At 41.1% G+C, this 143800-nt stretch overlaps 8 protein-coding genes and 1 non-coding gene across 10 annotated transcripts in view; 7 read left to right on the forward strand and 2 right to left on the reverse strand.

Moving 5' to 3' along the window:
• The first annotated feature begins 6513 nt into the window (after nucleotides 1-6513).
• Nucleotides 6514-9300, forward strand: LOC139282810 (parapinopsin-like). The gene is made up of 4 exons (XM_070902697.1): nucleotides 6514-6844; nucleotides 7036-7364; nucleotides 8076-8318; nucleotides 9184-9300. Exons 1-4 carry the CDS (start codon nucleotides 6514-6516, stop codon nucleotides 9298-9300), a joined length of 1020 nt encoding a protein of 339 aa, XP_070758798.1.
• Nucleotides 9301-12454: 3154 nt separating this feature from the next.
• On the reverse strand, nucleotides 12455-66303 carry cacna1da (calcium channel, voltage-dependent, L type, alpha 1D subunit, a). Its single transcript, XM_070903524.1, has 49 exons — nucleotides 65993-66303; nucleotides 63932-64037; nucleotides 50583-50722; nucleotides 46620-46795; nucleotides 45713-45865; nucleotides 44782-44978; nucleotides 44301-44404; nucleotides 42721-42890; nucleotides 41277-41351; nucleotides 38869-38956; nucleotides 38495-38521; nucleotides 37856-38016; nucleotides 37117-37342; nucleotides 36797-37004; nucleotides 36394-36514; nucleotides 36143-36230; nucleotides 36002-36032; nucleotides 35762-35916; nucleotides 35534-35663; nucleotides 33942-34001; nucleotides 33804-33863; nucleotides 32349-32455; nucleotides 31521-31608; nucleotides 31293-31400; nucleotides 31127-31179; nucleotides 30893-31039; nucleotides 30530-30731; nucleotides 30110-30268; nucleotides 29200-29310; nucleotides 27884-27967; nucleotides 27224-27235; nucleotides 23829-23861; nucleotides 22831-22959; nucleotides 22667-22732; nucleotides 22477-22568; nucleotides 22217-22376; nucleotides 21469-21596; nucleotides 21273-21369; nucleotides 21055-21157; nucleotides 20799-20900; nucleotides 19037-19170; nucleotides 18044-18160; nucleotides 17209-17597; nucleotides 15370-15396; nucleotides 14559-14687; nucleotides 14240-14379; nucleotides 13556-13662; nucleotides 12932-13249; nucleotides 12455-12760 (listed from the first exon to the last, which is right to left on the reverse strand). The coding sequence occupies exons 1-49, from the start codon at nucleotides 66301-66303 to the stop codon at nucleotides 12455-12457; spliced, it is 6435 nt and encodes a 2144-aa protein (XP_070759625.1).
• Nucleotides 66304-77539: 11236 nt separating this feature from the next.
• Nucleotides 77540-86808, forward strand: tkta (transketolase a). The gene is made up of 14 exons (XM_070902574.1): nucleotides 77540-77773; nucleotides 79713-79830; nucleotides 79994-80107; nucleotides 80216-80313; nucleotides 81189-81380; nucleotides 81630-81748; nucleotides 81869-82065; nucleotides 82240-82404; nucleotides 83588-83744; nucleotides 84193-84323; nucleotides 84432-84515; nucleotides 84650-84743; nucleotides 85288-85410; nucleotides 86621-86808. The coding sequence occupies exons 1-14, from the start codon at nucleotides 77667-77669 to the stop codon at nucleotides 86806-86808; spliced, it is 1887 nt and encodes a 628-aa protein (XP_070758675.1). The 5' UTR covers nucleotides 77540-77666.
• A 3950-nt stretch (nucleotides 86809-90758) lies between these two features.
• On the forward strand, nucleotides 90759-102074 carry bicd2 (bicaudal D homolog 2 (Drosophila)). The gene is made up of 8 exons (XM_070901963.1): nucleotides 90759-91223; nucleotides 94458-94673; nucleotides 95561-95713; nucleotides 96093-96557; nucleotides 97414-98418; nucleotides 98617-98768; nucleotides 99268-99499; nucleotides 100732-102074. Exons 1-8 carry the CDS (start codon nucleotides 90984-90986, stop codon nucleotides 100732-100734), a joined length of 2466 nt encoding a protein of 821 aa, XP_070758064.1. The 5' UTR covers nucleotides 90759-90983; the 3' UTR covers nucleotides 100735-102074.
• A 349-nt stretch (nucleotides 102075-102423) lies between these two features.
• card19 (caspase recruitment domain family, member 19) lies at nucleotides 102424-106825 on the forward strand. The gene is made up of 6 exons (XM_070903015.1): nucleotides 102424-102447; nucleotides 102955-103094; nucleotides 103713-103869; nucleotides 104030-104092; nucleotides 104334-104399; nucleotides 104557-106825. The coding sequence occupies exons 1-6, from the start codon at nucleotides 102441-102443 to the stop codon at nucleotides 104664-104666; spliced, it is 543 nt and encodes a 180-aa protein (XP_070759116.1). The 5' UTR covers nucleotides 102424-102440; the 3' UTR covers nucleotides 104667-106825.
• On the forward strand, nucleotides 105821-105948 carry LOC139283518 (U6atac minor spliceosomal RNA). Its single transcript, XR_011597322.1, has one exon. It is a non-coding gene; the product is annotated as a U6atac minor spliceosomal RNA (small nuclear RNA).
• Nucleotides 106787-111718, reverse strand: ninj1 (ninjurin 1). 2 transcript variants are annotated; one of them, XM_070903017.1, is made up of 3 exons: nucleotides 111632-111718; nucleotides 108741-108978; nucleotides 106787-107754 (listed from the first exon to the last, which is right to left on the reverse strand). In XM_070903017.1, the coding sequence occupies exons 1-3, from the start codon at nucleotides 111686-111688 to the stop codon at nucleotides 107612-107614; spliced, it is 438 nt and encodes a 145-aa protein (XP_070759118.1). In that variant the 5' UTR covers nucleotides 111689-111718; the 3' UTR covers nucleotides 106787-107611. The 2 variants fall into 2 exon arrangements, with proteins under 2 accessions (XP_070759118.1, XP_070759117.1); XM_070903016.1 differs by having other exon boundaries at nucleotides 108741-108997; nucleotides 111621-111688.
• A 3163-nt stretch (nucleotides 111719-114881) lies between these two features.
• Nucleotides 114882-136990, forward strand: wnk2 (WNK lysine deficient protein kinase 2). Its single transcript, XM_070902634.1, has 30 exons — nucleotides 114882-115559; nucleotides 119881-120053; nucleotides 120677-120897; nucleotides 121854-122011; nucleotides 122906-122994; nucleotides 123214-123433; nucleotides 124256-124523; nucleotides 124867-125174; nucleotides 125293-126201; nucleotides 126697-126819; nucleotides 127315-127347; nucleotides 127579-127695; nucleotides 127882-128304; nucleotides 128480-129151; nucleotides 129492-129541; nucleotides 129658-129820; nucleotides 129912-130028; nucleotides 130120-130290; nucleotides 130453-130495; nucleotides 130603-130764; nucleotides 130962-131839; nucleotides 132794-132851; nucleotides 132978-133042; nucleotides 133160-133749; nucleotides 133859-134091; nucleotides 134205-134435; nucleotides 134599-134697; nucleotides 135517-135561; nucleotides 135678-136000; nucleotides 136688-136990. Exons 1-30 carry the CDS (start codon nucleotides 114882-114884, stop codon nucleotides 136988-136990), a joined length of 7923 nt encoding a protein of 2640 aa, XP_070758735.1.
• Nucleotides 136991-139583: 2593 nt separating this feature from the next.
• LOC139283150 (inter-alpha-trypsin inhibitor heavy chain H3-like) overlaps nucleotides 139584-143800 on the forward strand; it is a 14651-nt gene continuing 10434 nt past the window's right edge. Inside the window, exons 1-9 of the mRNA XM_070903108.1 lie at nucleotides 139584-139670; nucleotides 140425-140585; nucleotides 140715-140819; nucleotides 141168-141330; nucleotides 141445-141555; nucleotides 142411-142539; nucleotides 142668-142784; nucleotides 143002-143170; nucleotides 143757-143800. The exon at nucleotides 143757-143800 is cut by the window's right edge and continues 67 nt beyond it. Coding sequence (XP_070759209.1) covers nucleotides 139599-139670; nucleotides 140425-140585; nucleotides 140715-140819; nucleotides 141168-141330; nucleotides 141445-141555; nucleotides 142411-142539; nucleotides 142668-142784; nucleotides 143002-143170; nucleotides 143757-143800 — 1071 coding nt within the window. The 5' untranslated portion in view covers nucleotides 139584-139598. The remainder of the gene's footprint in view (nucleotides 139671-140424; nucleotides 140586-140714; nucleotides 140820-141167; nucleotides 141331-141444; nucleotides 141556-142410; nucleotides 142540-142667; nucleotides 142785-143001; nucleotides 143171-143756) is intronic.

The raw sequence follows: 143800 nt of genomic DNA on the forward strand, positions 1-143800 counted from the left end.
TTGGGGAGGGTAAACCTTACAGTTTGCCTGTGATGGACAGTAAGGACATGGGGGGTGGTAAGAAACCTGTATATTCAAACCTAAAACCCAATTTTGGGTGTTACTACTGTCAGCAGCCTGGTCACAAAGCTTCCTTGTGTCCTTTAAGAAAATCAAAGTCAGTTGAGTTGTGTTCTGTGCCTCGTGCAGAAAGTGATGACCATGATGATGTTAATGATAATGGATTGAGTCCACACAAACATGTAGTGGATGTCACAGTTAATGGTCATGTGGCAAAGGCTCTGGCTGACACTGGTAGTTCACAAACATTGGTAAAGTCCAGCTTACTCAGCAATGCACTAACTAACTTTGATCGAAGTGTAAATATCACATGTGTACATGGATGTAAGAAAGATTACCCAACTGCAGATGTTATCATTGAGGTTGAAGGGCAAGCCTTTATGTTAACTGTTGGAGTGCTAGATAACCTAGCCTATGATGTAATCCTTGGAGAAGATTTGCCCATCCTTGATAATTTGGTCCAGCAAAACTCTGTAGCATACTCTTGTGCTGTAGTTACCCGCTCTGTGACCAAGGGGTTAGAACCCCTACCAGATGTACATGACAGTTTGTTTGAAGGGGGAAATAAGGTTAAGAAAACCAAACGGCATCGCCGTCAGGAGAAAAACAGAAATCATGATAAAGCTAAAAGCCCTGAACCTACTCTCCCTGTGTCCTCCCATATTGACCCCCAATGGCAAATCCCTGACAATTTCAGACAGAGTCAGGACAATGATTTATCTCTAAAACCTCTCTTTGTGAAAGCATGTGAAATTGATGGGGTCCATGAAGCAGGCACAGTGGGGCTGAAAAGAGCAATTGGGGATCCCTTCATCCTAAAAGACAACCTTTTGTATTTGGCAGACATTGAGAAACCTAGGCTTGTTATTCCAAAAGAGTATCGTCAAGTAATCCTGCATTTGGGTCATACTGTTCCGTGGGCTGGGCATCTAGGACAGGCTAAGACCTATAACCGCATTGCTCAGCGCTTCTATTGGCCAGGATTATACACAGAAGTACTGGAATATTGTAAAACATGCCATGACTGTCAGGTTGTAGCTCATACCAAATTACAACCATTGCCTATCATGAGTGTGCCTTATGAGAGAATAGCTATGGATATCATTGGTCCTCTGCCAAAAAGTAGCAATGGACACAAATTTGCCCTGGTCATATGTGACTACGCAACCAGATACCCAGATGTCTATCCACTACGCTCTATTCAGGTCAAACATATAGTTCGGTGTTTAGTGGAGTCATTCTCTAGAGTTGGCATCCCTAAAGAGATCTTGACAGATCAAGGTACAAGCTTTATGTCACACCTGATGAAGTCACTGTATTCTGAACTTGGTGTAAAAGGGATAAGAACAACACCATACCATCCAGAAACAGATGGTCTTGTTGAAAGATTTAATGGCACACTGAAACACATGTTGAGAAAGTTTGTTGATGATACTGGTAAAGATTGGGATAAATGGTTGCCTTTTCTTTTGTTTGCGTACAGAGAGGTACCCCAGGCTTCAACTGGTTTCTCTCATTTTGAGTTGTTGTACGGCAGACAGGTCAGAGGCCCCTTGGACATGCTGAAGGAGAACTGAAGGTGGCTGGTGAGGCAACATCAACAACAACCAACATCATCTCCTACATTCTGCAGATGAGAGACAAACTGGAAAGTTATAGAGGAAAAGCCAAAGAACACCTGCAGGATGCTCAACATAAACAAAAGGTATGGTACGACAAGCATGCTCGTGAAAGAGAACTGAAAGCTGGCCAGAAAGTGTTGGTACTACTTCCTACTGGGCCAAGCAAGTTACTAGCTAAGTGGCAAGGCCCCTATATTGTGACCAGAAAGGTGGGCCCAGTAACATATGAGATTCTCTGTCCTGATAAATATAAACACAAACAACTGCTTCATGTCAACCTGTTAAAGTAGTACCATCAAAGACATGACCAGGAACCAGGAGGTGAGCATGTTCTGATGATCCAGGATGTTCAGCCTGAAGAGGATGATGCAGTGGAGGCTGAAGAAGAGAAGAGAGAAGTGTAAACCACAGCCCCCTCCAGAGCACCTGAGTGTGGACCAGTGGTATCAACTGGGTGAGCTGAAACAATCTTTCCCATCCTTGTTCTCAGAGAGACCTGGCCGAACTGATGTGATAAACCATAAAATTGTTCTGAAAGACACCAAACCTGTTTGCCTGAAGCCTTACCGGATTCCAGAACGAATGGTGGAACCACTGAGGAAGGAGGTCCAGATGATGTTGGACATGGGTGTCATTGAACCGTCAAGAAGTGAGTGGTCAAATCCTATAGTGCTGGTTCCTAAGAAAAACCTCGGTTCTGCTCTGACATGAGGAAATTGAACAGCATATCATGTTTTGATTCTTATCCCATGCCACGCATTGATGAGCTGTTGGAGAGATTGGGAAAAGCCAAGTATATTACAGCCTTAGACCTTTGTAAAGGTTACTGGCAAGTGCCCCTCGACCCAGGTTGCAAAGAATACACGGCTTTCCAGATTCCAGGAATGGGTTTGTTCCATTACACTGTGTTACCTTTTGGTCTTCATGGAGCGCCTGCAACCTTTCAAAGATTAATGGACATTGTTCTTAATGATTGTTCAAGGTTTGCAGCTGCCTATCTTGATGATGTCGTAATCTACAGTGAGACCTGGGAAGAACACATGCAGCATCTCAAAGTTGTCCTGGGCAAGATACAGGATGCTGGACTGACCCTGAATGCAAACAAGTGTTCATGGGCTCAAGAGGAGGTGAAATACCTTGGATACCTGGTTGGCCGAGGGCAAATAAGGCCACAAATAGAAAAGATAAAGGCCATACAGATGATTCCCAGACCCCTGACCAAGAAGCAAGTGAGATCTTTTCTAGGGCTGGTGGGGTGGTACAGGAGATTTGTTCTCCATTTTGCTACGGTGGCGGCACCACTCACCGAACTAACAAAAAAATCAGCCCCTAAAGTGATTTGGAATGATGAATGTGAACATGCTTTCCAGATGTTAAAGAGGCAGATCTGTCAAGCCCCTGTATTGCAGAGCCCTGACTTCACAAAACCATTCCTGGTGCAGGTTGATGCCTCTGGTGTTGGACTAGGAGCCGTGCTGGCCCAGGGAGAGCCTGGCGAGGAGAAGCCTGTCCTATTCCTGAGTAAGAAACTGTTTAACCGGGAGAAAAAGTACTCTACTGTGGAAAAAGAGGGACTGGCTATAAAGTGGTCTATTGATTCATTGAAGTATTATCTTTTGGGAAGACAGTTTGTGTTGCAGACTGACCACATGCCTTTGATGTGGATGCACTCAAAGCAGCGTCAGAATGCAAGGATCCTGCGTTGGTGCCTAGCCCTCCAGCCATACCAGTTCACCATACAGCATTGTCCTGGTAAGAAAAACCTCATCGCTGACTATCTTTCCCGTTTGCCTGACCTGTGTAAGCCAGAGGGGGAGGAGGTGTAAAATGTGAGGAAGCACCAACTCTTCACCAACTACTTGCTAAACCCCCTCTTTGGTTAAGAAAGGTGGAAAGAATTCTCATATACAATTTTCTTTCTTTTCTATATTTAATTTATGGTTTCAACATTCATTTAGAAATACATACATGCATACATTATTACATCATTAAGATATTCTTAAGAATATATTAAGGCATGCTGGCAAAGCCATAACCTGTTTGAGTCCTTTGTGGAGGCCATCTTGTGCTGGTGCTTAAAGAGGAAGCACGCCTCAACTATAGCCCTTTTATGTGGTGTATGAAGTGGGCGGGTTCTCCAATTTGATTGGTCAAAGGATGTGTGATAAATGACAGTGCTGACCTGATAGGCCAGTTTGAACTGGCCAGGCGGGCCTCATACTATAAATGTGAGTGCAATGAGAGAGAGAGGGACTGGTTGAGGAAGAGCAGCACCAGAGTTGTTTGAGCGGTGAATGAGTAAGAAGTGTTTCTTTTCTAACTCTCTTTGTTTCATTTTTGTTTGTTTTTCTTTTGTTTTTTTGGAGACTGAAAATAAAAGTCTACCTAATTTTTTCAGCATAACTCCCTGCCTGTGTGATGTTTTTTCGTCCTCCATGAGTCTCACCATGCTTCCCTGCACCTCACCTTGCAACATGAGCTCTTGCCCATATTGGCTCAGTGTAAGTCCAAGTCCACCTTGGAAACAGTAGTTTGAAAAAACAATTCAGATTCAAGCTCCACTAACCAGCTTCTTTTTCGGAGCTTTCAACCACAAAAAGCTCAGAAAAACTCAGGAAAAAGGTTTAAACTGCTGAAAGCTCTGCAAAAAGCTAGTTAGTGGGTTGGATTGTTTTGTCTTGATTCTACTTTCATGTAGGCCTTTGTTCACAGAAATATTCAAGTAAATGAGCCTCTGCTTTCACAAGTATTTCAAATGAGTCAAAATTGTTTTTGACATAAAGCTTTACAATCGGAGCCAGACTGCTGTTGAACTCTCAACCCAAACAATTGTAATCTCTGTCTTGACTTGATTGGACATAAACCTCTTAGAAGGTTAAACATCGGACACCTGTTGTCATGTTAAGTCTGGGGGCTTAACCTCACCTCGTGCCCTCAGCGGCGGGGATAATTCACTTCAGACCACCACGGTCAACTTATTCTCATCCAGTGACCTGTGAATGCAGAAAGATTACACCTCAGTGTACCGTGTGGTGTTCATTGGTCTCACACATGTAAGTCAAGAATCTATAAAGCTTTAATTCCTTGATACGTTTACATCACTGCTGTCAAAAACTGCACTGCATTTAATATAAGAATTAACCATGCAGCAGTAAAATACTGTTATTAGTTTAGACTTGACCCTAAGCTTCAAACATTATTCTGTACCTTCACGTCTCTTTTTGTCGTTATCATCATGTGTGCAACTCAGCGTCTGACTCAGTGTTTGATAACATGCTAAGTAGAGACTTATTTATAGCACATCACAGTGATCCTGAGTCCAGACAGCACATTGCATTGTGTGCGTAAATTAAAAGCTTAACCAGTTACTTCACCATTTTGGGAATACCAGTGGGGTTAAATGGGATCTCACTGCAGGAACATGCACTTGTTGTCTTAAGCTGTCCCACGGAAAGCACTGTCACCTGTAAGACATAAACAGAAAGGGGAGACTGTCCGTACACATTCGAGGTGTAATCTTATCTAATATTTAATTCATATGTTGTGCAGATGATGTATATTATTTAGATTATAACACTGCAGGGGATGGACAAAATAAACAAAACACCTTACCATAATAACCAACACCAATTTAGTGAAGTTCATATAATGTTCATTCTCTTGCAGAGATGTATCAGAGGTATTGATATTACATGGAACATCGAAGTTTATATTATCGTTTAGCAAATGACTCATTCACTGACAGCAATGTTGGTGCAGGCTGAATGATTTATAATCAGGTGTACAAGCTGTATTCTGGGTTTGATATATGTTTTCCTTCATTTTAATCAACTGCTCAATCAATGCAACTAAAGTAACATATGTAGTTGTGTGGTACATCAGGATGATTTCTTTAAGCTCCAAAATCAGATCAAAGTTGGCAAAAAATGCCTTTAAGATGTAGGATTAAATTAGAGGTCAATCTTTCACACATACTGATACAAGCACACAAACAAAAATCAATCATCATCAATCAAAGAAAGACTCTGTCATTAGTACCACTTAGGTCTATAGAGAAAAATCCTATTGCAGGGAGAGTTTTACATGCTTTAAAAGAAACCCATCTCCACTGAGGACAAATATCTTTATCTTATATTTATTACTATTATGGATTTAAAAAAAATCTCTTTTCTTCATCTAGGTACTCCAATCATAAAGCTAAGAATCTAAATTATTAAAATGCTTCAGTAATAGTGAAGAAAATGCAAGCAAAGTACCAAAGTATGTTCAAGTATGTCAATTATTGAATGAACACCTCTGTCCCTGTGCCAAAACCAAACCAACTAACCTTTTCCCATCTAGCTACATATGTCTTATATATATATGAGACATTGATTTGTGTGCTTGTATCTTCACTAGTTTGTGTAAAGAAAGCGAGAGGCAAAGAGAAGGAAAGAAAGTGAGGGAAAGAACCAGAAAGAGATCATAAATATTTACTGTTATCAAATGTACACACAGAAAGCTAAACCAGCAGTCTGTTCATCTCTCTGTGAGGTAGGAGTGGTTATATACTTGATTGTTTTTTTGCACTTTGCGCTTAGTGGACCAATCCTGGTGAGGAGCACCGTGAAGTCATCCTGTTAAAGTGCCTTTACAATCAAGCAAAAGGTGAGGGATCAAGGATCATCATTTGGAGGAATTACTCTTTGTTAAGTCCCGATCTGGACGACTTATTCTTAGACTCTGGGCATCTAATCTCAGCTGCCGCACTTGAGTGGTGAGATATTGGAACATCTAGAAGCTCCAGGACAAGAACAAAACTGCCCGACCACTTTTTCAAAGCTTTGCATCCATGCAGCCATCAGGTTTGTTCCCAAATGCTTCCTTCTATCTGGGCCCACACGGGGAGCCCCCTCTGTCACGCACTGGCTTCATCCTTCTCTCCATCATTATGGCCCTTTTCACCGGTCCGGCCATCGTACTCAACGCCACAGTGATCATCGTGTCCCTCATGCACAAGCAGCTGAGGCAGCCTCTCAACTACGCTCTGGTGAACATGGCTGTGGCTGACCTGGGCACAGCCATGACCGGAGGGGTGCTGTCTGTGGTCAACAACGCCCAGGGGTACTTCTCTATGGGAAGAACAGGCTGCGTGATGGAGGGCTTTGCAGTGTCCTTGTTTGGTGAGAAGTAGTTTTTTCCTGATATTAATCAGAATGATAGTACAACATGAATATCCTTTCTTGTGTAAATTAAGGTGCGTTTTGTTATTTTGTCCTGTTATTTCTTAATGATGACAATGATTATTTCAGTTTAACAAAGATCACCCCCCTGCTTCTTCCCCCTGACTTTGCTTTCTCTCACTTGTCCGCAGGCATCACCTCTCTGTGCACGGTTGCTCTCATCGCAGTGGAGAGGATGTTTGTTGTGTGTAAGCCGTTGGGGCAGATAACCTTCCAAAAAAAGCATGCGGTTGGAGGTATTGCCTTATCCTGGCTCTGGTCCCTCACATGGAACTTACCCCCCCTGTTTGGCTGGGGCAGGTATGAGCTGGAGGGTGTCGGGACGTCCTGTGCACCGGACTGGCACAACAGAGACCCTCATAACGTCTCCTACATCCTGGCTTACTTTGCCGTGTGCTTTGCCGCTCCCTTTGCCCTCATCATGGCATCCTACACGAAGCTAATGTGGACATTACACCAGGTGAGCATTTCAACATTTGGCTTCATTATAGGCAGTGGTGGAAAGTAACTACTGTAAGTACATTTACTGAAGTACTGTACTTACAGTAAGTACAATTTTGAGGTACTTGTACTTTACTTAAGTATTTCCATACATCAATTCAAAGGGAAATATTGTACTACTATTGTTCAAAATGAGATTTTACATCTAAAAACATTTATTAAGTTTATAAATTACAGATCAGAAAAAAAAAGCAGTGTTGTCACACTTCAGATGTTTGTAAGGTGTTAGCAGGTCTATTTTCCCCTCTAAACTTCTCAGATGATTTCATTTAAATAACTGTTTGATGCAGAAAGAGGTAAAATGATCCAATAATTCACAAAAAAAACAATTAAGGAAAAGCCAAAAAATAAAGAAGAATGCAAATTTGCATAGCAGAACTTTTTTCAGATTTATCTTTTAACCCTTTGGAGGGGGCCAGAACCCCCCCCCCCCCCCCCCGGTTGGGAAACACTGGACTAAACTACCAAAGTGGATATTTAAAATAAACTCCACCATCTGTTAGTTTTCTGCTTTGTAGTTTCCCATTTTTCCCATGATGCACTGTGCATGCAGGAGACCTGAGACATGAGGACAGATTAAGGTTCATGATGTGCAACAGTGGTATCCTGTCAGTATCGAACCAGAGGCTTTGCAGTCATGTTTTATGCATATTTACATTGTGTGCTACAGGTGTCAAAGATGGCCTGTGTGGAAGGTGGTGCAGTAGCTAAAGGAGAGATGAAGGTTGCGTCCATGGTGGTCCTGATGGTCCTGACCTTTCTGATCAGTTGGTTGCCTTATGCCAGCCTGGCCATGCTTGTGGTCTACAACCCTGACGTGGAGATCCACCCGCTGGTAGGCACAGTGCCAGTCTACCTGGCCAAGAGCAGTACTGTGTACAATCCTATCATCTACATCTACCTCAACAAACAGGTACTGAGACACCACATACAGATAATAATTTAATGCAGCCAGATATGAAATAGGTTGATGTGAATCAGCTCTAAAATACTTAAAATACTGTTTTGGGACGTCAGCACCATCTAGTGGTATCAATAGACAGTATGTCTTATGTTAAGAAAGATATCCAGAACAGGAATGTGTGTTTCTGTTGTAATAAAGACACATTTTAAATACAACAATAACGTTTTGTATTATATTGTAAATATTATCATTTTAATAGGTACATTTCAAATACACAAAAATATTTTTTGATAGAATTTCTTTATTCATCATCTTTTTTAAGAGTAACAAAAAACAAAAAGAGCCATTATGTTACATTATTTATTATAGTTCTCTGAACAATTGCAACACTTTAAGTCCCCCTATTTAGCATTTATAAGCACCATAAAAAAACATTTAATAAATGGTGTATAACACACTCTAATGTAGCTGTAAGCAGATATAAGGACATTTTAATTGTTAAGTTTATTAATTTACGGTATTTGTCAACAATCACAACTTCTCCTACCAAGCCGTATTCCATTTATTTTATTTATTAAAACTGTGTTACACTTGTTTCTGCTTTGTTTTTACCATTTACTAAATGTTTAGTACACTGCTTAGAAATGCAAAAAATGCCATTTAGTTAGTTATTGTTTATTTGGAAATATCTAACAGTATTGTAAAATATTAATTTTATATTTATTTCTATATCATATATATTATGTCATTTATATGATTTTGATCTATGTTTGTTTGCATAGTAATGCACCTTATACTAGCTGCTGAATGGGGTCTGAGTGTTTGTTAATACATTAGATCTTGGCTGAACTTTTAAGTATTTTGTTTTCTGCAGTTTCGTAAATACGCAGTGCCCTTCCTGCTGTGTGGGAAAGAGCCCTCGGCGGATGATGAGGCATCAGAGACGGCGACGACTGTGGAGATTTCAACCAACAAAGTGTCTCCCGCCTGAAACATACACACACCTACAAATATCACAATATGCCCGAAATGTGTATAATTCAGTTTAGTCGTCCTTTTTGTCACCAGGTACGCAGACGTCAGTGAAATGACTGTGTTTGAATGTCTGAATGTGGTTTAATGACTGAAAACTGTCTCCAGTGTGTTTGTTCTCTAAAAAGTGCAGAATACAAATAAATGAGAACAGTACTTCAGCATAAGTTTATTCAATGATGATCAATAGAAAATAAAATATCAGTATCGATTCAAATAAAGTCAAGGCCAAAATAAAATGAAAAATACAAAAAAATGTATTGATACAAAACCTAGAAGGTTATAATAAAGCATTTGCTACTAAGAGAAATGATGTTTACTGAATAAAAACATTAAGGAGCAAATATCAAGACTTTCAAGTAGAGAACATTACCATGGGTCTTTCCATACTTTTGTACATATTTTACATTATCTTCTATTTTAATACAGCTTTCAGAACATTAATAGTTGTAATAGTAATTATAATCATAACAATATGAAGAAAACTAATAGAAACGTTCAAATCAATATGTGTTTCTCTGTAAACTGGTACTTTACCATTTTATTTTTTTTACCCTACCTGCCAACAGAGAAACAGTGCACCTTGAAAATATTTTTTAATACTCTTTCATTCCCAGCATTGTAAGGTGAGGTGTAAATGACAAATATAGATTCCACTAAACCATACACACAGTCACAAAAAGTACAAAATTGTCTCACCTTAATACACAAATTTGTTTAGAAAAAGGAGAAACAAAAGCACTATACAGTTACTTGTGCAAAGACAAACAGCTATGTGCTAATATTTAAATACCATTGGTATAGACTGAACCAAATCGTTATTTTCTTTTTTTCAGGAATCCCTGACATGAGGTAAAAGTAAGTTCTTTTCATCTTTAGTTTAACACAACTTTTAAAAGTGTTTACAAAATAATGCATATCTTCAGTTCATCAGTACTGTAATTGCTACGAATAGTACAATGTGCCTGTTATGTGCATTGGTCCTTTTATATGACAGTCATCAACAAAAGGACTAGAACACATTTTTTTTTACTCACAAACAATTCAAAGAGCCCTTTCAATGTGCACACAAAATGGAAAACCTACATTTTCATGACAGTATTCGGTTGAATTAGAGTACAGTACGCACTCGCCTACAAATCAAACACTCATGAACAACAAATCACATTAACCCCAAATATCCTTGGTGCTAATTCAAACTCTGCATGGTAATGCCTGAAAGAGCCCACTTGAGTTTATTTAGTCCAGTATCCATGTTGTAATAGATCAATAAATGATAATTGATAAGATATTTTGTTGTGGGCTTCGGTTGCTTCTTTCTATGCATCCAGGGTTAGTTTTCCCTCCTAGTGTCATTAACAAATATGATTAGGGGAAAAACACAAAGTTTCAATCCTACCTAATCTCTTTCAAAGACTCCACTGTGACAGACAGGTAAGTTGAGACAATGATATGTTGTCACCGTTGCCTAACGAGGTATACTGTATGCAGGAACCAGGCAGGCTGAGAGAGAAAGGGGCGGGGGGGTTAGTATTGCTTAGCCTCTCTCCAGCATCCTGACACCAGGACACCCTCTGTCCTTCCACCTACAACACATGTTGGACTGTTTCTGACCTTTGGATGTGAGCATGTGTCTCCTGCCACCACAGGCTCCGAGGCCTCACACACTACATGAAGGCTAAGATGTGATTGCCAAGATTTAGTACAAAGGTTTAATGGAATTACACCATGATCAACAAAGAGCATGTCATGGAAAAATCCCAGCACAAGCTATGAGAAATATTAATTTATCCCTGTTATTACCATCTATCATTTTTCTTTCTTTCAGCAGCAAAAAGGCATTTCAGAAGGGGCTGACGAAAACTAGGTTTGACTCTGAAACCAACTAAAAAAGCAGCATTGTTAATGCACTATGCATTTTAAATTCTTGTGCATGCCCTGCACAAAATATGCAAACAAATGTGGTCATCACATCTGTATAAAATTTCAGCACTGGATCCTGGAGGCTTGCCTTCTAAAAATGCTCCTTTAAAGGGGGCTTAACCTTATGCAACTGGTGTTGGTTTAATGAAGTAACACATGTACTCCTATGCTAAGAAATCAAAGCCATTTGCATATCTTGTGCAGTAGTGTTGTCACACAAGCAGAACCTCTTAGAAATGCTGTTTTTAGGCAAAATAAAGGGTGCATATTAGCAAAAAAATAAAAGGCAAATAAATATCAGAATATTGTACCTAATAAAATAACTCAAGTCTGCTTTTTATATCATAACAGGAGTCATGAGGGTCCATATTGCTGATCTTTTAAATGATACATAATTACAAAATATAGAATATCTCTTTACAAAGTTTCTTTTGTTATATAATACAATTTACAGCATATCAACTATGAAATATTAATCAGGCTATTCTAAAAGTTTAAAATAACCTGCCTGCTAGTGCATTTATCACAAAATGCTTTTGTCGCTTCAAAAGTACATATCTCAAGTTGAATGATGCTATAAGTAGGACAGTTAGTTCCTGCATAATCTGGTACAACTCTACTGGTGCTCTTCACTTTTTGACTCAGCTGTAGCGATCATTAAATGGTCAGTTCTAACAACAAAGGGATCAAGTTATAGTAACGACTACGGGAGGAGGAGATATGCCTTTCTACGCTTGCATTGAAAACTTGCATGATATGCCACACCTTAATAAAGTGACCGAGGTAATGACATCGTACATCTGATTGTCATCAACCTTAGAGACCCGCCCTAGAGAGTATCTCACACCTTTGCCAACTGGTCCATCTTTCACTGGCGTCAATGTCCTCATCTCTGATTGGCTGCAGGCTGAACCTGTATGTCACCTCCAGGTCAAGGCCTTTGACAGGAGGGTGCAGTCAGTCCCTCTGTGCTCAGCAGGGATGGTATCTGGCTCTGTGCTGTGACCTCCTTTGCTGGCAGGTGGAGAACAATTAAATGAACGGGACTAATGTGTCTCTCTTCTATATGCCTTTTCTCTTCAATGTAAAAGGCACTTCTTTTGGTCAGAGCCAACAGATGCATTTCTTTTTTTAATTTTCACTGATTTAGTCTGACAAGGTTCTAAATTGCAGATGTTCTCCAGCCACTGCTATAAAGTTGTGATGCAGATCATCTCGTCTGCCAGGTCCTCCTCATAGGGAGCTCTCGGTTCTGTCTCTGGCTCCTCGTCGCTGTAGCTGGCTGCGGTGTCCTGCAGTTCATAGTCCCTTGGAGTCAGAATGGGGAACACGTTGACCCCGTTGACGCTCGGGGCGATCCCTCCGTTCAGCAGGTGACTGGCTGCACTCTCCATCTCATCTATCGTCATCTCACACGCATCCGCTATCTCGTGCTTTGTGGCAGCGACGAACTTGGGGTCTTTGGCGTATCTCCCAAGCCCCTCTGATATCAAAACCTGCTCGACAGAATGTAAGGAAAAAATATGTTACTGTGGATCTTGTTTTACTTATCTTGCTTGTCACATTTTGCTTTGCAGCATAAATCTAAAATGTTGCCTGTGGGATCAAATTATTTTTGTCAGGCACATTTTTCCTCTCCTTAAATCCAAACCAAGCCTCAAACTCACCGCTTCCACAAGACTGGTGGCGCTGCCTCTCTTCTGGTGGTACTGGTTATGGTACTCAGGTGGCACCTGCAGGTGGACAGGTGAGTACGTCCTCTGGGAGAACTCGGGGTCGTCTGTGTACCAGGAGCTCTTGCGCACCGACACTTGGCTGCTGGCAGCGCTCTCCCTGTGTGGGTGGTCCACACGGATGAGAGGGGTGTAGTATGGTGACTGGTCTTTACTGGCCGGAGTGGCAGGGGGAGTGGCCCAGGAGCGGGTGGAGCGGGTCGGAGAGAGGTGGTGGGCTCTGCTGGAGTCCAGCCCTGCTACAGCCATAACCTGATGGGCCACGAGAGACACATGATACAAACACAGCCGCACCACAGGCAGATGTAGTACAACTACTACTTCTACTACAGGAGGATGTGTGCACAATTTACCTTACTTCAACGAATACATACATTTTAAAATGTCTTTTTAATGAGATATTTTTTGGTTATTAGAGAAAAATATGATACGTTTCTTTCAATTTAGAGACTGAGGGACGTAATAAAGTAAATGATCTAAACATGTCCAAAATGTGAGGCAGTGTTCAAAACAATATAAGTGAGCAAACAGTACACGTGAGACATGTGCCTGTGTTACCTGGTGCTGCATAAGGTGCAGTGGTAGAGCAGTACGCTGATGTGGAAGCTCGTCCTGGCTACTTTGTCTGCGCAGACACTCAAAGTTGAAGGATGGCCTCCTGTTACCTGAGCGAGTGAGGAGTGGACCAGTGAGTGACCTCATGCAGGAAACTGACAACTGACAGCATGCAACATTGCGAACACTCGGGGAATATGAAACTGGGTGAGAAGGTAAATCAGACAGTGAGTGTTAAATGTATTGGTATGAGAGCATTCAGTTGAGTGACGCTTTGGTGACAAAGAACGCTGCTTTATGACTTCTTTTATGCAGAGCTGCATGTGTAACATAGTCTACAGTTGGTTTATAGCTAGCCTACAGCCTGCAGTTTTCTTTTTATTGCGTTCAAACTAATGCAACATCAGCCACCTTGACAACATCACAGAACAGTTATGTACATAATATTGTTGATATTTCATCATATTTGCTTCTATTCTTCATATATTATATTTAATTAAGATCTAATCTGAGTGATAACAATTATATTTCGATAAGAAACACGTTTCAGCTTTACACTCTACCAATGTTTGGATATAAATATAGTTTATTAAAAAAATTATACAATTTATTTCTTGGGAAACTGTATGTAGACATGTATAAGGTAAACATGTAACTCAGGCTGCAGGATACAAGAGGGTAAGATACCTTGAGGTGTGGCAGGAAGCAGCCGTCTCTTTGGTGACCTCCGTGAGTCGCGGTAGAGAGGCTGCTCGTCATCGTCATAGTAACTGTCAGGGTGATGGTAACCTTTGGGAGTCTCATACTCTGTGTCACTGTTCTGGTACCTGTCAACATATAGAATAAAGAGCATGTTGGAAGGTAATAGTTACACACAGTATCTCAAAACCTTTTAATTTCGATTACACTTCTGTTTCTTTATACATCTTTGTATATGTCTCTTATTCTGAGCAGGGCGTAACTGCACTGCTACACAAGCTCAAAAGGCAGTCAGGAAGCGTAATACCTGTCCCCTGACAGCATACTGTCGTCTTCATAAAACTCCTCCCCGCTGTAATACTCCCCAGAGAGGCGGTCTTCATCAAACTCTTCCTCCCTGCGGATGGTGGGGTGGCGTCCATCCACTCCATGGGACCTGATGAGAGGGCACAGGGGTCAGAGCGTGTGCACACTGCTGCTGTTCGGGGGGGGTTTACTTGAACAGAGCCATGCACTGCCATGCAGACGCAAGCCTCCAGGGGGCAGCGATGCAACTGACCACCCTTATAAAAATGAACCACAGCCAAACCAAGACAACAGGCAATTTCGGGCTGAAGAGCATCACTCTGTCATCTAAACATCCCATCCATTTTGAGGTCCATCATTAGATTAATTAAAACACAGATCACTTCTGGTTAGGAATCGTGGAGTGAATTAAGTGTAGGACTTTGCAATTTTGGGGGTGTGAGCATAAAACTAGTGATGACTAGCAGTGAGGTTTTTAAAAACATTTTCTTACACTTCCTTGTTTTTGAGCATCTGGGTTCTTCTTCAAAGCAAGCACGTCACTTTGGCACATGCATAAAGCAGGGCTGCTCTCAGCGATATGCTGGCCACTAACATTAATGTTATTTACTTTAAAGCATTGACTCAACTGCATCATAACAGAGGCAGATGATAACCAGACAAATGACTGGCCAGCATATTGCACATAACACTGATTTAGCAAGGATGCAACAATTCACCGATCCAAAACCAAGTCAAAATGAAACAAATAAACATAAAAATCCTTCTTTTGCTGACAAACTGCTGGAGCCAAACCTAGAGAAACAACATACCTAACATAGGTCTCATAGTAGCGCCTTCTGTCCAAGAAAGCAGAGGGATGGTTGAGAGAAAGCATTTTGGTTAGGAAGGAGAAAGGTAGGAGAGAACACAGAGAAAAGGGCGGAGAAAGCGTGACATATATATCATACAGTATATGAATCATATACAGCATTCTCATATATATGTATGAGGAGGAGAGAGCGTGATGGCGGACTCCAGTGTTGGTTGATATTCCATTTTCTATTCTTAAGATAAAACTAAAAATCATTTCTCTTTTGCAAAGTGGCAGCGATGAAATTGTCCCCGAAAATTATTGGGTACTAAAGAAAAACAGGCCCAATACTGGAGCGGCTGACTAAACAGAGCACGGAAAATCAGGAGATAAGTGTACTATTGGTCACTTATGAAATTAACTGTCAGCATGAGAGTGGGCCTGCGATCCATTATGGAGTGAAGGGTTTACAATATAGGTTTGAGAAACGGGAAGGTTTGATAAGAAGCTGGGTCGTGCCTGTGGGAAAAAAAACACTTATGCAACAGATAATGTCCTCAGGTCTTCTCGTTGCAGCAAACACTCAAGGCATCGGAACTAATGTCAATGTTTGTTTGTTTTTTAACATTTCCTCAATTATGTGCCGTCATACAACAAGAGAACAAGAAATACATTTAAAAACTTCTGCAATTATTTTTTATCCATCCACTGAAGTTTCAGCCTTCAAAACTTAAGGTGAAATCCATAATCTATATTATCTATATCTAGATAGTTTGAAACTCTTACACTTGCTGTAAGATGCTATCATTCTGTGATATTCTATGTCTTCTATGAGCTATTTTGTGGTGAAGTATTTTATACTTATCTCTTAACAGTGTGTCTCTTCATGAAGGAATTATGAGAAAGCCGTGCTTAATAGGAAAAACACAACCAACTAGGACAGGGCATTAATTCAAAATAACTATCTATCATGTTTCCATGTACTGTATGTATCTTGAAAAAAATCCCATATCTTAATTTGACTTAAATAGTTCAAAGTTAGATGAGAACATTGAGACCATTGTCATTACTGTCCCGTAAAAATGAAGCTACCTCCAGTAGCCAGTTAACTTAACTTAGCTTAGCGTAAAGACTGGAAACAGCGAGCCACTAAAGCAACAGGATGAAATGAATTCATTTGTGCTTTTCACCTTTGAACAGAGCCAGGCAAGCTGTTTCCCCCTGTTTGCAGTCTTTATGCTAAGCTAGGCTAACCGTCTCCTGGCTGTAGCTTCATATTTACCGTACAGACATAAGAATGGTATCAATCGTCTCATCTAACTCTCAGCAAGAGAGCGAATAAGCGTATTTCCCAAAATGTCTGTCAAATTTAAGGTTTTAAAATGGCACTAGAATGATCTTCCAAAAGGCTTTAATTTGAACTTGGTATGGTATGGTTTGCACTTAAATAAAAAGTATTTTCTACTTTCATCATTGTCTGTATTAATACTTTGACCCCACTGTATTATATAAATTAACTGTGACATAAAATTTGTCATTATCACCCTGCATATCTGGTATCTGCCTGTTCTAAGAGTCTCTCTCTGTATGAAGGTTCAGTCTTGACTCAAAGTAAATTGATGAGTTGAGAAAGAAGAACTTTGCTTTCAGTGTTACAGCTACAAAAATCTATCGTGTCTATGTTGGAAATATCTTGATGTGATGTGACTTTACATGTTTAGTTCACATGTAATTACTACATTTCGCAAGTTCAAAAAAGTCATGTGCTCAGAGACACAGGACATACTGATATTTCAGATCTCACTCTACATCTGTTGTTTGAAACACTTCAAAAGGTTGATGATCAGCGTGTGGATACCTTTGACCCTGGGGTGTCCGAGGCTTGTCGTAGTCGTAGTAGGAGCTGCGAAGACCTGGGTAGCCATTGGGAGGTGCATGTTCATAGTAACGATGGTGTCCTCCATTGGGCAGACTGGACACGTTGGCATTGTTGAGGTTGATGTTAGTAGATTTGGGAGACTTGCCATAGGAGTTGTGGTGGCGGTGGTGATGATGGTGGTGGTGATGATGGTGGTTGGGGTGGGACATAGCATTGGCTCGAGACAGGCGTCCCACCGGCTGCTCCATGTGGGCGTAGTGAGGTGGAGGCTGCACCTGTAGAGGTCGCTGTGTGGCGTTGGTCTGATGGCCGTTGGATCGCCGATGACCACCGTTCATGAGATGGTTACCGAAGAGTCCACCGTTACGCTGTGGAGGAACGCTCAAAGTAAAACCACCGGGGCTGCTACCTCTTACAAAGCAGCAGAACAAAAGTGCTATTGATGTTAAGTCTGGGGGCTGATTTTCTTTTCAGAAACTGTATGAGCAAAAACAAGTTCAGAAGCTGGTTTCATGGCACATGCCGTGAGCAAAATGAATGCACTGTTTGAAGTTTGTTGGAATTGAAATGGAGGAAAAACAAAGGAAGCCAAAATAAACCAAATGAACAAAAAGCTACATATGGTAGAAATAGAAATTAGAGACAGTACATCTACTACACATTTAGCTTGATATTTCTCTGAGTACATTTGCTTTTATAAATATATTCTTTATATGTGCATTACCATGAAAAACACCAGTAAGTAACTTAACAAGCACAATATTTAGATTTAGCCACAAACATTCCTCCTGGCATGTAAAATTAAATCAGTTACCCTATAAATTTCCTCGTCTTCCTCTGGAATAAAGTCTACTAGCTCGTCATCCTGCAGATCACATGATATCGCTCGGCGAATTTCGGGCCCAATATCATGCAGTGTGCGAAGGCCAGCCTGTAACCATGACAATAAGAGGGCTAAACGCTACAGTGTGGGGGGGGCCTTCATCTTATAACTCACAGTACGAAATATGACATCATACAGTCACAACCACCACACATACTGGGCATACACACACACACACACACACACACACACACACCTGTGCTGGAATATGCAACACCTGACATTTACAGTACTGACAGACTGTGAGAGATGAGAACACACAGACAGACAAATGTGCTCTCCTGAATGCAGCCTGCTGTGAGTACTACTTAGCTGAAATGTCTTGTGTGGCATCCAGCTGTGCTTTGTCTCACATATGCTGCAGTGAGTGCGGTAAATAATTACTTTTCTTCCTCTCCATTCCTTTATAGGTGTACTTAACCACATTAGCAAAATGTACACAAAAATGTCATTATGAATTAACTAAAATCTGGTCCTGTTTACTGCCTGATAAAGATATATGGGGTATTATTGTAGCCATATATCGTACATTATAAGGTAACAGAAACGACAACAAGCTTTGCATGTAAATTTCATGGGTTGATGAGTGAATTGTGATGCACAGAAAACACATGAGATGATGGCTGGAGACGATGGCACACGCTTAACATCAACATTGATGATATTTAAAGACGCAGAGACACAACACATTGGAAACATTTAAATCACAGTAACAGATTCATACTGTACACCAAGATCATGAACGTCCTGCTGGATCATAAACCATAACATTAGCACACGTAATGATATTTGAATGAAATGCACAAAGACACGTTTTACACGCTTGACTCAACAGAATTACAATGCTCATAAATTCACGCAATTTCAAACAACCTCTCTCTCCTCTTTCTCTCAGAAATAACACACAAACACTGTGAGACTCACCTGTAAAGCGATAGCTGTGTTGTTCTGGGAGGGGTGAGCACCCACCAGGCCTTCCTCTTTACGTTTCTTGAATTTCCTAAAGTAGTCCTGTATCAGGAAGGTGGCATAGAACTTCCCCACGGTTACCTCATCATCTGAGTGAACAGACCACACAAACGCTTCCTGTGTCAGCAGGTCACTACACACAGCACCCTGAGAGAGAGAGAGAGGGAGAGACTCTTCTCCTCCCTCGTCCATTCTCCTTAAGACTGGGGCTCCATCACCTTAGGACTGCAGACAAGTGAGGCACTCTTCAACCCCAATCAACTGAAATGATCTGACCAAATTATATACATCCATCTTGATGGTGTATATACTGTACCTCAATCTGCACCACCTGAGATCCTTTGCTGTGTTTTCAAAAAGAACAGAAAATCAAATATTTGCTACAAAATATTTGCGTTTGTGTTTGTGTATTTAAAAGTGACAACTTCTACATTATTTGACTTTAAATTGGATGGATTCAGTGGGAGGAACTAATGTTCAAACACCTACAGTATCAATATGACCCTTTAAAGCTGTGAGTCATAACAACTGTAACTCCTCTGTCCCTTCTTCTTCTTAATGTTGGGCTACTGATGAAGAGGACACAATGAGCAGAATTAAGGTCAAATAGACTACGAATAAACAGTTCGATTAAAAAAACACTGCTACCCTTTCAATTAGCAATGCGTAATTAGCAGTGACATACAGGCTTTCAATATTTAGATAACATTAATTTACCTTTGAGAGACTTTTGTTTAATTTGTTTGATTTTTTTGTGAGGCAGGAGGGTGTATGAACCAGTTTTTTTATGTTGGAGAATGCCATTTAATTTACTACTTTCGCACATGCAAGCAAGCAGATCTACAGTATGCATCATATATGTCAGTATGTTTGCGAAATTCACCTGTATGTGCTCATATATGCTTTTTTGTGATACGATGTGTGCTAGCCAGTGAATACTTGAAACTTTGCATGGGCATGTTCTTGCTTGTATTTTTGTCCCATTGGATAAGTTTTTTTTATTTGATGAGTGTGTGAGAATCATTCTGAAGCAGGGGTCTGAATCACTTTGAACAAGCGCGCTGGGGACAGAGATCGGAGAGAGAGGCAACACTAGTTCCATGCCACCACCCTAAAACAGAACTGCTTCAGAATATTCTGAAGTGCCTCAGAGTTTGGATACAGAGATATAAAAGTGTGAGAAGAATAAGCTGTGGAAGCTCAAGCAGTGAGAAAAAAAGGGGCAGAGATTAAGACAATGGAGACAGTGAGAGAAATAGAGACAGAGATTAGTGAGAAAGACAGAGCATGCACTTGCACAGTGGTCTACAAGGCCATGCAAGCCCAAAGCCCAGCAGACAGTCAGTGACCTCCATCAGTATCCGGGGCATGAGGGAGGAGTGTGGATCAAACACACATGGATAAGAAACACACTGCTGAGGGGGCAACCAGGAGAACATGAGCCGAGCAGAAACAGCACGATACAGCTTTACTTGTGTGTGAGAATTATGTGTGTGTGTGTGTGTGTGTGTGTGAACGTGAGTTTTTATTTAAGGACAGAGCTATGAAAGAGCTGTTTGGAGCTTCCTGTAATTTTATGCAAACAGCATGTGGGCAGCATATGGTGTGTGTGTGATTCTGTGCAAGCTGCTCTCGCTTGGTTTGTGTGTCAAACTATAACAGAAGGACAAGGAGGTGTATGTGGTTTAATTGACAGACACAGGCCAGTTTCACTAACCACCAGCAGGGGGCACCACTTGATCCAGCAGCTTCATGCTGGTTCTCTTCCAGATTTTCTTGATGACAGCTCGCAGCTCTTCATTGGCCTGCTCCAGATTACCTGCACCACAGGGAAACAGACGTCCCTGAGAAACCAGCACTCCAGTTCACAGCCATTTTAAATCCACGCAAGCTCGTAATTACAGGTAGCAGATAACGCTCAGTGAATGCATCAGGAGGAGTACAGTATAATGTGATTTATATTAGACTCATACCTTCTGTTTTGATCTTCAGGGCGGTGCGCACCAGTGCAAACAAAGTGGCATTAAACATGACTGTGCCGTCACTGTTCAGAGGCATGTTCATGGCTACCAGCCTCTGAAAGAAGATGGCAGAAAGAGGCCTTTAACATGGTCGAACAGGCCAGCTAAATAATCAGTATTTCTGTGAGCATTTTGGAAACAAGATAATAAAAGAAGGCCGGAGGAGAGACCTTGCAAGCAACTCTGTGAGGGCAAAGTTTGCCAAAGCCGAGAGGAGGCTGGATACGACGAAGGAGTGTTACAACATCCAGATGTTTAATTCTGCCCCTGTATGAGAAACAAAACAGATGTATGTCAGTGTGCTTACTGACCAATGAAACATGAATGTGAAAGACTGTAGGATACTGTAGGTAATAAAGCACATACTTTGCCTCTGGGTCGTACTCTGACCAAATTCTCTTGAATTCATCGAGGTGGTGTGGACCAAGAATGGACCAATCACGTGTTAGATAGTCAAAGTTGTCCATGATGACGGCCACAAACAAATTTATAATCTGGAGGGGCACGAGGAAATTGTCTTACATACATTTGCTTAGTGTTGTGGGGCCTTTTCACATGTTTCTACAAACGTGAAAAACTGTGGCTATCGAATAGAGCACAATAACTAGACAGTATATTTGCAGTTTTTTTTTAACTACAGCAGGTTAGAATCATTTTAGACTACAAAATAAAGGTGTAAATACTGGCTATCAACCAGTTTAGAAAGGGCTGTGACCACAAAGTCACTGTTACATGCTATTTCATGAGTGTTACAGACTAGGTCAAATAAACAAAATTAAAACAACAGACATACATTGTTGTGGCATCAGTGGTGACTACGTTGTACTTCATTGGAAAGGAACTACTATGATGTCTGGCTTGTTGCTCTCTCTCTACAGGTTTTAGTTACGGCCAATTTCATGTTTACACTTCGTTTAGTTCTCGAATTACTGGGAGCCATGTTATTTATGGAATAACTGAAGAGTTGCAAGAGCAAGGTTTTACATTAATCATACTTAAACTGTAGGAATGACAGCCTTTCAAACATAGAAGTTTTTAATCTTAATTTAGGAATTTAGCACTATAAAGTAAATAATTAGTAGTAATCCAAACACTGTTTAATTTTTGTGTGTACCAAGAAGGCGCAGAGCATGTAGAAGGTGATGAAGTAAATTATTGCAAATCCACTGCCACACGTCATCTCCTCCCCGGGGTTGTAGTCGGACTCTGGGTCACACAGTTTCCCTGGCATACAGGCCAACATGATCTCCTGCCACGCCTCTCCAGTGGCACATCTGGGGAACAGACACAAATGAATCACTCAACAAGAAACCCAGAAAACTAAAAACACAGAATCAGGTTCCTGATGACGCCTGAGCCCAAAGACCTACACACCTGAAGAGAAGCAGCACAGCCTGGGGGAAGGTCTGGAAGTTGTTGTTCCTGTTGATGTGCGTGCCGTCCACCATGGCAACCTTTCCAAACACCTGAAGAAGAAATATCGCCCGCATTAATTTAACTGCAACCTTACTAACACTCGGGTAAGACAGAGGACAAATAGTTTCAGTCACATTTAGTTACCAACCTGCATCCCAATGACAGCATAGATGAAGAACAGCATGGCTATCAGAAGAGCAACATATGGCAGAGCCTTCAGGCAAAACAGAGGAAAGAAAGTAGACAAAGATTAATAAGAGTGACTTTAACATTTCCCTCGGTCACTGATCAGATAATTGCACTGCGACTCACCTGGAAGGATTTGATGAAAGTCCAAAGCAGGGTGCGAATGCCCTCCCCTCTGCTGAGGAGCTTGACCAGCCGCATGACTCGAAACAGGCGAAAGAAGGTGATGGAGATGCGAGCGCTGTCCTCCGTGTTCTGGAGAGAAACAGTCCAGAGTCAGAGGACACGAGAGCCACAGTGTATGTAGTGAACACAGAGCACCTGGCTGTGCTTTACAGGATGATGAAGTCTGAACTAGGACCCCCGTGCCAGATACATATGGGCTGAGAAAGCAGCACTGCATCTTTACGTCACGGAAAGCTGCATGTTTAGAGCAAACCTAGTTTTGAATTTGAGCATTTGAGCAGAACAATTTCTAGTCAATTCTGGTGTCTAAAGCAGTGTAGCTGCAGCTGATATGTTTCTGTTAGTCTGAGTCCAAAGCACTGTCAGGAGCCCTGTCACTGTACAGACCTACAGGGGAGGAAGCAAGGAGGCAGGCATGCTGGAGAAAACCTTGCCATACTTGACAGGTCACATCTGCACAAGCATGGCACCCTCAGTCCAGAGTCACTGCATGCGGAGTCACAGTGGGGCCAACCCGAACGGGTCGGCCGGGAGGTTCACAGGTCAGAGCTGGGTGACCTGATCCCAGGGGTCATCCATGGGTCACTACCACGCGCAAGAATGGTGGCAGAGACCATGTAGCAGTGTCAACAGTACAAACGTGAGGAGAGGCCCTAAACCGCTCCCACCTAGCACGACACACAGCGTCACGTTTGAGTGACACACTCTCCTTAGAAATAATTCCAATAACTCCAAACATTTAGGAAAATGAAAGGCACATTTTTTGAGGATATATGCAAATGAACAAACGAAACAAATATAAGAAGAAAAAAAGAAAAGAGAATGGAAACTAAAAATAAGCAATAGATCATAGGAGATGTTGTAGAGAAATGCAGAGTTAAACATGGCATGGCCCTGAAGACGGGGGGGGGGGGGGGGAGGGGAGCGGAGCTTCTTACCCCCTGCTCATCCACCTGAGGAGTCTCCGTTGGCTTTAAAATCAAAGACCTGTATTAATGACTTGTACAGAGCCCGCAGGTCTCACACACATTGGGCCACACATGTAAACATCACATTTGGAAAGTCTTTCATCACACAACGCCAGTCAAGACGTAGACAGAACGAAGTCACTACTCTTCTCATTGACGGGACAAAACTGTCTCATTGTTTCACTAAGACGAACACAGACATTCATGTATCACTGTCTATGTACACGTAATATAATGACAGACATAACACATTATCTTAACACCTTAAAAGACTGCCACACAACAGGGTTACAGCTTAACATTCTCCATGTAGGACTTAACAATTGCATGTCAGACTGACGGACAACATGAAGTTACTTAATCACTTAGTAACATGTAAGACTGGCACACAACTTTATCACTCCCCCCCGTGTGATGGTCATTACTGATGGGATTAAATGGATTTTATGGACTGAGATGTCTTTGCCGAGCTTTAGACAATGAGACGTTAATTGACTGACATAACAAATGTTATGAATTCATGTCATGATAAAAGCCGTCTCCTATTCTTACAGAGCCTCGACTCACAACTAATTATTTGTTTTTCCTGTATATCGACATTTAAACATTTTTAGTACACATCAACATATGACTTGACTGGACAAAAATCATACATTGTGTGCATCCATCATAGGATTGGAGTACATGTACGACAGCTGCAATCTCACTCTCCTCTGGGTTGTAATGAATTTATGTAAACCAAGTACTTTGAATGTTTTTTCTGGCTTGCCGACCAAAAAAAGAAATAATAATAATGAACATAATAAAAATAGTTTAACCTAGACAGTCGCTCACACAAATTCGCACCTATACACAGTTATTGTTTGCAATTCATGTCATTAACAATAAATCATAGGATATCGGCAGTTTTCAGCGAGCACTTGTACACAGAGAAAGTCCAGGTGCAAAATAAAATAGAAACATCAATCATAGTGGTGGTGGTTGGACTGAACCTGTGTAATGATAATGTGATTTCCTTTTTTTTTTTTTTTTTTGCAAAAGAATGAGATTAACTCAACATTGAAAAATAGTCATATCAGAAGGCTCAGCCCTGAAAACAAAGAGATACTCCAGACAGATACGGCTTCATTCAAATCCCTCGGCACAATACTTGACAAACCGTCAGTATGAGGCGCAGAATGAGCAGAAATGATTAAAAAAGAAAAAATGCAGAATTAGCTTGAGGAGGTTCTTTAGGTAATCCTGGCCACAGCGTTGATGGAGCATGCGTTCAGCATTGCCACGTTGCTGGGGAAGCACTGCACGCACACGCAAGACATTTGGATGATGAGGAGAGCCATTGGTGAACTCATAGCAATGTAGCAACTCATGCATGTCAGTAGTGCCCTGCAACAAAACTGCCATAGCAGGGCGCTCTCACAGTCCGGTGCAGAAAGAGGTAAATGAACAGAACAGAAAAGGAGAGAGAAAAGACAGAGAGGAGGAGGAGGAGGAGGAGGAGGAGGAGGAAACAAGAGATAGAGACCAATAAAAAATAAAAGCCAGACAGATTGAGTCATACTGTAATAGGAAGAAGAGGAGAGGCAGAGGGGTATAAAGAGGGAGAGAGTAGAGAGTTACTGTTGGAGTGTTCATGCACCTGACTGGAGTCTACACACCTGCGCTACACATGAGCTCCATTCTGAGCTTTAAGAGCTCACTACAGGAAGACAGAACAAAACACAGAGACAATCACTCACAGAGACACAAACACAAGATCATCAAAGAACCTCAGACTCAGCTGCATTAAACCACCATCAGTGTACAAAAATACAGACTAATTTAGTGTCTTCTGATCCGCTGGAAAATTTGTAGTTCACAGATTCTTACCTGATGACTGTATGGTGAAAGGATGCTTAGACTTTAACTTTCATTTGAGGACAGTAACTGAAGCCTTATCTAAGTTTTAGTTGCTGTTTGTTTCTATTCCAATATTTATGCATTAAATCAACGATCTGCGAAGCTGCAGTGGCCTACACAACTTTAAGGAGAGTAAAAGACGACATTTCTTAAAAATCTCATCACGATTTTCAGCTTTTCAAGCACTGACTGAGTTTCAGAGATTCTATATCAAAATTGTCCTTAATGTTGTGTAGGACGGACATTTCCAGGCTCTGAGCTCCAGGGCCATTCTGTCTGGAGGTAAAGATTGAGGTATGGCAAGAGAGAAAGGGCAAACTTCACAAGGCTCTATGGAAAAAACTGACCGGAGGAGAATGGAGCGGGTGGCCAAGCGCCATCTGTGTGAGGCGGGACATGGAGAGGACGTTAGGGAAATGAGGTGAATGGCTGACGCCTCCCAGCATGCATTTGGAGAGGTCACAGTGGCCAGGCAAGAAACAAAACAATCACACAGCTCATGATTGCAAAAGCAAGAAAGTAGCAAAAAATCTGTGAATCAAAATGCAAACCCACAGCTTTTACAAATGATTCAATGGAGTTTAGCTTAATATCTGATCTGGTCAGTTTGCTGTCTGACACAAACAGCAACACCCTCATGCAAAGCAAAACCACAAATAAATGGAAATGGTGGATGAAAAGTGCCTCACAAGAACCAGTATGAAAGCCCTTGTGAAATCAACATCATGTCCCCAACACACATACATTCATACATACAGCACACACCTTACAGTACAAAGTGTACACATGTAAAACACACATGCATAACAACAATAACCTACACACACCACCACCGTATGTTGTAAACAAAGTTAGTGCTTGTTTATACACTCATGCAGACACACAAATTGGAATAACAAACTGAGAAAACACAGAAAACATGAAATATAACTCCAGAAAAACAGCACTGCAGCTCAGACACGAGAGCACTCAGGAGGGGGACGGGGGAGCAGGTGGAGCAGTGAGTCTGCACCTCTAACAAGCACCATCATCAACATAACTATTCCTCAGAAACCTGGTGTTTGTTTGTGTGTTGAACTACAAATCTTTATCATTTTTGTACCAGTTACACTCAAAGCACGACAAAGAAGATCACAGACATTTAGTCTTTGTTATAAGTGTTTTTGTGAAGCCATGAAGAGAGAGAGAGTATTTTTGTAGTTCGCTTATGTAGAGAAGTTGTAATTTTATTGAGCCTTGACATGAATTTTGAAAACGACTGACTGACTGACTTTCATCAATACTGAAATACCTTTCAATTAAAACTAATCATATCTATGTTACTGTAAATATGTTTTTGCCTGAGTCAATAAAACATTAGACGACTAACTTAGTTGTTAATACGCTGTAAAGGGGTCCCGAAGATAAAGTTGTTATACACAACAGGTTACACACAGAAGACATTTTTTGTTCATTGCCATACTTGCCTCTACAAGTTTCTATGGAAACAAAACGAACAAGAGTAAGAATTAGACAACCACATCATAAATCATCCTGCTCTGATCCAAAACACAGGCCTCAGTTCACAGAGAAATGTGAGAGACTCCTGTTTTTGAAACATCAGGGGTTAACAATCAACATGTTCATCAGACATTTTGTCACAAGTCCTGCAACAAACAGTGCTGCGACGCATTGACAACAAAACAGAAGCAGAATTCCAGCAGGACAGACTATCAGATTAACTCAGTGTACAGCAGGACATAAATAAAGGTCAGACTGAAGCTTTACAGAATAAGACAACAGCATTTGAACAACTACGAATGCCTTTCCACAGAAAACAAGTTTTAACAGTATGATGATAAATATGGAAGCTCTTAGTTTAGCTCCAGTGTAGCTTCTGTAATTGTTTTCCTTTTTTTGTGTTTGTGAAATACAACATACATTTACCTCTTAAGGACTCTAAAATATTCTCTCAACTGTTATCAACGGGGTCAAGTAGACATTTGCTTCTTTTTCAGGGTCCTTCAGACGAAGATGTTTGGAGCCACTGCACTATCAAATTTCAGCAAATAATTCTGGCAGTTGCCGTGTGGCTTTCCTGTAAGGCTTCAGTTCAACTTGGAAGGCATAAAAAAAGTAGTACTTACATTAACTTCAGTGATAGCGATATCGACGACGCTACCAACAACAATTAAGGCATCAAATGTGTTCCAAGCATCAGCGAAATAGTGCTGTAGATGCATGGCGTTACATTTAAGATGGGAATGAAAGAGAGAGAGACCACGAAGAGAAGGAGAGGGAAACAGAATCAGGGAAGAGTGGAAAGTAAAGAGGGAACGAGCCAAAGGATGTAATGAAATGACAGGGTCATGAGGGAGGACAAAAAGAGAGAGAAAAAAAGGGGATTAAGAGTGATCAGATACAAAGGCAGAAATCTTGAGTCCTGACACAGAAACCTGCAGTGTGAGCTGAGGCGGCCCGAACAGAGAGAGGTCAGAGAGCAGCGGGGCTCGTGGTAGCTGAGCTTACTTACATCGATCTCACTGAGAACAATGTCTACTATGCTGCCAATCACAACCAGGGCGTCGAACACATTCCAGGCATCTCCAAAATAGCCCTGAGTGAGGTGGAGCGAGTGGCGGGCGAGTTGGATGTGAGATCAGCACAAACAAAAAGTCTTTACTCGTACACTGAATTCATATAGACTTATTCTGGTAATTTAAAACACACAGGAGGCCCTGCTGCCAAGAACTTGACAAACAGTGCTATTTTAGTAAAAAACAAAAAGTCAGCACTGCACTCCACACTCTGTCTCTTACTAGAATCCTGTCCTTCTTCTCAACACAGAGCTGTTGAGGGGAAAAAAACATTCACTGACTCATCAGTTTTCACACGTTCACGTATGCAGCTCCTTTCTTAAACATTTACGAAATAGTTCAACATCTCTTGCCGAAGGTTAGATGAGAGGATTTTATATCACCCACATGTCCGTGTACTAAATATGAAGCTACAGCCAGGAGACAGTTAGGTTAGCTTAGCATATAGACTGGAAACAGGCTAGGTAACAAAATCTGTAAAAATGTCACGTTGGCCTGGAGCAGTAATATCCACCTACCAGCGACACTGAAGCTCACTAATTAACACGTTGTGACTTCCTGGAAAACATTTTACCTTTTGACAAAGCCAAGCTAGCTGTTTCCCCTTATTTCCAGTCTTTATGCTAAGCTAAGCTAGATGTGGCTTCATATTTGATATATCAAGGGCAATCAATCTTCTCATTCAACCGAATCAGTCTATTTCCCAAAATGTTAAAATATTTCTTGAATAAATAAAACTGAATCAATGAATGTATGTAAAAGTAGGACACCTTGCTGCTTTTCAGTGTACGTATCTCTGTCTCTATTTGAGTCAGTGTGTGCTCGTGGAAGAGGTTGTCTGTGAAGACATTTGCGGGGAGACTCACCCTGGGTTTGAAAGCGATGAGTTTGAGAACCATTTCCACAGTGAAGACAGCAGTGAAGACCATATTAAGAATGTCCATCACATAGTTAAAGAGCGCCGACTGGCCGTAGTGCTGCAGAGAGGAGATAAAGAGGGAGGGTTACAGAAGAATGAAGAAAAGGGAACTGCTACTATTTTGATATGCACTTAACTAATTTTAGACAAAACAAAGATTTTGGTCAGAAAGATAAAAAAAAATGAATAACACGCCTGCACAAGAAAATTGTTTAAAAATGATAAATTGCATTAAAAAGACTCCCTTTAAAGCCACTAAGTGTATATTCTTCATGTGATTACAGTATCCACAAAATTAGGTTTGAGTTTTATGTTGGAAGAAAAATGAAACAATTTGGGGAAAACTGATGGTGCATAAGTTGCTACTAAGTGCACTGTGCAGTGTAAGTATGCTGGTAACATCTTTTTGAGTCTAATTCATCTATGCTGATGAAAGTATTTTTTTGGTACATCATTGCATCAATGTGTGATATTATGTAGATTCAAATGAACTTGACAGCACAAGTTTTAACACATATATTATGCACACATATATATACATACTGTATGTGTACATATTTAGGACTTTATAAAACTTCATACAAGTAGTTTTATATTGACTATATCACCCAAAATGTCCACACATTCAGAAGTATTATTAAATGCCCACTGACAACCAACTATTTCTCTGCTTTCAAACTAAATAAACATTAACAATACAAAACACCTATAAGTTCTAAATATATTTGCTGTTCACTTTTGTGTCAAATTAAAGTGCTGCTACAGAATGATCCTTGCTGTCAGATAGGATCTCATTCTTATGAACAGACACTGCACTGGTTGGCTCCAGTAGTGTTAAATACAGTGTGACTTCTTACCTGCACAGCCAGACAGAGTGTGTTGAGCATGATGAGCACAAACATGATGTACTCAAACCCAGTGGAGTTCACCACATACCAGAACTTGTACTGGTACGGGTTCTTAGGGATGTACCTCCTCAGTGGACGTGCCTTGAGAGCGTACTCCACACACTGACGCTGCACAGAAATATACAAAAAGTTTTAATGCTCAGTCAAGAACAATCCGTCTTCTCATTTGAATCCAGTGTAGACTTTTTTTTTTATATGAGCTGTAGCCTCTTAGCTTTCTGTGGAACAAGATAAAATCTTCTTACTCTACAAATAAATCTCAGAGGAAGCATTTTTAGTGTTCAGCATATTATATCAGTAAGTTCTCCTAAAGTTCTCTTTAGTTTTTGACCAAACACACACACAAACAGAAACAGTTTCCACACTGACCTGGTTCTTGTCCAGTTCACAGTTTTTGTACTCTTTCTCTCCTTGCTCCTGAAATGTGACGATCACAAAACCTACAAAGATGTTCATCATAAAGAAAGCAATGATGATGATGTAGATGATGAAGAAGATGGAAATCTCCACACGGTAGTTGTAAATGGGGCCGAGGTTCTCCCTGTTGGAGTCGATTGCCTTGTAGAGTAACCTGAGAAGAGAAGACAACAGAGAGAAAGAGAGAGTGTGTGATCCAACTCCTCAAATGCACGCGTCTCACAAACTTTTTTTATTTGGTATATGATGATAATACTGAGATCTCTTATCATTTTTCTAAGCTTTAACATGGGGATTAAAAAGTTTAAATCTTACGCAGGCCAGCCTTCAAAAGTGGACACGGTGAACAGAGCCATCATAGCCATGAGGACGTTGTCAAAGTTGAAGTCGCTGTTGTGCCACAGTCGTTTGTGGATGGTTGGCTGGTTCACATCTCCATCCTTATACAGGATGTAGGTGCCCCTGTGAGAAAATGACGGATGGTTAAGACTGAAACTAGGTAATTAAACAAGTAATTAGCTGTGAAGGAAGAAGACGAGTAAAACTAACTTGCACTCTTCAGGGCTGGACTTGGCCTCATCCGTGCAGCGGTAGAACTTTCCCTGTCGAGGAAAACAAAACGTTTTCACTCTAATGACACATATTTTAAAACTATTAACTCAGTATTTCTGGCTTCACGTGTGATACAGATTTTTTCAACCTCAGTGCTGCTGACCTTAAATAGCTGCACCCCTATGCAGGCGAACATGAACTGGAGCAGAGTGGTGACGATCATGATGTTACCGATAGTTCTGATGGCCACAAACACACACTGCACCACGTGCTATAAGACAGAGACATAACAAATGTTTACACACTGTGGCATCCAAACTGAACACAGAAGTCTAAGATTGCGAATTTTATTGTGGACAAGCGGCAGGATGACTTTATGATGAGGTCTCACCTTTAGGCCTTTAGCTCGGTTGATGGCCCTCAGGGGTCGAAGAACACGGAGGACCCTCAGAATCTTCACCACTGAGATGGCCGAGGACCTGAACAATGAAAACAAATGTGTGTCAGTTTAAAAGCAAGATATTCCAGAGAAGGATCAACAAACAGCTCATCCTTTACCACAGGAACTTTTCCAGGAGCCCAGGAACCATTTCAGGAACTCAGGAACTATTGGGGTGGAGATTTCAAGGCTGACCGTTGCAGACTATTTAAACACAAAACTTGTGGCTGCGACAACTTGTTTATAGCTTTATTCTCAAATTAAGGAAGAACTGAGCGCTACTAGAATCAGTACTGGGACAAGGGTGGGACATTTCTTGTAATGTTTACTTAAAACAACCAAAGTTACTGAAAGCATGAGTGAATTAAAGAGCGAGAGGGAGCAAAGAGAGTGAACTGTTAAGTGCTAATAAGAAATAAATAACAATGAAGCACTCTGCAGGTTGTCTGCATTGGAAACAGCTGGTTCTGGGGATTTCAGTCTCCTTTTCCACCTCTGCTTGTCCCCTTTGCATCCATTCAAACATCACAGACTCTGTCTTGTTGTTTCTCAAATGCATTCGCTTTTTGATGTGTCGTTTTTTTCCTTGTTTTCATGGTTTTTCAGATGCGTAGTTAATGCACAAAGAAATGCTCAAAGGGGACTTTTAGTTCCTGAGTTTAGTTCCTGTGGCTTCATTGTTCCTGGACCTATTTTGTCAAAAAGGGCTAAAATTGTGCTGTTTGTACATCAATCAGCACAATTTGTGTGGCAAATGTGTATGTGTTTGTTCGTACTCACTGGATGCCAAAGGAGACGAGGGAAACTCCCACCACCAACAGGTCCAGGAGGTTGAAGTAATTCCTGCAGAATGCTCCTTTATGGAGAAAGGCTCCGTATGTCGTCATCTGAAGAGAGGACAGAGGAAGTTAGAGGAGCAAATGACAACAATAAAAACACACACACATTTCATCCAACACACAGTAGACACACACAAATACAGAGTTAACATTTACGCTCCACACTTCAGAGGACATAGACACAAGCACACACAGTACAAATGTGTTAAATAGGACCAACATATACTGACATACAGCACTCTCCATCTTGCACACGCGCATACGTCTCCACACTCTTTTAGATCACTCTGATTCGGGGTGGCGAGCTCAGAGCAGTGAAACAGGAGGCTAAATCTACCGTCGCCACCCCCACGGCCCTTAACTACATGAATGTAGTAGTAAGTCATTCATTTCACAATCTACTATGGGATGAGGCAATAAAACATGCATTTTGTTGCCATGACGTCAGGGGTATTTACTACCTGCAAGAGCTCTAGTTATAGTGATTGGAAAGTAGAAATGGCCTTACTGTCACATTCATGTGGACCGTCATCTTAAAGCACATTCCATTATGTTCTTTAATAGTTCAGAATAAGGGGAAGCAGCTCCCAATTAAAACTTCAGCAGAGTTCAGCAGGCAGAGAAGAAAAACCAGCCAAAATAACTCTTCTTCAAATAATAAAAGTAAAGGATTAATTTTCCGAGTGCATGTAAATGTGGAGGCTTGCAGAGAGACGGAGAGAGGAGAGTGCTAACTAGGAGCACTGGAGAATGAGTAAAGTAAAACAGCGGCGGACTTGGCAGATTTTTGCCCAAATGGCTGCAATCACAGCTCCACATTTCGATGCACTCGGTCAGGGAAAGCAGACTGAACCATGCTCGGCAGGAACATGGTTGGTTTTGCCCCCTCTTTTATGGGTAATCTGAAGAGCAGTCAGTACGAGAGGCATGGAGTTAGCTTTGACTGGAGTTGACTTTTACGTCTTCAAACACCTCCCTGAAGATGACCTCAAACTCAACTTCAGCCAATGCCTTAACAATGTCTGAACAGCCCACTAAAATGTGTTGCATTGCAGAAAGGGTTGCATCATGTTTTACATAACTGCATCATCAAAATCATTTCAGCGATGACTGCCCGAATGATGTGACACCCACGTGAGTATAATGTAATGCTGATGTGATGTTTCCTTCCCCCAACATGAGTTCTTTGATTAGTGTAATTTCAACAAATCTTGTGTTTGTGTTAGTGTGTGCAAAATTAACAACTCCAAATATTTAGTTTTTGCTTTTTAAAAGAGGTGCCATGAAGAAAAAAGTAAATAAGAGAAAGGAAACAAACAAGCCAGGTTGTACTGAGTGGCAGGTGACACACAAGGAGAGAATGCAGCAAGGCTCTCGTTGTCATTTAAGGGGTTACCTTCAATATGATCTCAAATGTAAACATACTAGTGAAGACATAATCTGCATAGCCTAGGACCTGGAAGGCAACGAGACGTTTGGAGTGTTATTGGGGTGAGGTTAGTCACAGCACGGACAGGGGACACAGGGCATTTACCTTCAAAACGATCTCAACAGTAAAGATAGCCGTGAAAGCATAGTCAAAGTAACCAAGTATCTGCAAAAAGCAACGTACATGTTTAACAAAGACAGGTCATCATGCAGCTTCATACATCATATGTAAGCAAGATGAATGGCAAAACATTTGAAGCTTTTTTTCTGGAAAGAGTTTGTTAGAGTAAACATCACACAGTACATTTTAATTACTTGCAAAAACGCTCCGCTGATTAGCTTATAAAGCTCAAGGTGATTTTACGATTCCATCATTTCTTATGCAGAAAATATCATAACTAAAACATAGTAACCATAGTGATCATAGTGCAGTTAAAGTCATTATAATGCACTGACTATACCAGTGTTTTTGCTTGTTTCAGCTCATAAAATATATATTGCATATCCTTACCATTATTGCCAACCAAAGTGTACCATAAGTTTAAACCCTCCAAGCAGCAGGGGAGGCTCATTTAAGTCCAGTACAGTACAAAAATCAATGTGAAGAAACCTTACACTGGCTTGACATACAGATACATCATCGTGAAATAATCACTGCCCTCATTTTTTTGTGTCCTCTATGAGTTAATACAGGCAACATTTCTAAAAACTCTCCTTTGCGGTGCGTTTAAGGACACTCTGACATCTGTGACATGTGAGTGAGCTGCTTAAAGCATTGCGTTCATAAGCTATGTTGCTGGAAAAACAATTCCAAGAGACAAAAGATGATGAAAGATAATGTGAATTTGGTACTTGGATTTAAAAGGTTGCTGTTGAGTACCTAACCCCTAAATCACGAATGTTGGAACAGACCAGGGTCATCAGATGACGTTACCATTAAATTTGGGCAGCCCAATATTTTCAAGCATTTATCCCGGTGTCCCGACAGGAACAGTTACACTTGAATGTATGTTTTGAAAAATAAACGGCAAGTAATCTTTTTGAAATGTGTTGTCAAGGACAGTTGAGATTGTACAGGGAAGAAAAACTCTCTAGATTTTCTCTTTTGTCCTCTCTATAGTCTAAAGGAGAACAACAACAGTGGACAAAAAGTGCAGCTTTAGTCTCTCAGCAGACAAATGACAAAATCTATTGATTTATGGGCAGATTGGCAGAGTTCAGACTCACAGACACAATAAATAAATGTCTTTTTCACGTCAGTAAATTGATATTATTTTTCTGATGACATCTCTGAAAATAAGTTAAATGCATTACTTGTTTGTTGCTTCTTTTATTGTGACATGTCCATGAAATGACATGTCCTTAGATAATGGTGTCTCATGAAGTTGCTTTTGTCTTACATATCACATAATGTTAATTGATTTGCGTGTTACTGAAACATAAACTTGAGTGGTGCATGCTTTGCATAATGGCCATTAGTGATGTAAAGAATGCAAGTCATAGTAAATGGGCTGAAACATGCAAAACCACCAGTATGGCCATTTAAAGAATTATGACACGAATGCATTTCAAACTAACCAAACTAACATCACACACAGAAAAGCGATATAAAAATAATGTCACTTCACCCACTTATCTTTTGCTACACAGTCTGCTAGAAGCCATAAACACATTTCTGTTGAAGGTTTGTGGACTTACAATATTGCGAGCTGAGAAGTTTCGAATGGGATCCTCAGCAGCGAGCGAGACAGAGCTGAGCATGATGAACACCAGGATGAGGTTGGTGAATATGTGATGATTGATGAGCTTGTGGCAAAACACACGAAACCTGGAAGACAAAGGAAATACAACATAGCCGAGAGAACATCATTGTATGTGTCCACGTGTGTGAAGTCTGCGTGAGCGTGATGTGCGAGTGTTTCATACGGGTTTGTGCTGCTGAAGATGAAGAAGGCACTCCCCTCTGGGATAGGAGTGATCTTCTCCTTCTTTACCAGCTCGGAGATGACCGGCCGAGGCCCTGATGGAACTTCTGGATCCTCCTCCTCCGCTGCAGTGTCATCATTCTCCTCCTCTTCATCCTTACAGAAAAGCAGAAAGTGTGTATAGCTGCTCAAACTGTAAAGATAAGTTACTGTATGGATCAGTGTCAGAGATTATGGATACCTTGTCATCTTTATCATCCTCCTTTTTGTCCCTGTAAGGAAAAGAGATATTGTTATGAATGATAGAGTTGGAGCGTACATATGTTAACATTTAGAAAGATATTTGTGGCAGAGAGACATTAGCAGGAGATCAAGCTGTCACCCTTTCTTGTCTCCTTCGTCTGTGTTGAGAGACTCTGCATCTGCCAAGTTGTCCACAGCGATAGCCAAGAAGACATTCAGGAGGATATCTGAGATAAAGTGTTCAGTAAAAGACAACTCTCTCTGTAAAAGCCCTGCTTGCACTTTAACACTGCTTTATATTTCATATACATAAAATGATGAATGCAGGTTAACTCGTGTATTTGCTGCTTCAGCAGTCTCCAGTGTGTTTGTATCAGAGGCAGAGGATACAGTTTCCACAGATGAAGAGGATGATGAAGTAAAAGCACACGATCATCCCAGAAGAGGAAGGGCCCCCGTACGCCATGATCCCATCATACATAACAGCATTCCAGTCTTCTCCCGTCAGGATCTAAAATCGATCATCAACAGCAGCATTTATCCATTGTTTTCTCTTTACAGCCCGAACATAATACAGGATTTTTTTTTCTCTATTTCTCTTCTCTTTAGCCTTCGACAGTCTGTAAAACCTCTTACCATAATTCTTTCTAAATCTGTTTGTGCAAACAATTGTACAACAGTTTATTTCGATTGTATCTGCCTTTTCAATGTATTTTCCACCAAATGCACCAATGCTGAATGTTGTGACCATAGTGTACAGTTACGTCTGAATTGCAGATCAAACTGTAAATACCTGAAACACCGTGAGAAGCGCTTGGGGAAAGTTGTCAAAGGTGCTCCTCTTGGTCTGGGTCTCGTCAAAGTTGAACTTTCCACCAAACACCTGCATGCCCAGCAGGGAGAAGATGATGATGAAGAGGAAGAGCAGCAGCAGCAGGGAAGCGATGGACTTCATGGAGTTGAGCAGAGACGCCACCAGGTTACTTAGAGACTGCCAGTGACTATAAAGAAACATGGAGCAGTAGAGAGAAGGAGAGACAGGTTGATTCATTGAACACCACACACTGTACCGCACACTCGACACACACAAACACAGCATGACAACAGTCTTACCGCGTGACCTTGAAGATCCTCAGCAGGCGGACGCAGCGGAACACAGAGATACCGAGGGGAGACATGATCTCCAGCTCCACCAGGATGGTTTCAGTGATTCCTCCGCACACCACAAAGCAGTCAAAGCGGTTGAACAGTGAAACAAAATAGGCCTGTAGCCCGAGACTGTACATCTTCACCAACATTTCACATGTGAACAGAGCGAGCAGCACCTTGTTGGCCACATCTGAAAAACACACACAAATAAATGGAGAGAGGGATGGGGGAAAAAAAAGTAGCAAAAAAAACAAAACAAGGTTGCACAAAAAGTAGCATCTTAATATATAAAATATAGATAAAACATAATATGGTAATATGCTAAACATATAATATATATATATATATATATATATATGTCCACTAATGTTACTAAAAAGTTGTATTCAATCAAAATAAACATAATGAAAGTCAATCATGAGATACATAATGCATAATAAGTATTCATGAGAAAAAAAGTGAAATTGTTCAAAGATTCCATCATCATGCATTATTAAGAAATCATTTAAAATCCTTTGGTTCTCCTGGGGGCGTGCTTGAAATTTCCACCCAATTTAATTGAAAGTTGTTTACACGTCTTTGAGATATCCTACTAACTAACAAACTAACATAATAGACATGAGGTAATAACAAAATGAATCGAAATCAATCTTTTGTTTTGTTTTTAATAAGACTTTGATGTGTACTGTGGTGCTGGTCATACCCTGCACTTGTGTCAGCCACAAAGGCTGGTCGTAATGCTCTGATGATATGGTGAGTGTGTTGAGGAACACCAGGATGATGACCAGCCAATAGAAAGGCACCGATTTGACGGCCAACCGGCACTTCCTGCGGCAGAACCTGTTCCAGCGGCGCCAGCGCCGACTGGTGGAGGAGGAAGTTACGTCAGTACGAAGAAGAACACCAGTGTGACTCACTTTGCCTTAGAATAACACTTAGAATAACACAGGATCTGGTCACATAGATTATAGTGTCTGAACAATAGAATAATTGTGTTTTTTTAAGGAAATCACTATGATTTGTTTCCATTAATAATGAGAACGCAGAAAAGTGAGGGGGAAGTGCCACAGGGGAACTGCATCAATACATTTTTTGCAAGTCATACTGTGCAGTAAATGAGCTGAAAAATACTGTGTAAGACTATTCTCTAAAAATACCTTATGGTACATGCTGACTTTATAAAAGCTGTTGATTTATCGTTCCCAGTAAAGTCTCATTAAAATACGGTAAAATGAAAGCCAAGCACTTACAAATAAGAATCTGTATAACCTAATGCAGGCAGGGACCTTAAGGTAACAGCTATATGCATCATGCAGAGACACAGACCCACAAATATACTGACCTGAACTTTGACTTTGAAATTTTTTGACTGAAAGAAAGAAGAATTAGTCAAAGTTTACAAATGCACGTTATAGCAGAGATGTGTTAGGAGCATTGATTGGTTAGTAGGCATAATGGATAACAACATAGAAGGTGCCCAACTGCAAAAGTCAGTAGCATTACAAGGTAGGAGGACAATATAAACATGTAAGTGAGTTTAACCAGCTGACCATTTTTTCTTTTACCACAAGTAACAGTTAGAAGATTAAATGTGGTGACGGCTGTTTGTTGCTGTGCCGTGACGTGTTTTTTTTTAAACTCTGTAGCAACGGTCACACCAGATGTTCTGTAATTTAAAGTGACATCAGCAGTCTTGAAGGTGCTGTGCGTTCTCACCACAGAGGTCCGCAGCATGGTGTCTTTTCATCCTCCCCGTTTTGATTCTCGGTGTTTACGGATTCTGTTTCGCTGGCTGGGACGCTGGCTGCAGCAGCAAATAAAGCAGACATTTACAAAAACATAATCTCATGCACAAGATTCACTTCAGATAGACACAGTGCACCCCAGGGGGAAGAAGTGTGACAAGAAACAAAATGGAGACTGCCTGCATCACATCAGGCAATTCTGACGAGCATTTTTTCTAACACAAAGAAAAAAAGATCCACTGAAGGAATGTACTTCATAAATCAGCAAAGATAAAAAGGATCACACTCCAAAAAGTATATCCTAGCGCATCACAATTACTTGACAGAGATTTTAAAAGAATAAAACGATTGTATCTTTCATCTCCAAAGCCATGCTGCCGCTACAAAACTTTGGACCTCACAGAAAGGAAGGAACTAAGCGCTGTGGCTGTACATCACTGTCATCATTAGTATCATTTACCGAGTGCTGAAAGGGAGCTGACATGGGACAGGCGAGTGGACAGCTGCTCTACGAGGGCTGACTGATGCAGACAATGAGGAGCAGAGGGGAAGAAGGGAGCAGGCCAGGGAGGACAGAGCTCTTAAAGCTGTCTCTGAAATGCTACACTCAAAGTACTGCCAGCGCTTTGGAAAGACTGTCTGTGCAGACAGATGATGATTAACTGTGTGAAACGTCTCAGTGCTTTAACTTGTATGAGCGAGCGTGGTGTGCGTTGCTGCTTAGCTTATGTAGTCGTGTTGGCTTTGATTCCTGAGTGGTCGGACAGCTCTCAGCTCTGAAAATAGTGCTGACTGCTGGAGTAGTGATCTGGGTTTAGCCCTGTTTCCTACATTCATACTGAGCCCCTGCTTTTGAAATGGGACGTGGGAAGGAAACAGGGCGTGCCTGCTATCAAACGCAGCTGTATTTCTATTCCATATCAGTCTCATTTAGTGGGTAAAAGATTTTTTAGTCATAAATAGGAGACCTTTGAAAAAGAAAAAAACAGGCAAGAAAAAAGGAGAAAACAAAAACTGGAAAAGGCTGTGATGCTCGGACACGACGGGTTCAGCACAATAGTAAAACACAAAGTGATGAGGTATTACATTAGGCTGCACACATCAACACACACACACACACACGCACGCACACACACACAGACTCACTCGGCAATCACTTAGGATGCCCTGGCCGCCGCTTACCTTTTTGATTAATTTCCTAGTTTTAAGGACCAATCTATTTAAGAATATTTAAGAGTATTAGTGAAGAGCAGATCAATTATTCTTCACTGATAGATGGAAGTAAAGTTGATGTTTTCTTTTTGGGTCACCAGATGGAACACAAGGCAGCAGCATGGTGATTAAAAACAACAAATATTAAACCTCTGGCACTTTAAAGTACATTTAGTTTTTAGTTTATGGTTGTCTTTGTAATTATTTTTGGTATTTTGCATATTGTAATAGGTTTAGGTTATTTAACTTCCCTTTCTTTTGCACTTTAAAGCAAGTTTTAACTGGTTATGAAACAGTCTCAATTTAATGTAGTAGTGCATTAGCCAGTTAAAAGGATGCAGGATGAGATTCGTTTTTCAGCAAAATGATAAAGAAAATAACTGACCGAAGAACAAAAAAAAAGCTAAATGTTTGCTTCATTTGTCTAGCAAAGCAAGCACCGCAAAGCTTTCTGTGATTATGAGTGTGATGACTGACTGTGAGGCTAGGCTTTAGGTAATGTTAGCCTGGCTAGGTTGGGCTTTAGTTGGCAGGTATTAGGTAATCGCTACGGTCACATTGATTGCATATTGCGTTTTTGTTGTCGGAAAGTAAACATGCAAAGTCTAGGTTTGTGTTGTGTCTTTCTTTCACTCCCTTCCCAAACAAATGCACCTGCTAACCAGATCAAGATCTTTCTGAAAGGAGGCGATGAAACACTACCGCTTTTGTCCACAGGGGCCGCCAAAATCAACACAAAATGAAAGTTTCTTGCAGTTGCTCTGGTATTTTGTTTTTGGCTTATCTTTCATATTGGCGGTATTTTGTGCATTTTAATATGTCCTTACGGATACCATGTCTTCATTAGTATGTTGTCCTGTCTGTACTGTTGCATTATAAGCTCATTAAGGCAAGTTTCTTACAATGTTTGTTGTAATAATAAAGTTAACTCAACTCTTAAGATTTAAATTTTTGTAAAAAAATATATATATCAAGCAATCAGGACAGTTTGGTCAATTAATTAATTAATTCAATTATTGAGTGACAACTGACAAATATTTCTCTATCAGATTAATTTGAGCATCAAACACATACACTCTCATGTGCACACACACACACACACACACACACACACACACACACACACACAAGAGCTAGAGAACACTGGAGGGAAACCACAGGATTTACCATGAGTGTCGGACGACTGGCTGAACCACCCAAACCTTCCTTTCTTCTTCTCAGTAAGGTCAGCCAGAGTCACCCCTTCATGTGTAATGCATGCAAGTCCATGCATTCAGACACAACGGCACAGCAGAGGGACATGGGGGGCGAGAATGGGCTGCTATCAAAATGGGTCAGAGCAGACAAGCACCACAGGACAACAACAGTATTCAAAATATCAATATCCAACAATGACAAGAGCAGCGGGAGCCAGAGGGGCTGCAGACACTGAGGAGGGCAGAAGAACAACATGGAGAGCGGTTAGTCACAGGAAGCGCCTGCAGGTGACGAGGCCCTGTACTAACATGTTACAGTGCAAATTAAAGCATTTGCATGTTAACATGTTAGTAGGGGCTCATGTATCGTCGACAGACACCAAAAGCCAAGATGGATGTTGGAAAAAAAAGCAGTACGGACCTATCTCCTCGTAACACAGTACCTCCTCTTTAACTAAGAGCACTTTATGGTAAATGTTAGCTGTAATGTTGCTACTGTAAAATGTAAACATCCAACTTTATACATGAAGTATAACTAGAGGAAAAGACAGGCGGGAGAGGCAACAGGAAATGGACAGAGCACATCAAAACATGAGGGGATCGTAATGAGCAGACAGAGGGCAAAAAATAGAGATCACACGCTCAAACTATAAGGTGAATCAGAAGCAGCTTCTCTGTTCTGCATCGTGTGTGCTGCTTATATAAAGAGGATTTGGATTAAGAGTTTTTCAAGTAATATATATATATATTTATTTTGTCCTTTTTCCCTTCTCCAATAAACTCTAGTGGTGCTCACAGCGTGCTCCACTTCCATCAGTGACATACATTGAGCGTTGCGGACTATTGATGCTTGACTGCTGGTGGAGGAAGTTTCCTCTCTGGTGGATTTCTTCCTGCATGATTCTTAAAATGCGAAAATCGTAGGGCTGAAAGAAGAGAACACTTGAGTGTGATGTTTTAGATTGGGGGCTCTTTTTCCCTAATTAACACCGTCTCTATCTGTGCTAGATATGGCTCAGAAATGATTGACCATTTATCTGGGGCAGCAAGAAAAATAGAGCACTTTACATGCACATGGACACAGGAATGCAAGGAAAAGCACACATTCTGTTTTAAACAGTGTTATGTGACAAATATTTTTCCTCCAGAGAGAAATCATCTTTTAGCTAATCCACTGTGTTTTCCTTTTTTCCCCACTATGACACATTATAGATTTCTGGAGTACAAACTCTTGCATTTGCTGATTATATAAACATAGGCCTAATTATAGTTGCAGAAATCACAACCCTCTCAATACACACTGCTGGATATTTTTCTTAATGTGGCAGGAACTGATTTCGATCAGTTTGCTTGCGATGTCTGCGCAGCATGACTCTTAACTGCACGACGGAGGGAAAGACGGAGAAGGTGCTTACGGTTGCGCTTGCTCTCCTCATCGGCCTCGTCTTCGTTGTCGGGGTCAATGTCTTCAGCCTGAGTGATCCAGTCCAAGTAACCCTTCAGATCCTCCTCCAGCTGCTGCTTCTCACGCAGCTTCTGGAAGTCTCCACGAGCTTTGGCCTTCTCTCTCTCCTTGGAGAACTCTCTGCATTTGCAGAACCACACGTAGACAAAACACACAGGAATGCATAAATAACCAAAAACACACACGCACACACACAAGAGAAACTCACTTTCACAGCAAACAACAACAATTTCACATGAAATGGAAATAATACTAAATCATCTCTAACAATAGGACATTTTTCACTACACTGAACGAAGACTGAATGAATGTATATTCTCTTTGTCCGTATTGTATGCTGCATATTCACACACTTCAATCACAACCTCTCAATGCCTTGTGTGTTTTTGTGAACCCTAGCCACTGGAGGGAGATGTACACCTTTGAAAGACAACAGCACTATATTTAGAGCCCGACAGTACAGTAGCTTATCCTTCAGGCGAGCATCTTAATCATACAGAAAAGGCAATTTAGGTAGACAGATGGTTTCAAGAGACACGCAACATTTGCAGTGTCAAAATTCATAGATTATGTAAAATAGCCACTATGGAAACTACAATATGTATTCAGAGGACAGGAGGTAAATATATTCAATGCATGGTGGGATACTGTCATTTCTGAGAAAAATATGTAATATGTATAAGTCAAAACAAAGATACTGGTGAGAGGGTAAAGCTGCATTTGTAAAATTGCATTCAGAAAAAGTTGATGCAGATAATAAATTACATCAATCTAAAGCAGCCGACAGGAGTTGCTGATTATATTAACCTTGTTGGCTTTTTTTTTTTTTTAAATCAAGCTTTGCTGGCTGGTCAAACATCCAGAGTTAATTCTACTGTAATACCCCACCCCCACTCCACAGAGCTGGGAAAGCAAACTGAGGTTTGAGAGAGCTTAGGAGCGCAGAGGGAGTGAAGGGCGAGGAATAAGATTAATTTCTCTCTCAGGAGGTTGGGTGGGTTGAGGATGGGGTGGGGGAGGAAATGCTCACTTTGCAGTTGCCGTGGAGAGGACGTGATAGTTTGACGCCAACAGAGGTCAGAGAACATCTGAGAGGGAATATGCATTTATCTGAAAGTCCTAACGCAGAATACAGGTTTTATATCTCAATATTTTTTGTTATATAGGTTGTCAGGATCTGTGCATTTGAGCGGCTTACGTAGAATAAACTCATTTATAGGCTAGCGCTTCTTCTTAAACATAGCAAGCAAAACCACTGCAAACATGCTTTGCACACTGCAGAGCACAACCACTGCACAAGTTGTCTCTTACCCACTTAGCACACCTAACACGAGGTTTAACACAAAAAAGGAGCCCAGTATGATCAGGCTAACAAAATAAATCCAAGGTGTTTCCCATCCGATGGCGTCATTGACCTACAGGAGCCAAAAGCAGCTGGTTAACAGACCCAAAACACACACAAGAACAGAGAACCCTTCAGCCTGAAATCAAGCAGAGGGTCTCTGTCTGCACAGATAGGAAGGTGCTTACCCGCTCAACACACCCAAAACCAGGTTAAGCACGAAAAAGGAGCCGAAGATCACAAGACTGACAAAGTACACCCATGGAAGCTCTAAGCCCATTGCATCGTTCATCTGGAGGAACAAGCATCACCTCAGAGGAAGGAGAGGAGTGGGCAGAGAGAAAGAAAAGAGTGAAATAAACGGTTAAAGGTAGAAACTGTCAGAAGAGAAGAGCAGAACAAAAGTTAGACAAAAGTCAAAAGATTTTGCAGGAATACTAAAAGTGCCAGGATAGCATCATGTTGTTATTGTGAGTTGTTGAATGCATTCAATCAGTAGTCAATCAATCATATCAGAGTGATAAGAGCTGCCGCAGGAAACCATCAGCAGCTTCATCGTCAGAATGTCAGTCACGTTGCTGCTGTGTGTCTGATCGGAGTGGACATTTAAGCTGAAGGCGTCTGACAGTCACAGGATATTGAACTGGGAGGGCCGAGCGAGAGACTCACCCAGTACAGCACGTCCGTCCAGCCCTCCATGGTGATACACTGAAACACTGTCAGCATGGCAAACAGGAAGTTGTCAAAGTTGGTGATGCCACCGTTGGGACCTTGCCAGCCTTCCCTGCACTCGCTGATGTTGATGGAGCATTGGCGCCCGTGCCCTGAGATCGCACAGGGAGCTGGCTCCTCTTCTGCTATCGCATCTACAGAGGGAGAGGAAGAACTTGTGTTTGTTATCATCAGAGAAAATGACCCCATCTTCAACCATCTTTACAGGTCATGGTTATATCTACATATCAATTTCTTTACTTTGTCCCATTTTGATTGTCCCCATCCTTTTATTTTAGAGTAGCGGATAAAAATGGCTTTTTATTTCACATTTAGCATATAGCAAGCTACGCTAAATTGCTCCTTACACTTTCAAAACCTTAAAGAAAGGTTGGACATGCAAAGCGGTGCCATGTGCGAGGGAGGGAGGGGAACAACAAACGCTGAGTGTCTAAGCAGCCCCCCCTAGGAGAGAACAACCTGGCCTGTGACCACCGGGTAATTTCAATTTACGACACCTGATTCGAAGAGACTCGCCATGCCAGTTCATAAAATTTCATCACCCATACGTGACATCCACATAGACATTCTAGGAAAATGGTGAAGTAACTCAAAAGCAAAAGGTAAGTGTCTTTAGATAGAAATATACAGGTTGAGTTTTTTTCTGTCTACATTATTAAATTAAAAATAAAATGATGTCAAACTTTCTGTTATGCGACACATGCTGTCAGCTATTTGTTGAAAAAACAATAATAATAATGTCCCATAGGTTTAATGTCAGGCTATTTTTAACATAAAAAGACGACTAGTTACAGTATTCAAAACACAAGAGGTATAGGCTATGAAGTTGACTTGGTTTTATATAACACTGACAATCAAGGAGGCGTACCTGAGCCAGGAATAAAGCAGGTTGCGTGCATTTTACCGATGAAAAGCTCCAGGCCGATAATAGCATAGATGATAATGACAAACAGGACCAGGAGGGCAATGTGAAGGAGAGGGACCATGGCTTTAATGATGGAGTTCAACACCACCTGTAAACCTAAGCAAGGAGGAAAATAAACACATTATGTGATGCTCGGCTGTACTTACAGGTGTGTGGATGAACGCACAGCAAGAAAATACAGCTGCAAATGTCGTCTGTAGCTGGCAGTCTCTACCTGTGTTACTGCAAAAATATCAACTCTTGCGTCTCCAGATGGTCCAACGTTTACAGCCGCATGATCTTTATGTGTTTACTTTCAAACTGTCTAAATACAGTTAAGATGCAGGAAACGTTCACACTCTAAAATAGTAAACACACCTGTACAATTATTTTACAAACTGTTGAAAGTGCATAAATCATGATGGTTCACATTAAGGCAGGCTGAAGACATAAATATAAAACATTATAATTTAAACATACAGTATGTGTGCAGTGTGGGATGATTATATTGTAGCCTATGGTATGTTTTTCCCAGTTTCAGTATACTTCAGCACATCTAGAACCACATACAGTTCATAAATGTGTCATAAAAGTGTTTACTATACAGTGTTTGTTTGTTTGTATTACACCCAGAGCTTATATCTCTAGGGCGCTGATGTAGATGTTGAATAGATGTCCTCAGGGATGCTACATGGACCATCTGGACTCGTCATGTCTAACCCTTCAGCCGGCAATTCACTGGGATAAATAAGGGCTAAGACCATTATATAATGTATACAGAAAATAAGTGGTAAATTGTATGTATGGCTTACACTGGGTTGACATGGGTTGCCTGTGTGTTACATGGAGCTCAGCAGGTCTCACTACTTACTGGGTACTCCTGAGACCAGCCGCAGGGGTCGCAGCACACGGAAGGCTCGAAGGGCTTTAACGTCAAATCCACCTGGTTTACCTCCGTGCCCGTGCATTGACGGATGGCTCGTATCTCCTTCGTCGCCTTCTGATTTCTCCTCTTTGGTCAAAAGCTCCAAGACAACACTGAAGAGTCTGTCAGAAAACACAAAGAAAGAGCTTCACACTATTAGTCTGCCAAGGAAAGCATACGGTATAACACACAACAACGGGTTTGCATCTGAACTGTTGTACTGTATATTCCAGATGATCCTTACCTAATGTTGGTCAAGCTGAAATCAGCAACTATTTTAATAGTCAATTCATTGTTTTAGTCCATGGTCAAGGAAGGAAATGCCAAATATTTGGCAGTCCCAGCTTCCAAATTTGAGGATTTGCTGCTTTTGTTTTGTCACGTATGATAATAAACTGAATATCTTTGGGTTTTAAACTGTTAGTCGGACAAAACAAGCAACTTGCAGATGTCACCTTTGGCTCTGGAAAATGCTCTAACTATACTGGGCATTTTACACAACATTTTTTTAAGGAAAAACAACTAATCAATAAGTCGTGAAAATAATAAGCAGTTTAATCAAAAATGAAATTAATCGTTTGTTGCAGCCCTAAATGTTATTTTCTTAATCTTAACACAAAAACAGATGATGGTTTTTCAAGCAATATACTATATATGTTTTTTTTTGTTTTTGAGTTTACAAAAATTGTGGTCAGCAACGTATCATAATCATCAAATATTTATTTCTAATTGCATTGTCTTACTAAGACAGTTTCAAAGGCAGAGCATTAAACACTAATTCATTTTCTCTATGTTATGTTTTTGTGTACTTCCAAAACTTACTCTCTTAACAGTAATATATTCTAGTACATTAAACAGCTGATAAGTTGTGGTTATTCTGTGGTTAATATTGATGACAACTAAGCAATCTAGTTGTAAAAACAAGCACGAGTTAATAATGAGTGCATTGTGTGTTAATATGTTAAGAACAAGTCATTCTCTTCAGAAATGCACTTAAAAAACTACCAATTGTCCTCGGATGTTCTCTCACACATCAATAATGTGACAAACTCTTTCCTGACTGAGAGCATTGTATTTTATTGTTGATCCCTTAAAGTGTCATTTAGCTGTGGAACTATAATGTAATGTGTGTCATCAGTTTACTTTACAGCCACCCACAAACCATACTGATATCACCAGGATACAGTTGGATTAATACTACAGTATATTAAACTACACATATATTAAATACAATGCACCATTAAGGTTAATAGATGGTAGAAAGGCTGGTTACTAAACACTGTACTGGTAGGTTCAAAATAATTGTTAGCTGTTTCTTTTCAATATAAAGCCAGAGGCGACGCTGAGACTGCAGTTCAGCAGCATCTCAGCCCCTCTGTTTCAATGCCCAGCTAAAAGTACACAAACAGCACATATGTATACCGCAGATAAATGCAGTGCAAGAACTGTTTCCTACTGTAGTCACAAAGTGAAATCAGCAGTGAACAAATCTCTCACCACAAGAGAGGACACTTTATTACAGTCAGTTAGACATTCCTCACCTAGCCAAGAGGGGAAATCATCTCGCCACATCACATCAAAGCTGTGGACTGAAAGCAGTGAATGAAGCTGCCGATAGGGGCTGGAAGGAGTTCTGAGGGCCTATAAGCGCAGTCTGCTCAGACTTATGTTATACTGAGTCACAGCTGTAAGGCTGACCGCCTGCCACTGGGGCTTCATTACTCATCCAGTCATGTTCAGAGGAAAACCATCCTTCACATATCGACACCTTTTTACTGAGTTTACCTGAGGAGAACCACTTTCATAAAAGTGATACATCAGGTTTCTTTACAGCTGGATAACTTCAGTGTGTCTCCTCATTATTTATAGACTCATCCCAGTGGTTTTAAATGTTTTTTTCTTCTTTTTCTTTACAATCATTTTGTATACTACACTATACTAGCTACAGTGGGGGGTTTTCTACTGTTTTAGGCATGCATTGGTTCCAATGTATTTCTGTATGAAAATCAATTAGCAGACTCTCACTCAAGCAACTTTAATGGGTCTGACAATTGATTTTCACACTGTGCAGAAAAGAATGAAACAACTGCCGTGTGGAAAATTTACATCCAAATATATAAAACTGTACAACAGATATTGGAAAATGGTCAGCAAACATGAATAATCTCATATTATCATTGACATATTATCACATCATAGATTTCTTGTGGTGAACCTGATGGCAAACATATTTACACATCCAGCAGACACAAAGCAACATCAGCATCATTTCTGACTACCTGGTGAATATTCACTGTCTTAATGGCTCTGTTTTGTTTCTACCAACTCCTGAGGGAAATGTCTGGCTCTTTAGCTGGTAAATGCTGCCAACAACACGAGGAAAGCAGTGAGAGTGAACCAAAACAGTAAAGCTTCGGTGCGTAAAACCAAAACAATGAGCTAAAAGACAACAAAATGCTCCATAAAGCTGAGGGGAACTGCAGATTAGGGTATAATTCTATATCTTGATTTTTGTTTTTCACAATGAATTTACCCTTCCACATTACACACTGTCATTTAATCCATTGTTAACATAAAACATTGATTAGTGCAGCTTGAAGGACACATTACCTGTAGTTTAAGAGATTTAAAGATTTAAACACACTGGTAGGATCTTTTAAGTACAAAAAACACTTCCTGCCTCAAAATTGCTCAGCTTTACTCTGTTCAGTAAATGTTCTTTTACATGACCTTACTGTTACCTTTTTCCTTGTTGCACAGCTAATTTACATTTCTGACACCCACGTCCTTTTAATACAATGAATATCCATATTTTAATGAATCTTAAATACATTTCTCCCTATTTGTTTTTGACTTTTTTTTCATCAGATAAAAGAAAAGAGGCTTTTTACTTTAACATTATACCTTACAAGCCTCAGATGTTTTTCTTGCATTTCAACAATTTTCTCTCTATGAAAAGCATCATCTTTGAGCGCCTATAACCTTTTTCTAACCTTAACATGACCTGCTATAATCTATGAATAAAAGACACACGCACATATTGAAGCCTGTTGTGAAGTGCACTGAACCTTGACCTTCCTCATGAATTTATTTAGTTGTTTCAGAGCCATATTGACACAGCTATATTTTGACATCAGGCACTGGCAGTTTTATTTTAGTGTGTCATTTCAGTGATTTAGCAGCAACAGTCACTCTTCATAGCAGGAGCGGGGGTCTTTGCATTTGACTGCATGGCAGATCAACCCCGCATGTTGCACACAGACAGAGATCTGACCCAGCTACCCACTGGACTGTGCGTGTTAGAGGAGAGAAAGAGTAAGGAGGAGAAAAAAAGAGAAGCTGCGATGAGGGTGAAGATAACAAGAGGAGAGTGTGCAGAAGATAGGAATGAGGGCAAGGTGAGGTGGGTAAGTGTAAAGCATGAAGCACAACCATTTGAGAGATCAAAATGGAAGGGAGAAGTATAAGAAAGAGCTGCAGAGACAAAGCAGAGCAGGATGGGAGAGCGAAAGACAGTAAGAGGAAAAATGGGAGGGAGTGTTGGAGAAGAGATGAAGTATGGAGAGATGGTGACTCACTCCAGTGGTGGTAAAGCTCTGATTTATTCTCTCTGTCTTTTCTGGGTCATATACTGTGGGTGTATGAGGGTCTCTATTAGCACTTGGCCGCTTGGAGCAGAGGCTTAAGCAACTTTAACTTTAACACTGACTGCCTCTCTGAGAAACACTGTAAACTGTCAAACTGAGATCAAAGTGCAAATTCAAACCCCCAAACTAAAACAACAAAACCTCGATTTGCAAAACAACAAGTTGTTTGGATCAGCTGGCATGATAGGTAATAGGTTTCATCAAATACATTATACACTATGTTTAAGTAAAATAAATCAATTGAAAAAACTTGAGGACTTACCCTATGACGACAATGACGAAATCCAGCATGTTCCAACCGTTTCGCACGTACGCGTTCTGGTGCATCACCAAACCATAAGCGATGATCTTAAGAAAGGTCTCAATTGTGAAAATGATGAGGAAGGCATACTCTACTGTTTCCTGCAGACACACAGAAAAAAAGAGAACAATAGATTTTTAATAGGAACTAGATATGATGGATTATCATAAAAAAAAGCATGAGCATGTTGTTAAAACAGCGTGTTGGGTGGACAACAGATACAGAAGCACACAAACGCACAAAGGGATAAAGAAATGAATCTAATGTGAACATTTCAATCCAGGAATGTGCTCAAGACAAAGCAACATGTACATGTGTTATTTTTGGTGTACCAGTACAAATAAAAATACTTACAGTATAATTTCTCTTTTTGTTTCCAGATTGTTGCTCACTAGGTCATAATGTACCTATTGTACACACGTTAAAAAATACCTACAGTATAAATTATTAATTATTAGTTCCCATTTTACCCCATTAAACTTCACACCTTGTTCCCCTGTACCTACATTTATGCCTCAGTACGTACTGCACCAGTACAAATAATTACACAGTCAATGAGCCAAAACTAAAAAGATGTTGTTTCACAAATGCCAGTCACAAAGATGGCTGCGGTGAGGAAAGCATCAACAAATAAGTAGCTAGTGAAGCTTGTTGAGCCCAAGAATAGGAGCATGACTGTTTACAATCTAGTTCACACATGAGCTGATTCGGTTCTTACACATATTCACAGAACGCTGTGGAAACCATGACAATATGAGAAACCTGGACTAGGGTCCACAAGAACATCTGGAGAACATCAGTGTTTTTATTCAACATCATGAAACCTGAAAGACTGAAAACACCAGAAGAACTTCATGATTTACACCAAACCAAACCTTGAGTTGCAAGAACTCAAACAGACTGATGTAATGTTTTGCTATTGAACACACCACATAGAACCAAGTGGAGGGACAGCTGACCACTGACATGCGTGTATACCTTCTGAGCCTACATAACAGGAAGAAACTAGTCAGTAGTAGTAGTAGTAGTAGTAGTAGTAGTTAGTCTGTACTCGTAATCCAAATAAGGACAAAATGGCACTAAATGGGTGAAAACACTGATTCAGTAGGCAGAGAGAGGTTAAAAATGGGACAAACACACAATGAATAAAATGACTTTGAATGCTTTTAGAGGTTATGTAGAGATTGCAGATTGCAGCATTGTGCCCTTCTCCGGTTGTTTCAAAGACAGAGCATGGGAACATCAAGCCGTCAGGTCGAGGTCGATCAGGAACGAAGCGGACAACACAGGCACACATAGCCTGATAAAGGTGGTATTTGCATGTTAGTGCAGTGCGATGTGTAAGATGCTGGAGGAGGACACACCAACAGGGTGACTCAGCTGGTTAGGACAGTCCTGGGACCTCCCTTTAGATATGAGACCAGAGAGAGGCCCTCGTCATCATTCATGCATGAGGCAGGTCAACGTAAATGGTGCACACGGGCTGGTATTCATAATATCTGTCCATCAATACAGTCATTCAACTTTTCACAAGGGATGCCCATTATTATCTTATAATACACAATACAGACAAATGCTAAGAGCCACACACATGCACGCATATTTTATTATATACATAATAACCTCTTCCGCCTGAGGAAGTCCTTAATCCCCGGCTCTGTGTTCTCTGCGGACACCATAAATGCAAGAGCACTGTGGGCTGAGGGGCTCGTTTTCCCAACAGTTTACTGCAGATTGTGAGAAGCACTTAGCCCACAATAAGAGACATGGGCCTCTTTGTTACCAAAGTAAAAGGTTGAGTTAAGCTTACGGCTGCTGCCTCTATGACAGAGCCAGCTCGGGCCGCAGGGAGCAGAGAGAACAGAACGATTCATACGAGGGTGGAAGTGACAGAGAGACAAGCGAACAATTTTAGAGGCATTTACAGACCGAAAGGAACAATAATAAACTGCTGCTGCAGAAATCTGTAGGTGTAAATAAGGCTTCAGTTAGGTGGTTAACAAGGACAAAATATTCAGCATGTCTTTCATTATGCCTGCCACAGATCTATCACAGAAGAACACATTTTCTATGTGAATTTAGAATAAAAAACATATTATATAGTATTTTCTCCTGTATGGTCTACAGCAGTAATTGAGTAATAATTGTGAAGATACTGAAGCCAGCACGTAATGCATTGTCTGAACAGTCTTAGCTTTCCAAGGCAAAGTGCATTTATGCAAATTGCCACTTCCTGGTTTCAGAAAGCATGTTAAATATAATAGCAAATGATAACCATACCCTCTCAATTAACCAGCAATTTATTCAATCATCAGCATGTTAAACGGCAAGCAAAAATAGAAAGAGGGAGAGAGACACAGGGAGAGAAAGAGAGTCAGGAAAGAGGCCTTTGGGGATGACCATAAATATCTCTGACTCATCTTAGTTTATTTGTGCTGTAAAGAGACTTACTGTAGAGTGTTTCCTTTCCTCATACAGTATATGCTTATTATTAGCAGTTAACGTGTTTACTTCACTTGCTGCTATTCTCTTAAGTACAAACATGATATGTAACGCACACACAGACACACGGCACATGTTTATGTCCTAAAATGCACACTAACAGCAGATAGTAACCTCATGCAGAGCAGGATACAACACGGCATAATACACGTTCCTCCTCATCCCCCCACAGCCCGTACAGGCCCTCCTCTGCCACAGGGCGAGTGTACATGTCTACAGGCACGACTACAGTTCATCTCACAGAGCTCAGATCGCCATATGACAAAGGATGCTAACCCACTGAACCATGCAGTCTTCTACACAACTTGCCATATGACCGAGCCATGCGGACAGCGGCAATGTAAACCTATTAACAATTCAGATGTGCGCAATGCTCATGAGGCTCTGTGTATCTTCCTCCAGACTACACACAGAAAATCACCAATTAAATTTTGTGCATACTGATAAAGAGTGGAAATGGAGCCATAAAATTACAATAAACAGCGTGTCTTGCAATTACAGCACCATTGTTCATGCATTATCATTTATTATCTAAACAAAGCCACGTTTTAAACAGCAGCCTCCTGAAGTGACACCAGGAGTATCAAAAGTAATTACACTCTGCTAAAATATTCATTATTGCTTACAAATCAGTTATATATCATCCCCTAATCAAGTCAAGTCAATTTTATTTACATATCCCAATATCACAAATCAAATTTACCTCAAGGGGTTTTACAGTCTGTACAGCATACAACACCCTTCATACATAGACCCAGGATTCGGATGAGGAAAAACCTCAGGAAGAGCAACAGAGGAGGGATCCCTCTCCCAGGACAGACAGACATGCAATAGATGTCACGTGTACGGAATAGACCAACTTAGTAAAATGACAGTACGGACAATCAAGCTACAGAATACTAAATCTAAAGGAATAGTTTGACTATTTGATATGTCTGTACGCTAAAAATAAAGTTAGAGGCTGTTTAATTAAAGAGAGCTTCAAACACAAAACATATGATCATCTTGAATATGTAGGACAACCACAAAAATAGATGATTATATGAAAGGACAAATGAAACCTGCACCTTACTGAATCTGATCTTTATCATTTTAAACTCACCATGAGACAAAGAGTCATTCAACTGTAAAACACTGTCAATGAATTACATTAAGAGGAACCAGAGTACACTGTACCAAAGCACACTATGTTTGTCTGCTTGTACCTCAGAGACAGAAACCACATGCAATGTTATCAAGAAAATACTTACTATACTAGGATGCAAACTAACAAAGGTCTCATGGACCACAATATACCAATAAATTAAATGTACAAGTCAAACAGGGCAATCACCCTGACTGAAGGTCTGAAATAAATCTCAATGCTTTATGTTAAGTAATGAAGGCATGAGGACATTGGGAGGACGCCAGTGGCCATAAAATATCTCCATATTCCATTACCGGCATGACAAATGGGAAAGCGAGAATGATTGTAAAAAATAAAAAAGGAAATTAATTACTTCACGTTTTTTGTTCTTTTAGTGATCATTGTATGGTAGACTTTGACATAAAATTCAAGTTTCATTATCTAGTTTTGGGGAAACACTGTTGCAGATTCTTTTCTCAATTAATCAATTAATGTTTAGGTCTGTGAAAATTGGCCATTGCAAAAAAAATTCTCATTTCTTGTTTTGTGCAATTCAAGAGTCCAAAACCCAAAGAGTCAAAGTACAGAAGACTAAGAAAACTACAAAATGTTCATATTTTGAGAAGCTGGAACAAGAGAATTTCTTATTGGCATTGTTTCTTAAAAAATGACTCAAAACAATTAATTGATTAATCGACTTATCATTGCAGCTCTAATATATGTATATGAAGTCTCTAACAAATACATTGTGCAGGCTACTTCATGTATTTCTGATTACACGACCACCTGAGTGTTGCTACATGTGCGTGCATGAAAAGCCACATCTGAGCGTGTGGCGGCGAGCCCACAGTCACATGAGTCAGAGTGACACCATGCATGTTTGATATCTGTGTGCGACCACAGCGATTAGGAGCAGAGCAAAACAAAACAAAATGATACCAATGTCAACGCAAGCCATATGTAGTGGAGTAGTGAGTACACATACAACAACACAGTACGTAAACCAACCACACCTCTGCAGTTATCAGCTACGGGACAGTTTGAGAGCAGATATCTCCCGAGTGTCATAGAGACGTTTTAATGTCATTTTGGATCTGATTCTGCACACAATGAGCAGACATATATTCTGTAGGACTTCCCACATCACTCTCCTGCTACATCTCCCTCCCCCATGCTCTCTCCATCCCTCGCTAACTCTCTTTCCTTCCCCTGTCTGTATAGATCAGTCAGTGCCATCCAGCCAAGCCAAGGGGGGTGAGGGCAGCCAGCATTTAGTGCTTCTTCACCGCCTACTCCTGCAGGTTTGCACAGTAAATAAGTGTGCTTGAGTGTGCAGTCTATATTGGGATGCCTGTTCAAGTGTGTGTCATGGATGGGGTTTGTGTTTATCTTGTGCGTCTTTTTAATAAGGCCTGCTACATCACCAGCTGATCCTACGTACGTACAGTCATTTTTGCATTTTATCACATTTTATCCATAATTTCCTGCTATTTCATCAGGAAATAGTGTTTGTAGAAATGTATCCACACGTCTCGTGCTGAATACTGAACAACTGACTAAATCCGACAATGAAACAATAACAGCAGTGATGAAATGTCTTGTTTCTACTTGAATGCATCAAATTGAAATCCAGCAACTGCATCACAAAATGCAACATAATGTACCGCACATGTGCTCTTATACCCTGTTCTTTATCACTCTATATAGTCGGGCCCATGTGTTCATATCTACAGTATATAAATGTGTCTTTGTGTGTAGTGCATGTATACACACAGGTTTATGTGTGTGTGTGTGGGTGGATGGGGTGGGGGTGGGGGTTGTATGAGGATGTGGATGTCACTCTGCCAAGGAAAACACTTCAAGCGCAGGTCATCTTAAGTATACCCACACTACCAAGTGAATGTCTTCGCAAAGAAAGAATATTTGTTGCATAAGCTTGGTGATGTATTACTTAGTTTTGCCCTAAAGTTACACCATCGACACAGGATTGAACAGCTATGTGGTCGTTGAATCTAGATGTTTTTCTCAGTTTGTGAAATGCTGCAGCTGTCAGAGACCTTTACACAGTAATAGCTCTGTGCAGCATCACTAGTATCTCAAAGCAGTCGATACAACACGACCGGTGCAGCCATGTGTCTATCAGCCAACAGGATTCAATTTGCTGAGGTTGGGAAGATGTTTTTAAAGTTTAGATAGTGACGTGTCGACTGAGCTCATTAGCAAAACCATCAAAGCTTCTCTTGATGTTGTTTAATTGTGCCAGTGTGACTGTTCGTGTAGAGAAAGAGGCAAATAGTGAATCTGCAACCTGAATGCTGCAACACCTGAAGGGGAATAAAGGATGTTTTCTCATTTCAGTCAAGCCCACACACTTCTATCTCTCTCACAAATATGGACACACACACAATGCAGAATACAAATGTAAAGATTTATGATCCTCTGGTTTGTTTCTTTGTTTCTCATTTTCAAAGTGTTCCTGTGAATGTTAAGTGTTCCATCACTGTAAAGTAAATCTGTATGAAGACATACTCTGATGTGTGTCCATGTAAGGAAGCACATATGACACACACAGTAGCTGTCATGGAAACCAAAACAACGGCTGAACTCAGGAAATTAAAGTAAGATCCCATGAGCCAAACTCCGGATCTTCAGCTCCACGCTGCATGTCAACCAATCAGCTCGGCTCTTCTGTTTTATTGAAGTTCCTCCTTTGTAGCTTTTGGCTCAACCAGGCAGTGGACAAGGCTAAGTACTGGATTACAGACTACTAAATACAGTATCTGTGCTCATGTGAAATGAATATAATATCAACATAACACGATTAGGAAAGGACTATCAAGGAAGACTGTTCAAAAACTTGTAAAAATGTTCAGGTGTCTCCATCACTCTGTCTGGGTTTGCGACCTCTTTATTGTTCAATCTACAACTCTTTCCATTTTGATTTCATGTCATCCTCAGTTATCACGCCTCGCAAGTTAAATTCATCTCTCTCACTCTGTCGAGTTCAGTCTCCCTCACATACACAAGCCCAAGCATGCACACACACACACACACACACACACACACACACACACACTCACATTGGGAAAGTAAGCCAAGTGCAAATATAAATAAATATTTGAATGGAAAAATTATTAATTGTATAAATTTGGTCCATTTCACATCAGCAGTATGAGAGAGATGTATTATGCTACTCTACTGTATCTATGATACAACCAATGTATGTTTTAACACCATGCCATGACCCAACCAATCCTTCAAACCAAAGGAAACAAAAGAGAGAAGTCAAAGAACATTTGAGTCCAGCTTTCTGTGAGCGCTCACTCACTGAGGTGTTCAGTACATTTAACAACAAATCTTCAAAGTGAACTGACTGAATCACCATTGTCAATGAACAAATCAGTTCATATAAAGTCATATAAATCATCAGCAGTATCAGCAGGACAAAACAACAAAGCATAAATAAACACTGAATACTTGAATACTTTGTTGTCACACATTATATTCGTATTCATTAGAAATCTTACATGTTATTTACAGAGCCTGAGAAAAAACATCATTAATTCATAAATCGTCTGTCGTTCCCCTTTAAGACGGCCAGTTTGACGCATGCACTGCGCACATACTCTGCTGTTGTACTTTATCATGGCTGCACTTTCACACTGTATCCACACAAAGCTGCCACGGCTCTGACTCCCTCTTTACTCTCTCTTTCTCTGCCTCTCCCTCACTCACACACACACACACACACACACACACACACACACAAACAAACACACTCTCACACTTGCACACACATGCAGAAATACACATTCAAGATAACAAGCAGGGACAGTGCTAGTGTGAGCCACAAATGAGCAGTTACGTTAAGTGACTAAACACATACTTCTACCATCATCTCTATGGGAGTCCACAGTCCAGACGTTGCTGCTTGTGCCAGCCATTACACACACACACACAGCCAACTGCTTCATCCATTACACACACGTACACATTTACACTCTTCTTTACACGTGCAGCCAAAACACTGGCACATGAACCTTAACAGCACTCCTCATATGGAAATAATGTCATCAACTCCCCAAGATTAGACTCGAATCATAGAGTACGATTATTACATCAAAACAAAGACTGTAGCAAGCAGCTACATCAGGACATAAATTAAAGGTAATTACCTGAAAGATTGTGGTGCACGTTGGCCAAAAGTATCTAAGTGAACCGATCAAGTTCAGTGTTTGTTTGTGTATTTGTTTCTACATTATGTACTGTTTAACTAGCACAGAGCCTGAGGAGCATTGCATGAGGGAAATAGTGCAGTAGATGATACACATAGAATTTAAATTTTACTATTGTGATCTATGAGGAAGCAAATAGTACATGCACATCAACTAGTGAAATATCTGTTGTAAACATTCCTAATCTTGATCTAAAAGAATAAATCGAACAATATCATCCTTAAAATAGGTTGAAAAAGCAAGACGATGGATATTATGGAGGCACTGACAATATCATCAGATGTCAGCTAAAAAAGAAACGTTGCTGTATTGTGCCTCTGATAATCTTTGACAAGAACCACTCCAATCTGGTGGACGCATCTCAGTGGCTGGTTGTCACACTGAAGCACTTGGTGACTGTGATCAGTCAACAGGCACTGGCTCCGAGTCACTGTGATGGTTGTTGATATGTATTTACATCAGAAATGACTTCTTCTTTGCTGCTACTTGCTCATTTTGTAGCACACAGTTATGTGCATTTCACGCCTATAACAGAGTCGCATGCAAATGCAACAGTTATTAACAACACTTTGCGTCAGCGTGACTTTCGTCCTGTTGTGTGACAGGAGAGTTCACTGAAGTCGGTGCTAAAATTTGTGTGTGTTAACTGACTGTCGGTGTAAGCTTTAGGGGATAACTGATGATAGATCTGAGTGATTAGTTAATCCGCTGTGTATTTGAACCTGTGACAGGAACTTCTGCTGCCTGCTGGCCTACAGATGGTGCTGCTGAACTATGGCCAGTATACGTTGAAATACAGGAGTGTGCCATAAAGTACTATTATATATAAATCAACTTTAAATGTGTCTAGCAACACAGGAATAACTTTCATGGTGCGCTATGATGGTAATGTATACCAAGACAATCATAAGGTACCTGACCTTTGAGAATAAAACTTAGTCACAGTGTTCTGTTTGCAAGAATGTCAATTAATGAAATCAATCTAACATATTTCTACAAAGCCTGTCATCTCAATGAAATGTGCTGCTAAAAGATGTGTGCGTGTCTGATTGCGTGTCATAGCGGACAAACACAGTAACATTACATTACATTGCTGGGAGATGACAAGTGTGTAACTGCCATTACTGTAAACAAGCTTCACTTAAACTTCATCTTAAACAGGGGGGCAGTTGTTCACAATGACCCCCCCCCCACACCCCCACCTTTTCCTCTGTAAACTACTACTACTACTACTAAATCTAGATATTGAATAAGATACTCAATAAATCCAGGCATGTGTATTTGTGTTCATCGACCCCTGCGTCTTCCTGCATCAACAACAATCGCTACAATCAACTCATATATAAACAATATTGAGCAAAATGATTCATGTTTTAAAAATGCCAACATCCTCAATCGTGACAGCATCCAAATGTGAAGCTGATTCAAACTGTGAGTTCTCTGCTGGAATCCAAATGACCTCTTTATTGGTTTGCGCGCGGACATTTCAGTCTTTACATGTTTGTGTCCTTTTGTCCCCCGTAAAATAAATAGCTCTGCGGCTCCAGAGTTATGCAATAACTGTGGTACGGGCGAGCACTACATGATACCAGACGCAATTCGCTGCGTGTTGCCTTACGAAGGATGAGATGTATGAATCATATTCACCATGAAAAGGTCATTGTTTTGCTCAGCTACCTTCAGCAGGAGCTGCCTGGGGTGTTGAGTCTCAGATAGATAAGTCAGAAATGACCTTAAAGCAAAGGCAAGAGGGTTGCAGACTATTTGTCTGTCCCCTAGACAAGGTGGGTGCGGGAGGAGACACAGTCACATGCAGGATGTGTGTGCACTTCTTACTATTGCAGTGAAATAACTAAACAAAGGAAGAGCAATAAAGGAGAGAGTAATGAAGAAATGACTGAGTTCCTGACAGGGTTTGTTGTCTTACGCACGTGTGTTTGCTCGCTATGTCCTGTTACTCACTTGTGCCTCCTGGTGGTAGCAGGACCCCAATCTTTTGCCCTGTGTTCCGCCTGAGGAGGAAATTGCTTTCTATTTATAATGAGCTGCTGCATTTAACCAAGCCTTACTAACAAGACGGGCAGACTCATGCTATTAAGGCCTCTATGACTTTGCAGCATTGCACTGTTGTAACTCACAGCAGCTCTGCAGCACCTAGGCAGTGTGTACACACAGTATAGCACAAGCAAACACACAGATTCAGGATTTCTACCTTTCAGGACAATGCAGAAGTGAACCGTCTGCGCATCCACAAGCCTAGAAGTCGGCTTGTCTGTATTGCAGGGTTTCAGTGTCTCTTTGTGTTGAAAGTTACACCACTTCTGAGTGTGTCACAGAGTAAAAGCCTGGTTGCAGCCTTGTGATATAATTTGATCCTTGCTTTACACATCAGGCCTCTCAGCACCCCACCTCAGGTTTCATATCGGCCCTCTGTCCACCTGTGAGGCTGCAGAGCAGAGCAGTGTGAAATGGCAATCTTCACTACAGCCTTACCTGCTGGCCGCTATAGCAAAACTAGCTCAGCATTTTTTCTCTCTAGTGCTCCTCCTGTGACTACAGCGTGAGTTCTGTAGAACAACAAGGCCAAGCTGGCACAGCTGCCCTACAAACTATTCTATTGTTCAACCTCTGCTGAAAAGGGAAAGACACTGCAGAATTAAACCAAAGTCCTGTGCAAGCAATGCAACGCTGCCTGTAGTACTGGACAAGGATCTGTAGAAGGATCAGCAAAAACATATGAGGTGCAGCTAAAGAAGAATCCATATAAACACAGAGGAAAAGAAAATTAAGCTTTGTCCTGACTGGAAGCCACTTTGTGATAAATAATTTTATATCTAATCATCAGCATGTCCTCTCATCTCTACTTAATGATCTTGTTCATGAAGCATGTAAGCCGCATTAATGATGCCGCTCAGTCCTGAACCATCTGATAGGCAGTGCACAAAATGTAGCATTCTGGTTCATTGTTATTGGCTGCATCCATGAATCAGATCTGACAGGAGAGCTGAATTAGAATAGAGGGACGAATATTACACAGCAATGCTCCAACAGGTTCAGACAACAGATGTAATGACGGCCTCACTAAAAAGTGTTGAACTATCCATCACATGTTCACACTTACAGCTTTGGTTTGCATTACAAAGGCTGAGATGAGATGTAGCTTCTTTCCTAGCAAGCTTAGTTATTTTGTTTGATGCCATTTGGTCTCTGCTAGAGTCAATATTGAAACACTCCCAGACCTTTCTCTCTGCCAGACACCCTTGGATGTGATCTGAACACACGAGAATGTGAAGCTCTGAACATATGAACATAAATTCTGACAACGATCTGGATTTATTAACTCTGCAGTTAGGCTCCATAATGGTTTGCGTTGCAAATCTGTAAAAAGACCTGAGGTTTAGAGGCTACACAAAGAGTTACCAGTGTGAAATAAGCACCTGTCAACGCTATACACACACGGCCCATTATCATCGTGTGAAGCTGCGACACACGTTAGTGAGTGGCATCTGTCACTGAGAGCTGTTTAGCTCAACAGCCTTGTAAAACACCATGGAGCTGCTGTTCAGCTGAAAGTAGCTTCTTTTAACACTTAAACAAACCTCACATGGATGCTCTGTAATAAAATATTTATTTGGTAGAACAAATAAAGTAGAGATGCACCAATGTGACTCCTTCCCTCATTCTGACACTGACAGATAATAAGTAAAGATCCAATATGATATCTTTGTTCCCTAATTTAAAAACAAGTCAACCTCTCTGTAAACATAATGAAATAATAATGAAATGTACATACTATGGAATACCTTTTTTGGTAACATTAGATATACACAACAATATCAGTGTCAATATCAGCACCTCTGGTTTAAAGGCCTACTACTTTAAAGCCGTCATTAATTGAGGAGCACATACAGAAATGAAACAGTGATGATTTGGTATCAGCAGTAGCTTTGGGCATCAAAATTAGCTCAGCACAGAAACCGAACGAAAAGACAACTATATTTAGCTTAATGTGGATACATATTTTGCTTAATAAGGTTCAGTATGGGTGCCGATACTGATCCAACAGGTTGGATTGGTGCATTGGTGCAAAGCAAGGACAGAAAGAAAGCTGGGGTGTGTGTAACTACTCTAGTCCAGCAAGTACAAAAAGAGTTTGCACACTCAAATCTATAACAATAGTCTCTGTTGTTGCCGTATTTATATTCACATTAGGGGAGCAAAACACAAAATCTTTCCATATTCTTGTTCCATATTTATCATGCAAGTGTGCACATTATCTTCCAGTTCTCATTATTAGAACAATGGAAACTCTTTCAAACTTCACTCCCAAACTAACCCTGACAAGATGCTGTACTGTATGTACTGTAGCACCGTATCAGACGCTGTAATGTCCCAGATGGCCCACTTTCCTCTGATGCACCACCGCTGTGTAAACAAACACCCTGAGGTCACCCTCCAGGAGGTCACACTGAGCAGCAGAACACCTTGCTTCTCTAAAGTAGACCAGACACACTTTCAACCAAAGCTGTAGCTTATCTTGTGCAGCGGGTTCAGCAGAGTAACAGGCAGAGAAACACTCCCGTCGGTCTCTTATAACTGGCTGGTAACCTTTCTCTAACATGTTCCTGCTCTCAGACGAAGCTTTCAAGAACATTCAAATGTCTGCAGTCACACTGTGTAAGCTGCTCATGAATCATTGAGCACTACAGCTAAATTCTGCTCATCTAAGGACCACGTTCTGCGTGTTTGTCTGGCTTTTGGAGAGTGCACTCATCCTCAGCTGTGGAACAATGCTTACAACACTACATCACCCATAATTCATCACACAGACATAAATGCACAAGGTGCACAGAGTGGTGCAATGACGATAAAGTCTAAAAATAGAAAGCTGAATAAAACCTCTGTACAGGGAAACTATGGCATGATAAAGCACCAATGAGGATAGCTGTCAAAGTGTTTCTCTGTGTAGGCGCAGCACATACTTCAAATCTGCATGATAAAGCAATACACTGAAGACCCGATCTGTATGCAACATCTTACTCTTACGGCAAAATCTCTGACTATATCTTCACCTTGAAAGGAAGATACAATCAAACTTTGCTGAGAGGATTATGATGTAGCAACTCATTTTTTAATGTATCTTGAAACTATTTAATAAAAAAAGCAGATGAAAGGTAATCAAACAAGAAGACAACAAGGCACTAGAAGAGATAATCTTCCATTCTGTTTCTCCTTATCACACACATCTTTTTTTATATTCTTAACAAAAAATGTATTCATTCATTAACAGATAACAACCCTGAATTCAAAGCAGAGGTTTAGACGACGTGAACTCAAAGAGTCCATATAAAAAGTATGCAGAGCAACACCACTACTGAGTGTAAGTAGCAGCACCAACAGGCATCAATTGAATAAATGGATTATAATAAAATATACAGACTACTCACCAGGTCATGGTTTGTGGAGTTGGAATCATCTTCAGGGAAGGGGACATATACAGCTAAGGCCATACAGTTGGCAAAAATAGCAATTAATATAAAGATATCAAATGGCCTGAGAAAAGAAGTTAAGGAAAACATGGAAGAAAACGATGTAACATAGCAAGAAGAAATAATAGCTAATATGAATCAAAATTACTTGTCAAATCCCCTGCTGTGACATTAAAACTTCAGCACATCTGTAACTTATAAACTATTCACAGACTAAACAAGTTAGACATCGGAGGTCCTTGATCCTCTTTGGTGGCTTTTTCAATGAGTTGGGTTTTAAATGGCAGAAGCCATACAGGATCTGTATGGTTTTGTTTGGGTTATTTTTGGTATAACGTAGCTGCAATTTAAGCTATGTAATTGTTTTTTGTTTCATTGTATTCATACCCAGCTTTAGATCTATATCAGTGGTTCCCAACCTGGGTATTTGTTAATTACTGGATCATTTTGCTTCCTCAGATCTGTAAGAAGAGGAAAAAAATGTAGTAAAACTGTCTGAAAAGGCTTAATCACTCATTTGGCTGACCTGGTTTTAATCCATAGACATATGCAACCTGTGAAGAGGGGCCAAAAGTAGACAAAGCTTTGTTTTAAGGGGTCAAAAGTCAAAATGGTTTGGAACCACTGTATTACACTGATGTTATCTTTGCCTCTTCTCTTTTAGTCATGATCACTTCTTGATTCCTGATGTTCCCAAACTAAATGTCATTCACCAGAATGATTAATTAATGAAACTAAGAGACAACTGCCATCCTAAACTGAATTAAAGAACAATATCTTGTAAGTTCTACTAAAAACAATGAAATGTTGAACTGATTCACACGGTCAGGACTAGCAACTACACTCTACAATACAGAAACAGTGACACAGTGAGTGTAGCATTACTTTAAATTACTTATAAAATGTTATACTAAAACTAAAACAAACATCTTATATTCAGCCCAATCTTCACACTCCTCTGATCACTGACAAGGTATTCCAATAACAAGTGTCAGAAACAAACACACACCAGTGTTGCACTGTTGCATGCAGTCCACACAGAATAATGCAGGACTCCTGATGCGGCCACAGCTGCATTTCCCAAAGTGTACTGCTAGTAAATCCCCACTGACTTTTTTTTTTTTCAACAAACACACAAAGGTGGATTATGAAATGTATCTTTGCGATTCACTTTAGGCAATCTCCTTTATAGCATCTGATGGATTTTGTGACGACAGCATCTGCTTAAGCAACAAACCCACCAGACTGTCACACAGCTGTGTTGTACCCATGTCATCTACATACCTCGCCAGTATTTTAGGATTCAGTGACTTTCACTTAATCTTTTGTCTTTTGAGCGAGAAACATGTTTCGGCACCTCAGTTTAACGTCATTTTCTAACTGGAGCCCAGGAGAAAGAAAAGGAAATCAACTACCATGTGCTTATCTATATAGATATATCTATATATACAATATATTGGTTCTTGAAAACACTCTACATCACGCTTCAGCTTGTATCAGCTTTAAATAATATGCTGACTTTAAGTAGCTCTGACACTTACTTTAAAATGCATTATATGAAATCACCTAATGTGCCAGTCACATAATTACCACAGCTAGAGCTTGACAAAGGTATACACACACAAGAGCTGGGCTGCAACTAATGATCATTTTCATTACTGATTAGTGTGGCGACAATTTCTCAGCTAATTCATTAATCATTTGGTTGATTAAAGGTCAGAAAAATGTCTGTCACAGTTTCCCAGCACCTGAGGTGACATCTTCAAATGCTTTGTTTTGTCTGACCAACAATCCCCCCCAAAAAAAAGATATCCAATTTGCACTGATATAAAACAAACAAAGAGAAAAATCCAGACATTGAACCAGAGAATGTTTAGTGTGTCTGCTTGATATATAACTTAAATGATTAATCAATTAATCACCTAATAGTTTCAGCTCTATGAACAAGTTATGATCTTTGGTCAAATCTCAACACTCACACATTCACCCACCACCACATGAGGCCACTGTAAAGGATACTTCCACTCCACCAGGCTGATGCAGGCCCTGCGTATGGGGTTGTTGAGGTTGAGGCAGAACAGAGCCCTCGGTGGCCTGCTGTTGGCGTTACTGCCCTGTTTCTTGCTTTTGGCATACTGCTGCCGCTTCTTCTGTGCCAACGCACCTACCGGGATTGTGGAGGACGCTGGGGCAGGCAGGGCAGGAGGAGCGGGTGGTGCCGCAGGGGCTGGGGCTGGGGCTGGGGCCGCAGCAGGAGGGGCCGGGGTGGAGGCGGGAGGGGCCTCTGGGGCCGCTGGGGCTGGGTCTGGGGCGGGCCCGTTGGCGCTCATGGTGCGGGCGTGGCTCTGTGAGGAGCATCCAGCAGCATGGATCTGCCAGGGTAGACAGGGAGGCTAGAGACGGGCAGAGTAGTCTGACCAATGAGCTGGCACGTCACCAGGGGGAGCGACTCTGGTGCTGCTGGCATAATTTGCCTCTGGGAATGAGAAAAAGATGAGAAGATGGCATCAGTGCATTTTACACTTTTTCCAACAATAAAGGTATAATTGATATTGCTTTTAAGCGAGAGCAGAGCACATTACACCTGTCCTCACATCACCACACAGCACTAGAGACACTTAAAGGTTCTTCTGCCTGTCTGTAAAGCTCTGAATGGCCTTGCCCCATCATCACCTGCTGAAATGATACTCAGACCTACTTTTCAATAGATTTTTCTATAGGCTTCCTGATGACCTGATTTGTTAAGCAATATTTAGTTTGGAACTGAATAATCTGCACGAGTCTTTCTGTATGCTTGTTGTGAATGGTTATTATCATTACTGCTAGTATTATTATCATCATTCTCATTATCATCTCTCTTCTTGTTCTTTAAACTTCATATAAGCCGGGTATGAAATGTGTTACATAAACAAAGCTTCCTTTGCCTTAATCGAATGTGTTTTCTTTGTCCAAGCTAAGTACTGACAATCCAGCTCAAAGTCAAAGCTTGAAGATGGAGCTAAATCAAAATATGTCTTTCCCAGCGATCTGTTGTGCTGCAGAGGCGCACTGAACAGATACAGTAGATGCTCCAAATGGGCTCAAAGGCAACGGGAGTTCAGTGAAGTAAAAATGTAATCCATATTGGTATATACAGCACACTCTGGCCCACAATTAATGTTTGAGGCCATATGAGAACATATAACTTTAGACATAACTGACATTATGAGAGAGAGGATATTAAATCACACACATACAAAGAGTCAGAGACGGCAGAATAAAGTCATGGACAGCTTATTGAACGGTCTCTTAAAGGATAAATAAGCAATTTCCCCTCAAACACATAAATAAGATAATAATAATTTCATAATGTCATAAAATGTGAAATGTGTTTGGCACCTCAAAGAGTGAAAATAATGAAACGTGCAACTGAAGCTGAGGTCCTCTCCAAGACATATGACAGGTTGGTCTGATGTTGCCATCAAGAGCCCAATCCAACATTTCCTGAGCCTGAACATATTCTATATATGAAGGCAGGTGACATGCAGCTCAAGCAAAAACACACACACACACACACACACAACACAAATTAAGCTGCAAATTCAGAGCTGCCACTCTCAGGCATCACTTGGTCACATCACTTGTGTAAGTCCTTGAACTGCGAGCAGGCCCCGCAGAGGAAGAAACAGAAAAGGTCACATTGCAGTTCTGCTCCGAGAAGAATGAATCTTCATATTGCACAGAAAAATGTGATACGAGTGTGATTGTGATGCAAGGCTGCACATCTTGTGGTGGATTCAGGCTGCCAGCTCTACGTCTCCTTTGTGCTGCGATATGCTGCCTTCATGTAGCCGAGGCTAGTGCGAGCTCAGTATGTGAACAATGCGTATTAAATGCGCTTATTTTTGGAATATTAATTTCACTGCTGCATCGACGGCGTCGACCGTGCAGCCGTGATGAAAATGAACACTGACATTTCCATGAGCGATTCGTGACAAAATAACCATCATCGAGCGTCCTCACATTTCTCCTTGGACCCCACCAAGGTAGGATATGATGGTGACCCCCCCCCCCCCCAAAAAAAAAAAAAAAAGATGTGAAATGACAGCCTGACTCCGGGCTCTCACAGTGAAAACTGAGCAGCGCTCCGCCGTCAGATGGTCCGAGCAGCTCAGCAGAAACAGCTGGCAACGGTATTACAACAAACCTCAATCAGGGGTGCTCTTACACTCAGGGCTAATATAGTGGACAGTCCACATGACCAGAGCCCACCTCAGCTTGAAGAAAAGGTACCAGCCTCTATCAAAATGTATTTAAATGTATTGTTTCTTGACAAGACGACGAACCTCCTCCAATGAATCCACAAAGCATGACAGCGTCGAGAGCAAAGTGGCCATTAATAACTGCTGTCCTCTGACAGTAAAGGAAAAATCATCATCATTGCCTGCATGCAGGGGGGGGGGGGGGGGGGGCGCAGCTATGCTAAAGAGGCTAACTTCAGTTGGTGGAGCAGAAACCGCACCGTGCAGTACCTTTTCTGAAGTCTTTCTAATTCAGCCGCGGTCCTCCCCGCTCGGTAACGCGGCTCCGGTGCTTCGGGGGGCGAATAACGCAGGTCCGGTCTCAAACGGCGGCTTGAAACTCATCAGCTCCGGGAGCGGGAGGGACACGTAAAGCCTGTGCATTAATTAAGCTCTTCCATGGTGATCGCGGAGAGCTGGAGACAGGAGAGTGCGCACCAGACAACAGAGCATCCTCGTCCGCTGCCTGCTTATCGTCACGGCGCCAGTGAACAGTGAAACGAGTGCAGATCAGAGAGCGAGCTCTCCTCCTGCTGCTGCTGCACGAGACCCTGCTCACAGCAGATAGGTGCTGTGGCGTGTCCCCAATGTTACCTGCTCGTGGTCCTTCAAAAAAAGGCGACACATTTCAAACAGGGTGTCACATGCAGCAAACACTGATCACGTGAAGGTCACTGTGAGATACTGAGTGGACTCAATCAGTGTGAACCTGTGTTTTTTATTTTTGTATAAGATGGGAAATATCTTATTAAATATTCTGGGTACTTTATGATAAGGCACCCTTTATAAATGGCTGATAAGTTGTAGCTAATGGCTTTGTTATAGCTAATGAATCAGTTACTAATGCTTTCATTTCTATTTGTAAATAAAGCAGTTATAGATGTTGGTGATCCATACAGTAACTGTATGGGTTTCTCACTTTCTGATATTCCATTTAAAATCAAGTCTGTGGTTTTAAATGTTAATAAGTCATTAATAAAGGGCTTCAATCATCAAATCTGCAGTTGAGTGTTAATCCGTTGTCGATAAATTGATTCTCTGCAGCCCTTTTTTAGAAAATAAATGGTGAAAGGGATTTTCATATCCTTCCAACCCAAGTGTTAATGGGTTATAAATTACCTATAACGCATTAGTAAATAATTTATTACCCATTAGGTACAACTGGTAAACCCTTTATCAAGGATACCTTGGTTCCAAATGTGGCTGATATCCTGGTCACTGAAGACAAGATTAAATATAGCAGGAGAGCAACTCCTGATGAAGAATTGCTGCTACCCAAAAATCCCAGACCCATGTTGATGGCCACAAGCATGCGATGAGTAGAAGGGAACATGCACACTGCTCGCTTTGTTTGTTTTTTTGGTGCAGGAAATCAAATCCCCCAAAACTCCAATTCCATAGAAAAAGAAGTCAATTCCCGTACACACTCACCTCTGCATTGATTTATTAAGAAAGGCTGACGTTTCGGTCACAAGGACCTTTCTCAAGACATATCAATCATAAAGTGACACAGTGCAATTATAATAAATCAATGCAGAGGTAATAAGTGTGCAGGAATTGACTTTTTTCTATTACACTCTCAAGTATAAACCATGCTGGACTAAGACAGAAAACAGCACATTTAGACTCTCAGTAGGTTTTACCTGTTTGGTCACTAAATTATATACTTTCATTAGAGATAACTGATGCTCTTTCTTACTTGAAATGTCATTAATGTAACATTTCTTTTCCTTAGAAATTGTGCAAAATTTAGCATTGAATATGGCAGACATCAGAGTGCTGTTGAAGATACGTTGAATCATCATCTATTACGTTGTAATGAATTATTGGTTATCATATTTGTAAATTCTCAGATCTTCAGAGAATGCCCTATAGGCCTGCAGTGGCTCCAAAATGGTTATACACAGCGGTTATGTATTGTCAAAGTACTTTATGAACACAGCCTGTCATAAGCCTATTTAACTTACAAGAGATTTAAAATATATACATATATAAAAGGGCCCTGTCATGTCCCCAGGCACAAGATGGGTTTGGAAATGTCTGCTCTAAAATGACGGGACTGGGAGATTTAGGTGGTCAGTCCTTGCTGGCGAGTGGAGTTAGTACCTGATTAAAGCAATATGTGATGCCTCAGCCGTTATCTCTCCACTCACATGTCATTCAACCGAGGCAGCCATTACCCAGACTCATTTATTGCCATGTCTCTCCTGTCAAAGTCAATGAAAATGTGTCCTTATGTTGCGCTCCTTCAAATTGCTCCCTTTTTGAACTACATTTCCCAATCGCCTCCAGTGCATGTGTGCGTGATGAGAAAGTAAGTCAACACCACCCTGCGTGATCTAGTTGTAACACACATACCTCTCTCCCGTTACAGCTGGCCTTTGTAAGCAAGCAGATTCGGGACCACTCTGTTCCCTTACTGTTATATTTTATCTTAAAAAAGGAGATGTAAGCGGGGAATATGAGATGCTTTTACATTCAGATATGATTTATTTTGTTCACTGGGTCTAACAGAGATTAAAATATCTCTTTTGACCATAGGAGTAATTTTCTGGTGTTAGTTTTGTAAAAAAAAAAGACATGACCTCTTAAGCCAACACTGTCAACATTGTCCTAAAAAATGCTGTTTTGTAAGTAAAAAGGCAGTCTGACAGGCACTTGTACATCTGTCATGCTCACAGCTACACATTAATCCCACCCTTATGAAAAACTAATGACCACATGATAGCTTTGACCCACAGAAGACCCTTTAAAAACCCTTCCCTGGATTCTATTTTCAGTCACTTGTTACGTTGGTATCAAGCCTCTTTAGTAATGCCAGGACAGATGAAACAGCAACTGTTTAGCTGGCTTTGTGGTTGCATTGTAATATAAATGTATTTCGATTAATGGTTTTACCCAAGAAGTATTTCCTTTTCTACACAATGCTTTCATTAATATTCACAACCACAGTACAGCATAAAAGCAGAACTTGATATGATAAAATGTTTACTTGCCATTTGCTCAAATAGCAGCGACCACAGTTCAGTACTCCTGAGCAATAACTGTCAGTGTTGTGAAAACCCTACCTGCCAGGGTAGAACAGCTGAGCCGAGGCCTCACCTACACGTCCCAGCTGACGAGAAAGAGCAAAAAACACTCATCTTCTTCCCTGGTGGGCTGGTCAGTGAGTGAACTGCAGCAGCGTTTTGTGAGAGGTGGAGAGCGACTGGGCGAGGAGGATCCGTATCAGCTTACCTGTCTGCCCAGGATAATGGTTTCTTCTTGAATCGTCTTGAATTATTCACCTATAGATGACGTGGAGTGTGTGTGTGTGTGTGTTTGTGTGTGTGTGATGCTGGTAATTGTGTGGCTGCGTGAGTCGTTTGCAGTGACAACAAGACTCCAGGAAGTCACTGCGCCTGGCCGAGAAATAGTTCCGGCTCAGAACGCCCCCTTAAAACCACAACGTGACGTTTTTACATTAAGTTTTTTGTATAGATTAAACAAACAAGGTTACATGGTCTTAAGTAGTGAGGTTTAGAGGTGCTGGTAGACAATGTTTTTCCACTTTGGAGGTATCCAGGCTAGCTGTTTCCCCATGCCTACAGTCTTTATGTTAAGCTAAGCTAATAGCCAGCTGGCTCTAGCTTCATATTGAGCTCACAAATCTTCTCATAACTCTCGACAAGAAAGCAAATAGGCATATCCAAAATGTCTAAACATTCAATGGTTTGGATGTTTGAGGTCACTTTACTCTGATTTAAGCATAGTATTAGCAGTAATTTGCATTTCATATGGAAAGATATCACTACTGTGTCTTTTCCTAGCCTCACCCTTTTTTTCTCTCTCTTTTTTCCGCTCTCTTCTCCTGTTGTTCTTGACCTGGTTTCCTCTCTACTGATGATTTCCCCTCAGTGTCGGTAGTGAGGATGGTGGAAATAACAGTTACATGTTTCAGTGTTCATTCACCTGGAATAGCTGATGTGCATTTATCTGTGTGTGTTTTTTGTTTGTGAGTAAAAATAGTGTTCAAACTCTGCATCTCTCTTCCCCTTCAAACACACACAAACCCAGTCTGTAGTCCCCAGTAAGAAAGAGCAATGCGGTTCATTTTCACTGAAAATGGAGTAAAAACACAGACAGAGGGTGCAGTGGCCCCGAGGGACCACGGAAGCCATTTGGTTCAGTACAGCAGTCTGCCCCCACCTCTGATTTGATCTGCTCTCTGCGCCACCAAACTTTCCCAACCAAACTTAACATTATTCAAATATGGTGATTCACTTTGAACCTGAATCATTCAACTAGACTTCTCTGATTTCACAGTACCAGATAGAGGAACATTACAATCAATTCCCCAGTACGTTTTTTTCAGTATTTCCTGTTGTTTTTCCAAAGGCCCCGATGAAGATGCTCCGTCTTGAACGGTCTGTAATCCGTGCATGAGCAAATCAGACAAATATAATTCTGCACAAAGCAGGTCTTTGGCTCTGAACTCTGCTGTGGTGACGGTCCTGTGTAAATGTTGTGTTTGGCCAACCTCTAAAGGGATTATGATGTGTTGACTCAATAAAAATGTGTTTAGTTTACACATGCAATTTACAGCAAACAGCTGTTGTGTTTTTCTATCTCTTTGTGAATGCTTTTACTCTATGTCCTTTATCCCTCGGCCTCCCCCTCCCTCTCACCCTCTCCCTTCCCCTCTCTCTGCAGCTCTTTTTAAATCAGATTGCAATAAATCTATGTGAGCGCTTCACTCATGTGCTCATAAGCTGCAGAACTGCTATTTTCTTTCCAGTGCGGTTCTCATGTAATCTCAATCTCATTCAGCATTTCTGTATCTTCACTTGCTGTATATCTGAAAAAAAAACAATCCCCAATAATTTAGGGATAATGAAGGTTTGGGATATTTGAAACTAGTTTGAATATTAGCACGTGCGACCTGATGTCTGATTTCCTGGCCAGGCCAGGCATATAAAACCTGGTTAGAAGGCACTGATGCAACAATCAGTGCCTTTGCATGTTTATGAGCGCTGTGTGTATATGTGTGTGAGGGAGTGTGTTGGTGGAGCTGCTTGAAGGAGAGCAGTAGTGATGGAGCCTGAAAGCCCTGCAGCGCAGCTGTTCTCCCAGTGCATCGTCAACTTCACTGCTGAGCCCACAACACACGCTCAGCCTTAACCCCTGCTCACACACTCCACTCTTCTCTCTGAATCTTCCTCTCTCTCTTTGTTGTCTCTGCTTTTTCTCTCCATCCACTCCCTCTGCTTATCTGAAGCTCTCCATCTGAATCTTTATAGCTCTCATCTTCAAATAGTTACTTTACCCGCTTTGCTTTAATTACCACCTCTACGCCATGGCCATGTCTCTCACAATCCTTTTCACTCCTTTTTTTCTCCATGTGTGCCCTCAACCCAACCCAGACCCCTTCCATACTCCCATGATGATCAGCCACTCCTGCTGTGAACAGCTGTATGACTGAATGCTGATGATTCGATCATAAGTCCTGTGCTCTTGTCTCATGTGCTGTTGGGGGGGGGGGGGGGGGGGGGGGGGCTTTGGGTGACAGACAGCTCTCAGATAGAAGGGCAAGAGCTATGTCATCATGGTGACTGCAGAGCGATTTAAGGAAATGGAGTGATAAGAGCAGAGTGGAAGAGGCTCAAGCCTGAAGGAGCAACTGGCATTAAAGCAATGTACCAAGATTCATGGATGTGTGTGTAAGATTCAATGCATATGAGTGTGAGAATATTCCTGAGCTCATTTGTGTGTGTCAGCATGCCTGAGTGCATGTGCACACATGTAGGTCTGTATGTGTGCATGTGTACTGTGTATCTGCATTTGTGCTGCTTCTAAAATCCCATTAATCATTCAAGCCCGACAATGCTGAGCACATTTTTGTTTACCTGAGCTCTTCATTGTGTTGGAAGAGCCACACACACACGCTGTGTTATATTAAGGCATTGTTTCAAAAGTGGTGGCTTTGCTCCTCTTTTTCTGCCAGAGAGATTAAAAATAGAAACATTCATGCTCTCTGAATGTACTTTCCCTCCAGGAAGTGTGCAGTTGTGGGTGTCTGACATTGGCTGCACACCATCACGTGGCAACTTCTTCCCAGGCTGCCATTGGCTGGCACCTGTGGGGCTCTGTGAAGAAAAGCTTTTCTGACAGGACCCAGGAGCCCAGAGGAGTTGCTGGAAACTGGGAGAAGGACAATGTCGGTGGAACCAGGAGAGCAGTGGGGGGGCTCGAGAGATGGCATCACCATGGCTGTGAGCGTGGAGGTGCTGGGACGTGACCTCCCAGCTACAGCAAAGGCAGGAATCCAGAGAGATGATCACATGGCTGGAGAGGTGTAGAGGAGGATGAATGAGGGACAGGAGAAGACGAGGATTCGCAGCAATGACACTCAGAGAGTCACGTGTCATGATCATATAAGTTCAGATGACACTTACATTTGTTGTCATCCATAACTCACTGTTACCAAAAACTTTACATCTATCCACATGTGGTTTCATTCCACAAGGTGATGGTTTAAAATACGTTTGACCTCAAAAATGTATTAAGTATGGATTGATTTCATAAATGATGCATTTATTAAAAAACTCCTCTCTGCTGAATAAATATTTTATGGTTCTACTGGGTTTTTCTTTTACCCCAGTTATTGGCTAATAAAGTGGCTGGAACTAACCTATAAACCATCTTTTGTCGAGGCTATCATCCTACATTCATGGGGAGAGAGTGTCCTCTGGTGTTTAATGATAGGAATACAACTGGCTTGCAACGAAAGGCTGTTCAAAATGGAGTAATGAAACACAGCAAATGCTCCTGCAACCCATACAGGATAATGTCTTGCTGATCTTTACATATAATGCCATCACTGATCTGCTGTGTCAGCATTTCTGTTGACCTTTCATGTCAAGCAACAGACAGTATGATGATTGATCTATTATAGCTCCAATAAAATATATAGGCCCAAAATCCCAAAAGACATTGAACAGTGTGTAATCTGATCATTAAAATTTATTTTATTGATGATTTAATCTCTGCTCCCCATCAAGGATGCCATTGTACAATGATTTGTTTTTACCCCTCTCCTCCATCCAGTGGAAGATTCTGGACTGTACCACATCAGCAGTTGTGACTGAAACAATCTGTGAGCAGCTTCCTCTGCTCATCATCATGGTGCACTGCAGCTTTAGAAAGCTTGAAAACACACTTTTCCTCTGATGTCTTACAGCATACACATATAGCACACACATATGCTGTTTTGTGATACCATGCCATGAAATGTTGGTTTTCATGTAATCTTTTTCTAAAAAATCCAATTATTCATGGATAGTTTGTGGTTTATGTCTTTAAAAAACAACACATTGTGCAGACAGAACAGTGTAACAAGTTTTCATTCGGCTCGTATTTTATTGATTCTCCTCAGCTGGCGTGCTGGACACAGCAGGTGACCAATGGAAACAGGTCAAATGTACCATCAAAGATTATCCTCTAGATGGCAGACCAACACTCTCCATAATGATAATCCCTGATGTCAGATGTTTGTGCATGCATGTTTGCACAAAGGCTGCAACTCAAACATCAACGTGCCAGCGAACAGTTTAAAAATGTAAATTATTCATCAAAGAAGTTTAATGATAAATGTAATTTTTCAACTTCCTTTTACCGTTTACATACATTGTCAGTAAAAACACGACATTAGCTTTTGGATATTTTATTTCATTTTCATGGCAGCAGCTTTCATAGATAATAGAGTGTAAGTGCTTCAATGCGGTACTACGGCTGTTTTGTTTTACCCTCCAGATTATTTAGAATAAACTCTCAGTAGTCAGGTCCAGGCATGTCTGTATGTCTGGCCCATGAGGTCGGCTGCAAAGAACACAGTGTCCTCAGTTTGTAGAGTCGCCAAGCTCACTGAGCATCATGATGTGAGACAGAAGACAGAAAGGAAACAGAGAGTGAAGACAAGATCCGGAATGAGGAGAGGTATTGTGCACGTTTCAGACAACTTAAAGGAAACTCCCACTGTTCCCTTTTTTCTCTTACTTTTATCAGACAGTGTATGTCTCTCTCATACACTGTCTCTTTGTCAAACTCACATTTGCTTTAATGGCATCAACATATTTAAGTACAGTATTGCCAAAGCAGCTTGCACAAGGTTAACCATGGAAGCACATTCATTCAGAATGTGAGGAAAAAAGATAACTAATAATTGTTTGCACAACACTACACTATAACACTATATAGGCCTTACACTATACAACATATACTATACAATACAAGTACATTACTATACTACATACTACAATGACAGGAAAACAAACCATGAACAAAAATAAAGAATAAAGGAACATATATGATGAAGATGAGACATAGTGTTCATCTTTCTGTCTTGAATTCTTTGTATTTTGATGCTGAAACAACTTTGGTGAAAGCCCGACTAAAAGTTGATTACAATTATTACAATATGATGAATGATGTGGGTAAATTCATCGGTATCTGGTCTAATAAAAAGTGTGAGTTGAGGAAGGCGTCTTGTTTTATTTCTTAATTTATTTCTTTTTACTTTCCCCTGTGTTTTGTTGGTTTATAGATTGTGTTGTTGTTTTTTTGTGGATGCTGACTTGACATAAAATAAAGGCAAATAAAGAGCGCTGAAAAATACAAATTCTCTTGCTCTCTTTCTCTCTCACATTCTCTCTTTTTCTCTTTCTCTGTCTTGTTAATATCTCCATTTGTCACTCACATCCATTGTCTTTACTTCCTTTAAAATTTCTAACAAAAGCAAATTAGGGCCTGTTCAAACATAGGCAATATGAATGGGGTGTTTGGTGTGAGTAAACAAAAAAGAATGATCAACCATCAAGGTCTGAATTATTAGTTTCGACAGTGAAGCCAAAGTGAATCAGGGTGAGATGCTTCAAATGTCCCCCCCTCCGCCACCCAATTATCCAGCCCCTCCCTTCACACACACACAGACACACACACACACACACACACACACTAAGGCACATATCTATAGCTGTGACACACCTCCACCATCACAGTCACGCAGTAGCCAATGAAATGAGTGCCCCTGGATTTTAGCAGTAACACCCAACCCACGTCACTGGACTCTCCTCCTCTGTCTGTGTGTGTGTGTGTGTGTGTGTGTGTGTGTGTGTGTGTCTGTGCGCAGTGTGTCCTTGTGCATCTCTGTGTTTGCACGTCTGACAGGATAAATCCAGCTTCTCTTCCATCCTCTCTCTCTCTTTCTCTCTGACTCCGTCACTCTCTCTCACTCACACACACACTCTCACACACACACACATACAGGTGCTGCTCTTTGGCAACCCTCACACACACACATTCAAAACACACAAACTCAACAGAGGATAATAGTTGGTCCACTTTTCTGGTGCTGAGGAACTTGACATTCTGCCTTCATGGAGGATTACCACAAACCTGACCAGCAGACAGTGCAGGCGCTGAGGAACATCGCCAACCGTCTCCGAATCAACTCCATCAAGGCAACAACTGCAGCAGGCAGCGGGTGAGTTGCCTCCACTGACTCTCAGACATGAGCTTTAAGGCTGTGAACGCACAGCACAATGCAACCATACAAAATATGTGCAAAACCTAATATTTCTTAAAAACATAATGTATCAAACTTAATATTTCTTTGCAGCAAGCATAGATGAACACCAACAGTCACATCTACAGAACTACATACATGCATATACAGATACACACACTTGACATGGACAGGGATGCAAGTGATGGGCCAAAGGAACAGCATGTTCTGCCTTTGTTCTCCTCCTTTCATTGACTCAACATCCACAGTTGTTATTTGATGTGATGCTCTGAATTCCTTTAAATTAAATGAATGAAATGAAAATATCTACATTACACAATGTGCTTTATATAACATTAACGGTATATAACATTTACACCAAGTTGCAGAAATTTCAATGCATCCATTCATCCTTTTGACTGTAGTGTAGTTAACATACACAAATGTAAGATAAGAAGATCACAGATGACATTAAAAGTGAATCAATTAATCTTTTCAGATGATCGTATTTTCATATTCTGGAGAATGACTAAAAATGTATATGGTCTTTGGTGCATTTAGATTATTTCAAAATCTTATATATACTTTTTTGCAAGATAAATATTTTTTATTATTAGTGGTAGTAGTATTTTTATTCTGACTTTGGAAAGGTAATATGAGCCTATGCAGTATTGGGCACAATAGACTGCCATGTGCAATGCTGGGTGGATTGTATGTTGCAGATAGACTTGAGTATTGCATCGTTGCTGCAAGAAAAGGATTTAGAAGTGTTGTTGATAAACTGAAATACAATATGTTCTCTTATAGCTATGTTAAATATTGCTGTTGTATTGTTCAGTGTGTGGTATCACAGCATAAACATTTTAAAAGGAATGTCTCTTTAGAGATCGGCAGAATAATTGTTTTTTTTCACAGAATTCTCACAGTTTTAACAGCTTTGTGAAACCCAAAACTGTCCCTATATTTGAATAATCAAGAGGGTTATCACGTTGGAGTCCAGTTCTGCATATCTAAAAACCTCTAATGGAAACAAAGAGAAACACTGAAGGACATGTGACAAAATGTTACTTAACCTGAAATATTCTAAATTGTATTAGTATTAATGATAATGGCTGTGTTAAAATGCCAAAAAAGACTTGCATGTGTCATATTTGTACATTATTGAATTAAATACTCCAAAACCTTTATATATGTGGGAAAGGTCAATAACTATCCAATAATATCAGGGCACCAAGACACTTTATCATAGCACTGGATGGAGCTCTTGGTGATTAAGTGTAAAGTTGGTGGGTGGTTTAATATAATGGCTCTATGTAATGATTGTTGGTATGATTGCATTTACGACCAGTTCTCCATGTAATCTATTGAGGGCCTTTGTTCGTACACCGCGCTCTCCATGGGGCTCTGTGATTGGCTCTATTAGAACCACAAATGGTCTTCATACAGAGTATCTGAATGCTTTTCCAATATAAATTCTGGTCCAACATGTAACTATGAGGCAAATTTTTTTTTTCATCTGCAGCAGTTATTAGGTCTATTAACCTTGTTGGACTTTCCATAGGTTTAACCCTCATCGGCACGTTTATGTCTGAATCTATAAAAAACACCCACATGTTCAGCTTTTTATTCTACTCATAAGGGTGTATGTACACTTTCAATCACTGTAATTTTACATTTCTTGATGACTTCACAACATGATTACCTTGGCTGCATCTATAGTCACAATGATAGTACAGCGTTTCAGACATCACCCACCTGTAATAATATGCATAGTAGCAACCTGATGTTTAACTATATGCTCTTAATGATAAATGTGTTCAAACTGAAGCAGTCTGCAGGTGTGTTTGTGGTTACTGTACGTTCCTGTGTGCACATGTATGTACTTATGTCTGACAAAACCATCTCCTTTGTCCTACAGACACCCCACATCATGCTGCAGTGTGGCAGAAATAATGTCGGTGCTTTACTTCCATACCATGAAGTACCGTTATGATGACCCGCGAAACTTCAACAATGACCGCTTCGTCCTGTCCAAGGTGAGAGTCAGTCCTACTGGTCTGGACAGGAGGCTTTCTTTTCATATGTCCGTTTGTGTCTAAATGTCGTCCAGAATTTGACCTTTTCCTTGAATTACTTTGTAAGACAGACAGTTTGTAAGACAGAGATAACATTGATTTGTGACTGTTTTCTCCTCTACAGGGTCACGCCGCTCCGGCTCTGTACTCCATGTGGGTTGAAGCGGGCTTCCTGAAGGAGAGCGAGCTGCTCAGTTTGTGCCACGTTGACTCTACCCTGGAGGGCCACCCAACCCCTGTAAGCTGTCACATACTGTACAACACGTTGGGAATCATCTCATGGAGCACAAACAGTGTGCCAACTGTTTTTATTAACACTTTACTGTGTGTTGTGTGTGCATTTCAGAAGCAGCAATTTGTGGATTTAGCCACTGGCTCCTTGGGTCAAGGTCTTGGTGTGGCCTGTGGAATGGCTTACACTGGGAAATACTTTGACAAGGCCAGGTAATATTTACATACATGTGGACACATACACAAGTGAAAAGATTGACTCTAGTTTTAGTTTAATTGTAGTAGCTTTATATGTATTGTCTTTTTCCTGCATGCATTTAAAAAAAATCCTTGCCTGCATCGTATAAATAAACCCTTACTCATTCAATACCAATATTCACAACATTATGGTGTGTTGATGTACTAAATACTTTAGGGTTTTCTTGATTTGAATTTTAGGTTTGCATCATACATAGTTTGAGTGTTCAGCAATTGGGATTTTCCAGATTCTGTGGGAGTGCGCTGCGGCTACATGCTCTGCTCTCCCGATTCTTCTGCTCTAATAATCACAGGCCCAGCAGTCACATCTCAGTTATTTTTACCATCCAAGCAGATTTAATCTCAGAATCAAATTCAGGCATTGTGCTTTCAACCACGCGTTCGTTCTAGTAGTAGTCTATTGTTCTAATTTATCATCGCAAACTGATTCCATTTCCTTTGTAATATATTATTTGACCTATATGAAGCTCTTTATTTATGTTATCATTTCAGTTTTAATAAAATAAGATGCTAATTTCTCCCATTTGAATGATTCTGTTGGATTCTCACGGGAGACTTGTTTCAGAGGCAGGTGTGAAACTCAGCAGCCACGCCTTCAGGGGCCTCAAGAAGCTTTTATCATGTCACAGCTGGTTACCAACCCAACTGTCAGATAATGGAAAGGGAATCAATCTGACTGGAAAAGTGTCAGAGAAGATTTTCGTGAGATTTGCCTGCTTCTTGAAAGCACAACACCCCACCCTCATCTGAACACACACACAGACACACAGATCTACACACACATAGAGACACACACTAATAGTGTAGTCTCATTCTGTTCTTCTCCTCAGTTATCGTGTGTATTGCCTGCTGGGGGATGGTGAGATGTCGGAGGGCGCTGTCTGGGAGGCCATGTCGTTCGCCTCCTACTACCAGCTTGACAATCTGGTGGCCATCATGGACATCAACCGTCTGGGCCAAAGTGACCCGGCGCCCCTGCAGCATCACGTAGAGAAATATCAGAAACGCTGCGAAGCTTTCGGGTAATAGAGCGTAAAACTGAAAATATTGTAGAGGCTGATAATGTCGATATACTGTATGTGCTGGGTTGGAAGATTATGCAGACTATAATAGAAAGAATAATAGAATACAAGTAGCATTTGAGCAACATGCATTATCTGAACACTGTCCTGCTGTGTGTCCACGCCATCTACCTATATAAAGCATACTGTACCAAGTGTGTTTTAATGTGTCGCCTTGATGTGTGTGTGTGTGTGTGTGTGTGGGTACAGCTGGCATGCCATCATTGTGGATGGACACAGTGTGGAGGAGCTTTGCAAGGCTCTGAGCCAGCCTCGCCATCAACCCACCGCCATCATTGCTAAAACCATCAAGGGCAAAGGCATTCCAGGTAACTGTCACTGTCCGCTCCTCATCTGCAAGTGCATATACAAAGTCATGAAGCATGTGATCCATTCACCAAACAGTGTTTAAAATCTGCCAATGTGATGCTGTGTATAATTGGTTTCAGCTGCAGAGGATAAGCTGGGGTGGCATGCCAAACCTCTGCCCAAAGACATGGCCGAGATGGTTATGAAGGATCTGCAGAGCCGCATCATGAACAGCAGCAAGCACCTGTACCCTCCTGCTCCCATAGAGGACTCCCCACCGGTCAGCCTGAGGAACATCAGGATGCCGAACGCACCCAACTACAAGACAGGAGAAAAGGTTTGTCGCCCCTTACACAAAAACAGATCTCATTCATATCCTCATCCTTTATTCTCAAGTGTTCACACAATGTCAACAAACCGCAGAGGCAAATTATTGAATGCTGTATAAAAATGGACCAACAAACTTTGTTAATGGTCATGATTGATTTGTTTGCTTTCTCTTTCTTTATAGATTGCCACACGGAAGGCATACGGGGTGGCATTGGCCAAGTTAGGCCGCTACAACGACCGTGTTGTGGCCCTTGATGGAGACACCAACAACCTCACCTACTCAGAGATCTTCAAGAATGAGCATCCCAACCGCTTTGTGGAGTGCTACATCGCTCAGCAGAACATGGTACGATCCCTCATGAGTCTACAGAATTAAACCTATTTCACAAAGCTTGAGAAAGATATTTTGCAGGACATATATTTATTAACAAAGCCATCTATATTTCGTTCATGGTATTTTTCATGGTCTAATGCTCTTATTTTTTCAAAGCTTATTAAAAAACAGAAACAAACCCCCCCTATTTCTCTTCTGGTGGTGATTCTGCTGAGTAAAGTGTTCTTTCTCAGCTCTGACTGGATATGAGTACGACCTTACATGTCACAGCTGTGAGTCTGAGCCTGTGTCATTTAATTATACATGACTTTTCTATCCATAATGTAAGGATGAGCTAAGACTTGACCCATTTGCCTCTTTATGGTAAATATGGCTGCTGATGACACCAGTGGTTAGACAGCGGCCTTCTTTCGCCTCATTATTTTATCTTTATGGAGATTAATAATTTGGATAGAGGCGATCAGACATTCATTCCTTCTGCTGTTATGGCTCCAGCAGCAGCCAACTCCAATGTAGGTCAGGCATGTGCATGATGATAAGCTGTCGTGACAAGTGTATTCAGAAGTGAAATATTAATCAGCGCTGAGGGTGGGACCATCTGGCTGAATGTATGAGAAAAGTCAAAAGTTGAATGGCCACATTTCTGTGGCTTATAGAAATCATATGAAAACTCATTACATTTTAAATAAAGTATAAAAATCAAACACTTTTTGTCAAACACAGATAAATGTACTTTTATTTACATTTATTATCAATGACATCCTTTTCTTGGTTTGGATGGAACAACTGCTGGTTAAAGTGCAGCCTTTAAGGTAGCTTGTTTTCTATAAGAATTTATCTAACATCAGACTTGCACTTTCATGGATGCTTAGTGGTTGCTTTTAGCAAAGGAATGAAAGAAGTTGTGGGATTGGGGAGAGTTTTAGAGACAGCACAAAGGAAATTATTTGAAAGAGGAGGTATGCTACTGATTCCACCCATATGTGAAAATAAGCTCCAGAGCTTTGGAGGAAGCTCTTCTCACTGACTCTCTACTTAACGTGGTCTTTGGTTCAAAGAGGCTTTCAAATATGGTTTTGTGCCCCTGATATTTGACCCCCTGGGTGATCTTTTTGGGATCAAGCATGTGTGAGCTGTGTCTATCTAGGCTATATCTGTTGTATAGGTACTCAGAAACAATAAATTCCTTTCCCAGGTCAGTGTTGCCATGGGATGTGCTGCCCGTGAGAGGAACGTTGTGTTTGCTAGCACTCTTGCTTCCTTCTTCACCCGCGCTTACGACCAGCTCCGCATGGCAGCCATCTCGGAAAGCAACATCAACGTGTGTGGCTCCCACTGCGGCCTGTCCACCGGTTAGTAAACGGCTGCTGATGAGCCATGCACACCACAACCCCTCCCACACACCTTCACAAAATTCACCTCACACTGAAGCCAGACACTTCACAACACCCATTCTCTCAGACTGTATTAACAGTATCCCTAATGGTGACAAACGCAAGATGTGTGTGTGTTTGTTGCAATCCTTTCTCTCTTTCCTTCTAATCCTGTCTTTTCCTCACAATGTACCCCCTTTGGCCTTGCAGCTAGTACTCAATCCTCCCCTTTTTCTCCCTTCCTGTCTGCCCTGGAAGCTGTCAACAGGGGACCAGGTGTCCCTCTGTTAGTGCAGGTACACTGCATGCAAAGTCTGGCTTTATGTCTGTGGATCTGCATGCATCAGCTCACCTGACCTGTCAATAACCTTTGAGGATTTTCTGAATGTCGGACATATGAAGTCAACTATAAATGTACATGTTACAGGAGAGGAAGGCCCCTCTCTGATGGGCCTGGAGGATGTGGCTATGTTCAGGGCCCTTCCCACAGCGACCATTTTCTATCCCAGTGACGGTGTGTCTACAGAGAAGGCTGTGGAACTGGCTGCATCCACAAAGGTACATAAAACATAAATGCAGTGTTCTGACTTCCCTACAGTATCTGTGGTACATTTAGCAACACAACCTGTTTGCCCGGTGGTAATCATCATGTTTCCCTTCATAAAGGGTGTTTGCTACATCCGAACCAGCCGCCAAGACAGTCCCATCATCTATAACAGCAACGAGGACTTTCATGTTGGACAGGCTAAGGTGAGACAGGCTTTGAGCTTACACAGCTGTTAAGACAGAGTGTGGAAAATAACAAAACTATCACTACAAAATGAACACAACAAGCACTGTCAACACCATCCTGAAACAGAAGATAATACCTTTCCCTTTGCCAGGTGGTGTACCAGAGCAAAGATGACCAGGTGACTGTGGTGGCAGCTGGAATGACTTTGCACGAGGCCCTGGCTGCAGCCGAACATTTAAAGAAAGGTACAATACATTAAATATTGCTTTTGATCACAAGAGGATAAGATGTATATTACATCATGTCTGACATATCCAACAGATGAAAATACATTTTTTTTTATCAAATACTGTATGACCACATCCAGTGATGTTTCATTGTTTCACAAAACTAGCAGGGAATATCATATTTGTTTAAATTAATTACATCTTAACTTTGCTGAGATAAAAACCAAATGTAAAGGCTGGATTCTTCAATGTTACCTTGTTTTATTTTTAGACTTTCCCTACCATGCATCCTGGCCCTTTTCAGTGCTTTTGCATACACAGACAATGCTTGTCCAAAATGGACAAATATGTATATCTATAGTAGACAGATTTGTGATTTTAACGTTGTCACTATGATATTTCATACATACATTGTGGTGATATTAATCACCAAGTGCTGTTTAAAACCAGGACATCCCTGTCTTAGAACCACTATTTGAAATGCATGCCACAGTTGCAGCGACGTCATTAATGGTATTACGTTATATGTTGTATTCCACGACATGATTCACTGAATTTCCAGAGAGGATCTCTGTCAGGGTCATTGACCCCTTCACAATCAAGCCACTGGACATCAAAACCATCATCGACCACACACGTGCCACCAGGGGAAGAATCCTCACTGTGGAAGACCACTACTATGAAGGTAGGTTTCCATAAAAATAGCTCATACTGTTCAGCCTCTGCATATTGTATGACCACTACCAACCTAGCAGCAACAAGCTTCACAGCATGATGCAGCTGGGGCCCTGTCATTGGTCCATATCCTCGGGTGTGTTGTGGTGGCATGTTCCCATTGGTTCAGCGACAGAGACGCGATGTGGTGGCATTAACTTATTGGCTGAGGGGAGGCCGACTGCTGTGTGCCCTCATTGCGGGCAAGGTATTGGTATTGTGGTGCATTTTGTAAGTGTGAGAGGCAGAGTGCTGTCAGATTTCCTTAACTGAGCATGTGCCCATGGGGCTCTGTGTGACCTAGATAGCGCAGACAGCCATGGCCTGTGCCTGTTAAGAGAAAGGCGATGGGTGACGGCATGGACTTGACTAGACAAAGGATGTTTTGGAACTGTAATCAGTTTGATGTTGGGTATCTCATTCATTTTACATCTGGACTAGATAGTGGTGTAGTGATCAAGGGGACATGTTTGGATTTAATTTGTTTGTAATGTTTTCTTGTCCTCTTTATTTATTCTTCATGTAGACTGCATGTGATTATATTATGCTTTAAAAACAACTGTTTGCTGTCAATGAAGATTCAAAGCATTACTGTACTTAAGTACAAATACAAATTACTTGTACTTTACGTGAGCATTTTCATACTATAAATATTGTACTTTATACCCTACTACATTTATCTGACAGCTGTAGTTACTAGTTACTTTTCAGATTACAATTTTTCATACCCCCCTGTGAAAACCACTTATCTCCAGATTTGGTGATTTTGAATGTGTATTTTTTGGATAAACTGAAGGATTAAGTGATGATTTATGGGTTGAGAAAATTCTCCTCCTTCCTAACCTTGGATTTGCTGGAAAATGCACGATGCATGATGATCTGATAGAATATGATGCATCGCTGTAGATTAAGCTACCCAACAGTATATATAAATATCAACATATTTAAATCCAGAAACATCATCATTTACATTTGATACTTTAAGTACATTTTGCTTATAACACTTACATACTTTTACTTAAGTAAGGTTTTGAATGCAGGACTTTTACTTGTAGTGGAGTATTTTCACAGTGTGGTGTTGCTAAAGTAAAGGATCCGAATACCACTGGTGTCCCCCATCCTTCAAGGAGGATTTGTCTTCCCTCTTCTTCTCTCTCATGTGATGAATTGTTGTTCCACAGGTGGCCTTGGGGAGGCAGTGTCCTCAGCGATGGTCAATGAGTCTGGCTTCAATCTGCATCGTCTGGCGGTGTCCCACGTCCCCCGCAGTGGCAAACCACACGAGCTGCTCAAGATCTACGGCATCGACCGCGACGCCATCGCCCAGGCCGTCCGCAAGATGCTCAGCAGCTCCACCAATGCCAAGTAACTTTCTCCCAGCCCCACCCACCCATCTGATCACACCCCTGCAGATGAAGATAAACAGTCAAGTATGTTTTTGATTCACATGACACCCAGCTCTTTAAATTCCTTCACTATCAATGCCCCCTAAGTGTGTACTGAAGTAATGTGATTTTGTGCTGTACACTTTGAAGTAGAATTTCCACGTTTACCTTTCTTTCATGCATCCATCACATCACACACACGGACAGAGATACACAGATCCAAACACACATATCCTCATGTCTAAACTCATAGCTCAGTAATCAAAGTGTGGCCATAACTGACTTAGTCCCCGGTGGATGCTCACCATGCAAAACAATACATTATTACATGTTCAACAGGAGTACTGTGTGATGCTCTCATGTGTTTTTTTAAATGCTCTTTGATTAACTTAATTCAACTGGATATGTTTTTATATTGTTCTGATGTAGCTCTTAATAAACTGGGTGGGGCATAAGTGTTTCTCATGACAGCTGTGTCAGAGAGAAGCAAACGGGGTTGTTGTTTGTAGAAGGTAGTGGAGAAAAAAAAATCAAACAAATGTAGGCAGGTCATAGAGAGCAGTCACTCAAAACCACAAATAACATCTTCAGACAATTTAAACTGTTGTGGTTTCAAAAGTTGTATCATTTCTCTTCAGCACTGTAATTTAGTTTTTTGTTATTGATTTTAAATCAACCTACACACCTCAATGTTCATTTGTGCTAGCTGTACAACTGGACCATACCAGCAGTGTGACGATAATCATTATGTGGTCAGTGGCATCATTTGTTTTTCTACACAAGGTGGAGGGCCGGAGGCTCTTCAAGTGCTGGAGAACAGGGAGAATATGGTTGACTGTGACTAAAGGTAGTAGCGTTACATCTGACATGTGAACCCAAGAACAAACACTTTCTTTGTTACTTGAAATTTTGTATGTACCTTACTTTCATGTAATAAAGCCCTCTGCATTTGACTTTGAGTGTTTCCAATAGTTTGTTCTTTTTCCCTAGAAGTATATTTCAAGAGGTACACACACATACACACACGCACACGCATGCACACACACATAGGAACCTGTACTTTAATTCAAACAGTGTTTCAGTAAGTGATACAAAACCATGATTAATGACAACATATATTAACATGCGGATATATGCGTGACTTCCTGGTAGAATTCAGAATCTCTGAGTCACAACTCGGCTCTTTGACCGTGAAGATTTACAGGCACAGATATCACTGCCTCTGTGGTTGTAAACTCCTTTTACTGCCAGGGGCTACTTCTCTGTCTCAGTTTCCTGTCCAAAAGAGACAGATAACATTCTTAGATCATACAAATAGGCTGTCAATCTATCAGAGCAATGTGAAAAAATATGGATCTCTACGTACCATAGAGATCTGTATTTCCGTATTGCTCCTCTAAGAGCAAACACAATGATTCCACAGCCATAAGACAGTGTGTAGACTGGAACAAAGCACAACATGTAACCTAAGACATATTTTTCCTGAGGCGTTTGCACATCTCACATGCTGCAAAGTCATGTGGCTTTACCGTGATATGAGTTGGCGTTCAGGTAGGCCACGACAAGTGCAAAACAAAATCCCCAGTAGACATCTAAAGAGAAGGAACTGTTAGTTTTTTTAAAGAACAGGTCTGAATGATTACTGATTTATAATTGTCATTGTCATAGGCATTGTTTTATCATATAGTATGGATTGATGGCAATTGTATCTTAATAAAAAAATACTGTAACATTATTGATCAGTTACAAATCATGTATAGGCTATTAGATTAAGGAACAAATCATTTGAACACATTTGTTAGTGATGAATTTAGTTGTTATTTAGTTGATATCAGTTGTATGTTAACCATAAATTGCTGGTACAAATCATAACCAAATCATTTATTTATAGTGTGTGTGTGTGTGTACCTCTTCTGTCGTAGGGAGGGCCTTTACATGTCCTCGTATGGGCTGGCAGGTCTGACAGAAACAAACAAAATGAACATTGATATTGTCATTGTTGTCCAACAAAACATAAATATCATCGTTTAGCATTTCACCTTCTGGTTAAAAAATGACAGCAATAACTACTGTGATTTTTTAAATATTGGCGTAAATTATAAAACGTTCAAGAGAAAAAAAAGTCCAGCGTACTAGACATCATGCCCACAAGCTCAAACATTAAGGTGAACACCACGGCAGGACCGGCTGGAAGTGTGAGTTCTGGAAATATGACACAAACATTCTTAAACAATTACATAAACAATTACAGAGTCCATGTTATCAACTCAACATGTACCAAACAAAAATAGGTATGTGTGTTGATCACTGGAAAAGTACACTGTCCCTTCAAAGTGTAAATTATCTTGAGCTTGAATGATGCTGTATGTCTACTTACCGCGAAAGGGACTATAGAGTGCTGTCCCAAATCCCAGACCAAAGCAGACTGAATAAAAATGGTAATATTTGTCTGCAAATGTTCAGGAGAATAGATTAAAATTAAGAAATATCTTCATAATAAAGGTGATTTTCTCTTAGGACATCATGTGCCACCACCCTCCCCTTTTAATGTAGACTATAATGTACATACAGTGTTTATAAAAGTCAAAAACGAGGTTCCTTCCATATTCCTGAAAAAAGAAGCATTATTATGATGTCTTGGTCATAGAGACAGATCATCACAAATAGCTTGATTGATAAACACAAAGTAGGCTGTTGCTAGAGACAGAGAGTGTAAGAGAGAGAGAGAGAGAGAGAGAGAGAGAGAATATATAGTAACAAAATATTATAATATGTATCATGAGAGAATGGATCAACATCATGACAGGTGGAAGGGCCTGAGACCCAGAAACACAGGTGTACCTACCATTTACGTTCAGCTGCAGGCTACTTCTCTGGGCAGGTGTAACAACAACACGATATCAGACACCAAGAAGACAACTTCCTTAACCGGATGATCAACACTCAAGTATTGTGCCCAGATAAAAGGAAAGCCCCAGACAAAAGATTGTTTTGCTTTCACATTCATATGCCTTTAGTCAGTCTTGTGGCTTTTAAAAGCACAGGGTGTGCTGCGGCTCAAAGACAATAAAAAACCTAAGAGACCTTTCAATATTCTTCACAGGTTTAATCATATATTTAATGGAATAGTTTGAAATCTAGATTTAAAAAATCTACATTTTTGTGTGGAATTTGTATGTAAACATTGCACAGAAATTACTGATGTAAACAAGTAAAAGAAAAACGTCAATAACTGTTAAAATAGTTTATAATGTCAGTTCATGTATTTAAAAAAAAAGGGATCATTTTGGGAGTAAAAGCAGGTTCTGAGTTGTGTTGGTGGAGCTACATTTACATTGAAATCACAAATAGAGCTGATACAATTAAACAATTAATTAATTAGCCTAGTGACAGTAAATTAATCTGCAACTATTATGATAATGTATTAATTGTGTTAAATTAATTAATGGAATCCAATTAAGCATGATGGTTCCAGCCTGCTTTTCTGCATTTCATATCATTTTAAATGAAATGGAACAGGCATATAGGCTCTGGGATTGGCTTTTTTTTTTTTTACATTTCATAGACTAAATGAATTAGTTAATCAACAAATGTTTAACATAATTAATGATGAAAATAATCGTTTCTTAGCAGAAACAGTCACAAATTGTGCCTAATTAATTAAATACAGTATCTGTCTCGTGTAGTTGTAGTTTCATTATGAAGTCTCTAGATGGCAGTGCTGTATTGAAATATTCAGTAAGTTACCAGCTCCCGTCCAAACCCACCCAATGCATTATGGTACTTGATGTCAACATGGCTGCTGAAGTACACTGTCGTTGAAATACTGGCATCACACTTAAACTACATTTCCCTCCCCAGTCTCACACTTTTGAATGTCGTTCAGGGGAAGCTTTTTCCAATCGATGATCTCAACTGAAGTTTCCTCTGTCAGCTTCATGGAGAGGCTGAAGAAACTCCTCGAGAATGACAAAAGTGTCGTCTAGGTTGCGCTTTGTCGAAGTCTGCGGCGGAAAAAGGCAAAGGGAACTTAACGCAATTTAAGTCCCAACAATGCGGTTCAAACAAAGGCGGCAGTGATTTGTGGTCTCTTTCTGCGCTGCTCCTGCCAGCCAGGGCTGGGTCCCGTTACAGTTGTGAGTCGGCGGCTCACACCAAGATGTCTATGGAGGAGCAGGAATATCCCGAAGCGGTGCTGGTGACAGAGGCCGGGCCGCAGTGGCTTCGAGTCGAGGTCGAGCGTCTCACCAGGGAGCTCCGTGAAACGACCCATGAGAAGATTCAGGCGGCTGAGTATGGGCTGGCGGTGCTGGAGGAGAAACAGCAGCTCAAGCAGCGATTCGATGAGTTGGAGACAGAGTACGAGACGGTCCGACATGAGCTGGACCAGCTGAAGGAGGTAACCCGAGGTCATAGCCACGCAGCCAGACACATTATATGTGAAAAAAAAAAAAATGTCGGTAATTGTATCGCTATGTGGACACTCCTAACCTGTAACCTTGCTAGCAAATATTCTGTTAAATTAATCGTTGAAATGTTGGTGCCGCAACGGTCAACCTTATGTTTACCAACGGTCTTTGAACGTGTCAGTCAGAACCACACAGTCTATCATCATCACCATGTTAAGTTATGTAAGCTATCAATCACGGGCCTGTTTCCTTTGAGGCTCAGACAAAAATGAAAAGTGCCATAATGTGTAAATTGACTAGCTGAAGGTATTGTCATATGAAGTCTGGCAGGAGGTAATGACTAATAATGACTAGTAATATCATGTGGTAGCCATATGCTATTCACGGTTTTCAAAGCAGCATAATGATGTGGTTTAATGTGTTCTACACATTGAAGGAGAAAAATTGACATGACTTTTTGTCACTTGCCCGTACTTGCTTTTGGTATGTAAGGTTGAGGCCTTCAAATCAGACTTCTGCAGCTGCAGCAGCTCAAATGTACATGCCTATGTGGCCAACCTGCTGTTAGTTGTGAGTGAGTCTAAAAGTGACAGGAATGGTACGGCTGTAGTAGAAAAGAAATGTTGTTGATTTGTTTTGCAGTTCAGTCCAAAGGGAATCCTGAGAAATATAATCCCTCTGTGGTATTTTTATATCTCTCCTATCTTGATGTCCTAATTGGCCCTTTGGAGAGACGCTTCTAACCCACAAATACAACAGTGCTAGCCTCTGGTTTCCCTGAGTTTCTCCTTATTAACTACAATCTTTTTTCGATTTTGTCAGTAAAGCAATTAGAAGAGACCTCACCTTGGTTCACATGGCAAGGAGGTTTTCATCCGTTGTCATCACTGAATTCAGCTTTCATTTCAGCATTAAAATGTTACGACTTTAAGTCATGCTGTTGTCAACAAATCTCTTTTCACATCCATTATGACTCCAGCACCTGTGTGGTAATTTAATTCACACTTAAGCACATGTGATATTCTTGTTTTCTGTCTAAAGCTTATTGTTAAAGCCAAAATTTGCAAAACTGGAGAATGAGCCTGGAAAAACCTGAGGTGGGATGGGGAAAGCAGCAACCACCACAGCTGAATGTGAGAGGTTAAACACCTGTTAGTCAAGCAAACACAGCACAAAACATACAATACCATACATTTGCCATAATATCTTCTGAATAAAGCAATGATTTTTTAAATTTTCACAACAGCAGACATAAGAAGAAGCGACAATGACACCCTAACTTGTGACTGTATTTCAAAAGAGAAGTTGGGGTTTTCCCTTTGGTTCACGTTTGTCACAGTTTTTTTACAGCCAGCTTATCAACCTTTAGAGGAACTGCACCTTAAGGCACTTCCACACTGGCTTCAACATTCAGCACAGATAGGCAGATAGGCTCAGATAGAAGTCAGTCTCTTTCTTGGCTGTAAAAAAAGGCTACGTTTAATTACAATCGTCACTACACGTTACTACATTTATATTGAGTCCAATTTTCAATTAAGGCTGTTCAATGAACAATTATTTTCATTATTGATTAACTGGCCATTTATTTTCTGTCACAAAATAATGAAAAATGCCCTTTATAATAATTTCCCACAGTCCAAAGTCATGTATTCATATTGCTTGTTTTATTCGACCAGCAATCGACCAAAACCTTGAATATAATCAGGATACTATCATATGTGACAAAGCATCAAATCCTCACACTGAAGAAGCCTAAGACTGTTTTGGCATTTTTGCTTGACTACTATTGCTATTTTCTGCTCTTTTCAATTCATTAATTACATGTCCAGTCAAGATGAGGAACTCACTTGTGTCCTCACTGGATGAGTCTCCGTGGATCTTGTATGTCCACATTACGTTATTCATTGCGTAGATCACAGTCCAGTCACTAAGTGACTCATTGTTGTAGTCATTCTCTTGGTATCTCATGATTCTGACTTCTCTCTTTAGTGGAGTATGTCACTGAGGCTGAGGTAGGAAAAGGAATCATCCATCAGCACCCACTGTGCAAATCAATTCACATCACGACTGACTCACTGCTTGTTACACATATCAATTTTGTTTGACTGAAAACTGTTGAGGAAAGAATGGTGGGGTTAGGTGCTGGTGGGAAGGAGAGCTATGGCTCTGTGTTGGGTTTCTGGACTTTCTGCACAACCTGTTTAGCTCAGTGTTTATTGGCTGGATGTCTATGAGCCTTTAAGTCAGTTGACTGTGGGAATCTGTACATCAACCTGTTCATCCTATGTTAATGTGTTGTCCTGACTCTGTACACTTTGCTCGGTATTTAGCCATTAGTGCATTCACGACCCCACTAACAGTCCCAGTGCCCACCTCTCTTTGGAAACGCCTTTATCAGACCTTAGAGTAAATGTGTTTGTGTCTTGAAATGCCAAAAATGCACTTTAGTAGTCATTCAGTGGGATAAAATGGCAATTGATCTCACTGATGGTCACAATATGTGAATGAGTTTAGTATGAATGAAAGTTTATGTTTGAAGTCATAAAGTTTTTTTTTTGCCCTGAATTGAGGTGTCAAGGAGTGCTCACTTCCAGGTTGTGTACCACTCACAACAAGCTCCCTAAATTAAGTTGGAAGTTTAGGTTAAGTTTGGGTGTAAGGTAAGGAAGAGTTTTCTGAGATTTGAATGCAGAAAAGGCATTGGCAAAACACGCATAAATATCTGTGGCACAAGTTTTTATTGACGTTTATTAAATTTGGATATTTTCAACTTTTAGCTGTCATTTCAAATTTGGTTGTCTCAACTTAGAAATCCAAGACAGACGAAACTGAATGAGGGTTTTTTTTTGTTCCCTGAAAGTGGAGCGGAAGACAGCAGCCTCCAGTTGGCTCCAGCCTGTCATGCGAGCTTGACAAATTCAAATGTGTGCAGTTCAAATGTAATCAGTGCTTGCAATAATGTCTTTCCATGCTCTGTTAGTGTATAATACAAACATCATCTAATAACGTAGCAGCTGGGTGAAGCACTTGTAAGTGAATGGTCCTCTGCAACACAAGAGGCAGCAGAAGCAAAAAGAAAAAAAAATGAATAAACACTGTTTGGATAAGAGAAGACTTATCTTACCCCCAGTGGTTATTCTGGTCATACTTGTGGTTCTGTGTGTGCATGAATCCTTGATCAAAGTAGTTTACCCTGGTGTTTATTCTCTCTGTGTGTCCTCCAGGCCTTTGGACAAGCTTCCTCAACCCACAAGAAGGTGGCAGCAGATGGGGAAAGCAGGGAAGAGTCGCTGATCCTGGAGTCTGCCAGTAAGGAGGCTCTCTACCAGCAGAAGGTCCTAGAGTTGCAGAATGAGCTCCGACAGGCCAAAGTCTCCCTCACCAGCATACAAGCTGAAAACGAACGCCTGTCGTCCATTGCCCTGGAGATGAGAGAGGTGGTTGTTTAATTATGCAAATATTAAACATTATAAATGTTGATCTCATTTGAAGAAAATTGATTTATAGAGTATTAAATCTTATAATCTCTCCCTTAAATCACACACCAGTCTCTTGATAAACCTGGTAGATCTTTCTTTTGATTACTTCTTATATGTTGAGCTGAAATTTCTCTCTGGACGTTACTGACACACAGATCCACCATTTACATCTGTGGTGTGTTGTGTGTTTTTGTACTGCCCTTTCATGTTGTAAAGCTGTGGAAACTTTAAATGTTTTTTCCTAAATAAAATGTTTTTGTTAGTGCTAAAATCTGGATTAGTTTATCTCACAGTTGTAAATGAGAGTCAGTAACTTTTAATCAAAGTACTTCCAACAATCCTCTGTCCAATAATGTAGTCAGTTGCCATCATAATAGGATGAAAGAGAAGGTTAGTAAAGTTAACAGAAGTTTAGATGGAGACATGGAGGCCAGACCGTGGCTAGTTGTCAGGGTGAGAGAGTTGAAGTTTGTGCTTGTAGTGGGGGAGGGTCAGTTAGCAGGACTGCAGTGAAACCAGCAGGAAAGATGATGTAATGGTCCACTGTGAGTGACACAAAGGATGTCCTCCGTCAGGGCTCTCTGTAGCATGGATTGGTAAGTGGACCATGTCCTCCTTCCGTCATTACGTTCGCCTGCCAAAGTCTTGCCTCTGTGGTATGTGAAACATGCTGACACGCTGATCCTCATTTCACTCACAGTGACCTGACACTTGGAAGGACGTAAGTTTGCACTGCCTGGGTGATTATTTTTTTTCACTCCATCAATGATAGCGAACATTTATTTCAGTTGGAGTTTATTCATCCTGCCATAACATGCCATCTCTTTCCCCTCTCCTCCTGTGTGCAGAGTTCAGAGCTGGCAGAACTGCAGCGCGGCCAGCTGCGTGATGACATCAGAGAGTACAAGGTGCGGGAGGCTCGCTTGCTGCAGGACTACAGCGAGCTGGAGGAGGAGAACATCTCTCTTCAGAAGCAAGTGTCTGTGCTGAGGCAGAGCCAGGTGAGACAAGGAAGATGGAAGTTCATACTCACTTTGTTACACATCTTGAACTTGGTGGAAATCATGGAAAAATAGTCATGTTTTTCCTGTTTAAACACCTTTTTATGACTCAAACTAGACACATAGTTAGTTTTTGGTTCTAATATAACTACAAAGTCATTGTGTCACGTAAGAAAGTGACAAGACAAGACATTAAAAACACCTTCCCAACACTTGAAATTTTGTTCCCTTTTTTATTCGTCACACTACATTTATATTTAAGGTGTTGTTTAATGGTCACTGGACAATATTTTTATGGCCGTTTTGGACAAGATGTGGACACAAATCACCTTAGTAAAATTATTGACAGTCTTATTTATATTTTTGACCATCTGCTAAGGTGGAATTTGAAGGTCTAAAGCATGAGATCCGCCGTCTGGAGGAGGACTCCCAGTGTCTACACAGCCAGCTGGAGGAAGCCATGCGTCTGAGAGAAATCGCTGAGCGACAGTTGACGGAGGCCTTAGAGACGATTAAAACGGAGCGCGAGCAGAAGGCCACCTTGCGCAAGGAGCTCTCCCACTACATGACCATTGGCGGCTCCATGTACAACAGCTCTTTCAATGTCTCCATCGACAACCTAAAGCTCCACGAGGATCCCTCTACCATCACCGAGCCTGACAACGATGATCTAATCAGAGGCTTCGAAAACGGCTTGGTCAAGACGGGTGACGGCGATGAAGACAACAGAGCTGCTGTGCACAAGAGGGGAGAGGCTTTCAAGCCGGCTCCTAGCCTGGTGGATGACCTGCTGAGTGAGCTCAACATCTCCGAGATCCAGAAACTTAAACAACAGCTTGTGCAGGTATGAAGTCCATGAGATGCTTTTCACCATCCAGCACCATTACTTCCTGAGTGACTGTAGTGTATTTCCTGATCCTATGTTTTCAACACACATGATGTGTGCTAAAACACTTGCGATCACACAGTATGTACGTGAACAATAACAGTTGATTGTGCTAATTCATTAATCTTGGGCACATCTCTGTTATTGTCTGATATAGACAATACCTACCTACCAAGGTAGATTAATCTGGCCTCTCTGAAAGCCCATACAGGCAGATTGAGTAGGTATCACCACTTTACCTAAATACATCCACACAGTGGCAAAACTAAATTATTAGGTGGAACATTATATCTGTAATACAACTACAACATCTCCATTCCTAACACACATATTGTAAGACATTTACACAAAAGAGACTGTTGGTTAAGCTTCAATGCAGTGCCTCAAATGTTTTTTTTCTTCTAATCTGAAGGGACAACACAAGGCTTGTAAAGTAGCATTTATTGACTGACCACACATTTTTATTTGAGAGATAGCTAAAATGATTATTGGATGTCAAAACAGCAAAAACACGTGATTTGTTTGTTCAAAATGTTGCTACACAAGATACATTCAGTAGACACAGTCAGAGCTTTAACTGTGTACAAGTGAGGATAGAAAAATCCATGATGCACAAAGTGAAAATACATGGTTATAGATCATCTATGGCCTTATGTATTTTTACATTAATTAATATAAACATTTGCTGAATAAAAGACAGAGACTATACTGGCTTAGACAATAGAAACCATGTGCGTTCTTCCAGCTGGCCAAAGGCCTGTTGGTGATTTTTTTAAGGTTAAAATTGGCCAACTGACTTTTGTTGTTATGTTAGGTGGAGTGGGAGAAAGTGGCTCTGATCAACTCTCTCCAGGAGAACCAGAAGCACCTGGAACAGGCCTATGGGACTGTGTCTGAGCAAAAGGAGACTGTCAACAGGTTGACCGAGAACCTCAGTGCAATGAGGAAACTTCAGGCCAGTAAGGAGCGCCAGTCTGCCCTCGACAGTGAAAAAGACAGGGACAGCCATGATGACGGAGACTACTACGAGCTGGACATCAATGGGCCTGAGATTCTGCAGTGTAAATACACTGTGGCGGTGTCTGAAGCTGGGGAGTTGAGGCAGGAGCTGAAGAGTGTGAAAGCAAAGTACGAAGAGTGTCGTACCCAGTATGAAGATGAGCGAGCGCGACTGGAGAGCGAAGTGCAGGAGTTGAGGTCAAGGTTGGCATCCCTGGAGAAGATTAGCCAAGCAGATAAAGCGGACGTGGCTCGTCTGGAGAAAGAGCTCCGTCTGGTCAGCGAGGCTGCAGGAGAATCGCTCGGCAGCCTTAACGTGGCCCAGGATGAGCTCATAGCTTTCAGTGAAGAGCTGGCCAATCTCTACAACCATGTGTGTATGTGCAACAATGAGACCCCTAACCGAGTCATGCTGGACTACTACAAGGAAGGCAAGGCCATAGTAAGAAGGGGGCAAGAAGGGAAGGAGCACCAGTCTTCCGTACTTCTCACTAATGGGCTTATCACTGAGACTGAACCTGCAAAGCCAGACTCCAGCAGCACCACAGTCGCCCCAGCTCCAGCCCCAGAACACCGGCCAGAACCCATGAACATCTATAACCTTGTAGCCATCATCAGGGACCAGATCCGCCATCTGCAGCAGGCTGTGGACCGCACCACAGAGCTGTCGCGCCAGAGACTTGCCAATCTGGAGCTGAGCACAGTGGCAGACAAGGACAAAGAGGCTTGCATGGAAGAGATCCTCAAACTGAAGTCCCTGCTTAGCACCAAAAGGGAGCAGATTGCCACTCTCAGAGCCGTGCTCAAGGCCAACAAACAGGTCAGAGGACCATTCAGTGCATCTATATGTGTGTGCATGCCTGCTGTGTATGTTTCTCAGAGGAAGGATGTTCATTGTTCCTCCAACTGACAAGTAAGGCAGAAAGGGATAATTGGCTTCAGCTAAAAATAACCACTGAGTTTAGACTTTACGGAAGTGCAAGAAATAAATAATGATATACGATCTTATTCCCTTTAGACAGCTGAGGTTGCTCTGGCCAACCTCAAGAGTAAGTATGAAAGTGAGAAGGCCATGGTGACTGAGACAATAATGAAGCTCCGCAATGAACTCAAGGCTCTGAAAGAGGATGCTGCTACGTTCTCCTCTCTTCGAGCCATGTTTGCTACAAGGTATGATTATACACAATCACTGCTTAAATTTAATTCCTAACAAATGATGAATTAACCATCATGTGGCATCCTGGTGGCCAGGTGGTCCAGGACGCACACTATAATGTACGACATCTATTGTACTGTATCTGTTACATATACTGTATATCATTTATATCACACATTTATATAAATATAATTCTTTGCGTATTTTGCTGGTTATGAAAAAAAAACAAAAAACGTGCTTATTCTGACTAACTATTTTGTGCGAGTGTCTGTATATGTTTGTGAGAGAGACACAAAGCATTGTGGGAACAGTCTGATGTAATACTTGCGAGTCAGCTAGCAGAGACCTCATCCTCCCATCTGGAAAATGCTGTCTGGGAAATGGAGAAAACATGTGATAGCAGCAGCAGTTAAAGGCAAATTGCTCCACCTGCTGGAAATAATGTTAATCTCTTGTTTCTTCCTTTTGCCCTCCTTTGCTCTTTTCTCCACCTCCCCGCAATCTTTCTTTCAGGTGTGATGAGTATGTGACCCAGCTGGATGACATGCAGAGGCAGCTGTCTGCTGCTGAGGATGAGAAGAAGACCCTGAATTCTCTGTTGCGAATGGCCATCCAGCAGAAACTGGCCTTAACCCAGCGCCTGGAGGACTTGGAGTTTGACCATGAGCAGGCGCGCCGCAGCAGTGCAACAGCAGTGGGAGGCAAGGGCAAAACAAAGGGCAAGGGAGCCTCTTCCAACCATCATGTAAGTCAGAGACTGCACTGCAGAGCCAACTCTGAGCCACAAAGCATCAGCGGAGGCTTTGGGTTCATCTGCAAGGTTTTATGTGGCCTTTTTAAACTTCTATATTTATATGTTTTCAAGATTTGCATCTCTCTAAGGCTTTGCATGCACTCTTGTTTTCTAACACTAAGCTCTCTGTTGTGGTAGCCATTATACCTCTAACACAGTATACATGAAAACAATTATACTTGGTGAGTTTGATTGGTTGTTGTTTTCATGGTAAAATTATTTTTTTTTTCCAGAATCTATTCAGTTGGCACAAATCTCCCAAGCATGGAGTCTTATTTTCCATGTGATATTTATATCATTATTTGGCCTGAGAACCACATGAAACTGGAAACCTACGTGCTAATTTTAATTCAACTGACATTTGCTTCCAAGCTGCATCCCTTTCAAGTTCGCTGTGATAAGTATAAGCAGCAGGTAGAATTTGTCAGGGAAGGTATCAAGCTTTCATCCATGTTTGAGTCCTGCGACATGTTAGTGTGCTGGTGAGTGTTTTGTGGGAAATTCTGGCCTGAAAACTGTTTCTGTAGAGTTTGCCACAAGAAAAGAGATTACGGTTTTAGTTTTATTATACCATGTTTATACTGTTTGATTGTATTGTGTGTTATGTTATTATATCAAATATTAAAACAGAAAACTGACAACAGTTTTAGTTATAAGAACTCGTACCTCAGTCCAAACAGTTGTACTACAAATCTGTTAGTATATATATGTTATCTACCTCCTTATTTCTCTAGGAACATTAATTTTTATGCAATCTCACTTCATAATACAACTTTCTTTTTCTTTACTGGTCCGAAATAGCCTGTGAGATATCGATAAAACATAAATGATGGTACCACTGTGAATTTCATGAAGGTTGAATACCAAAAATGAAGAAACAAAAACTGTCTGCATTAATGTGTTCAGTTTTTACTTCAACTTTCGTGTTGGCATACAAGAGTGTGGTTAAAAGTTTAAACTATTTGAATGACGATTGTCTTGAGATGACTTTGGTATCAGTGACTCATTATTGAAGCCTGCATGCATAACACGCCTCAATCCTCTGCTTCCGTCTAACTTTCCTAACTGCTAACTTCATTAATGAGCTTCATCTCACTCACTGATGCAGTGGAAATTGAAATTTCAACAATCACTCAACAGTCAATTTAATGTGATTTTCTTCTGTTCTGTCTTTCCATTTACAGTAAATCATGCCAAGTGTCTTTAAGGATGTCCGTCAGAGTATCTGTGGCAGTTGCCAGTCACCTGTGCTCCTGGTTCTTTCACTCTCTAATCATGGTCCAAATCCTGTCATCGCTAACATAGGAACATATCCAACAGTATTTGCCAAGGGCCTTGTTTTAGAGTGCCAAAACAAGCATGTACAATTCTGTCAAACATGTTGACTGCAAGAAGAATGACTCATCGCATCAGCTGTCCACTGCAGTCCATCAGTCTTCCAACACTATGCACCACTACTATTACTGAACCAGAGGAGGAATCCAGATGGGTGTTTTGCTGATTACTCGTTGCCTGTGTTACCCTGACTGAGCAATTTTTGTTTTACTTATTTGCTCCGAGGTGATTCCTCTTTCTTTCTAAAATCATACTAATTGTTTCAAGTATTATACTATGTTTTTGCTGGATGTGCATGTTCATCTGACAGATTCTTGATGACATTTTCAAGTGATTCACCATATTTTTATCCCTATTTATTTCATAGCAAAAAAAACAGATATTATGTGGTAATTCTTTTAAGACCATAATTTTCAACTCACTGGTTGAAATCAAACAAAACAGACAAATATGCTTTTCTGCCTTATGTTGTCCTTTTGGCCTTGGATTTAGGGGTGCCTTTTTTGACAGCACATAGCTGTCAAGGTTATCACGGTTTATGATAACCATTTTTCTTGTTTATTTTCACTATGATCCTGCAAATATGGAGGTTCTAATTCAGGGTCTTAACTATGTTTTGTGTAATTGGGCTCCTCCTTCCTGTTACAAATTCAAGTGTGCTTGTTATGACTAAGGAAGAGTTATTAATGCAAAGCTTATTTAAAGAGTTCTAAGTTAAGGTCAGATGTTAATAGTATTCATAAACTTTATTCATGAAGGAGAGTTTTTAATGTAATTGTTTTAATACAACTTTTTGTAAACCTTTTGAGTCCTAAAATTCATTGTCTGTACACAATAATTCTGTGGTGCCATTTTGTGTTTTGTTTATACAAGTGCAATTTGCAACATGGCAAGGAAAAAACTAAATCTTTATGCTATGTAAAACTATTTTACACATTGTTGCTCACATACTTGGTCCTAATTGATTTTATATGTTTTTACTATAACTGCAATTGTATTTATTTGACACTATTCAGACAACAGGATGTCCTCATCCTTTTTGTTTCATAAGGGAGCTTGAGTGGAGGTGGCTGAATATCAGAATATGGATAAGACTGAACTTGTGGTAAAAACTAGCTACATGCATGACTGTGGGCCACTGTCTCTGCTAACAGTTATGGCTGGTGAAAAAATAAATCTAACTTTCACAATACTGAGGTCTTTGTTCTTTTTCAATAAAACATAATACCATGCCAGAGTCATATTTACAAATAAGCTTTTTTCTTTCACTGTTGAGTGAAATTTACCCATTTCAATTGACATTTACAATAAAACTGATTTTTAGTTATAATGTCTGCTAGTTACAGTAGAATTACCAGTTTTATTGAAAGTAAACTACAGCACATCTGTATAAAACTTTATACGGGTCAATAAAGCCTAGCTTAGCCTACATTAATTTCCATTTCCGGTGAAAAGGAAAGTTTTTTTTCCTTTTTGGAAGACGTTGGCGTAAGCCACTCCCTGCACGTGAGGTGACGTCAGAGGGCGTGTCCAAACAAAGGACAGAGGGGACTCCACAATGGGAGGTTTGTGTCTTTCTTTAGCTAAAAATAACGCTTCTTTTACCATGTAGCTAGCCTTTTGTAGTGTCTTAGTGTATTTAATGTCTTCCCATTCGCTCCAAATCACGAACATTACAACGGCACTAGAAGTGAAAAGTTGCCTCACTTTGCCAATGACAACGTAACGTCTCATGCCAAGTCCTGTTGAGCTTTCTGAAAAGTTTCTTGTAATACGTTTGACAAGAGAAATAGCCTCTCTTTTCACTTCGCTGTCATCATACAAGTTACTTGAACAACAAGTGTTTTTTCGCAACATTGCCGGTCCTCCATGCCTCTGCTGTCACAGTTACGTACGAGGAAAGACTGGAGAAAGTCACATTCGCTTTCAGTAGCCTGTATGGACATGCTACTGCAAACTGACGTCCCTTCCCAGTGAAAACGCTACCCTATTATCAGACAGTGTATGGGTTTTGCTGACATACTATTTTATTTTATGTTATTTTTAAAAGTTCTCTCTGTTAACACGGACAGACAGTTTCCACGAGCAGCTGATAGAGGACAGCGCCTTCCTCAAAGCTGACTGGAGACTGGACACGGAGCTGGTGGACAAACTCATCCTGCAGCTCAACAGAATCTACCCGCAGATCCTCTCAGACAAGGAGGCCACCAAAGTAAGTCCTCATGCAAAAAGTACTTCACTTGGTCTTGGTCGCATGCAGGCAGTTGTGGAGGTGGAAGAGATTATGTAAAAGGTAATTAAAATACTCGGGTTTAAATAAAAATTCTGCATTAACAATCTGCAATGTTGTATTTGCAAAATGTTAAAAAGTGTCAAAAGTAAAAGTATTCATCATGCAGCACAATGACCCCAGTCAATATTATATTATCATATATTACTGGCGTGTTCATTTGTAGGCAGCATTTAATGCTGTAGCTGTGTATGTGTTTAATTTATAATGCATCATATTTTATAAACTGGTGTTAGGTTTTCCATGCAAAATCTCAATCTGAAAAGTAATTGGTAACTTAAATTGCGAAATACATGTAATGGAGTAAGAAATACATTATTTCCCCCTGAATTGGAATAAAAGAATGACTCAAGGAAAGTACAAATACATTGAAATTGTACTTCAACAAGCACTTTACTATGAATACATGAAATAATTAAAAAAATGATTCCAGTGGAGATGCTTCAGTCAGGCCTGTGGCGAGCTGCGTCAGCAAGAACATATACATTTACATATATTATGTATACATATCCCATTATAACAGTTGTTATTTTTATCCAGTTCCGAAACTTGGATGTGCCCACGAGTGTTCGACTGGGGGAGCTCCTGACCCACCTGCAGGGGAAAGGAGAGGAAGCATGCAGGGAGTTTTACAGAGCTCTTCACTTGCATGTAGAGGAGGTGTACTACAGCTTGCCCACACGGCTCCGCCTCAGAGGTTAGTCCCCAAAAACTGCTTCTCTATATTGTGTGTGATCCTAGTGAGGTATTCAACCATTATTTGGATATTGCAGAATAGATTATACATATTTGGTTGTGTATTCTAATATAGTCTACATTTTATTCCACACACTAAAATGTATCTGTCCTGCCTGCAGATTCCTTAGATCCACTAAAATATCCACGTGTCTACCAACAGAGATACGTTCTGAACGACAGAGGTAAGATGTTGATGTAAAAGAATGTATGTCAATGTGTGTGCAATGTGAAACTGTTAAAAAATGATTAAACTGCTATTCTTAATCATAAAATGATAAGTAGATAATTTAGTGATGACCTTCAAATCTTTTATGTTGTAACAATGCAAATTTCCTTATATCTTATCTTAAAAATGACTAAATAAGGAATAGCCACTGTTTTAATTAATTACATTCACGTTGTTATGTCTTTACCTGTGTCCAGGTCCCCTCTTCTTTCTGGGCTGTTTCAGTGTTGCCGTGGGAATGGCTTTACTCTATTACTACAGTGGTAAGTAGCTTTCCAGTTTTTTAACAGAATCAGATATTGTCAGTATTATTGGCTAGCTAACATATAAATAACTTTTAGTACATGCATGCTTTTGAAAATATACTTCCACGTAATGCTGTTAATTCAGTGTTACTAAGAAGGTGCCTTTGTTCTGCAGAGGCTAAAGTGAGTGGAGGTAGCCGGGCCCTCGGGATGGCTGCTCTGGGTTTGAAAAAAAGAGCTCAGGAGGTCCTCATATGGTACACTGAAGAAAGCCTCATGAAGTAAGGGGCGAGTCCCTCACACCAGGTGCTTCAGCAGTACTGCTCTCATGAATGCTACTTGTACCAAAGCACAGCACAATATACCTTTTCCAAGAGTTGAATACTAATTTTGTACGCAGTTGTATATATTATTTTGCTGTTGATCTAAAATGAGAATGATGGGGCAAATTCAGAGCTACGTTTGGCTCTTTGCTATTATTTCCTCATGTGTTGATACCTATTTAAGTGGGTTAAAGGGATTGAATACACTCTAGGGATGATCACAGTGAAATAAAAAAACAATCTTCGAAAGTGGCATGAAGCAGTTTTTACAAACCAATCAAACAAGCAAAACAATGACTGCATTAGTGACAAAATATTTGGAGGTGCTGTACATTCTTAACAATATAGGATCAGCTTACATTTTCTACAAAAAGGATAGCTTCCAATTCATCAGTACATTTTGCAGCCATATAATAATTATAAAGCAACAACCTGGTCTTTATCTGCTTACTTACACTTTGATGTCAAGGAACTCAGGCCAAACATATTTTTCAACTTTTTATTTTGGCTCAGACAGCACTCCGTGTATTTCTTTGCAGTGTGCTGAGCCATGTACATTTATTTGTGCAGTGAAGAATCATGCTTCCTTTTCTGCCCAGTTCCCACTCATGTCAAGCACACTAAGACACATGTAATAGTATCCTAATAGTATCCTCTTTGTAGAACATAACAGCCCTCTTGTGGCCAAAAAAAGAAACTACATCACCACACACAATCTGGCTTGTGTTGGTCTCACCAGTTTTCCGAAATTCTGCTGCTCACATTTAGATTAAAAAAAGAAATTAGTCATATCAACAGGCAGACATAATGTGGAGCGGTGTCCGTATTGTAACGAGTTCTTAGTGAGCTTTGCAATCACGTGATTGCGTCTACCAATGATGTCCCGCTCTATCAGCGCAGTGCATCATGGGTAGCACTACGACCAAACCAAAATGTAGAAATGGTGAATGAAGAATCGCAGTAATTACGCGTAAACACCGTTTAATCCGTTTTAAACAGAACATACATGAGTTGTGTTTAGTCGATAGAATACTCATAAAACCGGAAATGGCACCATAAGTGAAATCAAGTTGCCGAAGTCAGTATTTATATAATGACGTCTCCTTAATGTAGGTCGTGTTGTATGAAAGGAGAGAAGGTTAGCACTCCCCTTGACAAGGATGGAATTGGCCCTTGTGGCCATCAACACACATACGGTTAAGGCACTGCCACCTACTTCGTGGCATCTCTAACCAATTTTTTCCAGCTATTCAATTTTGACTTTCTCTAAACGATGCCTTACTATCGCTTAACTTCGCATTTGCTCAAACCACGTTTCATGTTTTCACCATGCACTTGAAAACCGGAAGCATGCCTGAATGTTTCCGCTGGGTCGGGCAGGATGGAGACTTTTATTTTTCCTGTAGCATGTAGCGTGGTCTGCAGTCTATCTCACTGAATCAGTAGACTCAGTGTGTGAGAGTTAAAGTAAAAGTACATTTAAATGTTTAGAAACCCAGCTATTGCTACATGTTATACTCTATAGTGTGGATATTTGTTTGTTCTTATTGTGCCTTTTTTACGATTGTATATTGATAAGTTAGTTTCTAAAAAGCCAATTTTAAATATTAAATCTGGCAGTAAATGAATTTACCCCAAAAGGACAGGCAAATACTTGGTAATTGATTAGATTTCTCAGGCTGTTTGTAAAGAATTTAATTAAAATGTCTAACAGAGAGCATAACAGTAACTATCATGATGGTGCTTTGTTGAACTGTATTTCTTTGTGGTATGGTGGTTAAACTTCAGGATATCAGAAGCTAATACCAGAAACACCTGACATTTGTTGTTATTCCTTGTATTCAACAATTTTGTAATATTATTCTAAAAAAAGAAATATTGATATTTCTGATGGTTGTCAATTAATGTCTACGCATCGAGGTCCAGTGCCTGACAGTTTGTCACATTGTGACATGTATAAATGCCTTAAATTTAGAAGTGCCAACATTTGTAGGACTGAGACTTTTGTCTTTGTACAATTTAAAAAAACCAAAACATTGCATGATAAGAATAAACAGGACAATAAACACATCTTATCACGTTTGTTTTATTTATAAAAGTGTCATTTAAAACAGTGTGTAATACAAGATCGTATAATAAAAGTAAATAAAAGTAACCTCATACACTTTATACTTCCATCCATGAACACTTGTAGACATTAACTAACATATACAGGTAGATCAGTTTAAACATCACACACTAGACTTTGCATAGCCCTTAGAGAACAAAAGCATGTATGGTCCACTTCATTAACACTGTAAATGGTGCATTTGCCCCCATAATAAAGCTGTTCTATCATGTAATGCCACATGAGCAGCAGCAGGCCAAGATGGCTCCTCATGCACTTACTGTTAGTAATTTCTTTTGGATTTTTCTGTTGTGATAAAAATGTAGGCATACATTAGGATTAGACTTGACAGGTACTGACACATTTAAATCTTCAAAATAACAGTAGAACTGACATACAGTATGTTGCTCCTGATATGTTTGTTTTATAAGTAAAGGCAATAATGTATTTGCATCAGTAACCTGAGTATAAGAGGTAACAAACTGGTGAATTGCCACATTAAATAAAAACTGACCACACATTTGTCCATAGCCATGATTAGAGAAGTCAGAAGTGAACCCCTCTAACACACACACACACACACACACACACACACACACACATTCACACACACATACTCGTCACCTGATCTTCAGGGTATCAAGTGACAAGCCTGAGAGGTTGAATTACAGAATGGCAAAAGCACCTGCATGCCATTTAGTTTGGTGAATAAATAAATATCATGTCCATTTGCACAAACAACGTTAAGGTCCATCTTTACTAAGTTGATCAGCAAGCACGGAGAGTCCTGTAAAGTGTGATCAAGCACTTGGGCTGGGCTGCTGGACACCAAAGGCTGTGATGAAGACATTGACCACGACTATGATGAAGACGAAGGATGTGGCGACATTCTCCATGATGTTCAGCTTGTAGTGCATGCTTTCATCATTCAGGTTCCACTTAACTGACACAAGAGAAATGAAACTTACGTCACTTGGTTTTGCTTTGTCAGTAGTAGTCACTTAATTTACCCACAAGGGGGCAGCACAGAGTTTCCTGTCAGCTCAGCAGTGAGGTAGTCTCACATAGCCAGACCTGTTGCCACACTTCATTTTAGTGAAGTAATCATTACTGAGCACAGTAATATAAATTAACAGCATCTGACAGAACTGCCCTCAGGTGAATAATTAGCTTCTTCCTCCATTAGGACATTACGTGCCTCGCTGGTTTGAAAAGAGAACTTTTTTTTTCTATGAAGGGGAAGTCCGTATTTTTTATTGGCAAATCTCCAGTGACACAATATATTTTTCCAATAGTTAAAGAGAGTTCTTTAAAAGTGGAAACAGCTGACAGCAGAGGCACATCTTCCTGCTGTGGCTCTCTGAACTCAGCTCTCTGTCACAACAGTATTCTCTGCACACCAAAGTATGGCAATACAAACCCTAACCCTCAGGCTCACTACTTCCAGTTTAACAGTCCAATACATTAGTCATTAGCAATTTATTCTGAGGGAAAAAAAGGATGTGCTCCCAGATTTATTTGCCCAAATAACGGTGAATAAGATTCTGAGCTTGTGAAATGATGGAGTGCGTAAATGATTTCGCAACCTGTGGTTGTAAATCCCCCTTTTGTAAACCTGTGGAAAAAAACTCAAGAAAGAAGTTCAAGTTTGTACATTTGTGGAAAATACTTGTAGTTTTAGAGAGAAATTGACAATGTCTAAATAACATTTATTATATCAACTCACAACTGTGAGTTTACTCAAAGACTGAGAACAAAAATGAAAAGCAGGACAAAGCAAATTTAATAAATATAATATCACATATACTTCACACAATGTTGTAGTAGAGGACACTAACATAATTTGTTTGTGCAGTAGAGGACCAAAACAATACATCTTATTTGTGAATGCTAACAGGTATGCCAAATAGAAACAAATTCCAAACGTACCTATGAAGATGAGCATAACTCCCACCAAGATTTGCAGGATGAGGGAGATGCTAATGAGAGTAATAAGGGGCACATAGAAGGTGAAGTCCGGTCCCTGCTCCAGCACAGCCTTGAGCTGTGAGGCATTAGCCATCAGTAGAGCCACATCCAGCATGCTCTCTGCTGCACTCTTCTTATTGGCATAATGGTTCATGTTCAGAGGTCTCTCCTGTCTCCCCCAGCGGCCTCGCAGCGGGACCTGAACACAAACACAAAACCTGACGTCAACTTGAACAAGCTTTGTCAGGACAGGATTTCAGATTGATCTCTAATAGTTCTTGATTAATGGCTCTATTATGGTAGATGCCACTAACATAAAAAAATATAGTCATCAGATGTCAGTTAATGTTTCTGTGATGTAATCTCTCGGGTATCTTTAATGAGCCCTCTGAAGTCAGTGTGCTGCTGTGATAGACATCAAAACTTCTCCTGACGTCCTGACAATTGTGTAAACGTGGTGTTTAAAAAGTGACTTTAACATGGAGAAAATGAGAGCACCCTGCTGCTGCCATCAGACTGGATTTTCACCTTCTTAGCAAATACATGCAGGAATGCAGCTGGATATGTGGGGATTATTTTGCAGGCTCTAAAATCTTCCACTTGGCATTACGAATTAGAGAAGTGTGTCACCAGAAACAGGGACTTATTCATCAAACAGTCCAACATACTAAGAATCAGAATGATAACCTAAAGACCCAGATTTGCGCAAACACAATATTTTTGTTTGCTATGTGGAAGATATGACTTGAAGTGAAAGTTGGTGGCTGAGAAAAAACAGGAACACCCACGACTTAGAAGGTCACTCCGGTGGTTTCAGTCCAAAGGTCAAGAATTACTTGGACTTACTTATCTGTCCAAGAAGAGGTCATGTCAGTTTCCTTCCTTTTTGTGGAGCAGCAAATAAATTAGTTGTGTTTGTCTTACAAGTGAAGTGAGTCTGTGGTAAATGGTTAATTTAAAACCACATTATAAACAATACGTAACAGGAAACCAGGGTCAAGACCCCTGTTTCTCTTCATGTGAGTTTAGTTCAGCGCGCAAAAAGGAAAAAGGTGCTCTTGTGGTAGACCAGCAGATGAGTGTGAAGGTCACTAGCTGTTACCCACCATATCTCTAACTTCTTGAACTGGTACAGCTTCATTTTCACTTTTTGTACTTGCCTTCTTCCCTACACACCCAGAGCTTTCCAAGGAGTGGTGGTTTCTCTTTGAATTTCCTTTTCTACAGTCTTTTAAATGTCTTCCTTATGTGCTGAGTTTTTTTGGGAGGAAGTTTTGCCTTCTCTTCTTCAGGAACTTTGGTTAGATCTGTTGCTGTCTGTAAGGCCCACTGAGACACTGTTTGTGATATTGGGTTCTACAAGTTAACTTGACTTGATGTCAGAACAGAAATCCATACTTACCTACTGTGTAATGTAAGATGTATGTTTTAGTTGACATACTCCACATCACTGTCATATTTATTTATTCATTTACTGGGGAAGCTTGCTCCCAAGAAATTACTGATAATATGTGCATAAAAGACACTTATAGTGACTACAGTTATTCCAAATGTGAATGTGTGTCCTGGCACTGCACTGCAATTTTTAATGATCAATTAACGTGTATCAATTATTTATTATTATCTATTAAAAGAAAGATCACAAGACCCCAGCGCCCAAGATGACATCTTCAAATTGTTTATTTTGTCCAACTAACAATCAAAATGCCAAAGATATTCCCATTTAAAGTTTTATAACAGAGAGAGAAGTTCAAAATGTAATTGCTTCAACAATTAATCAACTATTAAAAATAGTTGTAGAATAATTGTATCAATTGGCTAATCAATGAATCGAGTAATAACCAGTAGATTACACTGACCCTACAAAAGTCCATTTAAAAACTGACAGTCATTCCTGACCAAGTAAAGCGTTTCTCTGCGGCCACTGGCTTGTATAATTACCCACAACATTATTTTAAACATACTCTCTATTCTGTATGTATTTATTGAGGTGACAAACATGGGCAGTTGTACTAATGACTGCAGCAGCAGCATCAGTGCATTTGAAATAAATGTTTATTACACTCCTTTATAGAAGTCAACCTGCAGTTAATTCCCAGTGACACAAGTTATGACTTTTTATTACAGAGACCACTTCCCATTGAACGTTTGGATCAAAGTAACACTACATGTACTTGGTTATATTCTCCCACGTCCATAGATATTATCCAATGAGGTTAGCATTAGCTATATAAAATACCTGATCCCACAGTAAAGGCACATGGACAGGCTTTCCTGACAAAATACAAAAGATGTATAGTTGAACAGAGGCGATGTAAGCTTGTATTTACATCCCGCCACAGTTTTAACCCATTCGGTCAAATCACATAGCTTTGGCTCCCTGGCTGAGTTCACCCACCTGGGCTCCTTTTATAGGTGAATCATTGTACACCCACATGGTCCTCTGTATCGCCTGTCATTATGTGCAACCTGAGCCTTTGTAGATATCAGCAGAGGGACAGCGGTAAACTCATCGCACAACACACACACAAGTTACTTTATGAACTAAAACGTTTAAAATAGCCCTGAACTGAGAGCTAATCCAAGACTCAGCTGCTGCCGCTAAACGGTCATATTAGCTTAATGAAATAAATTAGCTAACTAACATCAAACAACAGGATGGTGTCTGGATGGATGAGAGAGATGGCAGCCATCGATTTCACGATGTAACCGACGAGTATCTCATACTCGGACTGGGAAATGTGCGGATTTACCCATGACTCAACCTGACCCGGATATTAGTGGTGGTTTAAACATTACTGAACAAGAAGCTAACAATATGCTGTCCTTTGTAACGGGCACCGCTGTCTTACCTCAGCCTCGCCGTTTCGGTCAGCATCACCGTTCATTTCCAAGTGTTCCGTAGCCATTTTGTCTATAACCGTGTTATACCCCGAGAAGGTTGGTCCTATATAGTGTGGGCTTGAAAAAAAGTCGGTGGTCCTGCCAGCGGGCTCGGGCAGACTGTTTATAAAAGGCTGCTGTGACGACAAGAGGTTGGGGATAGCTCCAGACTACCGCCCCTCCAACATGGGGGCGTCTGTCCTCAGGAAGCTGTTTGGAGAAGTGTGAGCTGCTCAGTAGAGATACTACTAACGGGGTTATTTCCCACATTTGAACAGATATCCTGATGTATGTGAGCCAAGCAGAGACTTCATTTTTCTGACTTTGGACTCGCAGACTTAACTACTCAATGACTGAGGCAACATGACTCTGTACTGCCACCCTGTGTATTAACGCAGTATTGCACGCTGGAGGCTCTTAAGAATGTTAGTGTGTCCTCATTGGATGAAACCCAAATGTGTTTAAGGACATGCACCATGTAAACATAATGTCAACTGAAATATTTATCACAGAGTCCTCTATAAGACCACATTAGGGCCCATACCATTTCACTTTTTGATTGTGCTTTGGTAGTGCATATCATAAAAAAAACAATACTTTACCACAAATTAATTGGCACATAGGGGCCTAGGGCCCCCAGAGTCAATTTGCCTGATTTTTAATCCAGTCTTGAGTAACAACAAAAGTAATTGGATTTAGCAGAACAAAGTAAATTAATAAATAAATTGGTTACAACATGATGAATATTGTAAGATCAGTTCTAGTGAATACTGGCATGATTATGATCTTCACCTTTACACTAATAAAGCCAAGTCAAAGTACTTCTATCTTGAAAACCAGGAGTTCTTTAGAGATTAAGCAGCTACACAACAAGTGTTCATTTTATTTCTGTATCATACATGACACGTCAGAGAGAAAGCTAATGGTACTATTCATGTTACTAAAACGATCATTGGAATTCTCCAACAAGTCACTTCACTCACTTAAGATTTTATGTATTTTAAGCAAAGTTGACAAAGCGAGGAAACAGCAGCACAGTGAGTGAAAAGTCTTCTCCAGTGAAACACATGCAGTCATGGGTCACCAGAAAATGAGACCCATGAAAAGGATGGCCAGACACCAATTGTCATGATTTCCCGCTGTAAACCTGACACCACCCTTCAACTGGTTCCCATTATTTCCACTGTTTCCCTGGTGACCTGGGCATGTTTGTCCCTCAAGATTGACCCCATAAAATGTAAAACCGTCCCTTTAGGTGGATCCTCATGGAGAGAAATAATACTTATATGACAATTTTGACCTCTCGGTTCTTGTCCTTAGTATCTCATTTCCCTCTCTTCACATTTTATGATTCTGTGGTACAAAACAAACCAATAAAAGATAAATGTGTCACGTCTAAAAGAGGGCAGATAATGACATGTCCCTAACCTCCACCTCCGACCTTTGTGTTAGCCAGAATCATAAATAATTATTTATTCCATGCATTTACTTTATATATTTAAACTACATTTGTAAAAGTGATACAAAGTTGCACAACAGGGACAAACTTTAAAAGATAAATACCCACCTCCCTCTACACTGCAGCAATTTGTCACCATAACTCACTAAGCTAACTAACTAAACACCTTTTAGGCAACTTTGTGAGGAAAGTTGTTGATAAAAAGTGTTCTTATTAGAACTGGAAAATATAATTTAACTGATAAATTACATTTTCTGTCAATGGTAGGTCAGTATAAAGCTTCAGTGTTTGAACTGATATTAAAGGGTGTCATACATAATCAAACTGGTTTATGTTACAAACAAACAAGGAATAGGTGATATATATAATATATTGATTCCCCGGTTGTTGTTTTTTAAAAGGCTTAATTCCATTGGTGTTTTCCTTGTAATAATAGATTTGAAGGTAGCCTTTTCAAAGTTTTATTCATTTATTCCACATGTAATTATGTAAAATGAAGACTGATGAAAGTAGGAAAACTAGTAGTGTAAAAATGATACAAAAAGCCATTCATCAAACAACAATATAATTCAGGAATAATTCTAAAGGAGTGGTTGAGATTGCAGTGCAGTGTTTCATAGAGAAAGCATTTCAAATTCTTAATAACTCCTGAAGGAGTCTCATTCAGCCTCCCTACGCGGGGGTCCATGTGGATGAGTAATATGAAGATGGGGTCCGGTGCGTTTTATCCGGCAGCCCATAATTCCCCCAGCAGCGTCCCTTTTGGTCGGCAGGCTTTAACAGACATCTTCCCATTGGAGGCTTAGCGCGTCACGATGAGGGCGGACAGTGGTGTGGTCCACGCAGCCTGTGTCAGGGGAGGCTGAGGGTGCCGCCTAAAAGCGTGTCGGGTTATTGGATACGTGTTGTTGCTAGGGGCGTGGGCTGTGCCGTGAAATATTCTAGTTTTTCCCCAAAAAACCTGAAAGAGAATGACATGTAGGAAGACGACAGTCAGCTGTGGAGCTGCCTGCTCCCACCAACCTGAGGGACACCGTGCCGCAGTGGGCATAATCTGATAAGCGCCTCTATCCAGCCTGCACGCCGCTCCAGGACAAACACCGCGGAGAGAAATAAAGTGCGTGCGGATGGTTAAAGGAGCAATGCAGAGAAGCCCAGGTCACACTTCTCGGAACTTATTCAGATTTTAACCCGGAACACCTGCTACTTATTTGCATCAGCCAGAGCCCGGTTCGGCGAGTCTTCGCAGAAGATGACAGCTGCGCACTTGGTCGTCCCGTGATGTGTCTTTGGAGGGATTAGTGAGTGCAGCCGAAACATCCCGGCCTGTCCGCTGTAGGCCAGTCATCTATCTGCGGAACACATCACCTTTCTACAGTACGCGCTGGAGCTGGGGACCTTATGCAACGTGGAGGAAAACTGTTTTCGCGAGCTCATAGGTTGAACTGGCAATGACATCAGGCTTGACTTGAATATTAGCTTTCTAGCAGCTCTCGGTGCTGTACTGCAGCAAGGTGGGGGACCGGGGCGTGAAGTGGCAAGGAGCAATGCACGCATCCTCCGAGCTGGACATTTTGTGGGGGGTGCTCTGAGACCTAAACAAATCCAAAGCATAAGGCCATACATCCTGAGCTGGCGAACTGCGTCACTGCATGCGCGTGTTGCAGGTAGGCAGCAAACTCTCCCACCGCCGGGAGAGCAGCGTGCTCATCATCCTCCCCACACAATGTCGCCGGTAAGTGTTTAACAAGTTACCGGGGATGGATTCGGCGGACGATTCGAGAAAAGATCCGCCACTGGGATCCACGTTTTCCTCGGCACCCAATTTAGACTCGGACATTAACGCAAATGCTCGCAGGCCTGTTTATGAGAATGGGACAGACCACAATGTCAACATTCAAAACGGAGCCCTGCGAGGATCGAGTGACCCCAGCGCGTACCCGTCCACCGACTACCAGGGGCTGATCCGCCAGAGGTTCATCCGGCGGAGCTTGTGGGTGTCGGACTCCGAGGAGCAGCCGGTGGACACGCCGGAGTGTGTCAACAGCAGCCCGGTCCTCAACATTGACCTGCGGACCATCGTTGACCGGAGTCGCGCCAGGGTTCTGCAGGGAACCCGAGTTCAGGGCCTCCAGGAGACCTCGAGCACGGAGAGCCAGGTGGGGCTGAAGGACAGCGCCACAGAGAGCGCGAGCGCCGATGAGGGGAAGGGGGACAGGAGCGAGACCGCGCCGAAGGCAGAGGTCGCGTCCTCGGACGTCACAGGTAAAGCAGGAAGCGACGAGAACGAAGAGGAGCCCGGGATGAAGGCTGTGTCCACCTCACCTGGGGGCCGCTTCCTCAAGTTTGACATTGAGCTGGGGAGAGGGTCCTTCAAGACCGTCTATAAAGGTCTTGATACCGACACCTGGGTCGAAGTGGCATGGTGTGAACTCCAGGTGGGTTCATTGATCATTCAAGTCCAGCACCAGTAATAGGCCTGTTATCTGGGATCTATACTGAAAGACCTGCCCAAAGAGTCTGTCCTCTGTCAGTGTGCAGCCTTCTGCTCGGGGTGCCAACATTTGGTCCAGGGGACACTCAGGGATCTTTCTGGATGGTTTCTGTTTCCCCAGAAAACAAAGGACTAGTTTAATCACAAGTAACTTAATACATTTGAAGTTGAGACCAGATCATATCCAACAAGCTCTCAGGCCAGAGTCCCTCAGGTAAAATATGTTAATGAAGGATCTGTGGCACTTTACACCGTTAAATGACATTACCTGCTTATAGGGGCCTTGAGATCCATGAGTGAATATGGATTATTATCAGATTATTATGCTTATTTGTTGAATCTTATTAGGCGCAGCCACTGATCATTCAGGATCAGGGTAAAACAGATGAACCAGTGAGCAGTTGCAGGCATTTGTGTTATGTTCTTACTGATGATTTGATTTTTTATTTATAGAATTGTTCTTTTCCATTGTTTTTATAATCTCGCATATTGCTGACGTGCACAGTGCCGTGCAGCACCCAGATGAGATTCTGTGTTTCCCCATTCTGTTTTCCACAATGTTTTTGTTAATGAGCCATCTTGGATGGCTTTGTTACTGAGGAGAAGGATCGTTCAGAGTATTGTTACAGGGCAGAGTGAGGAGGAGGAGACTGTCTGTCAGTCAATTCGCTCACATTGCACCAGCTTTCCCTCTCTTAAAGCCTAAATGTTGTCATCATTTCGTTTTGTGTCACTCAAAGACGTTAATAAGATGTCTTTATTCTCCTTTTCCTCTTGACTTTCTTGAATTATAACTCAATTGAATTGGAGTCATTCTGCTCTCGCACCTTGACAGTATTCAGTCATTATGCACAGTGTCGGCAGATGTAACTGTAGACTTTTAGCATGGGGCTCATATAAACACATGGCTTCATAGCAGTGACAGTTTACTGTACCAGTAATCTGTGTATGTGGTAATCTAGTGATCAGTTTAGATGCTATCCATGTGATATACAGATTAGCCTGTAGACAGACGTGTAGACAGTGGTTGCCCTTTCACGGCTCAAAATGTGATAAGCTTTTGCCGTCTGTTCAGAACAAATAGCTGCTACTACTAACTGAATCATACTGATGTGAGAATGACTCCCTTTATACAGTATTCTCAGATAAAACAGAGGCAGATTAGACTGTAGACACATGCACAGGTTTAGACTAAAATCAGTGTGTCTGTCCTTTTTAAAGTTTCTGATACGTCAGGGAAAATCTCTCTCTCTCTTCCTTGGGAATTAGTTACATAGCCACTGTTTTAACAGATAGTTCACATCTTTGTTATAGCTTTACTATTTCCATTGTCCTAAAAAATTAGAAAATACATTCTTTTCTTATGGCTTCCTGGGACGGCATGTTTATTTTACTGCCTTGTGTGTGTAGAAACAACCTCTTAAGTCGAAAACAGTGGTTTTTCAGCAGCACACTTAATATTATTAATAATAATTGTATTAATAATTTCACCAAACTTTGATTAGCAACTTTGTTGTTGTTGGGGTTTAGACGTTTCGTAGGGGCCAAAAAAATCAAGCCAGTTCAGGCTGAGTCAGCACCTTAACATAGTTTTATGAACCATTAATTTACATGAGATATATGTACGTTACATTCTCATAATGAGAATAACGTTTGTGACTTTGAGGCACAGCTCAGCAGTGTGATTGTATAGATTTAGTGCAGCTTCAGATCAGAGCTGATGCTTTTTTTTTGTCTTCCTACTCTTGCAGAATCTAGGTTCACCCCATGCAGCCTAAGGGAATACAAATTACAGCCCAGCTCAATCAGGTTGAGACGTAGAATTAAATCACTTTTACGTTGTGCTTATCTCACAACTCTTGTTGGCAACAGCACCGGTCTAGATCCCAGTGAGGCGAGGATACCCACGTTCTCTGTTCTGTTGATGTTAGCACCATAATATACGCGTAATGAGGCTCTGGCTCTGACTTTGGATGTGAAACTTCAATCCATCCTTGTAGGAATTAACAAAGTGATTGTCTCCTCGTTACATCCCACATTTCAGCATGGGTTCTCTACTTTTGTACCTTGACATTACCTTCAGTTTTCAAGTCTTCGTTAGGGATTTAAAGGGATTTAAAGAGCGCCTAAAGCCTCTTTTTTCAGTATTTCTAGTCATCTGTCAAGAGAAACCAACCACTGGTATTTTTAAACACTTCTGCATTATTAACTGAAGTTTACTGGAGGAAGAGTACTTTTTTTAACGTGTATCAAGAAAATCATGTATCATGCATGATGATCTCTACAGCAAGTGTATATGTACAGTGTGTGTGTGTGTGTGTGTGTGTGTGTGTTTGCGTCTGAGCAGGTTCTTAGGGGAGATCTAGTGATGATTCAACCATTCTGTCCCTGGAGGTGAGGCCTTGCCCTTCAGCGCTTCTGTGCCCGTGTGCCTCGCTCACAAAAAGCAGCTGTAACTCAAATCGTGTACCTCCGCTGTCTGTATATACTGTGTGTGTGTGTTTGGGGGTAAGACTAAGAGTGAGACAGCAGAAAACATACAGTATATGCTCATAGAAATATTCATAAATCAGATTTGAACAGGAGCTGGTGCCAGGCTGCTAGTGATTGTTACTTATTTATCCCCTAAATGATGATCAAACATCTGCTGAGCATGTTGTTTTCCCGCAATCAGCAAATCATGCAGCATGATTTAGTAAAATACCAAAATACTTTGCGACTCTGAGATCTGTGTCTCGCTGTTACATTATTTGTCTTGTTTGATAGCTTAGTAATGAATGCTAAACATGGATTTACAGATGTGTCTGGAGAGTGAATCCTGCTGATGCAGCCCTCTGCACCAAGACAGAGGGAGAGAGAGGAGAGAGAGGGAAAGGGTGGGTTCAGCTGAGGACAGCGTGTAAGACGTGTAGTATTTAATACACAGCAAAACAGGAGTTCTATATTTATATTAATTGCAGCGCCCTCACCACTCCACACATCAGTGCTGCTAATGTGTTTCCTTACTCAGTTTTTATTGTGCAAAATGAAGTCTCAGTAAAGCAGATTCTGTGTTGTAAGTGCCACACCCTGATTAGATCTTCTCTCTGCAAATGTTCAGTCATAATCTGTACGTAAACTGACTAGACGATGGGACAATATGGACAGAGAGACGAGACAAAGTGAAATGTATTTGTTCTTAATAAGAATCAGCATTATGAAGGTAGCTAAAGTGGGAGGCGTATCCTTCACAATGCTGCGCGTAATCTAAGACGCTTTAGGCTGCACACTGCATACTTCACTATGGGCTGTGAATGAAATCTGATTCCCCAGCATCAGTCAGTAATCAATGCCACAAGATGTACACTAGGTAATTGTGCACCCTAGACATTTAAAACACTGAACGCACCCTCATCGTCACCATCAAAGTGCGTATACTGAGACAGCAGGAGAGAGATTCTGGAGGTCGTGTAGCGTTCGTCGTGGCCGAAGCCGCTGGGTTGTATCTGCCATGCTGACTGGAGAGAAACAGAAATGTAGAGGATGTTCGCTGTCAGCTGTTTTCCTATTTATACAACAGTTCAGGGAAGGCAGGGGCCAAAATATTGATCCAGTATACACGGATTTACTCAGACTTGGATACCCAAAGATGTAAGATTTAAACTCTGAAGACGCTACACAGTAACTATATCAAAGATGGCGTTTTTCCTGATGTTTTGGGCTTTATGATAGAAAATGATTTATCTACAGCATGCCCTTATAAACTCTTAATGTTTTTTTTTGTTCCATTTTTTCCCCCAGCGGCACAGTTGGCATTTGCTGATTAAAAATGCAGTTTAATCTTTTGTTTATCTGCTATAACAGATGTGTCTGTCTGTATCACATCAGATTAAATAAGGCTTACTCTGAAAAATGTAGTTCGGATCCCACTCATAGTTGTGAGGTGTCTCAGTGCCGTGTGGTTCAGACCCCCATGTTTACCCACTCAAAATGCCAAAGTTGTGTTCACTCTAAACATGAGCCACAGGCAGTTCTAACAGAAGCAACACCCGACTATTTAAAGTTGATATTGTATCGCTTCCATTCCCTCTTTATATAAGAAAAAACACTGAAAACGATGATGATTCAGCCCCTCCTTCTTCCTCCATCACCCCTCGAACTTGTTAAATTTGGACAAATTGACCACTGCTGGAGCTTCTCCTCGGATAAGGCTTCAGAAAGGAATGAGTGGGCAAACTTGGAAATCCTTATTTCTCATTTTGAAAAATTAATTGTTTTTTCCCCAGGAACGGAAATTGTCCAAAGCTGAGAGACAGAGGTTCAAAGAGGAGGCAGAGATGTTGAAGGCTCTCCAGCACCCCAACATTGTGCGGTTTTATGACTTCTGGGAATCACCGGTTAAAGGGAAGAAGTGTATCGTTCTGGTGACAGAGCTGATGACCTCAGGGACACTGAAAACGTGAGAATCAACATGAAAATACGAGAAAAACATTTTCTAATTAATCATTTTTTCTTGTATGTTTAAGATATCTTGGTGTGCTCCCCATCTTAGCTCATATGTGTCCTTTTCATACCTTACTGTAAATCACTGATCAGACAGCCATCTCTTATTGCTTCCTCTATTAGTCAGTTTAAACCTTACAGTAATGACCATTAGACTGTCTACATCATGTGTATCAGGTTTCATACCAATTGAATGACATTACAGTAAATCTAATGCTCGACTGCTAGACAGATTGAAACTCCAAGATGATGTTCATGTTAAAGGAAAATGAATAATTGTGATTTTGGCATTGTTTTTTTTGCTCAAAACTTAATTAACAAAACAAAAGTTTAAGTCCATGTGAGGAGATTAGTTTGAGAATAGAATGATTATCTGGGATTCATATTGACTGTGTGACTGATGCTTAATGAAAGCAATAACAATTTGCAATGGAGAAAGAGCTCCATGAAAACATTTTACCAGCACAGCGACTAGTGGGGACAGACCTTCATATGTCAATTTGTGTCTAACCATTCAGTGTGTTCTTGACCTGGTGTTAACTGGAACATCTCCATCATGGTGTGTTTATCCTCCCGCAGGTATCTGAAGCGTTTTAAGGTGATGAAGCCAAAAGTTCTCAGGAGCTGGTGCAGGCAGATTCTCAAAGGCCTCCACTTCCTCCACACAAGGACTCCTCCAATCATCCACAGAGATCTCAAGTGTGACAACATCTTCATCACTGGTCCTACAGGCTCTGTCAAAATAGGAGACCTGGGCCTGGCAACACTGAAGAGGGCCTCCTTTGCTAAAAGTGTTATTGGTTAGTCATCAGCTAGTTGGCAAGACGCTGTTTTATTGAATTGTGACTAACAGAATATTTATTTTGAACCCGCAATAACTGATATTTTTTGGGCACTCAGGGGCAGCGGAAACAAGCTGTGAATACAACACTGACATAGTACCTTTTAAGGCTTTCAGCAGATACGGTGCAACATTAGCATTCATTTAGAATCGTGATTCAGGTAACCTGATGAATGTGAGTCCAATATTCACTCTCCTTTAGATAACACTGATCAGAGAGGTGAGAGTGCCAAAACAGTTAAGTTGTGGGCCGTAAGTCCAAAACAATGAGCTGAAAGACACTATGAAGCTCTGTAGAGCTGAAGGGAAGAGCAGAGTCATGTGATATTTCTCTGTGAGTTTGTGATCCATTGTCAATACAGAAATATTGATTATAGCTGCTTTAAACTCTATATGTGTTTCACTCAGTTTTCCATAGACCATTTGAAATGATACAAGCTTACATTTTTATTAAACTACAAGCCTGTTATTTTAATAAATGTTACAGACAACAATGACTATCAATCTCTGATACCTGTTTTCTTTCATAGGAAATAAGTTACCTGAGGACAGCCAATAGTCTATATAGCCTATATTTTTACATCTCATTCAAAATCAGGATAGTGTCCACTTTAAGCCCACCATAGTTTGATCAAAGTTTTCTTAAATTATTCAATGCTAAATAATCATAAAACAGATATTTTCTGTGAAGGAGTGCCACCATATTATTCTGTTAAAGTTGAACATTTGCGTTTTTTACTTTTTAACAAATTCTTTCTTGTCATCAGACATTAGAAATCACTTGATATCATGATGAAGCAGCTGTGTTGGATTTCAGTCCTTGATGCTGACATTGATCCCACTGAAACAGGATGAAACACTGATAACTGCATGTGAGTTTATAATTGATCTACCTCTCTTGCATTGATTCTCCAGGCACTCCAGAGTTCATGGCCCCAGAGATGTATGAGGAGCACTATGACGAGGCTGTGGATGTCTACGCCTTTGGGATGTGTATGCTGGAGATGGCCACCTCAGAATACCCGTACTCTGAGTGTCAGAATGCGGCTCAGATCTACCGCAAAGTCACCAGTGTGAGTTCACGTTGAAAGCTGTTCAACTCTGCCATTGTTATCACAACTGTTTCAGTCTGTGTTAGAAACATGTTTGAAGACTTGGCTTGTTATTCTTATTTCTTGCGACAAATAACGTATGTGCATTATTTTCTTTAAAAGCACGGAACTGTTTTCAACTAAATAAATCAGTTCTTACTATTAGTGTGTGGGGTTGGGAGATATGTACAGAGGTTGCAACTAATGATTATTTTCAATCAGCTGATTATATATTCTTTAGTAGAGTGACAAAACATGCAATATTTAATGTTTTAAAGTTAAAACGGATGACACCTGCCCACCATATTTAACCAAAGTAAAAGTAAGTCCTACAATCTCGTTTAGAATGCTAACTACTGTTTATCATCATCATCTAAAATGCTCAATGTTACTGCATTATTTACCTATATTTTTTTAACATTAGCTAACATTAGCCACCAAAGCTACTCGTCATACCAGAGCAAGTAAATCTGTAGCAGCATTAAATTGAGCAAGGGTGCATTTCATTTCTTAGGAATTCAACTTTTAATTTGTAAGGAAAAGAGTATGTTATTTCTTCTTTCAGTATTATATAAAATGACTCCTGCCATGAATCAGTTATCATAATTTTAATCAGTTCTTCGCGGGTCAACTAATCACTCAGCTAATCGTTCCAGCGCTCCTAAAGTCCTCTTGTACGGCAGTAGCTTCTTAATCCCCAGAGTTGAGATGTCTGGGAGAAAATGTGTTTTGCAGAGTCTGTAATTAATGTTTTTTGACACTGCAGACTGTACTTACTTCCTCTGTTATGCAGTCAGCCGCTAAGTACTGCTTTAAGTGTGCTTAAAGTGTGTCAGCTGGTGAGTTGAGACATGCTAATACCTGTTTGTTTTGCAGGGGGTGAAACCTGCCAGCTACTGTAAAGTCAGTGACCCAGAAATTAAGGAAATAATTGGTGAATGTATCTGCCACAGATGGGAAGAAAGGTAAGTGGACCGGGACCTTTGACAGCGTCTCGGGGCTTGTGACGCATTTTGTATGTAGGTAGAGGTTGCTGTTTTGTTTCTGTTCCTGCAGTGTGACGTTAATGCCAGTATTTGGCTCTGGCACCAGTTGACGTTTCTGTGTGTTGTGCATTATTAGGTTTTACTGTTACAGTGACCTTTACTACAGGTCAGTACCTAGTTTTTGTGTATTTCCTGCAGGTACTCCATCAAGGACCTCCTGAACCATGCATTCTTTGCAGAGGACACAGGCGTGAGGGTAGAGCTCAATGAAGAGGATGATGGGAAGAAATCCTCCATTGCTCTGAAGCTGTGGGTTGAGGATACTAAAAAGCTGAAGGGGAAGTACAAGGACACTGGTGCTATTGAGTTTACCTTCGACTTGGTGAGCGAGGTGCCAGAGGTCGTTGCCCAAGAAATGGTAAACAAATATTTTGAGTTACTGAAGTAGTCATTGTATTTGATGAATATAAACAGACGGAATTAGTCATTAACTTTATAATTATTATGTTTTACTTAAGTGGGTAGCAATTAGAGGTCTGAAACGAGGTGTTCCAAGGAAACTATCGATCCCTTTTCTGCTGAAGCTGGCTTAATTTGCAGACTCGGCCATAGCCTTGGAAAATACTCTTTTCTGATTGGCTGGCAGGTGTCTGTTAAAATCCATTGGCACTTCAAAAACAGATGAAGGAAATTAAGCTGCAGGTAACCATAGCAACAATACTTCTGCTTTGTGCCACAAGTCTCATTGGTAAAACAGGCCTAACCAAAACTTAAAACTGAGTTTGAAAAAAAATGGATGGTGAACACAAATTGAACACAATTTCTCGTTTTGCCTGTGATAAAAACACAATAATCCACACTGAGGAAGCAGTGGTAATGCAGTGAGGTGCCTTTGATACATCTTGTTGAGGATGATTACCTCTGTAGTATCATTCCACTACATACTATTGGTTCCTGTATATAGTGTCTTGTAATAATACAGCTGTCTTTACTTGGAACACAACCTCAGGCCCTTTGAATTATGTGTAATGTAGCTGGCAGTTGGTTAGTGGTCATGTCTGTAATGATAGGCTTGAAGCATGTACTGTATTGATTGAAACTAGAGCAACTGATCAGTTGATCTTTGCTCTTCAGGGGAAGAACAGGATTAGATTTGTTGATTTATTATATAAGGTGTTGAATTACAACCATGACTCAGTTTGTTCTGAGCTGCAGCGAGCATCTTGCCTGTGTCCTGTAGGTGGAATCAGGTTTTTTCCTGGACTGTGATGTGAAGGTAGTTGGGAAGTCTATCCGGGACCGCGTGGCTCTCATCAAATGGAGGAGGGAGCGGACTGTCTCACCAGGAAATGGCGAGGCGCCTGTGAAAAGGACGCAGCAGAACCTACTGCAGGTGCCCGGTACCGGCGTACCACAGGCGGCCACATTTGCTACAACAGATTATGAGGACCAAGAGGTAGAGCAGCAGACCCTGATCTGCACCGTGCCAGCCACCACGTCTACCACATGTGAGAACCTGCAATTAGAAGCACACATGAATGTGCTGTTTATCATAGAACCTGAGTCTCTGGTAATGAATCCAGCCACTGTTAGAACTCACTCAGCCATTAGCAGGACACTGACTTTGACTTAAAATGGTTAAATTGGTGTTTGTGAATGTGAGAGATAAACAGAGAAAAGGACTGCAGCGTCTGAGTAACACCTATTAGTCAGCAATGAGACATCATCACCATGCTTTTGAATTTTAATGAGATGCTACTCCACTTCTCCCCCTGCCGTTCCTCAGTGTCTGTCCTTCCTGCGGAGGGCATCGTGGTGAATTATGATGTTTCATTCCCTCTGTCATTTCAGCTGATAGTGGAGTGAGCTCTACCATGCAATTAGATGATCTAAACAATCAGCAAAATGGCCTCTACCAGTCGCTTCCAGAGCCCATTTCCACAGCTCAGATGATCTACAGTCCTCCTGCACAGGCTGACCCTCAGCTGCACCAGGGGCCCTACCAGCAACCCACAGCACAGGCCTCACATGAAAACTACACACAAGCATCCACTCAATTACACCAGGGAGCCTACCAGCAAACCACAGGTCAGCTGCATCCTGGGGCCTACCAACAACCTGCAGCACAACTGCACCAGGGGCCTTATCAGTCTCAAACAGTGAGTGAATGCATTTCTTATTTCTGTAGAAACTTTCTTGAATCCTTCATTTTGTTTTGTTTTTTAGTTGTTAAATAATAATTTTTTTATTTTCTTTTTTGGAACAATCCCTGATCAGCGTCACAACAGTGATCCCTTTGTATGCCATGACAACCTGCTCATCACTGAGAGCACAGTGTGTTTTAGGCGTGGAAGCGCATCGTTGCTTGAGATGTTACGGTGTAGGACACACTCTCTCACTAAGACAATGAATCCAAGCCCCTGTCTGTGTCCCTCACAGGATCTGGCTTCAACAAATAGCACAGAGAACTCAGTGCATGCCACAGACTACCTATCATCTAAGTTTGCCCAAAATCCATCACTATCATCGCCTCTCTTGCCCCCACATCAAAACTCTCATCATGACTCAGCGAGTCATTTCAATTCACCTCTCCTTCCCCTGAATTTACAACCTCCCTCAGAGCTCCGTCTGAGCGTCCCACGTAGCCCGCAGCCCCACCACCACTGCAAGGCTTGCATGTCTCTCCTCTTGAGGGACAGGACAAAGGGAAACAGATCTCTGGGGCCCACACTTATACGCTCTTTCTCCACATCAAAGTTTACCTCAGTCTCTAAGGCAGGCTCACCCACATCTCCTCATCTGGCAAGGTCTCCTCCAATCACTCAACCTCCTCCTTTGGCCTCACCCTCTCCCCCATCATCAGACAGTCAACTTACCCTGGTGACTTCACCTTCACATCTTTTCCCACCCTCACAAGTTGTGCTCCCACGGAGTTTGTATGAAGGTGGAGATCTCACTCTTCTCAACCACTGTCTCCGCCACATCGTCAGTCGCAGGACCAGTTCCCCCACCCTCTCTGCTAATCATCCAATGCACAGCCACAGGGAGGTTGGGGGTTCTTCCTCCTCAGTAGCTGAGCATATAGACAAGAGGCAGAGCCTGGATGTCTCGCCCTTCTCTAGCCCAAATCTGGACAGGAATCTGCTGTTATCACCACATGACAGTGAAGGCAGACCAGATCCACTGGTAGGTTAGAGAAGCTTCGTGGAGGCTAAGTCCTGCCATAGCAGCAGCCTGCTGTATCATGATTCTGCCAGCTGCTTCGCTCCTCTGGCCTTTCCATGACGGTAGCAAAGCGAGCCCAACAGCCAGTCTCTGCTCCTGCCTAATCCAAAATAAGGGTTTAGATTCTGGTCTCCGTTTTAGATAAGTTGGGTTGTAACACAGTAGAAGCGCGTGGCAGCGTACGAAATAATGTGCTAGCACAGTGTATGGCAGTATGACGGACGAAAGATTAATGCTGTAACTTCCCTTTTTCATTTTAGCTTGCTTTATTGAACCTTGCCAGCTGCTAAAGAAACATCCCTCTCTACTTTCTTGCTTATGACTACCCCTGCTTTGACACACAGAACATTTTAACCTTGAGCGTGATTTGTTGCAAATATACAAACATGATCATGTTGTATTTATAGCTAAAAACAAGGTCCGACAAATGTGATCTCTCTTATTTGTTTCCGACAGACAGTTTCTGCTCCAGCTACGCCGGCCTCTATTGTGCACCAGAGTAGACAGACAGCACAGAGCTTCCCAGCTGCAGCCCCCACTCCACAGCCGCAGCTTACTGCCCAACCCAGCCAGGAGCAGGTACTGCATGCATCTAACTGCGACAGGCCCTGGCAACAGCTGTAGTAAGACAGATAAAAGCAGAATAAGGAAGCAAAAGTTTGAAAAAACAACCCTTGGAGTCTACTCAGAGGTGCCTAGCAAGGTCATGTTAATATAAGTGTGTTTGGATTGCTGGTTAATCTAAACTAATAATAATAATTATTAGTTTGACGTCCAAAAATACTAATTCTGTCTAGTAAGTATGCTATAGTTAACTGAAACATGCAAACATGCAGGAAATTAATGTGCAGTTTGGTGGCACCAGCCATCTGAAAACACACTATTTGTAGGGCATCTGTGTGTGAGGTGGGTAAAAAGTGCATCTGATGTCCCCTATGAAATGCCTCATCATGTACTTTATATCTATATATGTGTGTGTGTGTGTGTGTGTGTGTGTGTGTGTGTGTGTGCGCGTATGTGAATGGCTTTTCATGTGGTTTGTATTTCCTTCCCATTTGTCTTTCCTCCCTTTAGTGCCATCTCCAACCAGCTGCTGTCCTGCCCCAGGTAGAGCCATCATCTCTTATAACTTACTGCGGGCTACAGTACACACACTGCAAACCACACAGAATAATTGAATCGCGTTAAGTCTACCTACCCTGCAGCTCACTTTTATTAAAGTGGAGCTTTTAGACCAGAGTATCTTGTCAGTTTAATTCAGAATTAGTTTGTGTTTCCACCACAAAATGCATTCTCTCCAATCAAAGTGGAAAACAAATGTTTGATTTCCTTCCTTAGCTGTTGTCTGTTGACCAGCCTGCATCTCACATGAGTCCTCCTGACATATCTACCAGTTTCCCACAGTCAGTCTCCAGTGCTCCTCCCCCACTCCTGCCCCTGCAGGTCAGCACACAGGTGCGTTGTGGTAGCATTAGAAACACAAGATCAAACTAAGGTAGAAACAGAATTTGGTATAAACATCCTACAAAAGTTAATAAAGGATACAGGGCTGAGTCATACATAAAGGGCCTGTGTGAATGTCGTTTCTATAGACTGGTTATCTTTGTTCATTTTTTATCATTTTCCCTTTTTCTTTCCCAGTTTCCCTCACCATATCCTGTTGTTCAAACAGGGGGCCACAAGCCCCCTCCCTTCCCCCCAGGTCCTCTGCCATGTGCCTACAGCAGCAGTGGCCCTCCAATGTATAGCTCCCACTTCTCAACTTCACCCCACCATCCCTCCCTTCCTCTGATTCCTCATGCTGCCTTGCCCTCTATACCTACTCTTGGCACCCCTCAGACCCCTCTGTCCACACCTCAGCACGTGCCCCATGTGGCACTCCCTACTCCGCTTTTTGCCATGGCCATGTCCCCTGCTGTGCCCCAGCAGCAGGGCGCCCCCCCCCCTTCTCAGACAAACCTTGGTAGCTTCCATACCACCCATCCCTTACCTCTCTCCCAGGTACCACCCACCCCATACCCCGCCCCCCATCCTGAGCAGGAACTGGCTGAGCAGCCTGTCCAGGTGAATATGTGACTCAGTTCTCACTGTAATGGTTGGGTCATGGGAAATCTGTAATACTAAGGTGGCAATGTGTCTTAACCGGTTAATGCATGCAGGACATGCGTTTGTGGATTTAGAGGTGAACAATATTTGTATTAACAGATGAACAATTCCCTAAATGTGCTATTTTTTCCAGGTACAGAGGATTGCACCACTGGGGAATATGGGAGATGTTCACCTTTTGGCTCCGGCCCACCCTGAATTGCCTGCTGTTCAGACTCCTCTCTGGGGAAGTGGTGTAGATGCAGAGACTACTGCAGCTCTCCTAGACTTAACTGGAGCCCCTATAGTTCCAGCTCCAGTCCCAGCCCCAGCCTCAATCTCAGTCCTAACTACAACCCAAGTTGAAACTCAAGCCCCAGCACAGAACCAACCACCAGTCCCAGTATCAGCTCAGGCTGCAGCTATGCCTCAAAGTCAAACTTCAATCCTTGTTAAAGCCCCAACTCCAGTCCCAGTACAAGTTCCAACAGCAGTGCAAGGTCCAGCCTCAGCCCCAGTTAAAGCACCAGTCTCTGTGTCGGGTCCCACTTTTGAACCACCAAAAAGCTCAGACACATCTTTTGCAATAGGTAAACCCAAACTCTCAGTTCCAGGTTTAACCTCGGCCCCAATCCCTGGCACACTGCCAGCCCCAGTTCATTCTGCAGCCCCTGCTCAAGCTCCAGCTCCTGTCGCAGCTTCAGTCGCAGCTCCGACTCTGCAGCCTGCTGGCATCCAGACAGCAGTTTCAGTGTCTGAGTGTACCAGCCAGGCCATAACTCAGACAACTGCGTCTAGCACCCTTCAACAAGAGCTCTGTGTAGAGGTAGGGATAAAGCCAAAGTTTGTACATTTTCTAGTGTAAAGTAAAAATCTGTACACATATGCATCTCTTTAAAAATGTAGCATTTTCCCTGCATCAGTGACATCTAATTGTTACTCAGAAAGCATGTTCAAACCACAGACTGTCTTTCAAATTATTCACATCAGTTTTATATCTCCATCCCATCTTGAAACCAGTGATACTAAAATTAGCCTTTGAGGTCAAAAGCTAATAGCACACATTGTAATACTACTACTATATAGTCTTGATCCATTGTGTATAAAATAACACCTTTACCAAGGTCTCCTAACTGGTTTGCACCTTCCCATTTCTCTGTCTTCAGGATGTGCTTCAGGACAAACCGGTATCTTTACCCAGTTATGCCTATGACAGGTGTGTGTCATGTCTTTTCAGCTCTTTACAGATTCTGTTCTCTTTATAACTTTGTGTGATGAAAATGTGTCACCAACCCAGAGGTGAATAAGTGTTTTTAACTTTTCCTTTCATAGTTTCAACTCTGATGTGGCATCTGGTAAGGAAACAAGTGACGGCTATGACAGCTTGGCCAGTGGAGGGAAGGGGGACGGAAAACCCAGGAAACACCACCGCAAGTCTGCCCGCACACGTTCACGGCAAGAAAAGACCAGCAAACCCAAACTGAGCATGCTCAATGTGAGTCACGGTGTAATTTGTGACAATTTAAATTACAATTTCTTAAAATCTTAATGTGTCTGATTGCAAAGTGTAACCCATGCCCTCACAGGTTTGCAACACTGGTGATAAAATGGTTGAATGCCAGCTGGAGACTCACAACCACAAAATGGTGACATTTAAATTTGATCTGGATGGAGATGCTCCAGAGGAAATCGCCACTTACATGGTTAGTTCAGCCTTTTACAGTTTGCTGTTTTTGTCATCTATTAGTTATTTTTATGACATTGTTTAACATATTTAAAACTGTATGTCTACAGGTGGAGAATGGCTTCATACTGCTGTTAGAGAAGGAGATCTTCATCGACCAGCTAAAGGACATTGTGGACAAAGCTGAAGACATGCTGAATGAAGACATGGAGGGTGAAAGGGCCTCCACTTTGAGTTGTAGTCCTCAACAAGGCCAGATTTCTGAAGGGCTGGTAGGAGAGGTAAGATGGGGGTAGATGTACATATGAATATAGTCTGTATAGATACACTGCACATGCTTATACATAGATTCAGACATTGGACCGAGACTTATTCATACAGAGTGGCAAGGCAAGTAGCAAGCTGCATATTGACTGAGCTCACGTCTGTCTATCGCTCTGCAGAGTCAGCAGCCTGGAGCACCTCAGGCTGTCTATCAGCAGAATGGTAAAACAATTATCTCTTTCAAAAATGTATCTATTTTCACGCCTGTTGAATCACTTATTTGCATATGTCACGTTCACTTGTAAGGTGTCTGAACTCTTGGATTGCAGTTCTTCACACAGGAAAGAGGTGGTTCATAATCTGCCCCGTAGAGGAGACGCCCACATCCAGCCAGGACACCCCATCTGATGGTACAGCTACGCAGTCTCCTGGGAGTTCAGCCACTACCCATCCTACTGACAGTGGCACTGCAAGGCCGTCGGCCTCCAGAGGTGACTTTGTTCCTACAGAGCAATTTCAGCACAAAATCTGACAGCTCCATGGAGCAATAGCACAACCTTGTGGCAGCTGAATGAAAGACATCCTACAGCTCTTGTGTGTAATTATCGCTTTAAAAAAGGTTAAACACTTGGTCTATTTTGGAATCTTATTATCTTTTTCTCTCATCTTCATGTTTTTCCTCTTGCAGAAGAGGGGTCCTCCTCCACAATGTCTGGTGGAAGTGGAGGCTTCACCTACGATGTGTATGGATTCTGTAGCCCTCCAATAATGTCCAACACAGACCCTCTCCTCTTAGCTACTCTGTCTCCCCCTGTGTCTGCTCCCCCGACCCTTCAGTCAGTGTCATCAGTGGAGCCTACGAGCAGCTCGGTCAGCGGCCTGGCCAGCGTTCATCAGGCCCAGCCAGCCAGAGCTCAAACTTTGCCCCCGTCATCCCCTCATACGTCTTTCCCAGTGGATGAGTCACAGGGATCCCCCTTGGGCTCCATCTCTCCGGTCCATGCGGCTCAGCAGATGCCCGACATGACATGTCCTGTGTCTATGGCTGACGAGGTGATCTGCTGCCCTCTGGTCATGCCCCTGTCTCTGGATGTGAGCGGTTTGCAGAGTGGGTCTCCTCTCGCTCCTCTTCCTATCCAGGAGACGGGTTTAGCCAAAGAGCCGCTGTCTGTCTCCTATGCCTCTGCAGCGCGGAGTGAGCGCCCACAGCAGCCTGTGGTGCTCCACCAGCCTTTTTCTAGCGTGGGAGGGACCAAAGTGCCCTCACTACCCCAGAGCCCAGCGCCATCCCAGCACGGTACAGGGCCCGGGGAGTCAGATGGCGAAGGGCGACTGGGCCGCGGGGGCTTTGTGGACAGCACCATAAAAACACTCGATGAGAAACTAAGGAACTTGCTCTACCAGGAATATGCTCCCATGTATCCATCAGGCAGTGCTGCAGAGACACCAGGTTCTGGCACCGAGTACATCCAGTCTCCTCCTGGTCCAGACAGCGCCACAGGAGGGTCAGGAAACAGCACACCAGGGCCAATGGGGGAGGGACGCTACAGGGCAGGAGAACAGCTGGTAAGTACAATAATCAGTAGCTTTTTATATAAATTAAAGGTGCAGTGCACATACAGTTGAAATTGAAAGTTTATTCTTGACCTTTGAAACAGCAGCTGATTAATAGCTGTTCTGGAGCTTTCGAATCGCGTCACACTATCCCACAGTTTGCCCGGTTGTCATGGGATTGTAATGTTCATTTATTTTTGAGCAGTTGAAGGACTTCTTGTCCATGTTGGCTTAAGAACTGAGAAATAAATTTGACTCTTGACCCTTATTTCACCACAAGGTCCATTTAGTGTTTGGTATTAATCTGCTGGGGAAGATTGTGTGATATGATCGAGAGCTCCAGAGCAGCAACTAAATGGACCTTGTGGTTCGATTGTTTTTTGTGTATTTGTGTATTAATTGAATGAATGAATATTGAATTTTGTCAATTATGTGTATTCTAAGTTATTTTACTGAAAGATTGCATGTTTTATTATTGTTTTCAAAGACATTACTGGTGTAAACAAACCTTTAACAGCATCAGAAAATGTTAATACTTTGATTTAGTTGCTGTCAATCAATTTGGGAGTGATGAAGATTGAACACATTTTGCCATATATCGAAAACTATAGTGTATTCAAATGTAAATATATGGTAACACTATTAGTAGTATATTTCGGCAGCATTAATTGGCATAGTCTAACAATTAATTCTTGTTTTAAATATTTCGTTTGATATATTGCCAGATATACTATATGCCATTTGGATACATGGAAATATGTTTCTAGTTGGATAAGGGGTTTGAAGAAAAACTGTACTGCCTACAGTAAGAATTCATGAGGAATATTTAGTTAGACATCATCATCAACCTTCCTCAACCTTTTAGGCAATACTAACAGTTATATAATAGGACAATTATTAATGGTTTGTATTGTAGTTTTCCCATGTCTCTGTTTTGTTCATCTCTCACCCTGTCACCTCTATTAGCCTCAAATTCCAGAGAGAATGGATAGTTTGAGCACACTGAGTGACTCAGCCGTGTGTGGTATGTACAGCAGACACTAATCAATCTAACAAGACTGGCATCATTAACTTCTAACTAAACTTATGTTTTACTGTTAGTTGATTACTGCAGTGCCACAGTCTCTCATTGTTGTGGAAACTTTTTCAGCTTCCCTGTCAAGAAGACATGTTCCTCACTCTGCTTCCTGCTCTGGAACAAGAGGCCGATTTAAGGTATGAAATGGAGATTTTTCTCACATTTAAGGGGAAAGTAGAATTGACTGCATTTGCTCTTACAGAAGCATCACCTGATGCTCTGTGTAAACCCAGTTTGTTCTTTGCTTTTGGCAGATAATCTCTGTGCCTCCCGAAGTGTCCAACAGGCGAGATGTGAAGCAAAGGAGCTGGAGCAGCGCTGCCTCACCGGCACACCCTGTAGAATACAGTGCGGACCATGTTCAGGCTGAGGCCATGACTGCCTCCACCACAATTGGCCGTTTCTCTGTGATTTGCACTGAAGATGACATTACACAGAGGACACGTTGCAGCCGCTACTCTGCACCGCCTGATTTCTACCTGGACACACCTCCTTCCATGGCCAAGCGGGGCTCCCTGCCTCGGACCCTGACCTCGCCGTCTGTCCCCGTGGATGTCACGATCCACGCTCGTTTCCTCTCCTCAGACTCGGGGGCCGAAAGCAGCCCTGCAAAGCTGGCTCCTGCCACCCCGTCTCAACATACTCGCTCTGAGCGCAGAGGCAGTGACCTCATGAAGAGGGCAGTGGCTTTCCTCCGTCGTTCAGGGCGCAGCAGCAGTGTGCAGAGCTCTGACTCGCCAAGTAGACATGGAGGCATGCACGGCTCGGCCTATGCCAGCAGTGATAATGACTCAGAGATGGAGGACTCAGACATGAAGAAGGAACTACAGAGACTCAGGGAGAAGTAAGTTTAGCCTGTGGTTTACTTTTGGCCTTATTTAATGTTTTTACATGAAAATATTTTATCATTTAGCTTGTAAGTGACCAGTGTATCCCTGCCTCCATCCCCTCAGACATCTGAGGGAGATCTCTGAGCTACAGGCCCATCAGCGGGGGGAAGTGGAGCTGCTGTATCGCCGGCTTGGCAAAGCCCCTCCTCCTGGCCTGGGCCTCTCACACGTTGCACCTCATGCCGGCCGTAGAAAGAGGTCCAGCAAGCACAGACTGAAGCCTGGCAAACTTCTCAGCCCTCTGGTTCAACAGTTTAGAAATGTCACAACCAAATCCAGTGACTCCAGCAGATCCAGTGAGTTCCTTTTCAGAATCTCCAGTATTACAAGTTTAGTATTTGTTAGATTAGCCAGGAGTATACCATTCTGATGCTTGTGTGTGTGTGTGTGTGTGTGTGTGTGTGCCCAGGTGCTGCTACAGGTACAGGTGAGCCCACTGTGAGTTTAAATGGCTCTCCTGCCAAAGGGTCTTTCCCCACTCACGGCAGAGCACGCTCATGCACCAGCCACCTTCCCAGCTCAACGTCAGAGCCCGTGCAGACTCAGCAGCCCTGTTCCCTCAAGGGCTCTTTGTCTTCTGATAATATTTACGCTGGACTTCATGGCGACGGCACCGGCACACAAGCTCCCCCCGGACAAGGTGACCACCAGCAACATATGACAGAACATCTCAGCTGAACAGTTTCCACTAATACTAGACTGTAAATTTGTTTGTGGTGTTTTGTTTAATAAGATTGGATATTTCAGTGTGTGCTCTTCTTACCCTGGTGTCCTCTTCCCTCTTTGATTATACTCCTCTACAGGCTGGGCTAATTACCCTCAAACATCTGAGAGAGTGACCTATAAATCGAGTAGCAAGCCACGAGCTAGATTTCTCAGTGGGCCTGTGTCTTTGTCTATCTGTTTGTATCTCTTCTCTTCCCGCATAGCTTCATATTTTTGTTTTCCATTGTTATTATCTATTTCTCTACTTTAGCTCACTGATATCTTTTTTTCCTTTTTTGCCAAACTATTCTGCTACAATGCTGGGTTTCCTTTTGCTTCACCTCGTCCTTATCACTGCCATTAGAAATATATTGCTTATTCAAACCCCTGAAAAGTAAAATCTATTTTGAAGAAGTAAAGATTTTGATTGATTAAATGTTTTTTTAGACACACTTTCTCTAAACAAGGAAAGAATTTTGCCCAATTCCATATTAAATAATTCTTACTTATAATTTGTGTTTATTCGTTTATTATTCTAGAAGTTTGAGGTTTGGATAATCATGGTTCATATCAATAGTAATGGGCATTATCTCACATTTCAAGTTCCTTCTACTGATGCTTGTGTTATTTATCCACCTTATAACATACACATCTTTTTGACTAATGCACCCCACATTACTAGGCAATGGACTTTTGCATGCCTCATGCACTTCAAGTCTGCTATAACATTTCTAATGTCTCTCCTCTTTCTTATATCTGTCTTTCTAACACTCTAACACTGCACTTTGATGTGGCTCTCGCCTGGACTATTTGCATGATTTTGCGAATAAATGGACTGTCTCGTTTCAGGGGACTGATTGCTTTGTTTTGTTTACCTATTTGTTAGTTTGGTTTTAGTTTCATCCTTTGTTTTGTGGCAGTATCCAGCAGCTTTGTTTTGCACTGCATCCTGTTATTGAACATTATTACCAGCTAATGGGAATGATCATTTGTATAAAGTCTTTTTCATGTTACAGGGTCAACACTGAAGCGACTGTGTCTCGGCAAAGAGCGTGGCAGCAGTAAGTAGAATTAGTCTCACTAAAAATGAATTAATTCAAAATCATGTTAGTGTACATCAGGCTAATCAGCTAAATAAACATGGTGTCATTGTATCTGTGTATGTGCATCCTCTCAGGGTCTGGAGCCGGGTCAGGGGCTTTCAATCAATCCCAGCAGCCACCTACCGGTGCCACGCCTCCTTCTCATCAGCCAGTGATGGGACTGGCCCAAGCTCAGGCTAATAACAGCAACAACAAGACAGGCACATACACTGGCACATCCATGAGTGCCAATGAAAACACCCTGCCTGAAGACTTACAACGGCTGATGGACGACTGGGCCCAGGAAGTTCTTATCGTCACCCACAGGCCACGCACTAACTCTCTGAGCATCAGCGGGCCGCAGCTCTGGGATCAGGTTGTGCCTCGAACACATGGACAACTGGCTGGTGGTTCAGATGTGAGTTTCATGCTTGTTATGTACCAATTTGTGTTCAGAAACAAAATTAAATTAAACAGTCTTCATTAGAAATTAGTTCCTAGTGGAAGTCTTGCACATACCTTCAGTGTTTAATAAAGAGGCTTTGGCTTGCAGTGCTTCCCACTCAGAACACAACAATTTTTGATAAGCCCAGAATTAGCCCAGAGATAGCAAATTTAAGAAAAATATAGAATGTATTAAGACTACACAAGACTAAAATACTCAACATGCCTTCAGTTATTAGAGATCATATACCCTGTCAGATGACAGCAGTCAGTAGAAATGCAGTAATCTGCTATCATTCTGTCATGAGGTGCATTCTGACTCGCTGATAACAATAACAAAAAAAGAAATAACAAGACAGACAGTAACAAAAAAACACCTACCCATCCAAAGACGGTGAAGAACCCTACAGTACATCCACCCTACAGACATAAACCACAAACACAGATATACACAGACACACACACGCATGCACACACACAGCAACAAACCATAAGCCTGAGAAAATATAGACAATTTAGTTTTGAGTGTGCTTATCGGGCAGCAATTCCACACTACATACTATATATAGTTTGTGTTTACCTACATAATTGATTGTATTACGTAAATGCAGTTAATCATGTTTGCGAAGTTTAATATTTGCCCATTATCTAAATCTTTGAGGTCCCATCATGGACAGCCCCAGGTCCAGAGGTCTGCAATCTTCCCCTGTCATGGCCTGACAGCCCTGGGTCAACAATGATGACCAGCCCCTCCATGAGGCCCCGTCCCAGTTATCAGCTACACTCTGCAGCTCCATTCAGGGCCTTGTCCTCACCCCTTTCTGTTAGCCAGTGGCCTGAGTTTCTCTTCCCCCTCCCTTCAGGAGTCTTTGCCTTTCCTGCTGTGTCCTCAGCCCAGGACGCCCCCGGCCCCATTGCAGCTCCATCATATCAGCCGCCAGACCCCAAAGCCAGGACTCTCTAATTTGAGTAGCATTGTGTCTTCCAATTCTGTTACCAAAAACAAATCTCATGATAGGTCTAGTCAATCTTCTGTGCATATACTGTATATATTTAACCAGCATGTATTTAACCATTTGTACATACCTGTCTCCATTCTTGAGTTATTTTCTTTCATTTGCATCAAAATACCTCATGTCCATATTACAGTACATAATCTTGAGTGCAGTATAATGGTAGTAGTACATTAAAAGATGTATAATTAGCCCAATGAGGCTTAAAAGTGCAGACTTTTGTCATTGCTTATGTATGTACCTGACCACTCATTGAATGTACATAATGTACTGTCCGTTCATGCTGTGTTTATATACATAGTTCATGTTTGTGTTGCTCATATCACCTCTATATAGAAGCTGCCGTGTGTATATATGAATTCCTGTTAGTCTGTACATAGCTCCTGTGTTTGTACAGTTAACATTAGATAATTCATAGGTCGGTGCTGCAGATATGTGTCTTAATGCAACACCTTATTAGCCACCATCATGCCGTCACTGTGAAGACTTGACATCCTGGTCACTAGGACCGGTTGCTTTACTCTGCTCTCTCAGTCCAAGGATAGGTTTCATTCATCATCGATGAAATGCTTCCAGCACAAGCGCTTGAAATATCCTTAAGAGATTTGAATGAACTTGAACTTTATCTTCAGGTGAACAAAACACCTGTGAGAGTGCCTTGAATTGCAGTTTCAATTTTATGAAGAAGAAGCATTTAGATTCAAAGCAGACACTAGATATTCTATATAAGCTTTCACCTTCAAAGGTAAATTATGTGATTTGAATAATGAATGTGGATTGAAACATATTTAATTTAGCAACAAAACACAACTAAACGCTATAATCTGGTTCATAAAATATCACAGATTGTAAAGAAATCTTGTTCACTGAAGTAATTTCCTTGTGGGATTGCTTTACCACCTGCTTCCACCGCCTGCATGAATACACTGATATTCTGAATGTGCACAGGTTGATGTGGTGAGTTACAGGAGGATATTGTGAAAGGAAACTGGCATTGAAACCATACGACAAGGAGGGCTGAAGGACTCAACATGCGAGTCAAATTCATAATCATACCATACCTCTACTAATGCAATCTGTAGCTTTATAAATTGTTGCCTTTGTGGTTTTTAAGAGATTACTGTGTGGTTGGTTGTTGTTTGATAAATGTTGATGATATGACGATGTTAGAGGCACATGAAGAATGTGAATTATTGAGAAGCCACACTGGTTTGACATGTTATTTGTACAATGCCATAGGTTTTCTAAATTATGTTTATTAGCCTAGATGCTGGCCTCACAAGATCATATAGCTCATACAGCTAATTGTATGTATTATGGCTGACTTAATTCAAAGATCTCCAACAAATATGACGCTATCACGGTTTCAGTTAATTTAATAGTACGGCCTCAAAAGCAACACTTTCGCTTTCAATACTTACTTGTCTTTTATAACTTCTATAATTCCCTCTGAAGAAGTGTTTGTTGAATGCATCAACGTTCTTTTAATGTATTCTGCAAAAAACAAAGCAGTGGCAAAGATCTACGTAGTCAAGAAGTAGGATGGTATAATGAGTCAGACAGTTCTTCAAAACTGAGAGAGCTATTATAGACAAATTGCTCAGTGCTCGGTTTGTGCTGACTGCAGAATGAACTTAACAAAGCAGTTATTTTGATCTCTTTGTGGTCCCTCTGGTTCCCAACTAATAGCCCTTTCAATTTTATATGATGCATACATAAATGTAAATAATGATCAAAGTGATACAGCAGAGGCAGAGACAGCCTGACTTTTAGTCCTGAGTAAGGGTCAAGCTCAAGAAATGCTGGAACCTGCATTTCTCATAATGCAACTCAATAGCATCTTTGACATCTTCAGGGTTATTTTTCAAATCTTGGAAAGCTCTTTCCAGAGCCACAGAATACAGAACAGTTTTCACAGGCTATGTAGTACTCCTTTTGTTGACTATCCTTCCATGTTTGCACAGTGTGACAATATTTTGATTTAAATTGAATATTTGTCTTAAAGGCAGAATTTCTTCCATTATAACATTTTTCTTTTTCTTGAGAACATCTCCTATGCAGCTATTTTCTTTGTGCTTTACACAGTAGCTCCAGTCTTTGATCTCTTTAATGCTTGCAATGAAAGCTACTGTAGGTGTATGATTACTTTTGCCTGCTGTATCACCTGTTTTTACCGACCTCGTCAGATCGGTACTCTTTCACGAAAGCTGTACATACTTGAAGACAGAAATAATAAATTCATTTTTGCTTGACATCATTCAATATTAGTCACGTACTTGTGTCATTAACTGTGCACACACTGAATTTCTGCTTTTTTATCTTGTCATAATGATTTCTGCTAGGTATGTGGGTGATTCCTGGCAGTGTGTGTGAGTGGGTGGGAGTGTGTTTTTGTGTGTGTGTTTCTGTCACGTAAACAAGTGCAGGAATTGTTGAAAGAGGAGAGAGAGAAAGAAGAGTTTGCCCTTTAAAAAAAATTATGTACACATTAATGTCCTTATCTGTTTGAGTTTAAAAGACAGTCTCAGCTGCCCGGGTTGCAGTCTAGTGTCAGCCATCATGGAGAGAGCTTTGGTGCAAATCACCCTCTTTGGGCTGCTGCTGGCTTCGGTTACCGCACTGCCAAACAAGGTAAGGTCACAAAACCTTAAGGACAGAGCACCACACTGCAGGGAAACTGAATATATTGAAAACATCAATATCTTACAGCTGATTAATTAACTGATATCTGAGGTTTGTGCTTGATTTTTTTGTATCTCGGCATCTTTTTGCAACAGACTGAACTCTGCCTCTGATAAAAAAGCATGGGTTGAATGGCCTGATGGCTGTCTACCTTCATTGTCGTTTCATATTGTTCTTATGTATGCACTGTGTGTGTGTGTTTGTGTGTGTGTGTGTGTGTGTGCGTACGCAGATTGCTATTGTTATGGGGACAAATTCACATTAAGCTGATCCATTCAAGTTCAGGGTTAAAACTTGATATTTAGTAAAGGTTTGGGTTAGGTTGCAGTAAAACTCCAGGTAATTATTGTCAGTCAACAATGTAATGTCCTCTTAAGTGACTAAAACATGTTATTGTGTGTGTGTGTGTGTGTGTATTACTCATGTTGTGGGGTCATAAATCTGGTCCCCATGATGTTAATCATTCAATTTTAAGGTTACAGTTGGTAAAAGTTAAGGATAAGGAGTATTGGGAGTGTGTGAATCATGTGAAATCAAATCACTGGATGAAAAATAATGAGAATGGGGTGTTTCTGCAGTTAGACCAATGAGATTTCACTGATGCCACGCACCAACACTTTGTATTTCACCATCATCTGATCTTTGGTCAGCTGGCCGTCAGCCATTTTTTTTATTGTGAAATGTACCTCCTGTATTTGCTCAGGATGACTGGGACATCTACAGCTTTCACATCAACTCCACAGTGACCAGTCGTTACGCCACCACTGTCATCACAAGCCGCGTGGCCAATCGTATGGACGAGTCAAAGGAAATAGAATTCCACGTCCGGATTCCCAAGAACGCCTTCATCAGTAAATTCAAAATGTGTGTGAAGCTAAACTGATCTTTGAATATTTACAGGAAGAATTATACATTAAAGAATCATGGAAAGAAATCATGGGCGACTCACAGGAGTATGTATATAAAGAAAGACTTTTCCTCTGTCTTCTTCAGGTTTATAGATGGCCAGGAGTACGATGGTGTTGTGAAAGCTAAGGAGCAAGCTCAGCAGCAGTACACTGAGGCCGTGTCCCGTGGTGAAAGTGCTGGGCTTGTCAGGTACATGAATCAATGGATCAATGTATTACCAGTTCTTCTACTGGGACACCTTTAGTACAAAAAATGACACTGTAACAAATATGCTCCATGTTGTGGGCCGTATGATAAAGTGTTACCCTTTTTTCTTGCAAAATACAGGCTACTTTCACATTTTCAAATCTCTGAAACCCTTCAAGTGCAATAGTCTGAGAAGGACAAATTACTGTTTAGTTAAACTGCTCACATCTCATATCCACACTAGGCCATAACCTGTGATGAGGGGTCATAAGTAGGCATTGTTTCATTGTAAGGGGTTATATGGGGGTGGGAACCACTGCTGTAATGCCATGATTATCATCTCTGTTGCAGTTCTGTAGGGAGGACCCTCGAGGAGTTTAAGACCTCTGTGACTGTGGCTGCTCACAAAAAGGTCACCTTTGAACTCACATATGAGGAACTGCTGAAACGCAGGCTTGGCAAGTACGAGCTGCAAATCCACGCTCAACCCATGCAGCCTGTCAAAGACTTCAAGGTGTGTCTTTCCTGTTTGTATCTAACCAGTTATCATCCAGGAAAACAATGCTGGAGTAATAACATCTTCCACAGAGCTTCTAACTATTTTGATTTATTTTATTCTCAATGCCAGGTTGATGTGTACATTCATGAGAAAGCTGGCATCAATTTCCTCGAGGTTAAAGGAGGACTAAGCACCAAAGCCCTGGCTAATGCTATCACCAAAACAGTTGCAGACAAACAGGTACATCTGATCTGTATTAACTCAACTGCTGTTTTATTCCGACCCATATTAAACTGTTTAACTATACATCATGGTGCCATAATGGCACTGGAGACTATGTACATGCATACTACAGTCTGGCTTATTGTTTACACTGTGCACATCTCCTAGACTCGTTCATTACACTGGGGAACAATTTGAAAAAAAATTCTGTTGAGTTAGATTTTTATGCTGATTAAAACTAAAATTCGCATGCTGATTCCAAAATTGCAGTCAGTTTTTTTCTAGCACGTCAAGTTTTTTCTCCACAGCTTACCCTCCAGATAAGCAAAATTCCACTGATTAGCTGTAGTAAGACTTGCCAGCTGATTACGATTGGACTCATCTACAGCTACGTGGCAACTTAACAGTCACAATTGAGACAGTGCAGTGAGAGGTGTGTGCAGCTCCCAATAGGTCAGTACTATCACACACATATCTGTTAAGTACAGTATTTTTCATATTTTTTAAGAAAACGGGGATCCTATAGTTCAAAAACTTGACGTGATAGTGAAAAACTGAGATCAGTTTTGGATTCCGCACCCAAAAATTAGTTAAAAACAGCTGTCAGACCTAACTCAACAAAAATTGTGTTCCCCAGTGTTATTTTCTATATACTGTATATGTAAATTCACTTTTCCAACAGTTTGCACTTTCTGGTTAGATACCAAACTCAACTTTGTGCTAGTAGTGTTCAATGCTGTGCAGTGACAATAAAGTTTAGTCTAATCAAATTTAATGAAAAGCAGAAAACTCATATTTTTGACCAACAAATCTCAGTCATCAACTTCTGTGTCTATCAAGAGTTTATGAACCTGATTCATCTTCTGTTTCCAGGCGTGGGTGTATTTCTACCCGACAGAGGACCAACAGAAAACATGTGACAGCTGTGGAGATCAGGGTATGAATGGAGATCTGGTTATTGTTTATGATGTCAACAGGGACACCTCATTGGGAGACATCAAGGTACAGTAAGAGCTAATTTCTGTGTTGACTTCAAATTGTCTATTAGCATTGTCCATAAATAATCTGTAAGAGCTAAAAAATACCATAATTACTTAAGTGTATACTTTCTTCTCACTCCCTCCCCCAAGACATCATCTGGGTACTTTGTTCATCACTTTGCTCCATCTAGTCTTCCCCGCATACCAAAAAATGTCGTCTTCATTATTGATCAAAGTGGCTCAATGCACGGCCGAAAAATACAACAGGTACAGTATTTGAAGAGTGTGAGTTTGTGACAGACTGCCACTGAAGCACAGGGGGCATTTTAGTTTTTAGTTTATGTCCCTTAATTAGTCTATTATGTCTATGATTTACAAACAACTTTATTAAATACATGATTTAAGAACACACATGAAACAAATATTATTCCATGGTTTCTTGCTTGAATTAAAGTTCTGATGTGTTCTGATGTTTTTTGCCCAGACCCGAATAGCATTAATCCATATCTTGAATGACCTGGCAGAAGATGACTTCTTTGGTCTGATCACTTTTAATAGCGAAATTTTTCACTGGAAACGAGAACTTGTTCAGGTCAACAAAGAAAACCTGGATAGTGCCAAGACATTTGCACGGGAAATTAAAGATAGCGGAGGTGAGGTTTTTAATAATTATTTTGTTGTTAATTTCTTCTTCATTCCCCAGATGTAGGCGATGATTCGATGATGGAAGGAAACTCCGCTGATACTGACTTTTCACATAATATTCTTTATTTGCATCAAAGATCAGGATCAACAGGCATGCGCATCTTGACCTGTACAGCACCCGTAGCCGAATCAGTACTGCTGCCCCGAACACTGTTCAAGCTCGTCTTTTATACATTTAGACATACATGGGGTCCTACTATAACACCCGAGTCTGTACACTTTTGTTTCCCATCTAGGGTAAGGAAAAGAAACCTCTCAGAATGACCTTTCACATACCTTAACCTCTATATCATAACTCCCACATACCAAGGTAGACCACGTCCAAACAATGATAAATCTTATCTGTACGGGGCCCCAACATCAGCTAGTTGTTTACCTGGAACATTGCATACATGGCAACTTTGTACTGCATATCATTTTATGAAAAGACTACTTTTATGATTAGTATCAAATAATACACATCAATTTCATTAAGGGATGTGAACATTTGATAGCAGAACAGCAGTGATGAAACATTTTTTCGTTTCATTTCAGCCACAAACATTAACGGAGCAGTGCTGGAAGGAGCACGTATGCTG

This window comes from Enoplosus armatus, chromosome 3 (genome assembly GCF_043641665.1).
Source record: "Enoplosus armatus isolate fEnoArm2 chromosome 3, fEnoArm2.hap1, whole genome shotgun sequence".
In the NCBI taxonomy this organism is placed as follows: Eukaryota; Metazoa; Chordata; class Actinopteri; order Centrarchiformes; family Enoplosidae; genus Enoplosus; species Enoplosus armatus.

What these genes read in the sequence shown, in the direction of transcription:
- cacna1da (XM_070903524.1), bottom strand. Translation starts at nt 66,303, where the DNA reads ATGAGCGCCAACGGGCCCGCCCCAGACCCAGCCCCAGCGGCCCCAGAG. An exon ending in CGCTTCTCACGGTGTTTCAG is followed by an intron (nt 36,515 to 36,796) that starts GTATTTACAGTT and finishes GATCGATTTTAG; the next exon opens with ATCCTGACGGGAGAAGACTG. An exon ending in GAGTACGACCCAGAGGCAAA is followed by an intron (nt 21,370 to 21,468) that starts GTATGTGCTTTA and finishes TTTCTCATACAG; the next exon opens with GGGCAGAATTAAACATCTGG.
- ninj1 (XM_070903016.1), bottom strand. Translation starts at nt 111,688, where the DNA reads ATGGCTACGGAACACTTGGAAATGAACGGTGATGCTGACCGAAACGGC. An exon ending in GAGGCTGAGGTAAGACAGCG is followed by an intron (nt 108,998 to 111,620) that starts GTGCCCGTTACA and finishes AGTTGACGTCAG; the next exon opens with GTTTTGTGTTTGTGTTCAGG. An exon ending in AGTTATGCTCATCTTCATAG is followed by an intron (nt 107,755 to 108,740) that starts GTACGTTTGGAA and finishes CTCTTGTGTCAG; the next exon opens with TTAAGTGGAACCTGAATGAT.
- LOC139282810 (XM_070902697.1), top strand. Translation starts at nt 6,514, where the DNA reads ATGCAGCCATCAGGTTTGTTCCCAAATGCTTCCTTCTATCTGGGCCCA. An exon ending in TAATGTGGACATTACACCAG is followed by an intron (nt 7,365 to 8,075) that starts GTGAGCATTTCA and finishes TGTGTGCTACAG; the next exon opens with GTGTCAAAGATGGCCTGTGT. An exon ending in ACATCTACCTCAACAAACAG is followed by an intron (nt 8,319 to 9,183) that starts GTACTGAGACAC and finishes TGTTTTCTGCAG; the next exon opens with TTTCGTAAATACGCAGTGCC.
- wnk2 (XM_070902634.1), top strand. Translation starts at nt 114,882, where the DNA reads ATGGATTCGGCGGACGATTCGAGAAAAGATCCGCCACTGGGATCCACG. An exon ending in TGGCTGAGCAGCCTGTCCAG is followed by an intron (nt 128,305 to 128,479) that starts GTGAATATGTGA and finishes TATTTTTTCCAG; the next exon opens with GTACAGAGGATTGCACCACT. An exon ending in ACAGGGCAGGAGAACAGCTG is followed by an intron (nt 131,840 to 132,793) that starts GTAAGTACAATA and finishes CACCTCTATTAG; the next exon opens with CCTCAAATTCCAGAGAGAAT.
- bicd2 (XM_070901963.1), top strand. Translation starts at nt 90,984, where the DNA reads ATGTCTATGGAGGAGCAGGAATATCCCGAAGCGGTGCTGGTGACAGAG. An exon ending in AGCTGGACCAGCTGAAGGAG is followed by an intron (nt 91,224 to 94,457) that starts GTAACCCGAGGT and finishes TGTGTCCTCCAG; the next exon opens with GCCTTTGGACAAGCTTCCTC. An exon ending in CTGTGCTGAGGCAGAGCCAG is followed by an intron (nt 95,714 to 96,092) that starts GTGAGACAAGGA and finishes CCATCTGCTAAG; the next exon opens with GTGGAATTTGAAGGTCTAAA.
- card19 (XM_070903015.1), top strand. An exon ending in CAGACAAGGAGGCCACCAAA is followed by an intron (nt 103,095 to 103,712) that starts GTAAGTCCTCAT and finishes ATTTTTATCCAG; the next exon opens with TTCCGAAACTTGGATGTGCC. An exon ending in TTTACTCTATTACTACAGTG is followed by an intron (nt 104,400 to 104,556) that starts GTAAGTAGCTTT and finishes TTTGTTCTGCAG; the next exon opens with AGGCTAAAGTGAGTGGAGGT.
- tkta (XM_070902574.1), top strand. Translation starts at nt 77,667, where the DNA reads ATGGAGGATTACCACAAACCTGACCAGCAGACAGTGCAGGCGCTGAGG. An exon ending in ACATCGCTCAGCAGAACATG is followed by an intron (nt 82,405 to 83,587) that starts GTACGATCCCTC and finishes TTCCTTTCCCAG; the next exon opens with GTCAGTGTTGCCATGGGATG. An exon ending in AGCCGAACATTTAAAGAAAG is followed by an intron (nt 84,744 to 85,287) that starts GTACAATACATT and finishes CTGAATTTCCAG; the next exon opens with AGAGGATCTCTGTCAGGGTC.